This window comes from Calliopsis andreniformis, unplaced genomic scaffold (assembly GCF_051401765.1).
Source record: "Calliopsis andreniformis isolate RMS-2024a unplaced genomic scaffold, iyCalAndr_principal scaffold0002, whole genome shotgun sequence".
NCBI classification, from domain to species: domain Eukaryota; kingdom Metazoa; phylum Arthropoda; class Insecta; order Hymenoptera; family Andrenidae; genus Calliopsis; species Calliopsis andreniformis.
This window is the reverse complement of record NW_027480423.1, coordinates 4,792,115-4,936,293: the sequence shown is the minus strand read 5'-3', so window position 1 is coordinate 4,936,293 and position 144,179 is coordinate 4,792,115.

Here is a 144,179-nt window from a genome sequence, read left to right as displayed (position 1 = left end):
AGCGTTGCTCCACAAGATCGAATAGTTAGGTCCTTAGACGTCAACGCCAAAAGCATAAAATACGATATAAATACAACAGTTTGTTCATGGTAGAACAGGAATAATTGCAAACAGTGTGAAAGTTATGGTCATTTCTGCGTTCCGGGCAACCGAGGCTTCACTCTAGGGCGTTGCTCCACCTGATCAAACAGTTAGGGCCTTAGAAGTCAATGCCCGAAGCATAAAATACAATATAAATACAACAGTTTTTCCATCGAATAAAACGAATAATTGCAACCAGTGTGAAAGTTAACGTCATTTCTACTTTCCGGGCAACCTAGGCTTCACCCTAGGGCGTTGCTCCAACAGATTGAATAGTTAGGGCCTTAGAAGTCAATGCCCGAAGAATAAAATGCAACAAAAATACAACAGCTTTTCCATCATATAACAGGAATAATTGCAGCCAGTTTGAAAGTGATGGTCATTTCTACGTTCCGGGCAACCTAGGCTTCACTCTAGGGCGTTGTTCCACCAGATCGAATTGCTAGGGCCTTAGAAGTCAACACCCGAAGCATAAAATACAAAATAGATAGTACAGTTCTTCCATCGTATAAAACGAATAATTGCTACCAATGTTGACGTTATGGTCATTTCTACTTTCCGGGCAACCTAGGCTTCACCCTAGGGCGTTGTTCCGCCAGATGGAATAGTTAGGGCCTATGAAGTCAACGCCAGAAGCATAAAACACGATATAAATACAACAGGTTTTCCACCGTATAAAACGAATAATCGCAACCAGTGTGATAGTTATGCTCATTTCTACGTTCCGGGCAACCTAGGCTTCACCCTAGGGCGTTGCTCTACCAGATCGAATAGCTAGGGCCTAAGAAGTGAACGCCAGAAGCATAAAATACAATATAAATAAAACAGTTTTTCCATCATATAGAACGAGTAATTGCAACCAGTATGAAAGTTATGGTCATTTCTACTTTCCGGGCAACCTAGCCTACACCCTAGGGCGTTGGTCCAGCAGATTGAATAGTTAGGGCCTTAGAAGTCAATGCCCGAGGCATAAAATGCAATAAAAATACAACAGTTTTTCCATCATATAACAGGAATAATTGGAACCAGTTCGAAAGTGATGGTCATTTCTACGTTCCGGGCAATCTCGGCTTCACTCTAGGGCGTTGCTCCACCAGATCGAATAGTTAGTGCCTTAGAAGGCAACGCAAGAAGCATAATATACAATATAAATATGACAGTTCTTCCATCGTATAAAACGAATAATAGCATTCATTGTGAAAGTGATGGTCATTTCTACGTTCCGGGCTACCTAGGCTACACTCTAGGGCGTTGCTCCACCAGATCGAATAGGTAGGGCCATAGAAGTCAACGCCAGAAGCATAAAATACAATAATAATGCAATAGTTTTTCCATCGTATAGCATGACTGATTGCAACCAGTGCGAAAGAAATGATCATTTCTACGTTCCGGACAACCTAGGCTTCACTCTAGGGCGTTGCTAAACCAGATCAAACAGTTAGGGCCTTAGATGTCAACGCCCGAAGCATAAAATACAAAATAAATAGAACAGTTTTTCCATCGTATAAAACGAATAATAGCAACCAGTGTGAAAGTTATGGTCATTTCTACGTTTCGGGCAACCTAGGCTTCACCCCAGGGCGTTGTTCCATCAGATCGATTAGTTAGGGCCTAAGAAGTGAACACCAGCAGCATAAAATACAATATAAATACAACAGCTTTTCCATCGTATAAAACGAATAATGGTAACCAGTGTGAAAGTTATGGTCATTTCTACGTTCCGGTCAACCTAGGCTTCACTCTAGGACGTTGCTTCACCAGATCGAATAGTTAGGGCCTGTGAAGTCAACGCCAGAAGCATAAAAAACAGTAAAGGTGCAACAGTTTTTCCGTCGTATAACAGGAATAATAGCAACCAGTGTGAAGGTAATGGTATGTTCTACGTTCCGGGCAACCTAAGCTTCACTCTAGGGCGGTGCTCCACCAGATCAAATAGTTACGGCCTAAGAAGTCAACGCCAGAAGCATAAATTAAAATATAAGTACAACAGCTTTTCCATCGTGTATAATGTATATTTGTAAACAGTGTGGAAGTAATGGTCATTTCTACGTTCCGTGCAACCTATGCTTCTCGCTAGGGTGTTGCTCCACCAGATGGAATAGCTAGGGCCTTAGAAGTCAACGCCCGAAGCATAAAATGCAAAATAAATAGAACAGTTTTTCCAATGTATAAAACGAATAACTGCAACCAGTCTTAAAGTACTGGTCATTTCTACGTTCCGGGTAACCTAGGTTTCACACTAGGGCGTTGCTCCACCAGATCGAATAGCTGGGGACTTAGAATTCAACGCCAGAAGGATAAAATACAATATAAGTACAAAAGTTTTTCCAACGTATAAAATGAATAATTGCAGACATTGTGAAAGTAATGGTCACTTCAACGTTCCGGGCAACCTAGGCTGCACTCTAGGGTGTTGCTCCACCAGATGGAATAGCTAGGGCCTTAGAAGTCAACGCCCGAAGCATAAAATGCAAAATAAATATAACAGCTTTTCCATCGTATGAAACGAATAACAGCAACCAGTCTGAAAGTACTGGTCATTTCTACGTTCCGGGTAACCTAGGTTTCACGCTAGGGCGTTGCTCTACCAGATCGAATAGCTAGGGCCTTAGAAGTCAACGCCCGAAGCATAAAATACAATATAAGTACAACAGTTTTTGCATCGTATAAAATAAATAATTGCAAACGGTGTGAAAGTAATGGTCATTTCTACGTTCCGGTCAACATAGGCGTCACTCTAGGGCGTTGCTCCTCCACATCTAATAGCTACGGCTTTAGAAGTCAACGCTAGAAGCATAAAATACGATATAAATACAACAGCCTTTCCATCGTAGAAAACGATTAATGGCAACCAGTGTGAATGTTATGGTCATTTCTACGTTCCGGGCAACCTAGGCTTCAGTCTAGGGCCTTGCTCCACCAGATCGAATAGTTAGGGACTTCGAAGTCCACGCCAGAAGCGTAAAATACGATAGAGATGCAACAGTTTTTCCATCGTATAAAACGAATGCTTGCAACCAGTGTGAAATTTATGGTCATTCCTACATTCCGAGCAGCCTAGGCTTCACTCTAGAGCGTTGCTCCACAAGATCGAATAGTTAGGTCCTTAGACGTCAACGCCAAAAGCATAAAATACGATATGGATACAACAGTTTGTTCATGGTAGAACAGGAATAATTGCAAACAGTGTGAAAGTTATGGTCATTTCTGCGTTCCGGGCAACCGAGGCTTCACCCTAGGGCGTTGCTCCAACAGATTGAATAGTTAGGGCCTTAGAAGTCAATGCCCGAAGAATAAAATGCAACAAAAATACAACAGCTTTTCCATCATATAACAGGAATAATTGCAGCCAGTTTGAAAGTGATGGTCATTTCTACGTTCCGGGCAATCTAGGCTTCACTCTAGGGCGTTGTTCCACCAGATCGAATTGCTAGGGCCTTAGAAGTCAACACCCGAAGCATAAAATACAAAATAAATAGTACAGTTCTTCCATCGTATAAAACGAATAATTGCTACCAATGTTGACGTTATGGTCATTTCTACTTTCCGGGCAACCTAGGCTTCACCCTAGGGCGTTGTTCCGCCAGATGGAATAGTTAGGGCCTATGAAGTCAACGCCAGAAGCATAAAACACGATATAAATACAACAGTTTTTCCACCGTATAAAACGTATAATCGCAACCAGTGTGATAGTTATGCTCATTTCTACGTTCCGGGCAACCTAGGCTTCACCCTAGGGCGTTGCTCCAACAGATTGAATAGTTAGGGCCTTAAAAGTCAATGGCCATAGCATAAAATGCAATAAAAATACAACAGTTTTTCCATCGTATAACAGGAATAATTGCTACCAGTGTGAAAGTAATGGTCATTTCTACTTTCCGGGCAACATAGGTTTCACTCTAGGGCGTTGTTCCACCAGATCGAATAGATAGGGCCTAAGAAGTCAACGTCAGAACCATAAAATACAATATAAATATAACAGTTTTTCCATCGTATAAAACGAATAATAGCAACCAGTGTGAAAGTTATGGTCATTTCTTCGTTCCGGGCAACCTAGGCTTCACCCTAGGGCGTTGCTCCAACAGATTGAATAGTTAGGGCCTTACAAGTCAACGCCAGAAGCATAAAATGCAATAAAAATGCAACAGTTTTTCCATCGTATAACAGGAATAACTGCAACCAGTGTGAAAGTACTGGTCATATCTACGTTCCGGGTAACCTAGCTGTCACTATAGGGCGTTGCTCCACCATATGTAATAGCTACGGCCTTAGAAGTCAACGCCAGAAGCATAAAATACAATAAAAATGCAACCGCTTTTCCATCGTATATCATGACTAATTGCAACCAGTGCGAAAGTAATGATCATATCGACGTTTCGGGCATCCTAGACTTAACTCTGAGGCGTTGCTCCACCAGACCGAAGAGTTAGGGCCTTAGAAGCCATCGCCAGAAGCATAAACTACAAAATAAATACAACAGTCTTTCCATCGTATAAAATGAATAATTGCCTCCTGTGTGAAAGTAATGGTATTTCTACGATCCGGGCAACCTAGGATTCGCTCTAGGGCGTTGCTCCACCAGAGGGAATAGCTAGGGACTTAGAATTAATCGCCAGAATCATAAAGTACGATAAATATACAACAGTTTTTCCATCGTATAACAGGACTAATTGCAACCAGTGTGAAAGTTATAGTCATTTCTTCGTTCCGGGAAACCTAGGCTTCACCCTAGGGCGTTGTTCCACCAGATCGAATAGTTAGGGCCTAAGAAGTGAACGCCAGAAGCTTAAAATACAATATAAATACAACAGTTTTTCCATCATATAAAACGAATAATTGCAACCAGTATGAAAGTTATGGTCATTTCTACTTTCCGGGCAACCTAGGATTCACCCTAGGGCGTTGCTCGAACCGATGGAATAGCTAGGGCCTTAGAAGTCAATGCCCGACGCATAAAATGCAATAAAAATACAACAGTTTTTACATCCTATAACAGGAATAGTTGCAACCAGTTTGAAAGTGGTGGTCATTTCTACGTAGCGGGCAACCTAGGCTTCACTCTAGGGCGTGGCTCCACCAGATCGAATAGTTAGGTCCTTAGAAGTTAACGCCCGAAGCATAAAATACAAAATAAATAGAACAGTTTTTCCATCGTATAAAACGAATAATTGCTACCAGTGTGAAAGTCATGGCCATTTCTACTTTCCTGGCAACCTAGGCTTCACCCTAGGGCGTTGTTCCACCAGATGGAATAGTTAGGGCCTAAGAAGTCAACGCCAGAAGCTTAAAGTACAATAAAGATGCAACAGTTTTTCCATCGTGTAAAACGAATAATTGCAACCAGTGTGAAATATATGGTCATTCCTACATTCCGAGCAACCTAGCCTTCACTCTAGAGCGTTTCTCCACCAGATCGAATGGTTAGGTCCTTAGAAGTCAACGCCAGAAGCATAAAATACTATATATATACAACAGTTTTTCCATCGTAGAACAGGAATAATTGCAACCAGTGTGAAAGTTATGGTCATTTCTGCGTTCCGGGCAACCTAGGCTTCACTCTAGGTCGTTGCTCCACCAGATCAAACAGTTAGGGCCTTAGAAGTAAACGCCCGAAGCATAAAATACAAAATAAATGGAACAGTTTTTCCATTGTATAAAACGGATAATTGCTACCAATGTGAAAGTTATGGTCATTTCTACTTTCCGAGCAACCTAGGCTTCACCCTAGGGCGTTGCTCCAACAGATTGAATAGTTAGGGCCTTAGAAGTCAACGCCCGAAGCATAAAATGCAATAAAAATACAACAGTGTTTCCATCGTATAACAGGAATAATTGCAACCAGTTTGAAAGTGACGGCCAATTCTACGTTCCGGGCAACCTAGGTTTCACTCCAGGGCGTTGCTCCACCAGACCGAATAGTTACGGCCTAAGAAGTCAACGCCAGAAGCATAAAATACAATATAAATACAACAGTTTTTCCATCGTATAAAACGAATAATTGCAACCAGTTTGAAAGTGATGGCCAATTCTACGTTCCGGGCAACCTAGGCTTCACTCTAGGGCGTTGCTCCACCAGATCGAATAGTTAGTGCCTTAGAAGTCAACGCCAGAAGCATAAAATACAATAAAAATACAACAGTTTTTCCACCGTATAAAACGAATAATTGCAACCAGTATGAAACTTATGGTCATTTCTACTTTCAGAGCAACCTAGGCTTCACCCTAGAGCGTTGCTCCAACAGATTGAATAGTTAGGACCTTAGAAGTCAACGCCCGAACCGTAAAATGCAAAAAAAATACAACAGTGTTTCCATCATATAACAGGAATAATTGCAACCAGCTTGAAAGTGATGGCCAATTCTACGTTCCGGGCAACCTAGGCTTCGCTCTAGGGCGTAGCTCCACCAGATCGAATAGATAGTGCCTTAGAAGTCAACGCCAGAAGCATAAAATACAATATAAATACAACAGCTTTTCCATCGTATAAAACGAATAATTGCAACCAGTATGAAACTTACGGTCATTTCTACTTTCCGAGCAACCTAGGCTTCACCCTAGGGCGTTGCTCCAACAGATTGAATAGTTAGGGCCTTAGAAGTCAACGCCCGAAGCATAAAATGCAATAAAAATACAACAGTGTTTCCATCGTATAACAGGAATAATTGCAACCAGTTTGAAAGTGACGGCCAATTCTACGTTCCGGGCAACCTAGGTTTCACTCCAGGGCGTTGCTCCACCAGAGCGAATAGTTACGGCCTAAGAAGTCAACGCCAGAAGCATAAAATACAATATAAATACAACAGTTTTTCCATCGTATAAACCGAATAATTGCAACCAGTTTGAAAGTGATGGCCAATTCTACCTTCCGGGCAACCTAGGCTTCACTCTAGGGCGTTTCTCCACCAGATCGAATAGTTAGTGCCTTAGAAGTCAACGCCAGAAGCATAAAATACAATATAAATACAACAGTTTTTCCATCGTATAAAACGAATAATTGCAACCAGTATGAAACTTATGGTCATTTCTACTTTCCGAGCAACCTAGGCTTCACCCTAGCGCGTTGCTCCAACAGATTGAATAGTTAGGGTCTTAGAAGTCAACGCCCGAACCCTAAAGTATAAAAAAAATACAACAGTGTTTCCATCATATAACAGGAATAATTGCAACCAGTTTGAAAGTGATGGCCAATTCTACGTTCCGGGCAACCTAGGTTTCACTCCAGGGCGTTCCTCCACCAGACCGAATAGCGACGGCCTAAGCAGTCAACGCCAGAAGCATAAAAAACGATATAAATACAACAGCTTTTCCATCGTATAAAACGAATAATTGCAACCAGTATGAAACTTATGGTCATTGCTACTTTCCGAGCAACCTAGGCTTCACCCTAGGGCGTTGCTCCACCAGACCGAATAGTTACGGCCTAAGAAGTCAACGCCAGAAGCATAAAAAACGATATAAATACAACAGCTTTTCCTTCGTATAAAACGAATAATTGCAACCAGTGTGAAAGTAATGGCCATTTCTACGTTCCGAGCACCCTAGGCGTCACTCTAGGGCGTTGCTCGACCACATCTAATAGCTACGGAATTAGAAGTCTACGCCAGAGGCATAAAATACAATATAAATACAACAGCGTTTCCATCGTATAAAACGAATAATTGCAACCAGTGTGAAATTTATGGTCATTTCTACATTCCGAGCAACCTAGGCTTCACTCTAGGGCGATGCTCCACCAGATCGAATTGTTAGGTCCTTAGAAGTAAACGCCAGAAGCATAAAATACGATATAAATAAAACAGCTTTTCCATCGTATAAAAGGATTAATCGCAACCAGTTTGAAAGTGATGGTCATTTCTCCTTTCTGGGCAACCTCGGCTTCACACTAGGGCGTTGCTCCAACAGATTGAATAGTTAGGGTCTTAGAAGTCAACGCCCGCACCATAAAATGCAAAAAAAATACAACAGTGTTTCCATCATATAACAGGAATAATTGCAACCAGTTTGAAGGTGATGGCCAATTCTACGTTCCGGGCAACCTAGGTTTCACTCCAGGGCGTTGCTCCACCAGACCGAATAGTTACGGCCTAAGAAGTCAACGCCAGAAGCATAAAAAACGATATAAATACAACAGCTTTTCCTTCGTATAAAACGAATAATTGCAACCAGTGTGAAAGTAATGGTCATTTCTACGTTCCGAGCACCCTAGGCGTCACTCTAGGGCGTTGCTCGACCACATCTAATAGCTACGGAATTAGAAGTCTACGCCAGAGGCATAAAATACAATATAAATACAACAGCGTTTCCATCGTATAAAACGAATAATTGCAACCAGTGTGAAATTTATGGTCATTTCTACATTCCGAGCAACCTAGGATTCACTCTAGGGCGTTGCTCCACCAGATCGAATAGTTAGGTCCTTAGAAGTAAACGCCAGAAGCATAAAATACGATATAAATACAACAGCTTTTCCATCGTATAAAAGGATTAATTGCAACCAGTTTGAAAGTGATTGTCATTTCTCCTTTCCGGGCAACCTCGGCTTCACTCTAGGGCGTTGCTCCACTAGATCGAACAGTTAGGGCCTTAGAAGTCAACGCCAGAAGCATAAAATACAATATAAATACAGCAGCTTTTTCCATCGTATAAAACGAGTAATTGCAACCAGTATGAAACTTATGGTCATTTCTACTTTCCGAGCAACCTAGGCTTCACCCTAGGGCGTTGCTCCAACAGATTGAATAGTCAGGGCCTTAGAAGTCAACGCCCGAACTATAAAATTCAAAAAAAATACAGCAGTGTTTCCATCATATAACAGGTATAATTGCAGCCAGTTTGAAATTGATGGCCAATTCTACGTTCCGGGCAACCTAGGCATCACTCTCTTGCGTTGCTGCACCAGATCGAATAGTTAGTGCCTAAGAAGTCAACGCCAGAAGCATAAAATACGATATAAATACAACAGTTTTTCTATCGTATAAAACGAATAATTGCAACCAGTATGAAACTTATGGTCATTTCTACTTTCCGAGCAACCTAGGCTTCACCCTAGGGCGTTGCTCCAACAGATTGAATAGTTAGGGCCTTAGAAGTCAACGCCCGAACCATAAAAAGCAATAAAAATACAACAGTGTATCCATCATATAACAGGAATAATTGCAACCAGTTTGAAAGTGATGGCCAATTCTACGTTCCGGGCAACCTAGGCTTCTCTCTAGGGCGTTGCTCCACCAGATCGAATAGTTACGGCCTAAGAAGTCAACGCCAGAAGCATAAAAAACGATATAAATACAACAGCTTTTCCATCGTATAAAACGGATAATTGCAACCAGTGTGAAAGTAATGGTTATATCTACGTTCCGAGCACCATAGGCATCACTCTAGGGCGTTGCTCCACCACATCTAACAGCTACGGCCTTAGAAGTCAACGCCAGAGGCATAAAATACAATATAAATACAACAGCGTTTCCATCGTCTAAAACGAATAATTGCAAGCAGTGTGATAGTTATGGTCATTTCTACATTCCGAGCAACCTAGGCTTCACTCTAGGGCGTTGCTCCACCAGATCGAATAGTTAGGTCCTTAGAAGTAAACGCCAGAAGCATAAAATACGAAATAAATACAACAGCTTTTCCATCGTATAAAAGGATTAATTGCAACCAGTTTGAAAGTGATGGTCATTTCTCCTTTCTGGGCAACCTCGGCTTCACACTAGGGCGTTGCTCCAACAGATTGAATAGTTAGGGTCTTAGAAGTCAACGCCCGCACCATAAAATGCAAAAAAAATACAACAGTGTTTCCATCATATAACAGGAATAATTGCAACCAGTTTGAAGGTGATGGCCAATTCTACGTTCCGGGCAACCTAGGTTTCACTCCAGGGCGTTGCTCCACCAGACCGAATAGTTACGGCCTAAGAAGTCAACGCCAGAAGCATAAAAAACGATATAAATACAACAGCTTTTCCTTCGTATAAAACGAATAATTGCAACCAGTGTGAAAGTAATGGTCATTTCTACGTTCCGAGCACCCTAGGCGTCACTCTAGGGCGTTGGTCGACCACATCTAATAGCTACGGAATTAGAAGTCTACGCCAGAGGCATAAAATACAATATAAATACAACAGTTTTTCCATCGTATAAAACGAATAATTGCAACCAGTATGAAACTTATGGTCATTTCTACTTTCAGAGCAACCTAGGCTTCACCCTAGGGCGTTGCTCCAACAGATTGAATAGTTAGGGTCTTAGAAGTCAACGCCCGCACCATAAAATGCAAAAAAAATACAACAGCGTTTCCATCGTATAAAACGAATAATTGCAACCAGTGTGAAATTTATGGTCATTTCTACATTCCGAGCAACCTAGGATTCACTCTAGGGCGTTGCTCCACTAGATCGAACAGTTAGGGCCTTAGAAGTCAACGCCAGAAGCATAAAATACAATATAAATACAGCAGCTTTTTCCATCGTATAAAACGAGTAATTGCAACCAGTATGAAACTTATGGTCATTTCTACTTTCCGAGCAACCTAGGCTTCACCCTAGGGCGTTGCTCCAACAGATTGAATAGTCAGGGCCTTAGAAGTCAACGCCCGAAGCATAAAATGCAATAAAAATACATCAGTGTTTCCATCATATAACAGGAATAATTGCAACCAGTTTGAAAGTGATGGCCAATTCTACGTTCCGGGCAACCTAGGCTTCACTCTAGGGCGTTGCTCCACCAGATCGAATAGTTAGTTCCTTAGAAGTCAACGCCAGAAGCATAAAATACAATATAAATACAACAGCTTTTTCCACCGTATGAAACGAGTAATTGCAACCAGTATGAAACTTATGGTCATTTCTACTTTCCGAGCAACCTAGGCTTCGCCCTAGGGCGTTGCTCCAACAGATTGAATAGTCAGGGCCTTAGAAGTCAACGCCAGAAGCATAAAATACGATATAAATACAACAGCTTTTCCATCGTATAAAACGAATAATTGCAACCAGTATGAAACTTATGGTCATTTCTACTTTCCGAGCAAGCTAGGCTTCACCCTAGGGCGTTGGTCCAACAGATTGAATAGTTAGGGCCTTAGAAGTCAACGCCCGAAGCATAAAATGCAATAAAAATACAACAGTTTTTCCATCGTATAAAACGAATAATTGCAACCAGTATGAAACTTATGGTCATTTATACTTTCAGAGCAACCTAGGCTTCACCCTAGGGCGTTGCTCCAACAGATTGAATAGTTAGGACCTTAGAAGTCAACGCCAGAAGCATAAAATACTATATAAATACAACAGTTTTTCCATCGTATGAAACAAATAATTGCAACCAGTATGAAACTTATGGTCATTTCTACTTTCCGAGCAACCTAGGCTTCACTCTAGGGCGTAGCTCCAACGGATTGAATAGTTAGGGCCTTAGAAGTCAACGCCCGAGCCATAAAATGCAAAAAAAATACAACAGTGTTTCCATCATATAACAGGAATAATTGCAACCAGTTTGAAAGTGATGGCCAATTCTACGTTCCTGGCAACCTAGGTTTCACTCCAGGGCGTTGCTCCACCAGACCGAATAGTTACGGCCTAAGAAGTCAACGCCAGAAGCATAAAATACGATACAAATACAACAGCTTTTCCATCGTATAAAACGAATAATTGCAACCAGTGTGAAAGTAATGGTCATTTCTACGTTCCGAGCACCCTAGGCTTCACTATAGGGCGTTGCTGCACCACATCTAATAGCTACGGCCTTAGAAGTCAACGCCAGAGGCATAAAGTACAATTCAGATACAACAGCGTTTCCATCGTATAAAACGAATAATTGCAACCAGTGTGAAAGTTATGGTCATTTCTACATTCCGAGCAACCTAGGATTCACTCTAGGGCGTTGCTCCACCAGATCGAATAGTTAGGTCCTTAGAAGTAAACGCCAGAAACATAAAATACGGTATAAATACAACAGCGTTTCCATCGTATAAAACGAATAATTGCAGTCAGTGTGAAAGTTATGGTCATTTCTACATTCCGTGCAACCTAGGATTCACTCTAGGGTGTTGCTCCACCAGATCGAATAGTTAGGTCCTTAGAAGTAAACGCCAGAAGCATAAAATACGATATATATACAACAGCGTTTCCATCGTATAAAACGAATAATTGCAACCAGTGTGAAAGTTATGGTCATTTCTCCTTCCCGGGCAACCTAGGCTTCACTCTAGGGCGTTACTCCGCTAGATCGAATAGCTAGGGCCTTAGAAGTCAACGCCAGAAGCATAAAATACAATATAAATACAACAGTTTTTCCATCGGATAAAACGATTAATTGCAACCAGTATGAAACTGATGGTCATTTCTACTTTCCGAGCATCCTAGGCTTCACCCTAGGGCGTTGCTCCAACAGATTGAATAGTTAGGGCCTGAGAAGTCAACGCCCGAAGCATAAAATGCAATAAAAATACAACAGTGTTTCCATCGTATAAAACGAATAATTGCAACCAGGATGAAACTTATGGTCATTTCTACTTTCCGAGCAAGCTAGGCTTCACCCTAGGGCGTTGCTCCAAAAGATTGAATAGCTAGGACCTTAGAAGTGATCGCCCGAACCATAAAATGCAAAAAAAATACAACAGTGTTTCCATCATATAACAGGAATAATTGCAACCAGTTTGAAAGTGATGGCCAATTCTACGTTCCGGGCAACCTAGGCTTCTCTCTAGGGCGTTGCTCCACCAGATCGAATAGATAGTGCCTTAGAAGTCAACGCCAGAAGCATAAAATACAATATAAATACAACAGTTTTTCCATCGTATAAAGCGAATAATTGCAACCAGTATGAAACTTATGGTCATTTCTACTTTCCGAGCAACCTAGGCTTCACCCTAGGGCGTTGGTCCAACAGATTGAATAGTTAGGGCCTTAGAAGTCAACGCCCGAAGCATAAAATGCAATAAAAATACAACAGTGTATCCATCATATAACAGGAATAATTGCAACCAGTTTGAAAGTGATGGCCAATTCTACGTTCCGGGCAACCTAGGCTTCACTCTAGGGCGTTGCACCACCAGATCGAATAGTTAGTGCCTTAGAAGTCAACGCCAGAAGCATAAAATACAATATAAATACAACAGTTTTTCCATCGTATAAAACGAATAATTGCAACCAGTATGAAACTTATGGTCATTTATACTTTCAGAGCAACCTAGGCTCCACCCTAGGGCGTTGCTCCAACAGATTGAATAGTTAGGACCTTAGAAGTCAACGCCAGAAGCATAAAATACTATATAAATACAACAGTTTTTCCATCGTATGAAACAAATAATTGCAACCAGTATGAAACTTATGGTCATTTCTACTTTCCGAGCAACCTAGGCTTCACTCTAGGGCGTAGCTCCAACGGATTGAATAGTTAGGGCCTTAGAAGTCAACGCCCGAGCCATAAAATGCAAAAAAAATACAACAGTGTTTCCATCATATAACAGGAATAATTGCAACCAGTTTGAAAGTGATGGCCAATTCTACGTTCCTGGCAACCTAGGTTTCACTCCAGGGCGTTGCTCCACCAGACCGAATAGTTACGGCCTAAGAAGTCAACGCCAGAAGCATAAAATACGATACAAATACAACAGCTTTTCCATCGTATAAAACGAATAATTGCAACCAGTGTGAAAGTAATGGTCATTTCTACGTTCCGAGCACCCTAGGCTTCACTATAGGGCGTTGCTGCACCACATCTAATAGCTACGGCCTTAGAAGTCAACGCCAGAGGCATAAAGTACAATTCAGATACAACAGCGTTTCCATCGTATAAAACGAATAATTGCAACCAGTGTGAAAGTTATGGTCATTTCTACATTCCGAGCAACCTAGGATTCACTCTAGGGCGTTGCTCCACCAGATCGAATAGTTAGGTCCTTAGAAGTAAACGCCAGAAACATAAAATACGGTATAAATACAACAGCGTTTCCATCGTATAAAACGAATAATTGCAGTCAGTGTGAAAGTTATGGTCATTTCTACATTCCGTGCAACCTAGGATTCACTCTAGGGTGTTGCTCCACCAGATCGAATAGTTAGGTCCTTAGAAGTAAACGCCAGAAGCATAAAATACGATATATATACAACAGCGTTTCCATCGTATAAAACGAATAATTGCAACCAGTGTGAAAGTTATGGTCATTTCTCCTTCCCGGGCAACCTAGGCTTCACTCTAGGGCGTTACTCCGCTAGATCGAATAGCTAGGGCCTTAGAAGTCAACGCCAGAAGCATAAAATACAATATAAATACAACAGCTTTTTCCATCGTATGAAACGAGTAATTGCAACCAGTATGAAACTTATGGTCATTTCTACTTTCCGAGCAACCTAGGCTTCGCCCTAGGGCGTTGCTCCAACAGATTGAATAGTCAGGGCCTTAGAAGTCAACGCCAGAAGCATAAAATACGATATAAATACAACAGCTTTTCCATCGTATAAAACGAATAATTGCAACCAGTATGAAACTTATGGTCATTTCTACTTTCCGAGCAAGCTAGGCTTCACCCTAGGGCGTTGGTCCAACAGATTGAATAGTTAGGGCCTTAGAAGTCAACGCCCGAAGCATAAAATGCAATAAAAATACAACAGTGTATCCATCATATAACAGGAATAATTGCAACCAGTTTGAAAGTGATGGCCAATTCTACGTTTCGGGCAACCTAGGCTTCACTCTAGGGCGTTGCACCACCAGATCGAATAGTTAGTGCCTTAGAAGTCAACGCCAGAAGCATAAAATACAATATAAATACAACAGTTTTTCCATCGTATAAAACGAATAATTGCAACCAGTATGAAACTTATGGTCATTTATACTTTCAGAGCAACCTAGGCTTCACCCTAGGGCGTTGCTCCAACAGATTGAATAGTTAGGACCTTAGAAGTCAACGCCAGAAGCATAAAATACTATATAAATACAACAGTTTTTCCATCGTATGAAACAAATAATTGCAACCAGTATGAAACTTATGGTCATTTCTACTTTCCGAGCAACCTAGGCTTCACTCTAGGGCGTAGCTCCAACGGATTGAATAGTTAGGGCCTTAGAAGTCAACGCCCGAGCCATAAAATGCAAAAAAAATACAACAGTGTTTCCATCATATAACAGGAATAATTGCAACCAGTTTGAAAGTGATGGCCAATTCTACGTTCCTGGCAACCTAGGTTTCACTCCAGGGCGTTGCTCCACCAGACCGAATAGTTACGGCCTAAGAAGTCAACGCCAGAAGCATAAAATACGATACAAATACAACAGCTTTTCCATCGTATAAAACGAATAATTGCAACCAGTGTGAAAGTAATGGTCATTTCTACGTTCCGAGCACCCTAGGCTTCACTATAGGGCGTTGCTGCACCACATCTAATAGCTACGGCCTTAGAAGTCAACGCCAGAGGCATAAAGTACAATTCAGATACAACAGCGTTTCCATCGTATAAAACGAATAATTGCAACCAGTGTGAAAGTTATGGTCATTTCTACATTCCGAGCAACCTAGGATTCACTCTAGGGCGTTGCTCCACCAGATCGAATAGTTAGGTCCTTAGAAGTAAACGCCAGAAACATAAAATACGGTATAAATACAACAGCGTTTCCATCGTATAAAACGAATAATTGCAGTCAGTGTGAAAGTTATGGTCATTTCTACATTCCGTGCAACCTAGGATTCACTCTAGGGTGTTGCTCCACCAGATCGAATAGTTAGGTCCTTAGAAGTAAACGCCAGAAGCATAAAATACGATATATATACAACAGCGTTTCCATCGTATAAAACGAATAATTGCAACCAGTGTGAAAGTTATGGTCATTTCTCCTTCCCGGGCAACCTAGGCTTCACTCTAGGGCGTTACTCCGCTAGATCGAATAGCTAGGGCCTTAGAAGTCAACGCCAGAAGCATAAAATACAATATAAATACAACAGTTTTTCCATCGGATAAAACGATTAATTGCAACCAGTATGAAACTGATGGTCATTTCTACTTTCCGAGCATCCTAGGCTTCACCCTAGGGCGTTGCTCCAACAGATTGAATAGTTAGGGCCTGAGAAGTCAACGCCCGAAGCATAAAATGCAATAAAAATACAACAGTGTTTCCATCGTATAAAACGAATAATTGCAACCAGGATGAAACTTATGGTCATTTCTACTTTCCGAGCAAGCTAGGCTTCACCCTAGGGCGTTGCTCCAAAAGATTGAATAGCTAGGACCTTAGAAGTGATCGCCCGAAGCATAAAATGCAATAAAAATACAACAGTGTATCCATCATATAACAGGAATAATTGCAACCAGTTTGAAAGTGATGGCCAATTCTACGTTTCGGGCAACCTAGGCTTCACTCTAGGGCGTTGCACCACCAGATCGAATAGTTAGTGCCTTAGAAGTCAACGCCAGAAGCATAAAATACAATATAAATACAACAGTTTTTCCATCGTATAAAACGAATAATTGCAACCAGTATGAAACTTATGGTCATTTATACTTTCAGAGCAACCTAGGCTTCACCCTAGGGCGTTGCTCCAACAGATTGAATAGTTAGGACCTTAGAAGTCAACGCCAGAAGCATAAAATACTATATAAATACAACAGTTTTTCCATCGTATGAAACAAATAATTGCAACCAGTATGAAACTTATGGTCATTTCTACTTTCCGAGCAACCTAGGCTTCACTCTAGGGCGTAGCTCCAACGGATTGAATAGTTAGGGCCTTAGAAGTCAACGCCCGAGCCATAAAATGCAAAAAAAATACAACAGTGTTTCCATCATATAACAGGAATAATTGCAACCAGTTTGAAAGTGATGGCCAATTCTACGTTCCTGGCAACCTAGGTTTCACTCCAGGGCGTTGCTCCACCAGACCGAATAGTTACGGCCTAAGAAGTCAACGCCAGAAGCATAAAATACGATACAAATACAACAGCTTTTCCATCGTATAAAACGAATAATTGCAACCAGTGTGAAAGTAATGGTCATTTCTACGTTCCGAGCACCCTAGGCTTCACTATAGGGCGTTGCTGCACCACATCTAATAGCTACGGCCTTAGAAGTCAACGCCAGAGGCATAAAGTACAATTCAGATACAACAGCGTTTCCATCGTATAAAACGAATAATTGCAACCAGTGTGAAAGTTATGGTCATTTCTACATTCCGAGCAACCTAGGATTCACTCTAGGGCGTTGCTCCACCAGATCGAATAGTTAGGTCCTTAGAAGTAAACGCCAGAAACATAAAATACGGTATAAATACAACAGCGTTTCCATCGTATAAAACGAATAATTGCAGTCAGTGTGAAAGTTATGGTCATTTCTACATTCCGTGCAACCTAGGATTCACTCTAGGGTGTTGCTCCACCAGATCGAATAGTTAGGTCCTTAGAAGTAAACGCCAGAAGCATAAAATACGATATATATACAACAGCGTTTCCATCGTATAAAACGAATAATTGCAACCAGTGTGAAAGTTATGGTCATTTCTCCTTCCCGGGCAACCTAGGCTTCACTCTAGGGCGTTACTCCGCTAGATCGAATAGCTAGGGCCTTAGAAGTCAACGCCAGAAGCATAAAATACAATATAAATACAACAGTTTTTCCATCGGATAAAACGATTAATTGCAACCAGTATGAAACTGATGGTCATTTCTACTTTCCGAGCATCCTAGGCTTCACCCTAGGGCGTTGCTCCAACAGATTGAATAGTTAGGGCCTGAGAAGTCAACGCCCGAAGCATAAAATGCAATAAAAATACAACAGTGTTTCCATCGTATAAAACGAATAATTGCAACCAGGATGAAACTTATGGTCATTTCTACTTTCCGAGCAAGCTAGGCTTCACCCTAGGGCGTTGCTCCAAAAGATTGAATAGCTAGGACCTTAGAAGTGATCGCCCGAACCATAAAATGCAAAAAAAATACAACAGTGTTTCCATCATATAACAGGAATAATTGCAACCAGTTTGAAAGTGATGGCCAATTCTACGTTCCGGGCAACCTAGGCTTCTCTCTAGGGCGTTGCTCCACCAGATCGAATAGATAGTGCCTTAGAAGTCAACGCCAGAAGCATAAAATACAATATAAATACAACAGTTTTTCCATCGTATAAAGCGAATAATTGCAACCAGTATGAAACTTATGGTCATTTCTACTTTCCGAGCAACCTAGGCTTCACCCTAGGGCCTTGATCCTGCAGATTGAATAGTTAGGGCCTTAGATGTCAACGCCCGAACCATAAAATGCAAAAAAAATACAACAGTGTTTCCATCATATATCAGGAATAATTGCAACCAGTTTGAAAGTGATGGCCAATTCTACGTTCCGGGCAACCTAGGTTTCACTCCAGGGCGTTGCTCCACCAGACCGAATAGTTACGGCCTAAGAAGTCAACGCCAGAAGCATAAAATACGATATATATACAACAGCTTTTCCATCGTATAAAACGACTAATTGCAACCAGTATGAAACTTATGGGCATTTCTACTTTCCCAGCAAGCTAGGCTTCACCCTAGGGCGTTGCTCCAACAGATTGAATAGTGAGGGCCTTAGAAGTCAACGCCAGAAGCATAAAATGCAATAAAAATACAACAGTGTTTCCATCATATAACAGGAATAATTGCAACTAGTTTGAAAGTGATGGCCAATTCTACGTTCCGGGCAACCTAGGTTTCACACCAGGGCGTTGCTCCTCCAGACCGAATAGTTACGGCCTAAGAAGTCAACGCCAGAAGCATAAAATACAATATAAATACAACAGCGTTTCCATCGTATAAAACGAATAATTGCAACCAGTGTGAAATTTATGGTCATTTCTACATTCCGAGCAACCCAGGATTCACTCTAGGGCGTTGCTCCACCAGATCGAATAGTTAGGTCCTTAGAAGTAAACGCCAGAAGCATAAAATACGATATAAATACAACAGCTTTTCCATCGTATAAAAGGATTAATTGCAACCAGTTTGAAAGTGATTGTCATTTCTCCTTTCCGGGCAACCTCGGCTTCACTCTAGGGCGTTGCTCCACTAGATCGAACAGTTAGGGCCTTAGAAGTCAACGCCAGAAGCATAAAATACAATATAAATACAGCAGCTTTTTCCATCGTATAAAACGAGTAATTGCAACCAGTATGAAACTTATGGTCATTTCTATTTTCCGAGCAACCTAGGCTTCACCCTAGGGCGTTGCTCCAACAGATTGAATAGTCAAGGCCTTAGAAGTCAACGCCCGAAGCATAAAATGCAATAAAAATACATCAGTGTTTCCATCATATAACAGGAATAATTGCAACCAGTTTGAAAGTGATGGCCAATTCTACGTTCCGGGCAACCTAGGCTTCACTCTAGGGCGTTGCTCCACCAGATCGAATAGTTAGTGCCTTAGAAGTCAACGCCAGAAGCATAAAATACAATATAAATACAACAGCTTTTTCCATCGTATGAAACGAGTAATAGCAACCAGTATGAAACTTATGGTCATTTCTACTTTCCGAGCAACCTAGGCTTCGCCCTAGGGCGTTGCTCCAACAGATTGAATAGTCAGGGCCTTAGAAGTCAACGCCAGAAGCATAAAATACGATATAAATACAACAGCTTTTCCATCGTATAAAACGAATAATTGCAACCAGTATGAAACTTATGGTCATTGCTACTTTCCGAGCAACCTAGGCTTCACCCTAGGGCGTTGCTCCACCAGACCGAATAGTTACGGCCTAAGAAGTCAACGCCAGAAGCATAAAAAACGATTTAAATACAACAGCTTTTCCATCGTATAAAACGAATAATTGCAACCAGTTTGAAAGTAATTGTCATTTCTACGTTCCGAGCACCCTAGGCGTCACTCTAGGGCGTTGCTCCACCACATCTAATAGCTACGGCCTTAGAAGTCAACGCCAGAGGCATAAAATACAATATAAATACAACTGCGTTTCCATCGTATAAAACGAATAATTGCAACCAGTGGGAAAGTTATGGTCATTTCTACATTCCGAGCAACCTAGGCTTCACTCTAGGGCGATGCTCCACCAGATCGAATTGTTAGGTCCTTAGAAGTAAACGCCAGAAGCATAAAATACGATATAAATACAACAGCTTTTCCATCGTATAAAAGGATTAATTGCAACCAGTTTGAAAGTGATGGTCATTTCTCCTTTCCGGGCAACCTCGGCTTCACTCTAGGGCGTTGCTCCACCAGATCGAATAGTTAGTGCCTTAGAAGTCAACGCCAGAAGCATAAAATACAATATAAATACAACAGTTTTTCCATCGGATAAAACGATTAATTGCAACCAGTATGAAACTGATGGTCATTTCTACTTTCCGAGCATCCTAGGCTTCACCCTAGGGCGTTGCTCCAACAGATTGAATAGTTAGGGCCTGAGAAGTCAACGCCCGAAGCATAAAATGCAATAAAAATACAACAGTGTTTCCATCGTATAAAACGAATAATTGCAACCAGGATGAAACTTATGGTCATTTCTACTTTCCGAGCAAGCTAGGCTTCACCCTAGGGCGTTGCTCCAAAAGATTGAATAGCTAGGACCTTAGAAGTGATCGCCCGAACCATAAAATGCAAAAAAAAATACAACAGTGTTTCCATCATATAACAGGAATAATTGCAACCAGTTTGAAAGTGATGGCCAATTCTACGTTCCGGGCAACCTAGGCTTCTCTCTAGGGCGTTGCTCCACCAGATCGAATAGATAGTGCCTTAGAAGTCAACGCCAGAAGCATAAAATACAATATAAATACAACAGTTTTTCCATCGTATAAAGCGAATAATTGCAACCAGTATGAAACTTATGGTCATTTCTACTTTCCGAGCAACCTAGGCTTCACCCTAGGGCCTTGATCCTGCAGATTGAATAGTTAGGGCCTTAGATGTCAACGCCCGAACCATAAAATGCAAAAAAAATACAACAGTGTTTCCATCATATATCAGGAATAATTGCAACCAGTTTGAAAGTGATGGCCAATTCTACGTTCCGGGCAACCTAGGTTTCACTCCAGGGCGTTGCTCCACCAGACCGAATAGTTACGGCCTAAGAAGTCAACGCCAGAAGCATAAAATACGATATATATACAACAGCTTTTCCATCGTATAAAACGACTAATTGCAACCAGTATGAAACTTATGGGCATTTCTACTTTCCCAGCAAGCTAGGCTTCACCCTAGGGCGTTGCTCCAACAGATTGAATAGTGAGGGCCTTAGAAGTCAACGCCAGAAGCATAAAACGCAATAAAAATACAACAGTGTTTCCATCATATAACAGGAATAATTGCAACTAGTTTGAAAGTGATGGCCAATTCTACGTTCCGGGCAACCTAGGTTTCACACCAGGGCGTTGCTCCTTCAGACCGAATAGTTACGGCCTAAGAAGTCAACGCCAGAAGCATAAAATACAATATAAATACAACAGCGTTTCCATCGTATAAAACGAATAATTGCAACCAGTGTGAAATTTATGGTCATTTCTACATTCCGAGCAACCCAGGATTCACTCTAGGGCGTTGCTCCACCAGATCGAATAGTTAGGTCCTTAGAAGTAAACGCCAGAAGCATAAAATACGATATAAATACAGCAGCTTTTTCCATCGTATAAAACGAGTAATTGCAACCAGTATGAAACTTATGGTCATTTCTACTTTCCGATCAACCTAGGCTTCACCCTAGGGTGTTGCTCCAACAGATTGAATAGTCAGGGCCTTAGAAGTCAACGCCCGAAGCATAAAATGCAATAAAAATACATCAGTGTTTCCATCATATAACAGGAATAATTGCAACCAGTTTGAAAGTGATGGCCAATTCTACGTTCCGGGCAACCTAGGCTTCACTCTAGGGCGTTGCTCCACGAGATCGAATAGTTAGTGCCTTAGAAGTCAACGCCAGAAGCATAAAATACAATATAAATACAACAGCTTTTTCCATCGTATGAAACGAGTAATTGCAACCAGTATGAAACTTATGGTCATTTCTACTTTCCGAGCAACCTAGGCTTCGCCCTAGGGCGTTGCTCCAACAGATTGAATAGTCAGGGCCTTAGAAGTCAACGCCAGAAGCATAAAATACGATATAAATACAACAGCTTTTCCATCGTATAAAACGAATAATTGCAACCAGTATGAAACTTATGGTCATTGCTACTTTCCGAGCAACCTAGGCTTCACCCTAGGGCGTTGCTCCACCAGACCGAATAGTTACGGCCTAAGAAGTCAACGCCAGAAGCATAAAAAACGATTTAAATACAACAGCTTTTCCATCGTATAAAACGAATAATTGCAACCAGTGTGAAAGTAATTGTCATTTATACGTTCCGAGCACCCTAGGCGTCACTCTAGGGCGTTGCTCCACCACATCTAATAGCTACGGCCTTAGAAGTCAACGCCAGAGGCATAAAATACAATATAAATACAACTGCGTTTCCATCGTATAAAACGAATAATTGCAACCAGTGTGAAAGTTATGGTCATTTCTACATTCCGAGCAACCTAGGCTTCACTCTAGGGCGATGCTCCACCAGATCGAATTGTTAGGTCCTTAGAAGTAAACGCCAGAAGCATAAAATACGATATAAATACAACAGCTTTTCCATCGTATAAAAGGATTAATTGCAACCAGTTTGAAAGTGATGGTCATTTCTCCTTTCCGGGCAACCTCGGCTTCACTCTAGGGCGTTGCTCCACCAGATCGAATAGTTAGTGCCTTAGAAGTCAACGCCAGATGTATAAAATACAATATAAGTACAACAGTTTTTCCATCGTATAAAACGAATAATTGCAACCAGTTTGAAGGTGATGGCCAATTCTACCTTCCGGGCAACCTAGGCTTTCACCCTAGGGCGTTGCTCCAACAGATTGAATAGTTAGGGTCTTAGAAGTCAACGCCCGAACCATAAAATGCAAAAAAAATACAACAGTGCTTCCATCATATAACAGGAATAATTGTAACTAGTTTGAAAGTGATGGCCAGTACTACGTTCCGGGCAACCTAGGCTTCACTCTAGGGCGTTGCTCCACCAGATCGAATAGCTAGTGCCTTAGAAGTTAACGCCAGAAGCATAAAAAACACTATAAATACAACAGCTTTTCCACCGTATAAAACGAATAATTGCAACCAGTATGAAACTTATGGTCATTTCTACTTTCCGAGCAACCTAGGTTTCACCCTAGGGCGTTGCTCCAACGGATTGAATAGTTAGGGCCTTAGAAGTCAACGCCCGAACTATAAAATTCAAAAAAAATAAAGCAGTGTTTCCATCATATAACAGGTATAATTGCAGCCAGTTTGAAATTGATGGCCAATTCTACGTTCCGGGCAACCTAGGCATCACTCTCTTGCGTTGCTGCACCAGATCGAATAGTTAGTGCCTAAGAAGTCAACGCCAGAAGCATAAAATACGATATAAATACAACAGTTTTTCTATCGTATAAAACGAATGATTGCAACCAGTATGAAACTTATGGTCATTTCTACTTTCCGAGCAACCTAGGCTTCACCCTAGGGCGTTGCTCCAACAGATTGAATAGTTAGGGCCTTAGAAGTCAACGCCCGAACCATAAAAAGCAATAAAAATACAACAGTGTAGCCATCATATAACAGGAATAATTGCAACCAGTTTGAAAGTGATGGCCAATTCTACGTTCCGGGCAACCTAGGCTTCTCTCTAGGGCGTTGCTCCACCAGATCGAATAGTTACGGCCTAAGAAGTCAACGCCAGAAGCATAAAAAACGATATAAATACAACAGCTTTTCCATCGTATAAAACGGATAATTGCAGCCAGTGTGAAAGTAATGGTTATATCTACGTTCCGAGCACCATAGGCATCACTCTAGGGCGTTGCTCCACCACATCTAATAGCTACGGCCTTAGAAGTCAACGCCAGAGGCATAAAATACAATATAAATACAACAGCGTTTCCATCGTCTAAAACGAATAATTGCAAGCAGTGTGATAGTTATGGTCATTTCTACATTCCGAGCAACCTAGGCTTCACTCTAGGGCGTTGCTCCACCAGATCGAATAGTTAGGTCCTTAGAAGTAAACGCCAGAAGCATAAAATACGAAATAAATACAACAGCTTTTCCATCGTATAAAAGGATTAATTGCAACCAGTTTGAAAGTGATGGTCATTTCTCCTTTCTGGGCAACCTCGGCTTCACACTAGGGCGTTGCTCCAACAGATTGAATAGTTAGGGTCTTAGAAGTCAACGCCCGCACCATAAAATGCAAAAAAAATACAACAGTGTTTCCATCATATAACAGGAATAATTGCAACCAGTTTGAAGGTGATGGCCAATTCTACGTTCCGGGCAACCTAGGTTTCACTCCAGGGCGTTGCTCCACCTGACCGAATAGTTACGGCCTAAGAAGTCAACGCCAGAAGCATAAAATACGATACAAATACAACAGCTTTTCCATCGTATAAAACGAATAATTGCAACCAGTGTGAAAGTAATGGTCATTTCTACGTTCCGAGCACCCTAGGCTTCACTATAGGGCGTTGCTGCACCACATCTAATAGCTACGGCCTTAGAAGTCAACGCCAGAGGCATAAAGTACAATTCATATACAACAGCGTTTCCATCGTATAAAACGAATAATTGCAACCAGTGTGAAAGTTATGGTCATTTCTACATTCCGAGCAACCTAGGATTCACTCTAGGGCGTTGCTCCACCAGATCGAATAGTTAGGTCCTTAGAAGTAAACGCCAGAAACATAAAATACGGTATAAATACAACAGCGTTTCCGTCGTATAAAACGAATAATTGCAGTCAGTGTGAAAGTTATGGTCATTTCTACATTCCGTGCAACCTAGGATTCACTCTAGGGTGTTGCTCCACCAGATCGAATAGTTAGGTCCTTAGAAGTAAACGCCAGAAGCATAAAATACGATATATATACAACAGCGTTTCCATCGTATAAAACGAATAATTGCAACCAGTGTGAAAGTTATGGTCATTTCTCCTTCCCGGGCAACCTAGGCTTCACTCTAGGGCGTTACTCCGCTAGATCGAATAGCTAGGGCCTTAGAAGTCAACGCCAGAAGCATAAAATACAATATAAATACAACAGTTTTTCCATCGGATAAAACGATTAATTGCAACCAGTATGAAACTGATGGTCATTTCTACTTTCCGAGCATCCTAGGCTTCACCCTAGGGCGTTGCTCCAACAGATTGAATAGTTAGGGCCTGAGAAGTCAACGCCCGAAGCATAAAATGCAATAAAAATACAACAGTGTTTCCATCGTATAAAACGAATAATTGCAACCAGGATGAAACTTATGGTCATTTCTACTTTCAGAGCAAGCTAGGCTTCACCGTAGGGCGTTGCTCCAAAAGATTGAATAGCTAGGACCTTAGAAGTGATCGCCCGAACCATAAAATGCAAAAAAAATACAACAGTGTTTCCATCATATAACAGGAATAATTGCAACCAGTTTGAAAGTGATGGCCAATTCTACGTTCCGGGCAACCTAGGCTTCTCTCTAAGGCGTTGCTCCACCAGATCGAATAGATAGTGCCTTAGAAGTCAACGCCAGAAGCATAAAATACAATATAAATACAACAGTTTTTCCATCGTATAAAGCGAATAATTGCAACCAGTATGAAACTTATGGTCATTTCTACTTTCCGAGCAACCTAGGCTTCACCCTAGGGCCTTGATCCTGCAGATTGAATAGTTAGGGCCTTAGATGTCAACGCCCGAACCATAAAATGCAAAAAAAATACAACAGTGTTTCCATCATATATCAGGAATAATTGCAACCAGTTTGAAAGTGATGGCCAATTCTACGTTCCGGGCAACCTAGGTTTCACTCCAGGGCGTTGCTCCACCAGACCGAATAGTTACGGCCTAAGAAGTCAACGCCAGAAGCATAAAATACGATATATATACAACAGCTTTTCCATCGTATAAAACGACTAATTGCAACCAGTATGAAACTTATGGGCATTTCTACTTTCCCAGCAAGCTAGGCTTCACCCTAGGGCGTTGCTCCAACAGATTGAATAGTGAGGGCCTTAGAAGTCAACGCCAGAAGCATAAAATGCAATAAAAATACAACAGTGTTTCCATCATATAACAGGAATAATTGCAACTAGTTTGAAAGTGATGGCCAATTCTACGTTCCGGGCAACCTAGGTTTCACACCAGGGCGTTGCTCCTCCAGACCGAATAGTTACGGCCTAAGAAGTCAACGCCAGAAGCATAAAATACAATATAAATACAACAGCGTTTCCATCGTATAAAACGAATAATTGCAACCAGTGTGAAATTTATGGTCATTTCTACATTCCGAGCAACCTAGGATTCACTCTAGGGCGTTGCTCCACCAGATCGAATAGTTAGGTCCTTAGAAGTAAACGCCAGAAGCATAAAATACGATATAAATACAACAGCTTTTCCATCGTATAAAAGGATTAATTGCAATCAGTTTGAAAGTGATTGTCATTTCTCCTTTCCGGGCAACCTCGGCTTCACTCTAGGGCGTTGCTCCACTAGATCGAACAGTTAGGGCCTTAGAAGTCAACGCCAGAAGCATAAAATACAATATAAATACAGCAGCTTTTTCCATCGTATAAAACGAGTAATTGCAACCAGTATGAAACTTATGGTCATTTCTACTTTCCGAGCAACCTAGGCTTCACCCTAGGGCGTTGCTCCAACAGATTGAATAGTCAGGGCCTTAGAAGTCAACGCCCGAAGCATAAAATGCAATAAAAATACATCAGTGTTTCCATCATATAACAGGAATAATTGCAACCAGTTTGAAAGTGATGGCCAATTCTACGTTCCGGGCAACCTAGGCTTCACCCTAGGGCGTTGCTCCACCAGATCGAATAGTTAGTGCCTTAGAAGTCAACGCCAGAAGCATAAAATACAATATAAATACAACAGCTTTTTCCATCGTATGAAACGAGTAATTGCAACCAGTATGAAACTTATGGTCATTTCTACTTTCCGAGCAACCTAGGCTTCGCCCTAGGGCGTTGCTCCAACAGATGGAATAGTCAGGGCCTTAGAAGTCAACGCCAGAAGCATAAAATACGATATAAATACAACAGCTTTTCCATCGTATAAAACGAATAATTGCAACCAGTGTGAAAGTTATGGTCATTTCTACATTCCGAGCAACCTAGGCTTCACTCTAGGGCGATGCTCCACCAGATCGAATTGTTAGGTCCTTAGAAGTAAACGCCAGAAGCATAAAATACGATATAAATACAACAGCTTTTCCATCGTATAAAAGGATTAATTGCAACCAGTTTGAAAGTGATGGTCATTTCTCCTTTCCGGGCAACATCGGCTTCACTCTAGGGCGTTGCTCCACCAGATCGAATAGTTAGTGCCTTAGAAGTCAACGCCAGATGTATAAAATACAATATAAGTACAACAGTTTTTCCATCGTATAAAACGAATAATTGCAACCAGTTTGAAGGTGATGGCCAATTCTACCTTCCGGGCAACCTAGGCTTTCACCCTAGGGCGTTGCTCCAACAGATTGAATAGTTAGGGTCTTAGAAGTCAACGCCCGAACCATAAAATGCAAAAAAAATACAACAGTGCTTCCATCATATAACAGGAATAATTGCAACTAGTTTGAAAGTGATGGCCAGTACTACGTTCCGGGCAACCTAGGCTTCACTCTAGGGCGTTGCTCCACCAGATCGAATAGCTAGTGCCTTAGAAGTTAACGCCAGAAGCATAAAAAACACTATAAATACAACAGCTTTTCCATCGTATAAAACGAATAATTGCAACCAGTATGAAACTTATGGTCATTTCTACTTTCCGAGCAACCTAGGTTTCACCCTAGGGCGTTGCTCCAACGGATTGAATAGTTAGGGCCTTAGAAGTCAACGCCCGAACTATAAAATTCAAAAAAAATACAGCAGTGTTTCCATCATATAACAGGTATAATTGCAGCCAGTTTGAAATTGATGGCCAATTCTACGTTCCGGGCAACCTAGGCATCACTCTCTTGCGTTGCTGCACCAGATCGAATAGTTAGTGCCTAAGAAGTCAACGCCAGAAGCATAAAATACGATATAAATACAACAGTTTTTCTATCGTATAAAACGAATAATTGCAACCAGTATGAAACTTATGGTCATTTCTACTTTCCGAGCAACCTAGGCTTCACCCTAGGGCGTTGCTCCAACAGATTGAATAGTTAGGGCCTTAGAAGTCAACGCCCGAGCCATAAAATGCAAAAAAAATACAACAGTGTTTCCATCATATAACAGGAATAATTGCAACCAGTTTGAAAGTGATGGCCAATTCTACGTTCCGGGCAACCTAGGTTTCACTCCAGGGCGTTGCTCCACCAGACCGAATAGTTACGGCCTAAGAAGTCAACGCCAGAAGCATAAAAAACGATATAAATACAACAGCTTTTCCATCGTATAAAACGAATAATTGCAACCAGTGTGAAAGTAATGGTCATTTCTACGTTCCGAGCACCCTAGGCGTCACTCTAGGGCGTTGCTCGACCACATCTAATAGCTACGGAATTAGAAGTCTACGCCAGAGGCATAAAATACAATACAAATACAACAGCGTTTCCATCGTATAAAAGGAATAATTGCAACCAGTGTGAAATTTATGGTCATTTCTACATTCCGAGCAACCTAGGATTCACTCTAGGGCGTTGCTCCACCAGATCGAATAGTTAGGTCCTTAGAAGTAAACGCCAGAAGCATAAAATACGATATAAATACAACAGCTTTTCCATCGTATAAAAGGATTAATTGCAACCAGTTTGAAAGTGATGGTCATTTCTCCTTTCCGGGCAACCTAGGCTTCACTCTAGGGCGTTGCTCTACTAGATCGAACAGTTAGCGCCTTAGAAGTAAACGCCAGAAGCATAAAATACAATATAAATACAACAGCTTTTTCCATCGTATAAAACGAGTAATTGCAACCAGTATGAAACTTATGGTCATTTCTACTTTCCGAGCAACCTAGGCTTCACCCTAGGGCGTTGCTCCAACAGATTGAATAGTCAGGGCCTTAGAAGTCAACGCCCGAACCATAAAACGCAAAAAAAATACAACAGTGTTTCCATCATATAACAGGAATAATTGCAACCAGTTTGAAAGTGATGGCCAATTCTACGTTCCGGGCAACCTAGGTTTCACACCAGGGCGTTGCTCCTCCAGACCGAATAGTTACGGCCTAAGAAGTCAACGCCAGAAGCATAAAATACAATATAAATACAACAGCTTTCCCATCGTATAAAACGAATAATTGCAACCAGTATGAAACTTATGGACATTTCTACTTTCCGAGCAACCTAGGCTTCACCCTAGGGTGTTGGTCCAACAGATTGAATAGTTAGGGCCTTAGAAGTCAACGCCTGAAGCATAAAATGCAATAAAAATACAACAGCGTTTCCATCGTATAAAACGAATAATTGCAACCAGTGTGAAAGTTATGGTCATTTCTACATTCCGAGCAACCTAGGCTTCACTCTAGGGCGATGCTCCACCAGATCGAATTGTTAGGTCCTTAGAAGTAAACGCCAGAAGCATAAAATACGATATAAATACAACAGCTTTTCCATCGTATAAAAGGATTAATTGCAACCAGTTTGAAAGTGATGGTCATTTCTCCTTTCCGGGCAACATCGGCTTCACTCTAGGGCGTTGCTCCACCAGATCGAATAGTTAGTGCCTTAGAAGTCAACGCCAGATGTATAAAATACAATATAAGTACAACAGTTTTTCCATCGTATAAAACGAATAATTGCAACCAGTTTGAAGGTGATGGCCAATTCTACCTTCCGGGCAACCTAGGCTTTCACCCTAGGGCGTTGCTCCAACAGATTGAATAGTTAGGGTCTTAGAAGTCAACGCCCGAACCATAAAATGCAAAAAAAATACAACAGTGCTTCCATCATATAACAGGAATAATTGCAACTAGTTTGAAAGTGATGGCCAGTACTACGTTCCGGGCAACCTAGGCTTCACTCTAGGGCGTTGCTCCACCAGATCGAATAGCTAGTGCCTTAGAAGTTAACGCCAGAAGCATAAAAAACACTATAAATACAACAGCTTTTCCATCGTATAAAACGAATAATTGCAACCAGTATGAAACTTATGGTCATTTCTACTTTCCGAGCAACCTAGGTTTCACCCTAGGGCGTTGCTCCAACGGATTGAATAGTTAGGGCCTTAGAAGTCAACGCCCGAACTATAAAATTCAAAAAAAATACAGCAGTGTTTCCATCATATAACAGGTATAATTGCAGCCAGTTTGAAATTGATGGCCAATTCTACGTTCCGGGCAACCTAGGCATCACTCTCTTGCGTTGCTGCACCAGATCGAATAGTTAGTGCCTAAGAAGTCAACGCCAGAAGCATAAAATACGATATAAATACAACAGTTTTTCTATCGTATAAAACGAATAATTGCAACCAGTATGAAACTTATGGTCATTTCTACTTTCCGAGCAACCTAGGCTTCACCCTAGGGCGTTGCTCCTACAGATTGAATAGTTAGGGCCTTAGAAGTCAACGCCCGAGCCATAAAATGCAAAAAAAATACAACAGTGTTTCCATCATATAACAGGAATAATTGCAACCAGTTTGAAAGTGATGGCCAATTCTACGTTCCGGGCAACCTAGGTTTCACTCCAGGGCGTTGCTCCACCAGACCGAATAGTTACGGCCTAAGAAGTCAACGCCAGAAGCATAAAAAACGATATAAATACAACAGCTTTTCCATCGTATAAAACGAATAATTGCAACCAGTGTGAAAGTAATGGTCATTTCTACGTTCCGAGCACCCTAGGCGTCACTCTAGGGCGTTGCTCGACCACATCTAATAGCTACGGAATTAGAAGTCTACGCCAGAGGCATAAAATACAATACAAATACAACAGCGTTTCCATCGTATAAAAGGAATAATTGCAACCAGTGTGAAATTTATGGTCATTTCTACATTCCGAGCAACCTAGGATTCACTCTAGGGCGTTGCTCCACCAGATCGAATAGTTAGGTCCTTAGAAGTAAACGCCAGAAGCATAAAATACGATATAAATACAACAGCTTTTCCATCGTATAAAAGGATTAATTGCAACCAGTTTGAAAGTGATGGTCATTTCTCCTTTCCGGGCAACCTAGGCTTCACTCTAGGGCGTTGCTCTACTAGATCGAACAGTTAGCGCCTTAGAAGTAAACGCCAGAAGCATAAAATACAATATAAATACAACAGCTTTTTCCATCGTATAAAACGAGTAATTGCAACCAGTATGAAACTTATGGTCATTTCTACTTTCCGAGCAACCTAGGCTTCACCCTAGGGCGTTGCTCCAACAGATTGAATAGTCAGGGCCTTAGAAGTCAACGCCCGAACCATAAAACGCAAAAAAAATACAACAGTGTTTCCATCATATAACAGGAATAATTGCAACCAGTTTGAAAGTGATGGCCAATTCTACGTTCCGGGCAACCTAGGTTTCACACCAGGGCGTTGCTCCTCCAGACCGAATAGTTACGGCCTAAGAAGTCAACGCCAGAAGCATAAAATACAATATAAATACAACAGCTTTCCCATCGTATAAAACGAATAATTGCAACCAGTATGAAACTTATGGACATTTCTACTTTCCGAGCAACCTAGGCTTCACCCTAGGGTGTTGGTCCAACAGATTGAATAGTTAGGGCCTTAGAAGTCAACGCCTGAAGCATAAAATGCAATAAAAATACAACAGCGTTTCCATCGTATAAAACGAATAATTGCAACCAGTGTGAAATTTATGGTCATTTCTACATTCCGAGCAACCTAGGATTCACTCTAGGGCGTTGCTCCACCAGATCGAATAGTTAGGTCCTTAGAAGTAAACGCCAGAAGCATAAAATACGATATAAATACAACAGCTTTTCCATCGTATAAAAGGATTAATTGCAACCAGTTTGAAAGTGATTGTCATTTCTCCTTTCCGGGCAACCTCGGTTTCACTCTAGGGCGTTGCTCCACTAGATCGAACAGTTAGGGCCTTAGAAGTCAACGCCAGAAGCATAAAATACAATATAAATACAGCAGCTTTTTCCATCGTATAAAACGAGTAATTGCAACCAGTATGAAACTTATGGTCATTTCTACTTTCCGAGCAACCTAGGCTTCACCCTAGGGCGTTGCTCCAACAGATTGAATAGTCAGGGCCTTAGAAGTCAACGCCCGAAGCATAAAATGCAATAAAAATACATCAGTGTTTCCATCATATAACATGAATAATTGCAACCAGTTTGAAAGTGATGGCCAATTCTACGTTCCGGGCAACCTAGGCTTCACTCTAGGGCGTTGCTCCACCAGATCGAATAGTTAGTTCCTTAGAAGTCAACGCCAGAAGCATAAAATACAATATAAATACAACAGCTTTTTCCATCGTATGAAACGAGTAATTGCAACCAGTATGAAACTTATGGTCATTTCTACTTTCCGAGCAACCTAGGCTTCGCCCTAGGGCGTTGCTCCAACAGATTGAATAGTTAGGGCCTTAGAAGTCAACGCCCGAAGCATAAAATGCAATAAAAATACAACAGTGTATCCATCATATAACAGGAATAATTGCAACCAGTTTGAAAGTGATGGCCAATTCTACGTTCCGGGCAACCTAGGCATCACTCTAGGGCGTTGCACCACCAGATCGAATAGTTAGTGCCTTAGAAGTCAACGCCAGAAGCATAAAATACAATATAAATACAACAGTTTTTCCATCGTATAAAACGAATAATTGCAACCAGTATGAAACTTATGGTCATTTCTACTTTCAGAGCAACCTAGGCTTCACCCTAGGGCGTAGCTCCAACGGATTGAATAGTTAGGGCCTTAGAAGTCAACGCCCGAGCCATAAAATGCAAAAAAAATACAACAGTGTTTCCATCATATAACAGGAATAATTGCAACCAGTTTGAAAGTGATGGCCAATTCTACGTTCCGGGCAACCTAGGTTTCACTCCAGGGCGTTGCTCCACCAGACCGAATAGTTACGGCCTAAGAAGTCAACGCCAGAAGCATAAAAAACGATATAAATACAACAGCTTTTCCATCGTATAAAACGAATAATTGCAACCAGTGTGAAAGTAATGGTCATTTCTACGTTCCGAGCACCCTAGGCGTCACTCTAGGGCGTTGCTCGACCACATCTAATAGCTACGGAATTAGAAGTCTACGCCAGAGGCATAAAATACAATACAAATACAACAGCGTTTCCATCGTATAAAAGGAATAATTGCAACCAGTGTGAAATTTATGGTCATTTCTACATTCCGAGCAACCTAGGATTCACTCTAGGGCGTTGCTCCACCAGATCGAATAGTTAGGTCCTTAGAAGTAAACGCCAGAAGCATAAAATACGATATAAATACAACAGCTTTTCCATCGTATAAAAGGATTAATTGCAACCAGTTTGAAAGTGATGGTCATTTCTCCTTTCCGGGCAACCTCGGCTTCACTCTAGGGCGTTGCTCTACTAGATCGAACAGTTAGCGCCTTAGAAGTAAACGCCAGAAGCATAAAATACAATATAAATACAACAGCTTTTTCCATCGTATAAAACGAGTAATTGCAACCAGTATGAAACTTATGGTCATTTCTACCTTCCGAGCAACCTAGGCTTCACCCTAGGGCGTTGCTCCAACAGATTGAATAGTCAGGGCCTTAGAAGTCAACGCCCGAAGCATAAAATGCAATAAAAATACATCAGTGTTTCCATCATATAACAGGAATAATTGCAACCAGTTTGAAAGTGATGGCCAATTCTACGTTCCGGGCAACCTAGGCTTCACTCTAGGGCGTTGCTCCACCAGATCGAATAGTTAGTGCCTTAGAAGTCAACGCCAGAAGCATAAACTACAATATAAATACAACAGCTTTTTCCATCGTATGAAACGAGTAATTGCAACCAGTATGAAACTTATGGTCATTTCTACTTTCCGAGCAACCTAGGCTTCGCCCTAGGGCGTTGCTCCAACAGATTGAATAGTCAGGGCCTTAGAAGTCAACGCCAGAAGCATAAAATACGATATAAATACAACAGCTTTTCCATCGTATAAAACGAATAATTGCAACCAGTATGAAACTTATGGTCATTTCTACTTTCCGAGCAAGCTAGGCTTCACCCTAGGGCGTTGGTCCAACAGATTGAATAGTTAGGGCCTTAGAAGTCAACGCCCGAAGCATAAAATGCAATAAAAATACAACAGTGTATCCATCATATAACAGGAATAATTGCAACCAGTTTGAAAGTGATGGCCAATTCTACGTTCCGGGCAACCTAGGCTTCACTCTAGGGCGTTGCTCAACCAGATCGAATAGTTAGTGCCTTAGAAGTCAACGCCAGAAGCATAAAATACAATATAAATACAACAGTTTTTCCATCGTATAAAACGAATAATTGCAACCTGTATGGAACTTATGGTCATTTCTACTTTCAGAGCAACCTAGGCTTCACCCTAGGTCGTTGCTCCAACAGATTGAATAGTTAGGACCTTAGAAGTCAACGCCCGAACCGTAAAATGCAAAAAAAATACAACAGTGTTTCCATCATATAACAGGAATAATTGCAACCAGCTTGAAAGTGATGGCCAATTCTACGTTCCGGGCAACCTAGGCTTCGCTCTAGGGCGTAGCTCCACCAGATCGAATAGATAGTGCCTTAGAAGTCAACGCCAGAAGCATAAAATACAATATAAATACAACAGCTTTTCCATCGTATAAAACGAATAATTGCAACCAGTATGAAACTTACGGTCATTTCTACTTTCCGAGCAACCTAGGCTTCACCCTAGGGCGTTGCTCCAACAGATTGAATAGTTAGGGCCTTAGAAGTCAACGCCCGAAGCATAAAATGCAATAAAAATACAACACTGTTTCCATCGTATAACAGGAATAATTGCAACCAGTTTGAAAGTGATGGCCAATTCTACGTTCCGGGCAACCTAGGTTTCACTCCAGGGCGTTGCTCCACCAGACCGAATAGTTACGGCCTAAGAAGTCAACGCCAGAAGCATAAAATACAATATAAATACAACAGTTTTTCCATCGTGTAAAACGAATAATTGCAACCAGTTTGAAAGTGATGGCCAATTCTACCTTCCGGGCAACCTAGGCTTCACTCTAGGGCGTTTCTCCACCAGATCGAATAGTTAGTGCCTTAGAAGTCAACGCCAGAAGCATAAAATACAATATAAATACAACAGTTTTTCCATCGTATAAAACGAATAATTGCAACCAGTGTGAAGGTAATGATCATTTCTACGTTCCGAGCACCCTAGGCGTCACTCTAGGGCGTTGCTCCACCACATCTAATAGCTACGGCCTTAGAAGTCAACGCCAGGGGCATAAAATACAATATGAATACAACAGCGTTTCCATCGTATAAAACGAATAATTGCAACCAGTATGAAACTTATGGTCATTTCTACTTTCCGAGCAAGCTAGGCTTCACCCTAGGGCGTTGCTGGAACAGATTGAATAGTTATTGCCTTAGAAGTCAACGCCCGAACCATAAAACGCATAAAAAATACAACAGTGTTTCCATCATATAACAGGAATAATTGCAACCAGTTTGAAAGTGATGGCCAATTCTACGTTCCGTGCAACCTTGGCTTCGCCCTAGGGCGTTGCTCCACCAGATCGAAAAGATAGTGCCTTAGAAGTCAACGCCAGAAGCATAAAATGCGATATAAATACAACGGTTTTTCCATCGTATAAAACGAATAATTGCAACCAGTGTGAAAGTTATGGTCATTTCTCCTTTCCGGGCAACCTAGGCTTCACTCTAGGGCGTTACTCCGCTAGATCGAATAGCTAGGGCCTTAGAAGTCAACGCCAGAAGCATAAAATACAATATAAATACAACAGTTTTTACATCGGATAAAACGATTAATTGCAACCAGTATGACACTGATGGTCATTTCTACTTTCCGAGCATCCTAGGCTTCACCCTAGGGCGTTGCTCCAACAGGTTGAATAGTTAGGGCCTTAGAAGTCAACGCCCGAAGCATAAAATGCAATAAAAATACAACAGTGTTTCCATCGTATAAAACGAATAATTGCAACCAGGATGAAACTTATGGTCATTTCTACTTTCCGAGCAAGCTAGGCTTCTCCCTAGGGCGTTGCTCCAAAAGATTGAATAGCTAGGACCTTAGAAGTGATCGCCCGAACCATAAAATGCAAAAAAAAGACAACAGTGTTTCCATCATATAACAGGAATAATTGCAACCAGTTTGAAAGTAATGGCCAATTTTACGTTCCGGGCAACCTAGGCTTCTCTCTAGGGCGTTGCTCCACCAGATCGAATAGATAGTGCCTTAGAAGTCAACGCCAGAAGCATAAAATACAATATAAGTACAACAGTTTTTCCATCGTATAAAACGAATAATTGCAATCAGTTTGAAGGTGATGGCCAATTCTACCTTCCGGGCAACCTAGGCTTCACTCTAGGGCGTTGCTCCACCAGATCGAATAGATAGTGCCTTAGAAGTCAACGCCAGAAGCATAAAATACAATATAAATACAACAGTGTTTCCATCATATATCAGGAATAATTGCAACCAGTTTGAAAGTGATGGCCAATTCTACGTTCCGGGCAACCTAGGTTTCACTCCAGGGCGTTGCTCCACCAGACCGTATAGTTACGGCCTAAGAAGTCAACGCCAGAAGCATAAAATACGATATAAATACAACAGCTTTTCCATCGTATAAAACGACTAATTGCAACCAGTATGAAACTTATGGGCATTTCTACTTTCCGAGCAAGCTAGGCTTCACCCTAGGGCGTTGCTCCAACGGATTGAATAGCTAGGGCCCTAGAAGTCAACGCCCGAAACATAAAATGCAAAAAAAATACAACAGTGTTTCCATCATATAACAGGAATAATTGCAACCAGTTTGAATGTGATGGCCAATTCTACGTTCCGTGCAACCTAGGCTTCGCCCTAGGGCGTTGCTCCACCAGATCGAAAAGATAGTGCCTTAGAAGTCAACGCCAGAAGCATAAAATGCGATATAAATACAACAGTTTTTCCATCGTATAAAACGAATAATTGCAACAAGTATGAAACTTATGGTCATTTCTACTTTCCGAGCAACCTAGGCTTCACCCTAGGGCGTTGCTCCAACAGATTGAATAGTTATTGCCTTAGAAGTCAACGCCCGAACCATAAAACGCAAAAAAAATACAACAGTGTTTCCATCATATAACAGGAATAATTGCAACCAGTTTGAAAGTGATGGCCAATTCTACGTTCCGGGCAACCTAGGTTTCACACCAGGGCGTTGCTCCTCCAGACCGAATAGTTACGGCCTAAGAAGTCAACGCCAGAAGCATAAAATACAATATAAATACAACAGCTTTCCCATCGTATAAAACGAATAATTGCAACCAGTATGAAACTTATGGACATTTCTACTTTCCGAGCAACCTAGGCTTCACCCTAGGGTGTTGGTCCAACAGATTGAATAGTTAGGGCCTTAGAAGTCAACGCCTGAAGCATAAAATGCAATAAAAATACAACAGCGTTTCCATCGTATAAAACGAATAATTGCAACCAGTGTGAAATTTATGGTCATTTCTACATTCCGAGCAACCTAGGATTCACTCTAGGGCGTTGCTCCACCAGATCGAATAGTTAGGTCCTTAGAAGTAAACGCCAGAAGCATAAAATACGATATAAATACAACAGCTTTTCCATCGTATAAAAGGATTAATTGCAACCAGTTTGAAAGTGATTGTCATTTCTCCTTTCCGGGCAACCTCGGTTTCACTCTAGGGCGTTGCTCCACTAGATCGAACAGTTAGGGCCTTAGAAGTCAACGCCAGAAGCATAAAATACAATATAAATACAGCAGCTTTTTCCATCGTATAAAACGAGTAATTGCAACCAGTATGAAACTTATGGTCATTTCTACTTTCCGAGCAACCTAGGCTTCACCCTAGGGCGTTGCTCCAACAGATTGAATAGTCAGGGCCTTAGAAGTCAACGCCCGAAGCATAAAATGCAATAAAAATACATCAGTGTTTCCATCATATAACAGGAATAATTGCAACCAGTTTGAAAGTGATGGCCAATTCTACGTTCCGGGCAACCTAGGCTTCACTCTAGGGCGTTGCTCCACCAGATCGAATAGTTAGTTCCTTAGAAGTCAACGCCAGAAGCATAAAATACAATATAAATACAACAGCTTTTTCCATCGTATGAAACGAGTAATTGCAACCAGTATGAAACTTATGGTCATTTCTACTTTCCGAGCAACCTAGGCTTCGCCCTAGGGCGTTGCTCCAACAGATTGAATAGTTAGGGCCTTAGAAGTCAACGCCCGAAGCATAAAATGCAATAAAAATACAACAGTGTATCCATCATATAACAGGAATAATTGCAACCAGTTTGAAAGTGATGGCCAATTCTACGTTCCGGGCAACCTAGGCATCACTCTAGGGCGTTGCACCACCAGATCGAATAGTTAGTGCCTTAGAAGTCAACGCCAGAAGCATAAAATACAATATAAATACAACAGTTTTTCCATCGTATAAAACGAATAATTGCAACCAGTATGAAACTTATGGTCATTTCTACTTTCAGAGCAACCTAGGCTTCACCCTAGGGCGTAGCTCCAACGGATTGAATAGTTAGGGCCTTAGAAGTCAACGCCCGAGCCATAAAATGCAAAAAAAATACAACAGTGTTTCCATCATATAACAGGAATAATTGCAACCAGTTTGAAAGTGATGGCCAATTCTACGTTCCGGGCAACCTAGGTTTCACTCCAGGGCGTTGCTCCACCAGACCGAATAGTTACGGCCTAAGAAGTCAACGCCAGAAGCATAAAAAACGATATAAATACAACAGCTTTTCCATCGTATAAAACGAATAATTGCAACCAGTGTGAAAGTAATGGTCATTTCTACGTTCCGAGCACCCTAGGCGTCACTCTAGGGCGTTGCTCGACCACATCTAATAGCTACGGAATTAGAAGTCTACGCCAGAGGCATAAAATACAATACAAATACAACAGCGTTTCCATCGTATAAAAGGAATAATTGCAACCAGTGTGAAATTTATGGTCATTTCTACATTCCGAGCAACCTAGGATTCACTCTAGGGCGTTGCTCCACCAGATCGAATAGTTAGGTCCTTAGAAGTAAACGCCAGAAGCATAAAATACGATATAAATACAACAGCTTTTCCATCGTATAAAAGGATTAATTGCAACCAGTTTGAAAGTGATGGTCATTTCTCCTTTCCGGGCAACCTCGGCTTCACTCTAGGGCGTTGCTCTACTAGATCGAACAGTTAGCGCCTTAGAAGTAAACGCCAGAAGCATAAAATACAATATAAATACAACAGCTTTTTCCATCGTATAAAACGAGTAATTGCAACCAGTATGAAACTTATGGTCATTTCTACCTTCCGAGCAACCTAGGCTTCACCCTAGGGCGTTGCTCCAACAGATTGAATAGTCAGGGCCTTAGAAGTCAACGCCCGAAGCATAAAATGCAATAAAAATACATCAGTGTTTCCATCATATAACAGGAATAATTGCAACCAGTTTGAAAGTGATGGCCAATTCTACGTTCCGGGCAACCTAGGCTTCACTCTAGGGCGTTGCTCCACCAGATCGAATAGTTAGTGCCTTAGAAGTCAACGCCAGAAGCATAAACTACAATATAAATACAACAGCTTTTTCCATCGTATGAAACGAGTAATTGCAACCAGTATGAAACTTATGGTCATTTCTACTTTCCGAGCAACCTAGGCTTCGCCCTAGGGCGTTGCTCCAACAGATTGAATAGTCAGGGCCTTAGAAGTCAACGCCAGAAGCATAAAATACGATATAAATACAACAGCTTTTCCATCGTATAAAACGAATAATTGCAACCAGTATGAAACTTATGGTCATTTCTACTTTCCGAGCAAGCTAGGCTTCACCCTAGGGCGTTGGTCCAACAGATTGAATAGTTAGGGCCTTAGAAGTCAACGCCCGAAGCATAAAATGCAATAAAAATACAACAGTGTATCCATCATATAACAGGAATAATTGCAACCAGTTTGAAAGTGATGGCCAATTCTACGTTCCGGGCAACCTAGGCTTCACTCTAGGGCGTTGCTCAACCAGATCGAATAGTTAGTGCCTTAGAAGTCAACGCCAGAAGCATAAAATACAATATAAATACAACAGTTTTTCCATCGTATAAAACGAATAATTGCAACCTGTATGGAACTTATGGTCATTTCTACTTTCAGAGCAACCTAGGCTTCACCCTAGGTCGTTGCTCCAACAGATTGAATAGTTAGGACCTTAGAAGTCAACGCCCGAACCGTAAAATGCAAAAAAAATACAACAGTGTTTCCATCATATAACAGGAATAATTGCAACCAGCTTGAAAGTGATGGCCAATTCTACGTTCCGGGCAACCTAGGCTTCGCTCTAGGGCGTAGCTCCACCAGATCGAATAGATAGTGCCTTAGAAGTCAACGCCAGAAGCATAAAATACAATATAAATACAACAGCTTTTCCATCGTATAAAACGAATAATTGCAACCAGTATGAAACTTACGGTCATTTCTACTTTCCGAGCAACCTAGGCTTCACCCTAGGGCGTTGCTCCAACAGATTGAATAGTTAGGGCCTTAGAAGTCAACGCCCGAAGCATAAAATGCAATAAAAATACAACACTGTTTCCATCGTATAACAGGAATAATTGCAACCAGTTTGAAAGTGATGGCCAATTCTACGTTCCGGGCAACCTAGGTTTCACTCCAGGGCGTTGCTCCACCAGACCGAATAGTTACGGCCTAAGAAGTCAACGCCAGAAGCATAAAATACAATATAAATACAACAGTTTTTCCATCGTGTAAAACGAATAATTGCAACCAGTTTGAAAGTGATGGCCAATTCTACCTTCCGGGCAACCTAGGCTTCACTCTAGGGCGTTTCTCCACCAGATCGAATAGTTAGTGCCTTAGAAGTCAACGCCAGAAGCATAAAATACAATATAAATACAACAGTTTTTCCATCGTATAAAACGAATAATTGCAACCAGTGTGAAGGTAATGATCATTTCTACGTTCCGAGCACCCTAGGCGTCACTCTAGGGCGTTGCTCCACCACATCTAATAGCTACGGCCTTAGAAGTCAACGCCAGGGGCATAAAATACAATATGAATACAACAGCGTTTCCATCGTATAAAACGAATAATTGCAACCAGTATGAAACTTATGGTCATTTCTACTTTCCGAGCAAGCTAGGCTTCACCCTAGGGCGTTGCTCGAACAGATTGAATAGTTATTGCCTTAGAAGTCAACGCCCGAACCATAAAACGCATAAAAAATACAACAGTGTTTCCATCATATAACAGGAATAATTGCAACCAGTTTGAAAGTGATGGCCAATTCTACGTTCCGTGCAACCTTGGCTTCGCCCTAGGGCGTTGCTCCACCAGATCGAAAAGATAGTGCCTTAGAAGTCAACGCCAGAAGCATAAAATGCGATATAAATACAACGGTTTTTCCATCGTATAAAACGAATAATTGCAACCAGTGTGAAAGTTATGGTCATTTCTCCTTTCCGGGCAACCTAGGCTTCACTCTAGGGCGTTACTCCGCTAGATCGAATAGCTAGGGCCTTAGAAGTCAACGCCAGAAGCATAAAATACAATATAAATACAACAGTTTTTACATCGGATAAAACGATTAATTGCAACCAGTATGACACTGATGGTCATTTCTACTTTCCGAGCATCCTAGGCTTCACCCTAGGGCGTTGCTCCAACAGGTTGAATAGTTAGGGCCTTAGAAGTCAACGCCCGAAGCATAAAATGCAATAAAAATACAACAGTGTTTCCATCGTATAAAACGAATAATTGCAACCAGGATGAAACTTATGGTCATTTCTACTTTCCGAGCAAGCTAGGCTTCTCCCTAGGGCGTTGCTCCAAAAGATTGAATAGCTAGGACCTTAGAAGTGATCGCCCGAACCATAAAATGCAAAAAAAAGACAACAGTGTTTCCATCATATAACAGGAATAATTGCAACCAGTTTGAAAGTAATGGCCAATTTTACGTTCCGGGCAACCTAGGCTTCTCTCTAGGGCGTTGCTCCACCAGATCGAATAGATAGTGCCTTAGAAGTCAACGCCAGAAGCATAAAATACAATATAAGTACAACAGTTTTTCCATCGTATAAAACGAATAATTGCAATCAGTTTGAAGGTGATGGCCAATTCTACCTTCCGGGCAACCTAGGCTTCACTCTAGGGCGTTGCTCCACCAGATCGAATAGATAGTGCCTTAGAAGTCAACGCCAGAAGCATAAAATACAATATAAATACAACAGTGTTTCCATCATATATCAGGAATAATTGCAACCAGTTTGAAAGTGATGGCCAATTCTACGTTCCGGGCAACCTAGGTTTCACTCCAGGGCGTTGCTCCACCAGACCGTATAGTTACGGCCTAAGAAGTCAACGCCAGAAGCATAAAATACGATATAAATACAACAGCTTTCCCATCGTATAAAACGAATAATTGCAACCAGTATGAAACTTATGGTCATTTCTACTTTCCGAGCAAGCTAGGCCTCACCCTAGGGCGTTGCTCGAACAGATTGAATAGTTATTGCCTTAGAAGTCAACGCCCGAACCATAAAACGCATAAAAAATACAACAGTGTTTCCATCATATAACAGGAATAATTGCAACCAGTTTGAAAGTGATGGCCAATTCTACGTTCCGTGCAACCTAGGCTTCGCCCTAGGGCGTTGCTCCACCAGATCGAAAAGATAGTGCCTTAGAAGTCAACGCCAGAAGCATAAAATGCGATATAAATACAACAGTTTTTCCATCGTATAAAACGAATAATTGCAACCAGTGTGAAAGTTATGGTCATTTCTCCTTTCCGGTCAACCTAGGCTTCACTCTAGGGCGTTACTCCGCTAGATCGAATAGCTAGGGCCTTAGAAGTCAACGCCAGAAGCATAAAATACAATATAAATACAACAGTTTTTACATCGGATAAAACGATTAATTGCAACCAGTATGACACTGATGGTCATTTCTACTTTCCGAGCATCCTAGGCTTCACCCTAGGGCGTTGCTCCAACAGATTGAATAGTTAGGGCCTGAGAAGTCAACGCCCGAACCATAAAATGCAATAAAAATACAACAGTGTTTCCATCGTATAAAACGGATAATTGCAACCAGGATGAAACTTATGGTCATTTCTGCTTTCCGAGCAACCTAGGCTTCACCCTAGGGCGTTGTTCCAACAGATTGAATAGTTAGGGCCTTAGAAGTCAACGCCCGAACCATAAAATGCAAAAAAAATACAACAGTGTTTCCGTCATATATCAGGAATAATTGCAACCTGTTTGAAAGTGATGGCCAATTCTACGTACCGGGCAACCTAGGCTTCGCTCTAGGGCGTTGTTCCACCAGACCGAATAGTTACGGCCTAAGAAGTCAACGCCAGAAGCATAAAATACGATATAAATACAACAGCATTTCCATCCTATAAAACGAATAATTGCAACCAGTATGAAACTTATGGTCATCTCTACTTTCCGAGCAAGCTAGGCTTGACCCTAGGGCGTTGGTCCAACAGATTGAATAGTTAGGGCCTTAGAAGTCAACGCACGAAGCATAAAATGCAATAAAAATACAACAGTGTATCCATCATATAACAGGAATAATTGCAACCAGTTTGAAAGTGATGGCCAATTCTACGTTCCGGGCAACCTAGGCCTCACTCTAGGGCGTTGCTCGACCAGATCGAATAGTTAGTGCCTTAGAAGTCAACGCCAGAAGCATAAAATACAATATAAATACAACAGTTTTTGCATCTAATAAAACGAATAATTGCAACCAGTTTGAAAGTGATGGTCATTTCTGCTTTCCGGGCAACCTAGGCTTCACTCTAGGGCGTTGCTCCACCAGATCGAATAGCTAGTGCCTTAGAAGTCTACGCCAGAAGCATAAAATACAATATAAATACAACAGTTTTTCCATCGTATAAAACGAATAATTGCAACCAGTATGAAACTTATGGACATTTCTACTTTCCGAGCAACCTAGGCTTCACCCTAGGGCGTTGCTCCAACAGATGGAATAGTTAGGGCCTTAGAAGTCAACGCCCGAACCATAAAATGCAAAAAAAATACAACAGTGTTTCCATCATATACCAGGAATAATTGCAACCAGTTTGAAAGTGATGGCCAATTCTACGTTCCGGGCAACCTAGGTTTCACACCAGGGCGTTGCTCCTCCAGACCGAATAGTTACGGCCTAAGAAGGCAACGCCAGAAGCATAAAATACAATATAAATACAACAGCTTTCCCATCGTATAAAACGAATAATTGCAACCAGTATGAAACTTATGGTCATTTCTACTTTCCGAGCAAGCTAGGCCTCACCCTAGGGCGTTGCTCGAACAGATTGAATAGTTATTGCCTTAGAAGTCAACGCCCGAACCATAAAACGCATAAAAAATACAACAGTGTTTCCATCATATAACAGGAATAATTGCAACCAGTTTGAAAGTGATGGCCAATTCTACGTTCCGTGCAACCTAGGCTTCGCCCTAGGGCGTTGCTCCACCAGATCGAAAAGATAGTGCCTTAGAAGTCAACGCCAGAAGCATAAAATGCGATATAAATACAACAGTTTTTCCATCGTATAAAACGAATAATTGCAACCAGTGTGAAAGTTATGGTCATTTCTCCTTTCCGGGCAACCTAGGCTTCACTCTAGGGCGTTACTCCGCTAGATCGAATAGCTAGGGCCTTAGAAGTCAACGCCAGAAGCATAAAATACAATATAAATACAACAGTTTTTACATCGGATAAAACGATTAATTGCAACCAGTATGACACTGATGGTCATTTCTACTTTCCGAGCATCCTAGGCTTCACCCTAGGGCGTTGCTCCAACAGATTGAATAGTTAGGGCCTGAGAAGTCAACGCCCGAACCATAAAATGCAATAAAAATACAACAGTGTTTCCATCGTATAAAACGGATAATTGCAACCAGGATGAAACTTATGGTCATTTCTGCTTTCCGAGCAACCTAGGCTTCACCCTAGGGCGTTGTTCCAACAGATTGAATAGTTAGGGCCTTAGAAGTCAACGCCCGAACCATAAAATGCAAAAAAAATACAACAGTGTTTCCGTCATATATCAGGAATAATTGCAACCTGTTTGAAAGTGATGGCCAATTCTACGTACCGGGCAACCTAGGCTTCGCTCTAGGGCGTTGTTCCACCAGACCGAATAGTTACGGCCTAAGAAGTCAACGCCAGAAGCATAAAATACGATATAAATACAACAGCTTTTCCATCCTATAAAACGAATAATTGCAACCAGTATGAAACTTATGGTCATCTCTACTTTCCGAGCAAGCTAGGCTTCACCCTAGGGCGTTGGTCCAACAGATTGAATAGTTAGGGCCTTAGAAGTCAACGCACGAAGCATAAAATGCAATAAAAATACAACAGTGTATCCATCATATAACAGGAATAATTGCAACCAGTTTGAAAGTGATGGCCAATTCTACGTTCCGGGCAACCTAGGCCTCACTCTAGGGCGTTGCTCGACCAGATCGAATAGTTAGTGCCTTAGAAGTCAACGCCAGAAGCATAAAATACAATATAAATACAACAGTTTTTGCATCTAATAAAACGAATAATTGCAACCAGTTTGAAAGTGATGGTCATTTCTGCTTTCCGGGCAACCTAGGCTTCACTCTAGGGCGTTGCTCCACCAGATCGAATAGCTAGTGCCTTAGAAGTCTACGCCAGAAGCATAAAATACAATATAAATACAACAGTTTTTCCATCGTATAAAACGAATAATTGCAACCAGTATGAAACTTATGGACATTTCTACTTTCCGAGCAACCTAGGCTTCACCCTAGGGCGTTGCTCCAACAGATGGAATAGTTAGGGCCTTAGAAGTCAACGCCCGAACCATAAAATGCAAAAAAAATACAACAGTGTTTCCATTATATAACAGGTATGATTGCAACTAGTTTGAAAGTAATGGCCAATTCTACGTTCCTGGCAACCTAGGTTTCACTCCAGGGCGTTGCTCCTCCAGACCGAATAGTTACAGCCTAAGAAGTCAACGCCAGAAGCATAAAATACGATATAAATACAACAGCTTTTCCATCGTATAAAACGAATAATTGCAACCAGTGTGAAAGTAATGGTCATTTCTACGTTCCGAGCACCCTAGGCGTCACTCTAGGGCGTTGCTCCACCACATCTAATAGCTACGACCTTAGAAGTCAACGCCAGAGGCATAAAGTACAATACAAATACAACAGCGTTTTCATCGAATAAAACGAATAATTGCAACCAGTGTGAAAGTTATGGTCATTTCTACATTCCGAGCAACCTAGGATTCACTCTAGGGCGTTGCTCCACCAGATCGAATAGTTAGGTCCTTAGAAGTAAACGCCAGAAACATAAAATACGATATGAATACAACAGCGTTTCCATCGTATAAAACGAATAATTGCAATCAGTGTGAATGTTATGGTCATTTCTACATTCCGAGCAACCTAGGATTCACTCTAGGGTGTTGCTCCACCAGATCGAATAGTTAGGTCCTTAGAAGTAAACGGCAGAAGCATAAAATACGATATAAATACAACAGCGTTTCCGTCGTATAAAACGAATAATTGCAACCAGTGTGAAAGTTATGGTCATTTCTACATTCCGAGCAACCTAGGATTCACTCTAGGGCGTTGCTCCACCAGATCGAATACTGAGGTCCTTAGAAGTAAACGCCAGAAGCATAAAATACGATATAAATACAACAGCTTTTCCATCGTATAAAAGGAATAATTGCAAACAGTGTGAAAGTAATGGTCATTTCTACGTTCCCGGCAAGCTAGGCTTCACCCTAGGCCGTTGTTTCACCAGATCGAATAGTTAGGGCCTAAGAAGTGAACGCCAGAAGCATAAAATGCAATAAAAATACAACAGTCTTTCCATCGTATAACAGGATTAATTGCAACCAGTTTGAAAGTGATGGTCATTTCTCCTTTCCGGGCAACCTAGGCTTCACTCTAGGGCGTTACTCCACTAGATCGAATAGCTAGGGCCTTAGAAGTCAACGCCAGAAGCATTAAATACAATATAAATCCAACAGTTTTTCCATCGGATAAAACGATTAATTGCAACCAGTATGAAACTGATGGTCATTTCTACTTTCCGAGCACCCTAGGCTTCACCCTAGGGCGTTGCTCCAACAGATTGAATAGTTAGGGCCTTAGAAGTCAACGCCCGACGCATAAAATGCAATAAAAATACAACAGTGTTTCCATCGTATAAAACGAATAATTGCAACCAGGATGAAACTTATGGTCATTTCTACTTTCCGAGCAGGTTAGGCTTCACCCTAGGGCGTTGCTCCAAAAGATTGAATAGTTAGGACCTTAGAAGTGATCGCCCGAACCATAAATTGCAAAAAAAATACAACAGTGTTTCCATCATATAACAGGAATAATTGCAACCAGTTTGAAAGTGATGGCCAATTCTACGTTCCGGGCAACTTAGGCTTCTCTCTAGGGCGTTGCTGCACCAGATCGAATAGATAGTGCCTTAGAAGTCAACGCCAGAAGCATAAAATACAATATAAATACAACAGTTTTTCCATCGTGTAAAGCGAATAATTGCAACCAGTATGAAACTTATGGTCATTTCTACTTTCCGAGCAACCTAGGCTTCAACCTAGGGCCTTGCTCCAGCAGATTGAATAGTTAGGGCCTTAGAAGTCAACGCCCGAAGCATAAAATGCAATAAAAATACAACAGTGTTTCCATCATATATCAGGAATAATTGCAACCAGTTTGAAAGTGATGGCCAATTCTACGTGCCGGGCAACCTAGGCTTCACCCTAGGGCGTTGCTCCACCAGATCGAATAGTTAGTGCCTTAGAAGTCAACGCCAGAAGCATAAAATACATTATAAATACAAAAGTTTTTCCATCGTATAAAACGAATAATTGCAACCAGTTTGAAAGTGATGGCCAATTCTACCTTTCGGGCAACCTAGGCTTCACTCTACGGCGTTGCTCCACTAGATCGAACAGCTAGGGCCTTAGAAGTCAACGCCAGAAGCATAAAATACAATATAAATACAACAGTTTTTCCATCGTATAAAACGAATAATTGCAACCAGTATGAAACCTATGTTCATTTCTACTTTGCGAGCAACCTAGGCTTCACCCTAGGGCGTTGCTCCAACGGATTGAATAGTTAGGGCCTTAGAAGTCAACGCCCGAACCATAAAATGCAAAAAAAATACAACAGTGTTTCCATCATATAACAGGAATAATTGCAACCAGTATGAAAGTGATGGCCCATTCTACGTTCCGGGCAACCTAGGTTTCACTGCAGGGCGTTGCTCCACCGGACCGAATAGTTACGGCCCAAGAAGTCAACGCCAGAAGCATAAAATACGATATAAATACAACAGCTTTTCCATCGTATAAAACGAATAATTGCAACCAGTATGAAACTTATGGTCATCTCTACTTTCGAGCAAGCTAGGCTTCACCCTAGGGCGTTGGTCCAACAGATTGAATCGTTAGGGCCTTAGAAGTCAACGCCCGAAGCATAAAATGCAAAAAAAATACAACAGTGTTTCCATCATATAACAGATATGATTGCAACTAGTTTGAAAGTAATGGCCAATTCTACGTTCCTGGCAACCTAGGTTTCACTCCAGGGCGTTGCTCCACCAGACCGAATAGTTACAGCCTAAGAAGTCAACGCCAGAAGCATAAAATACGATATAAATACAACAGCTTTTCCATCGTATAAAACGAATAATTGCAACCAGTGTGAAAGTAATGGTCATTTCTACGTTCCGAGCACCCTAGGCGTCACTCTAGGGCGTTGCTCCACCACATCTAATAGCTACGACCTTAGAAGTCAACGCCAGAGGCATAAAGTACAATACAAATACAACAGCGTTTTCATCGAATAAAACGAATAATTGCAACCAGTGTGAAAGTTATGGTCATTTCTACATTCCGAGCAACCTAGGATTCACTCTAGGGCGTTGCTCCACCAGATCGAATAGTTAGGTCCTTAGAAGTAAACGCCAGAAACATAAAATACGATATAAATACAACAGCGTTTCCATCGTATAAAACGAATAATTGCAATCAGTGTGAAAGTTATGGTCATTTCTACATTCCGAGCAACCTAGGATTCACTCTAGGGTGTTGCTCCACCAGATCGAATAGTTAGGTCCTTAGAAGTAAACGACAGAAGCATAAAATACGATATAAATACAACAGCGTTTCCGTCGTATAAAACGAATAATTGCAACCAGTGTGAAAGTTATGGTCATTTCTACATTCCGAGCAACCTAGGATTCACTCTAGGGCGTTGCTCCACCAGATCGAATACTGAGGTCCTTAGAAGTAAACGCCAGAAGCATAAAATACGATATAAATACAACAGCTTTTCCATCGTATAAAAGGAATAATTGCAAACAGTGTGAAAGTAATGGTCATTTCTACGTTCCCGGCAAGCTAGGCTTCACCCTAGGCCGTTGTTTCACCAGATCGAATAGTTAGGGCCTAAGAAGTGAACGCCAGAAGCATAAAATGCAATAAAAATACAACAGTCTTTCCATCGTATAACAGGATTAATTGCAACCAGTTTGAAAGTGATGGTCATTTCTCCTTTCCGGGCAACCTAGGCTTCACTCTAGGGCGTTACTCCACTAGATCGAATAGCTAGGGCCTTAGAAGTCAACGCCAGAAGCATAAAATACAATATAAATACAACAGTTTTTCCATCGGATAAAACGATTAATTGCAACCAGTATGAAACTGATGGTCATTTCTAATTTCCGAGCATCCTAGGCTTCACCCTAGGGCGTTGCTCCAACAGATTGAATAGTTAGGGCCTTAGAAGTCAACGCCCGAAGCATAAAATGCAATAAAAATACAACAGTGTTTCCATCGTATAAAACGAATAATTGCAACCAGGATGAAACTTATGGTCATTTATACTTTCCGAGCAGGCTAGGCTTCACCCTAGGGCGTTGCTCCAAAAGATTGAATAGTTAGGACCTTAGAAGTGATCGCCCGAACCATAAAATGCAAAAAAAATACAACAGTGTTTCCATCATATAACAGGAATAATTGCAACCAGTTTGAAAGTGATGGCCAATTCTACGTTCCGGGCAACTTAGGCTTCTCTCTAGGGCGTTGCTGCACCAGATCGAACAGATAGTGCCTTAGAAGTCAACGCCAGGAGCATAAAATACAATATAAATACAACAGTTTTTCCATCGTATAAAGCGAATAATTGCAACCAGTATGAAACTTATGGTCATTTCTACTATCCGAGCAACCTAGGCTTCAACCTAGGGCCTTGCTCCAGCAGATTGAATAGTTAGGGCCTTAGAAGTCAACGCCCGAAGCATAAAATGCAATAAAAATACAACAGTGTTTCCATCATATATCAGGAATAATTGCAACCAGTCTGAAAGTGATGGCCAATTCTACGTGCCGGGCAACGTACGCTTCACCCTAGGGCGTTGCTCCACCAGATCGAATAGTTAGTGCCTTAGATGACAACGCCCGAAGCATAAAATGCAAAATAAATAGAACAGTTTTTCCATTGTATAAAACGAATAACTGCAACCAGTCTTAAAGTACTGGTCATTTCTACGTTCCGGGTAACCTAGGTTTCACACTAGGGCGTTGCTCCACCAGATCGAATAGCTAGGGACTTAGAATTCAACGCCAGAAGCATAAAATACAATATAAATAAACAGTTTTTCCATCGTAAACAACGAATAATTGCAACCAGTATGAAACTTATGGTCATTTCTAGTTTCCGAGCAACCTAGGCTTCACCCTAGGGCGGTGCTCCAACAGATTGAATAGTTAGGGCCTTCGAAGTCCACGCCAGAAGCGTAAAATACGATAGAGATGCAACAGTTTTTCCATCGTATAAAACGAATGCTTGCAACCAGTGTGAAATTTTTGGTCATTCCTACATTCCGAGCAGCCTAGGCTTCACTCTAGAGCGTTGCTCCACAAGATCGAATAGTTAGGTCCTTAGACGTCAACGCCAAAAGCATAAAATACGATATAAATACAACAGTTTGTTCATGGTAGAACAGGAATAATTGCAAACAGTGTGAAAGTTATGGTCATTTCTGCGTTCCGGGCAACCGAGGCTTCACTCTAGGGCGTTGCTCCACCTGATCAAACAGTTAGGGCCTTAGAAGTCAATGCCCGAAGCATAAAATACAATATAAATACAACAGTTTTTCCATCGAATAAAACGAATAATTGCAACCAGTGTGAAAGTTAACGTCATTTCTACTTTCCGGGCAACCTAGGCTTCACTCTAGGGCGTTGCTCCACCAGATCAAACAGTTAGGGCCTTAGATGTCAACGCCCGAAGCATAAAATGCAAAATAAATAGAACAGTTTTTCCATTGTATAAAACGAATAACTGCAACCAGTCTTAAAGTACTGGTCATTTCTACGTTCCGGGTAACCTAGGTTTCACACTAGGGCGTTGCTCCACCAGATCGAATAGCTACGGCCTCAGAAGTCAACGCCTGAAGTATAAAATACAATAAATATACAACAGTCTTTTCATCGTATAACAGGAATAATTGCAACAAGCGTGAAAGTAATGATCATTTCGGCGTTTTGGGCATCCTAGTCTTAACTCTGAGGCATTGCTCCACCAGATCGAATACTTAGGGCCTAAGAAGTCAACGCCAGAAGCATAAAATACGATATAAATACAACAGCTTTTCCATCGTATAAAACAAATAAATGCAACCAGTGTAAAAGTTATGGTCATTTCTACGTTCCGGGCAACCTAGGCTTCACCCTAGGGCGTTGTTCCACCAGATCGAATAGTTAGGGCCTTAGAAGTCAAAGCCCGAAGCATAAAATACAAACTAAATAGATAGGTTTTTCCATTGTATAAAACGAATAATTGCTACGAGTGTAAAAGCTATGGTCATTTCTACGTTCCGGGCAACCTAGGCTTCACCCTAGGGCGTTGTTCCACCAGATCGAATAGTTAGGGCCTAAGAAGTGAACGCCAGAAGCATAAAATGCAATAAAAGTACAACAGTTTTTCCATCGTACAGCAGGAATAATTTGCAACCAGTGTGATAGTAGTGGTCATTTCTACGTTCCGCGCAACCCAGGTTTCACTCCAGGTCGTTGCTCCACCAGATCGAAGAGCTAGGGACTTAGAATTCAACGCCAGAAGCATAAAATGCAATATAAATATAACAGCTTTTCCTTCATATAAACGAATAATAGCAACCAGTGTGAAAGTTATAGACATTTCTACATTCCGAGCAACCTAGGATTCACTCTAGGGCGTTGTTCCACCAGATCGAATGGTTAGGCCTAAGAAGTGAACGCCAGAAGCATAAAATACGATATAAATACAACAGCTTTTCCATCGTATAAATGGAATAATTGACATCAGTACGAAACTTATGGTCATTTCTACGCTCCGGGCAACCTAGGCTTCACTGTATGGCGTTGTTTCACCACAACGAAAAGCTACGGCCTCAGAAGTCAACGCCTGAAGTATAAAATACAATAAAAATACAACAGTCTTTCCATCCTATAACAGGAATGATTGCAACCCGTGTGAAAGTTCTGGTCATTTCTACGTTCCGGGCAACCTAGGCTTCACCCGAGTGCGTTGTTCCACCAGATCGAATAGGTAGGGCCTAAGAAGTGAACGCCAGAAGCATAAAATACAATATAAATACAACAGTTATTCCATCATATAGAACGAGTAATTGCAACCAGTATGAAAGTTATGGTCATTTCTACTTTCCGGGCAACCTAGGCTACACCCTAGGGCGTTGGTCCAGCAGATTGAATAGTTAGGGCCTTAGAAGTCAATGCCCGAGGCATAAAATGCAATAAAAATACAACAGTTTTTCCATCATATAACAGGAATAATTGCAACCAGTTCGAAAGTGATGGTAATTTCTACGTTCCGGGCAATCTCGGCTTCACTCTAGGGCGTTGCTCCACCAGATCGAATAGTTAGTGCCTTAGAAGGCAACGCAAGAAGCATAATATACAATATAAATATAACAGTTCTTCCATCGTATAAAACGAATAATAGCATTCATTGTGAAAGTGATGGTCATTTCTACGTTCCGGGCTACCTAGGCTGCACTCTAGGGCGTTGCTCCAGCAGATCGAATAGGTAGGGCCATAGAAGTCAACGCCAGAAGCATAAAATACAATAATAATGCAATAGTTTTTCCATCGTATAGCATGACTGATTGCAACCAGTGCGAAAGAAATGATCATTTCTACGTTCCTGGCAACCTAGGCTTCACTCTAGGGCGTTGCTCCACCAGATCAAACAGTTAGGGCCTTAGATGACAACGCCCGAAGCATAAAATGTAAAATAAATAGAACAGTTTTTCCATTGTATAAAACGAATAACTGCAACCAGTGTGAAAGTTATGGTCATTTCTACGTTTCGGGCAACCTAGGCTTCACCCCAGGGCGTTGTTCCATCAGATCGATTAGTTAGGGCCTAAGAAGTGAACACCAGCAGCATAAAATACAATATAAATACAACAGCTTTTCCATCGTATAAAACGAATAATGGTAACCAGTGTGAAAGTTATGGTCATTTCTACGTTCCGGTCAACCTAGGCTTCACTCTAGGACGTTGCTCCACCAGATCGAATAGTTAGGGCCTGTGAAGTCAACGCCAGAAGCATAAAATACAGTAAAGGTGCAACAGTTTTTCCGTCGTATAACAGGAATAATAGCAACCAGTGTTAAGGTAATGGTATGTTCTACGTTCCGGGCAACCTAAGCTTCACTCTAGGGCGGTGCTCCACCAGATCAAATAGTTACGGCCTAAGAAGTCAACGCCAGAAGCATAAATTAAAACATAAGTACAACAGCTTTTCCATCGTGTATAATGTATATTTGTAAACAGTGTGGAAGTAATGGTCATTTCTACGTTCCGTGCAACCTATGCTTCTCGCTAGGCTGTTGCTCCACCAGATGGAATAGCTAGGGCCTTAGAAGTCAACGCCCGAAGCATAAAATGCAAAATAAATAGAACAGTTTTTCCAATGTATAAAACGAATAACTGCAACCAGTCTTAAAGTACTGGTCATTTCTACGTTCCGGGTAACCTAGGTTTCACACTAGGGCGTTGCTCCACCAGATCGAATAGCTGGGGACTTAGAATTCAACGCCAGAAGGATAAAATACAATATAAGTACAAAAGTTTTTCCAACGTATAAAATGAATAATTGCAGACATTGTGAAAGTAATGGTCACTTCAACGTTCCGGGCAACCTAGGCTGCACTCTAGGGTGTTGCTCCACCAGATGGAATAGCTAGGGCCTTAGAAGTCAACGCCCGAAGCATAAAATGCAAAATAAATATAACAGCTTTTCCATCGTATGAAACGAATAACAGCAACCAGTCTGAAAGTACTGGTCATTTCTACGTTCCGGGTAACCTAGGTTTCACGCTAGGGCGTTGCTCTACCAAATCGAATAGCTAGGGCCTTAGAAGTCAACGCCCGAAGCATAAAATACAATATAAGTACAACAGTTTTTGCATCATATAAAATAAATAATTGCAAACGGTGTGAAAGTAATGGTCATTTCTACGTTCCGGTCAACATAGGCGTCACTCTAGGGCGTTGCTCCTCCAAATCTAATAGCTACGGCTTTAGAAGTCAACGCTAGAAGCATAAAATACGATATAAATACAACAGCCTTTCCATCGTAGAAAACGATTAATGGCAACCAGTGTGAATGTTATGGTCATTTCTACGTTCCGGGCAACCTAGGCTTCAGTCTAGGGCCTTGCTCCACCAGATCGAATAGTTAGGGCCTTCGAAGTCCACGCCAGAAGCGTAAAATACGATAGAGATGCAACAGTTTTTCCATCGTATAAAACGAATGCTTGCAACCAGTGTGAAATTTATGGTCATTCCTACATTCCGAGCAGCCTAGGCTTCACTCTAGAGCGTTGCTCCACAAGATCGAATAGTTAGGTCCTTAGACGTCAACGCCAAAAGCATAAAATACGATATAGATACAACAGTTTGTTCATGGTAGAACAGGAATAATTGCAAACAGTGTGAAAGTTATGGTCATTTCTGCGTTCCGGGCAACCGAGGCTTCACTCTAGGGCGTTGCTCCACCTGATCAAACAGTTAGGGCCTTAGAAGTCAATGCCCGAAGCATAAAATACAATATAAATACAACAGTTTTTCCATCGAATAAAACGAATAATTGCAACCAGTGTGAAAGTTAACGTCATTTCTACTTTCCGGGCAACCTAGGCTTCACCCTAGGGCGTTGCTCCAACAGATTGAATAGTTAGGGCCTTAGAAGTCAATGCCCGAAGAATAAAATGCAACAAAAATACAACAGCTTTTCCATCATATAACAGGAATAATTGCAGCCAGTTTGAAAGTGATGGTCATTTCTACGTTCCGGGCAACCTAGGCTTCACTCTAGGGCGTTGTTCCACCAGATCGAATTGCTAGGGCCTTAGAAGTCAACACCCGAAGCATAAAATACAAAATAAATAGTACAGTTCTTCCATCGTATAAAACGAATAATTGCTACCAATGTTGACGTTATGGTCATTTCTACTTTCCGGGCAACCTAGGCTTCACCCTAGGGCGTTGTTCCGCCAGATGGAATAGTTAGGGCCTATGAAGTCAACGCCAGAAGCATAAAACACGATATAAATACAACAGTTTTTCCACCGTATAAAACGTATAATCGCAACCAGTGTGATAGTTATGCTCATTTCTACGTTCCGGGCAACCTAGGCTTCACTCTAGGGCGTTGCTCCAACAGATTGAATAGTTAGGGCCTTAAAAGTCAATGGCCATAGCATAAAATGCAATAAAAATACAACAGTTTTTCCATCGTATAACAGGAATAATTGCTACCAGTGTGAAAGTAATGGTCATTTCTACGTTCCGGGCAACATAGGTTTCACTCTAGGGCGTTGTTCCACCAGATCGAATAGATAGGGCCTAAGAAGTCAACGTCAGAACCATAAAATACAATATAAATATAACAGTTTTTCCATCGTATAAAACGAATAATAGCAACCAGTGTGAAAGTTATGGTCATTTCTTCGTTCCGGGCAACCTAGGCTTCACCCTAGGGCGTTGCTCCAACAGATTGAATAGTTAGGGCCTTACAAGTCAACGCCAGAAGCATAAAATGCAATAAAAATGCAACAGTTTTTCCATCGTATAACAGGAATAACTGCAACCAGTGTGAAAGTACTGGTCATATCTACGTTCCGGGTAACCTAGCTGTCACTATAGGGCGTTGCTCCACCATATGTAATAGCTACGGCCTTAGAAGTCAACGCCAGAAGCATAAAATACAATAAAAATGCAACCGCTTTTCCATCGTATATCATGACTAATTGCAACCAGTGCGAAAGTAATGATCATATCGACGTTTCGGGCATCCTAGACTTAACTCTGAGGCGTTGCTCCACCAGACCGAAGAGTTAGGGCCTTAGAAGCCATCGCCAGAAGCATAAACGACAAAATAAATACAACAGTCTTTCCATCGTATAAAATGAATAATTGCCTCCTGTGTGAAAGTAATGGTATTTCTACGATCCGGGAAACCTAGGATTCGCTCTAGGGCGTTGTTCCACCAGATCGAATAGTTAGGGCCTAAGAAGTCAACGCCATAAGAATAAAATACAATATAAACATAACAGTTTTTCAATCGAATAACACGAATAATAGCAACCAGTGTGAAAGTTATGGTCATTTCAACGTTCCGGGCAATCTAGGCTCCACTTTAGGGCGTTGGTCCACCAGATCAATCAGTTAGGGCCTTAGAAGTCAACGCTCGAAGCATAAAATGCAAAATAAATAGAACAGATTTTCCATTGCATAAAACGAATAATTGCTACCAGTGTAAAAGTTATGGACATCTCTACGTTCCGGGCAACCTAAGCTTCACTCTAGGGCGTTGCTCCACCAGATCGACTAGTTAGGGCCTTCGAAGTCCACGCCAGAAGCGTAAAAAACGATACAGATGCAACAGTTTTTCCATCGTATAAAACGAATGATTGCAACCAGTGTGAAATTTATGGTCATTCCTACATTCCGAGCAGCCTAGGCTTCACTCTAGAGCGTTGCTCCACAAGATCGAATAGTTGTGTCCTTAGACGTCAACGCCAGAAGCATAAAATACGATATAAATACAACAGTTTGTCCATCGTAGAACAGGAATAATTGCAACCAGTGTGAAAGTTATGGTCATTTCTGCGTTCCGGGCAACCTAGGCTTCACCCTAGGGCGTTGCTCCACCTGATCAAACAGTTAGGGCCTTAGAAGTCAATGCCCGAAGCATAAAATACAATATAAATACAACAGTTTTTCAATCGAATAAAACGAATAATTGCAACCAGTGTGAAAGTTAACGTCATTTCTACCTTCCGGGCAACCTAGGCTTCACCCTAGGGCGTTGCTCCAATAGATTGAATAGTTAGGGCCTTAAAAGTCAATGGCCGTAGCATAAAATGCAATAAAAATACAACAGTTTTTCCATCGTATAACAGGAATAATTGTTACCAGTGTGATAGTAATGGTCATTTCTACGTTCCGGGCAACATAGGTTTCACTCTAGCGCGTTGTTCCACCAGATCGAATAGTTAGGGCCTAAGAAGTCAACGTCAGAAGCATAAAATACAATATATACATAACAGTTTTTCCATCGTATAAAGCGAATAAAAGCAAGCAGTGTGAAAGTTATGGTCATTTCTACGTTCCGGGCAACCTAGGCTTCATCCTAGGGCGTTGTTCCACCAGATCGAATAGTTAGGGCCTAAGAAGTGAGCGCCAGAAGCATAAAATACAATATAAATACAACAGTTTTTCCATCATATAAAACGAATAATTGCAACCAGTATGAAAGTTATGGTCATTTCTACTTTCCGGGAAACCTAGGCTTCACCCTAGGGCGTTGCTCGAACCGATGGAATAGCTAGGGCCTTAGAAGTCAATGCCCGACGCATAAAATGCAATAAAAATACAACAGTTTTTACATCCTATAACAGGAATAGTTGCAACCAGTTTGAAAGTGGTGGTCATTTCTACGTAGCGGGCAACCTAGGCTTCACTCTAGGGCGTGGCTCCACCAGATCGAATAGTTAGGTCCTTAGAAGTTAACGCCCGAAGCATAAAATACAAAATAAATAGAACAGTTTTTCCATCGTATAAAACGAATAATTGCTACCAGTGTGAAAGTCATGGCCATTTCTACTTTCCTGGCAACCTAGGCTTCACCCTAGGGCGTTGTTCCACCAGATGGAATAGTTAGGGCCTAAGAAGTCAACGCCAGAAGCTTAAAGTACAATAAAGATGCAACAGTTTTTCCATCGTATAAAACGAATAATTGCAACCAGTGTGAAATATATGGTCATTCCTACATTCCGAGCAACCTAGCCTTCACTCTAGAGCGTTTCTCCACCAGATCGAATGGTTAGGTCCTTAGAAGTCAACGCCAGAAGCATAAAATACGATATATATACAACAGTTTTTCCATCGTAGAACAGGAATAATTGCAACCAGTGTGAAAGTTATGGTCATTTCTGCGTTCCGGGCAACCTAGGCTTCACTCTAGGTCGTTGCTCCACCAGATCAAACAGTTAGGGCCTTAGAAGTAAACGCCCGAAGCATAAAATACAAAATAAATGGAACAGTTTTTCCATTGTATAAAACGGATAATTGCTACCAATGTGAAAGTTATGGTCATTTCTACTTTCCGAGCAACCTAGGCTTCACCCTAGGGCGTTGCTCCAACAGATTGAATAGTTAGGGCCTTAGAAGTCAACGCCCGAAGCATAAAATGCAATAAAAATACAACAGTGTTTCCATCGTATAACAGGAATAATTGCAACCAGTCTGAAAGTGACGGCCAATTCTACGTTCCGGGCAACCTAGGTTTCACTCCAGGGCGTTGCTCCACCAGACCGAATAGTTACGGCCTAAGAAGTCAACGCCAGAAGCATAAAATACAATATAAATACAACAGTTTTTCCATCGTATAAAACGAATAATTGCAACCAGTTTGAAAGTGATGGCCAATTCTACGTTCCGGGCAACCTAGGCTTCACTCTAGGGCGTTGCTCCACCAGATCGAATAGTTAGTGCCTTAGAAGTCAACGCCAGAAGCATAAAATACAATAAAAATACAACAGTTTTTCCATCGTATAAAACGAATAATTGCAACCAGTATGAAACTTATGGTCATTTCTACTTTCAGAGCAACCTAGGCTTCACCCTAGAGCGTTGCTCCAACAGATTGAATAGTTAGGACCTTAGAAGTCAACGCCCGAACCGTAAAATGCAAAAAAAATACAACAGTGTTTCCATCATATAACAGGAATAATTGCAACCAGCTTGAAAGTGATGGCCAATTCTACGTTCCGGGCAACCTAGGCTTCGCTCTAGGGCGTAGCTCCACCAGATCGAATAGATAGTGCCTTAGAAGTCAACGCCAGAAGCATAAAATACAATATAAGTACAACAGCTTTACCATCGTATAAAACGAATAATTGCAACCAGTATGAAACTTACGGTCATTTCTACTTTCCGAGCAACCTAGGCTTCACCCTAGGGCGTTGCTCCAACAGATTGAATAGTTAGGGCCTTAGAAGTCAGCGCCCGAAGCATAAAATGCAATAAAAATACAACAGTGTTTCCATCGTATAACAGGAATAATTGCAACCAGTTTGAAAGTGACGGCCAATTCTACGTTCCGGGCAACCTAGGTTTCACTCCAGGGCGTTGCTCCACCAGACCGAATAGTTACGGCCTAAGAAGTCAACGCCAGAAGCATAAAATACAATATAAATACAACAGTTTTTCCATCGTATAAACCGAATAATTGCAACCAGTTTGAAAGTGATGGCCAATTCTACCTTCCGGGCAACCTAGGCTTCACTCTAGGGCGTTTCTCCACCAGATCGAATAGTTAGTGCCTTAGAAGTCAACGCCAGAAGCATAAAATACAATATAAATACAACAGTTTTTCCATCGTATAAAACGAATAATTGCAACCAGTATGAAACTTATGATCATTTCTACTTTCCGAGCAACCTCGGCTTCACCCTAGGGCGTTGCTCCAACAGATTGAATAGTTAGGGCCTTAGAAGTCAACGCCCGAACCCTAAAATATAAAAAAAATACAACAGTGTTTCCATCATATAACAGGAATAATTGCAACCAGTTTGAAAGTGATGGCCAATTCTACGTTCCGGGCAACCTAGGTTTCACTCCAGGGCGTTCCTCCACCAGACCGAATAGTGACGGCCTAAGCAGTCAACGCCAGAAGCATAAAAAACGATATAAATACAACAGCTTTTCCATCGTATAAAACGAATAATTGCAACCAGTGTGAAGGTAATGGTCATTTCTACGTTCCGAGCACCCTAGGCGTCACTCTAGGGCGTTGCTCCACCACATCTAATAGCTACGGCCTTAGAAGTCAACGCCAGGGGCATAAAATACAATATAAATACAATAGCGTTTCCATCGTATAAAACGAATAATTGCAAGCAGTGTGAAAGTTATGGTCATTTCTACATTCCGAGCAACCTAGGCTTCACTCTAGGGCGTTGCTCCACCAGACCGAATAGTTAGGTCCTTAGAAGTAAACGCCAGAAGCATAAAATACGATATAAATACAACAGCTTTTCCATCGTGTAAAAGGATTAATTGCAACCAGTTTGAAAGTGATGGTCATTTCTACTTTCCGAGCAACCTAGGCTTCACCCTAGGGCGTTGCTCCAACAGATTGAATAGTTGGGGTCTTAGAGGTCAACGCCCGAAGCATAAAATGCAATAAAAATACAACAGTGTTTCCATCATATAACAGGAATAATTGCAACCAGTTTGAAAGTGATGGCCAATTCTACGTTCCGGGCAAGCTAGGCTTCACTCTAGGGCATTGCTCCACCAGATCGAATAGTTAGTGCCTTAGAAGTCAACGCCAGAAGCATAAAATACAATATAAATACAACAGTTTTTCCATCGTATAAAACGAATAATTGCAACCAGTATGAAACTTATGGTCATTTCTACTTTCCGAGCAACCTAGGCTTCAACCTTGGTCGTTGCTCCAACAGATTAAATAGTTAGGGCCTTAGGAGTCAACGAACGAAGCATAAAATGCAATAAAAATGCAACAGTGTTTCCATCATATAACAGGAATAATTGCGACCAGTTTGAAAGTGACGGCCAATTCTACGTTCCGGGCAACCTAGGTTTCACTCCAGGGCGTTGCTCCACCAGACCGAATAGTTACGGCCTAAGAAGTCAACGCCAGAAGCATAAAATACAATATAAATACAACAGTTTTTCCATCGTATAAACCGAATAATTGCAACCAGTTTGAAAGTGATGGCCAATTCTACCTTCCGGGCAACCTAGGCTTCACTCTAGGGCGATTCTCCACCAGATCGAATAGTTAGTGCCTTAGAAGTCAACGCCAGAAGCATAAAATACAATATAAATACAACAGTTTTTCCATCGTATAAAACGAATAATTGCAACCAGTATGAAACTTATGATCATTTCTACTTTCCGAGCAACCTCGGCTTCACCCTAGGGCGTTGCTCCAACAGATTGAATAGTTAGGGCCTTAGAAGTCAACGCCCGAACCCTAAAATATAAAAAAAATACAACAGTGTTTCCATCATATAACAGGAATAATTGCAACCAGTTTGAAAGTGATGGCCAATTCTACGTTCCGCGTAACCTAGGTTTCACTCCAGGGCGTTCCTCCACCAGACCGAATAGTGACGCCTAAGCAGTCAACGCCAGAAGCATAAAAAACGATATAAATACAACAGCTTTTCCATCGTATAAAACGAATAATTGCAACCAGTGTGAAGGTAATGGTCATTTCTACGTTCCGAGCACCCTAGGCGTCACTCTAGGGCGTTGCTCCACCACATCTAATAGCTACGGCCTTAGAAGTCAACGCCAGGGGCATAAAATACAATATAAATACAACAGCGTTTCCATCGTATAAAACGAATAATTGCAAGCAGTGTGAAAGTTATGGTCATTTCTACATTCCGAGCAACCTAGGCTTCACTCTAGGGCGTTGCTCCACCAGATCGAATAGTTAGGTCCTTAGAAGTAAACGCCAGAAGCATAAAATACGATATAAATACAACAGCTTTTCCATCGTATAAAAGGATTAATTGCAACCAGTTTGAAAGTGATGGTCATTTCTACTTTCCGAGCAACCTAGGCTTCACCCTAGGGCGTTGCTCCAACAGATTGAATAGTTAGGGTCTTAGAGGTCAACGCCCGAAGCATAAAATGCAATAAAAATACAACAGTGTTTCCATCATATAACAGGAATAATTGCAACCAGTTTGAAAGTGATGGCCAATTCTACGTTCCGGGCAACCTAGGTTTCACTCCAGGGCGTTCCTCCACCAGACCGAATAGTGACGGCCTAAGCAGTCAACGCCAGAAGCATAAAAAACGATATAAATACAACAGCTTTTCCATCGTATAAAACGAATAATTGCAACCAGTGTGAAGGTAATGGTCATTTCTACGTTCCGAGCACCCTAGGCGTCACTCTAGGGCGTTGCTCCACCACATCTAATAGCTACGGCCTTAGAAGTCAACGCCAGGGGCATAAAATACAATATAAATACAATAGCGTTTCCATCGTATAAAACGAATAATTGCAAGCAGTGTGAAAGTTATGGTCATTTCTACATTCCGAGCAACCTAGGCTTCACTCTAGGGCGTTGCTCCACCAGACCGAATAGTTAGGTCCTTAGAAGTAAACGCCAGAAGCATAAAATACGATATAAATACAACAGCTTTTCCATCGTATAAAAGGATTAATTGCAACCAGTTTGAAAGTGATGGTCATTTCTACTTTCCGAGCAACCTAGGCTTCACCCTAGGGCGTTGCTCCAACAGATTGAATAGTTGGGGTCTTAGAGGTCAACGCCCGAAGCATAAAATGCAATAAAAATACAACAGTGTTTCCATCATATAACAGGAATAATTGCAACCAGTTTGAAAGTGATGGCCAATTCTACGTTCCGGGCAAGCTAGGCTTCACTCTAGGGCATTGCTGCACCAGATCGAATAGTTAGTGCCTTAGAAGTCAACGCCAGAAGCATAAAATACAATATAAATACAACAGTTTTTCCATCGTATAAAACGAATAATTGCAACCAGTATGAAACTTATGGTCATTTCTACTTTCCGAGCAACCTAGGCTTCAACCTTGGTCGTTGCTCCAACAGATTAAATAGTTAGGGCCTTAGGAGTCAACGAACGAAGCATAAAATGCAATAAAAATGCAACAGTGTTTCCATCATATAACAGGAATAATTGCGACCAGTTCGAAAGTGATGGCCAATTCTACGTTCCGGGCAACCTAGACTTCACTCTAGGGCGTTGCTCCACCAGATCGAATAGTTAGTGCCTTAGAAGTCAACGCCAGAAGCATAAAATACAATATAAATACAACAGCTTTTCCATCGTATAAAACGAATAATTGCAACCAGTATGAAACTTATGGTCATTTCTACTTTCCGAGCAACCTAGGCTTCACCCTAGGGCGTTGCTCCACCAGACCGAATAGTTACGGCCTAAGAAGTCAACGCCAGAAGCATAAAATACAATATAAATACAACAGTTTTTCCATCGTATAAAACGAATAATTGCAACCAGTTTGAAAGTGATGGCCAATTCTACCATCCGGGCAACCTAGGCTTCACTCTAGGGCGTTTCTCCACCAGATCGAATAGTTAGTGCCTTAGAAGTCAACGCCAGAAGCATAAAATACAATATAAATACAACAGTTTTTCCATCGTATAAAACGAATAATTGCAACAAGTATGAAACTTATGGTCATTTCTACTTTCCGAGCAACCTAGGCTTCACCCTAGCGCGTTGCTCCAACAGATTGAATAGTTAGGGTCTTAGAAGTCAACGCCCGAACCCTAAAGTATAAAAAAAATACAACAGTGTTTCCATCATATAACAGGAATAATTGCAACCAGTTTGAAAGTGATGGCCAATTCTACGTTCCGGGCAACCTAGGTTTCACTCCAGGGCGTTCCTCCACCAGACCGAATAGTGACGGCCTAAGCAGTCAACGCCAGAAGCATAAAAAACGATATAAATACAACAGCTTTTCCATCGTATAAAACGAATAATTGCAACCAGTGTGAAGGTAATGGTCATTTCTACGTTCCGAGCACCCTAGGCGTCACTCTAGGGCGTTGCTCCACCACATCTAATAGCTACGGCCTTAGAAGTCAACGCCAGGGGCATAAAATACAATATAAATACAACAGCTTTTCCATCGTATAAAACGAATAATTGCAACCAGTATGAAACTTATGGTCATTGCTACTTTCCGAGCAACCTAGGCTTCACCCTAGGGCGTTGCTCCACCAGACCGAATAGTTACGGCCTAAGAAGTCAACGCCAGAAGCATAAAAAACGATATAAATACAACAGCTTTTCCTTCGTATAAAACGAATAATTGCAACCAGTGTGAAAGTAATGGCCATTTCTACGTTCCGAGCACCCTAGGCGTCACTCTAGGGCGTTGCTCGACCACATCTAATAGCTACGGAATTAGAAGTCTACGCCAGAGGCATAAAATACAATATAAATACAACAGCGTTTCCATCGTATAAAACGAATAATTGCAACCAGTGTGAAATTTATGGTCATTTCTACATTCCGAGCAACCTAGGCTTCACTCTAGGGCGATGCTCCACCAGATCGAATTGTTAGGTCCTTAGAAGTAAACGCCAGAAGCATAAAATACGATATAAATACAACAGCTTTTCCATCGTATAAAAGGATTAATTGCAACCAGTTTGAAAGTGATTGTCATTTCTCCTTTCCGGGCAACCTCGGCTTCACTCTAGGGCGTTGCTCCACTAGATCGAACAGTTAGGGCCTTAGAAGTCAACGCCAGAAGCATAAAATACAATATAAATACAGCAGCTTTTTCCATCGTATAAAACGAGTAATTGCAACCAGTATGAAACTTATGGTCATTTCTACTTTCCGAGCAACCTAGGCTTCACCCTAGGGCGTTGCTCCAACAGATTGAATAGTCAGGGCCTTAGAAGTCAACGCCCGAACTATAAAATTCAAAAAAAAATACAGCAGTGTTTCCATCATATAACAGGTATAATTGCAGCCAGTTTGAAATTGATGGCCAATTCTACGTTCCGGGCAACCTAGGCATCACTCTCTTGCGTTGCTGCACCAGATCGAATAGTTAGTGCCTAAGAAGTCAACGCCAGAAGCATAAAATACGATATAAATACAACAGTTTTTCTATCGTATAAAACGAATAATTGCAACCAGTATGAAACTTATGGTCATTTCTACTTTCCGAGCAACCTAGGCTTCACCCTAGGGCGTTGCTCCAACAGATTGAATAGTTAGGGCCTTAGAAGTCAACGCCCGAACCATAAAAAGCAATAAAAATACAACAGTGTATCCATCATATAACAGGAATAATTGCAACCAGTTTGAAAGTGATGGCCAATTCTACGTTCCGGGCAACCTAGGCTTCTCTCTAGGGCGTTGCTCCACCAGATCGAATAGTTACGGCCTAAGAAGTCAACGCCAGAAGCATAAAAAACGATATAAATACAACAGCTTTTCCATCGTATAAAACGGATAATTGCAACCAGTGTGAAAGTAATGGTTATATCTACGTTCCGAGCACCATAGGCATCACTCTAGGGCGTTGCTCCACCACATCTAATAGCTACGGCCTTAGAAGTCAACGCCAGAGGCATAAAATACAATATAAATACAACAGCGTTTCCATCGTCTAAAACGAATAATTGCAAGCAGTGTGATAGTTATGGTCATTTCTACATTCCGAGCAACCTAGGCTTCACTCTAGGGCGTTGCTCCACCAGATCGAATAGTTAGGTCCTTAGAAGTAAACGCCAGAAGCATAAAATACGAAATAAATACAACAGCTTTTCCATCGTATAAAAGGATTAATTGCAACCAGTTTGAAAGTGATGGTCATTTCTCCTTTCTGGGCAACCTCGGCTTCACACTAGGGCGTTGCTCCAACAGATTGAATAGTTAGGGTCTTAGAAGTCAACGCCCGCACCATAAAATGCAAAAAAAATACAACAGTGTTTCCATCATATAACAGGAATAATTGCAACCAGTTTGAAGGTGATGGCCAATTCTACGTTCCGGGCAACCTAGGTTTCACTCCAGGGCGTTGCTCCACCAGACCGAATAGTTACGGCCTAAGAAGTCAACGCCAGAAGCATAAAAAACGATATAAATACAACAGCTTTTCCTTCGTATAAAACGAATAATTGCAACCAGTGTGAAAGTAATGGTCATTTCTACGTTCCGAGCACCCTAGGCGTCACTCTAGGGCGTTGCTCGACCACATCTAATAGCTACGGAATTAGAAGTCTACGCCAGAGGCATAAAATACAATATAAATACAACAGTTTTTCCATCGTATAAAACGAATAATTGCAACCAGTATGAAACTTATGGTCATTTCTACTTTCAGAGCAACCTAGGCTTCACCCTAGGGCGTTGCTCCAACAGATTGAATAGTTAGGGTCTTAGAAGTCAACGCCCGCACCATAAAATGCAAAAAAAATACAACAGCGTTTCCATCGTATAAAACGAATAATTGCAACCAGTGTGAAATTTATGGTCATTTCTACATTCCGAGCAACCTACGATTCACTCTAGGGCGTTGCTCCACTAGATCGAACAGTTAGGGCCTTAGAAGTCAACGCCAGAAGCATAAAATACAATATAAATACAGCAGCTTTTTCCATCGTATAAAACGAGTAATTGCAACCAGTATGAAACTTATGGTCATTTCTACTTTCCGAGCAACCTAGGCTTCACCCTAGGGCGTTGCTCCAACAGATTGAATAGTCAGGGCCTTAGAAGTCAACGCCCGAAGCATAAAATGCAATAAAAATACATCAGTGTTTCCATCATATAACAGGAATAATTGCAACCAGATTGAAAGTGATGGCCAATTCTACGTTCCGGGCAACCATGGCTTCACTCTAGGGCGTTGCTCCACCAGATCGAATAGTTAGTTCCTTAGAAGTCAACGCCAGAAGCATAAAATACAATATAAATACAACAGCTTTTTCCATCGTATGAAACGAGTAATTGCAACCAGTATGAAACTTATGGTCATTTCTACTTTCCGAGCAACCTAGGCTTCGCCCTAGGGCGTTGCTCCAACAGATTGAATAGTCAGGGCCTTAGAAGTCAACGCCAGAAGCATAAAATACGATATAAATACAACAGCTTTTCCATCGTATAAAACGAATAATTGCAACCAGTATGAAACTTATGGTCATTTCTACTTTCCGAGCAAGCTAGGCTTCACCCTAGGGCGTTGGTCCAACAGATTGAATAGTTAGGGCCTTAGAAGTCAACGCCCGAAGCATAAAATGCAATAAAAATACAACAGTGTATCCATCATATAACAGGAATAATTGCAACCAGTTTGAAAGTGATGGCCAATTCTACGTTCCGGGCAACCTAGGCTTCACTCTAGGGCGTTGCACCACCAGATCGAATAGTTAGTGCCTTAGAAGTCAACGCCAGAAGCATAAAATACAATATAAATACAACAGCTTTTTCCATCGTATGAAACGAGTAATTGCAACCAGTATGAAACTTATGGTCATTTCTACTTTCCGAGCAACCTAGGCTTCGCCCTAGGGCGTTGCTCCAACAGATTGAATAGTCAGGGCCTTAGAAGTCAACGCCAGAAGCATAAAATACGATATAAATACAACAGCTTTTCCATCGTATAAAACGAATAATTGCAACCAGTATGAAACTTATGGTCATTTCTACTTTCCGAGCAAGCTAGGCTTCACCCTAGGGCGTTGGTCCAACAGATTGAATAGTTAGGGCCTTAGAAGTCAACGCCCGAAGCATAAAATGCAATAAAAATACAACAGTGTATCCATCATATAACAGGAATAATTGCAACCAGTTTGAAAGTGATGGCCAATTCTACGTTCCGGGCAACCTAGGCTTCACTCTAGGGCGTTGCACCACCAGATCGAATAGTTAGTGCCTTAGAAGTCAACGCCAGAAGCATAAAATACAATATAAATACAACAGTTTTTCCATCGTATAAAACGAATAATTGCAACCAGTATGAAACTTATGGTCATTTATACTTTCAGAGCAACCTAGGCTTCACCCTAGGGCGTTGCTCCAACAGATTGAATAGTTAGGACCTTAGAAGTCAACGCCAGAAGCATAAAATACTATATAAATACAACAGTTTTTCCATCGTATGAAACAAATAATTGCAACCAGTATGAAACTTATGGTCATTTCTACTTTCCGAGCAACCTAGGCTTCACTCTAGGGCGTAGCTCCAACGGATTGAATAGTTAGGGCCTTAGAAGTCAACGCCCGAGCCATAAAATGCAAAAAAAATACAACAGTGTTTCCATCATATAACAGGAATAATTGCAACCAGTTTGAAAGTGATGGCCAATTCTACGTTCCTGGCAACCTAGGTTTCACTCCAGGGCGTTGCTCCACCAGACCGAATAGTTACGGCCTAAGAAGTCAACGCCAGAAGCATAAAATACGATACAAATACAACAGCTTTTCCATCGTATAAAACGAATAATTGCAACCAGTGTGAAAGTAATGGTCATTTCTACGTTCCGAGCACCCTAGGCTTCACTATAGGGCGTTGCTGCACCACATCTAATAGCTACGGCCTTAGAAGTCAACGCCAGAGGCATAAAGTACAATTCAGATACAACAGCGTTTCCATCGTATAAAACGAATAATTGCAACCAGTGTGAAAGTTATGGTCATTTCTACATTCCGAGCAACCTAGGATTCACTCTAGGGCGTTGCTCCACCAGATCGAATAGTTAGGTCCTTAGAAGTAAACGCCAGAAACATAAAATACGGTATAAATACAACAGCGTTTCCATCGTATAAAACGAATAATTGCAGTCAGTGTGAAAGTTATGGTCATTTCTACATTCCGTGCAACCTAGGATTCACTCTAGGGTGTTGCTCCACCAGATCGAATAGTTAGGTCCTTAGAAGTAAACGCCAGAAGCATAAAATACGATATATATACAACAGCGTTTCCATCGTATAAAACGAATAATTGCAACCAGTGTGAAAGTTATGGTCATTTCTCCTTCCCGGGCAACCTAGGCTTCACTCTAGGGCGTTACTCCGCTAGATCGAATAGCTAGGGCCTTAGAAGTCAACGCCAGAAGCATAAAATACAATATAAATACAACAGTTTTTCCATCGGATAAAACGATTAATTGCAACCAGTATGAAACTGATGGTCATTTCTACTTTCCGAGCATCCTAGGCTTCACCCTAGGGCGTTGCTCCAACAGATTGAATAGTTAGGGCCTGAGAAGTCAACGCCCGAAGCATAAAATGCAATAAAAATACAACAGTGTTTCCATCGTATAAAACGAATAATTGCAACCAGGATGAAACTTATGGTCATTTCTACTTTCCGAGCAAGCTAGGCTTCACCCTAGGGCGTTGCTCCAAAAGATTGAATAGCTAGGACCTTAGAAGTGATCGCCCGAACCATAAAATGCAAAAAAAATACAACAGTGTTTCCATCATATAACAGGAATAATTGCAACCAGTTTGAAAGTGATGGCCAATTCTACGTTCCGGGCAACCTAGGCTTCTCTCTAGGGCGTTGCTCCACCAGATCGAATAGATAGTGCCTTAGAAGTCAACGCCAGAAGCATAAAATACAATATAAATACAACAGTTTTTCCATCGTATAAAGCGAATAATTGCAACCAGTATGAAACTTATGGTCATTTCTACTTTCCGAGCAACCTAGGCTTCACCCTAGGGCCTTGATCCTGCAGATTGAATAGTTAGGGCCTTAGATGTCAACGCCCGAACCATAAAATGCAAAAAAAATACAACAGTGTTTCCATCATATATCAGGAATAATTGCAACCAGTTTGAAAGTGATGGCCAATTCTACGTTCCGGGCAACCTAGGTTTCACTCCAGGGCGTTGCTCCACCAGACCGAATAGTTACGGCCTAAGAAGTCAACGCCAGAAGCATAAAATACGATATATATACAACAGCTTTTCCATCGTATAAAACGACTAATTGCAACCAGTATGAAACTTATGGGCATTTCTACTTTCCCAGCAAGCTAGGCTTCACCCTAGGGCGTTGCTCCAACAGATTGAATAGTGAGGGCCTTAGAAGTCAACGCCAGAAGCATAAAATGCAATAAAAATACAACAGTGTTTCCATCATATAACAGGAATAATTGCAACTAGTTTGAAAGTGATGGCCAATTCTACGTTCCGGGCAACCTAGGTTTCACACCAGGGCGTTGCTCCTCCAGACCGAATAGTTACGGCCTAAGAAGTCAACGCCAGAAGCATAAAATACAATATAAATACAACAGCGTTTCCATCGTAGAAAACGAATAATTGCAACCAGTGTGAAATTTATGGTCATTTCTACATTCCGAGCAACCCAGGATTCACTCTAGGGCGTTGCTCCACCAGATCGAATAGTTAGGTCCTTAGAAGTAAACGCCAGAAGCATAAAATACGATATAAATACAACAGCTTTTCCATCGTATAAAAGGATTAATTGCAACCAGTTTGAAAGTGATTGTCATTTCTCCTTTCCGGGCAACCTCGGCTTCACTCTAGGGCGTTGCTCCACTAGATCGAACAGTTAGGGCCTTAGAAGTCAACGCCAGAAGCATAAAATACAATATAAATACAGCAGCTTTTTCCATCGTATAAAACGAGTAATTGCAACCAGTATGAAACTTATGGTCATTTCTACTTTCCGAGCAACCTAGGCTTCACCCTAGGGCGTTGCTCCAACAGATTGAATAGTCAGGGCCTTAGAAGTCAACGCCCGAAGCATAAAATGCAATAAAAATACATCAGTGTTTCCATCATATAACAGGAATAATTGCAACCAGTGTGAAAGTTATGGTCATTTCTACATTCCGAGCAACCTAGGCTTCACTCTAGGGCGATGCTCCACCAGATCGAATTGTTAGGTCCTTAGAAGTAAACGCCAGAAGCATAAAATACGATATAAATACAACAGCTTTTCCATCGTATAAAAGGATTAATTGCAACCAGTTTGAAGGTGATGGCCAATTCTACCTTCCGGGCAACCTAGGCTTTCACCCTAGGGCGTTGCTCCAACAGATTGAATAGTTAGGGTCTTAGAAGTCAACGCCCGAACCATAAAATGCAAAAAAAATACAACAGTGCTTCCATCATATAACAGGAATAATTGCAACTAGTTTGAAAGTGATGGCCAGTACTACGTTCCGGGCAACCTAGGCTTCACTCTAGGGCGTTGCTCCACCAGATCGAATAGCTAGTGCCTTAGAAGTTAACGCCAGAAGCATAAAAAACACTATAAATACAACAGCTTTTCCATCGTATAAAACGAATAATTGCAACCAGTATGAAACTTATGGTCATTTCTACTTTCCGAGCAACCTAGGTTTCACCCTAGGGCGTTGCTCCAACGGATTGAATAGTTAGGGCCTTAGAAGTCAACGCCCGAACTATAAAATTCAAAAAAAATACAGCAGTGTTTCCATCATATAACAGGTATAATTGCAGCCAGTTTGAAATTGATGGCCAATTCTACGTTCCGGGCAACCTAGGCATCACTCTCTTGCGTTGCTGCACCAGATCGAATAGTTAGTGCCTAAGAAGTCAACGCCAGAAGCATAAAATACGATATAAATACAACAGTTTTTCTATCGTATAAAACGAATGATTGCAACCAGTATGAAACTTATGGTCATTTCTACTTTCCGAGCAACCTAGGCTTCACCCTAGGGCGTTGCTCCAACAGATTGAATAGTTAGGGCCTTAGAAGTCAACGCCCGAACCATAAAAAGCAATAAAAATACAACAGTGTAGCCATCATATAACAGGAATAATTGCAACCAGTTTGAAAGTGATGGCCAATTCTACGTTCCGGGCAACCTAGGCTTCTCTCTAGGGCGTTGCTCCACCAGATCGAATAGTTACGGCCTAAGAAGTCAACGCCAGAAGCATAAAAAACGATATAAATACAACAGCTTTTCCATCGTATAAAACGGATAATTGCAGCCAGTGTGAAAGTAATGGTTATATCTACGTTCCGAGCACCATAGGCATCACTCTAGGGCGTTGCTCCACCACATCTAATAGCTACGGCCTTAGAAGTCAACGCCAGAGGCATAAAATACAATATAAATACAACAGCGTTTCCATCGTCTAAAACGAATAATTGCAAGCAGTGTGATAGTTATGGTCATTTCTACATTCCGAGCAACCTAGGCTTCACTCTAGGGCGTTGCTCCACCAGATCGAATAGTTAGGTCCTTAGAAGTAAACGCCAGAAGCATAAAATACGAAATAAATACAACAGCTTTTCCATCGTATAAAAGGATTAATTGCAACCAGTTTGAAAGTGATGGTCATTTCTCCTTTCTGGGCAACCTCGGCTTCACAGTAGGGCGTTGCTCCAACAGATTGAATAGTTAGGGTCTTAGAAGTCAACGCCCGCACCATAAAATGCAAAAAAAATACAACAGTGTTTCCATCATATAACAGGAATAATTGCAACCAGTTTGAAGGTGATGGCCAATTCTACGTTCCGGGCAACCTAGGTTTCACTCCAGGGCGTTGCTCCACCTGACCGAGTAGATACGGCCTAAGAAGTCAACGCCAGAAGCATAAAATACGATACAAATACAACAGCTTTTCCATCGTATAAAACGAATAATTGCAACCAGTGTGAAAGTAATGGTCATTTCTACGTTCCGAGCACCCTAGGCTTCACTATAGGGCGTTGCTGCACCACATCTAATAGCTACGGCCTTAGAAGTCAACGCCAGAGGCATAAAGTACAATTCATATACAACAGCGTTTCCATCGTATAAAACGAATAATTGCAACCAGTGTGAAAGTTATGGTCATTTCTACATTCCGAGCAACCTAGGATTCACTCTAGGGCGTTGCTCCACCAGATCGAATAGTTAGGTCCTTAGAAGTAAACGCCAGAAACATAAAATACGGTATAAATACAACAGCGTTTCCATCGTATAAAACGAATAATTGCAGTCAGTGTGAAAGTTATGGTCATTTCTACATTCCGTGCAACCTAGGATTCACTCTAGGGTGTTGCTCCACCAGATCGAATAGTTAGGTCCTTAGAAGTAAACGCCAGAAGCATAAAATACGATATATATACAACAGCGTTTCCATCGTATAAAACGAATAATTGCAACCAGTGTGAAAGTTATGGTCATTTCTCCTTCCCGGGCAACCTAGGCTTCACTCTAGGGCGTTACTCCGCTAGATCGAATAGCTAGGGCCTTAGAAGTCAACGCCAGAAGCATAAAATACAATATAAATACAACAGTTTTTCCATCGGATAAAACGATTAATTGCAACCAGTATGAAACTGATGGTCATTTCTACTTTCCGAGCATACTAGGCTTCACCCTAGGGCGTTGCTCCAACAGATTGAATAGTTAGGGCCTGAGAAGTCAACGCCCGAAGCATAAAATGCAATAAAAATACAACGGTGTTTCCATCGTATAAAACGAATAATTGCAACCAGGATGAAACTTATGGTCATTTCTACTTTCAGAGCAAGCTAGGCTTCACCCTAGGGCGTTGCTCCAAAAGATTGAATAGCTAGGACCTTAGAAGTGATCGCCCGAACCATAAAATGCAAAAAAAATACAACAGTGTTTCCATCATATAACAGGAATAATTGCAACCAGTTTGAAAGTGATGGCCAATTCTACGTTCCGGGCAACCTAGGCTTCTCTCTAGGGCGTTGCTCCACCAGATCGAATAGATAGTGCCTTAGAAGTCAACGCCAGAAGCATAAAATACAATATAAATACAACAGTTTTTCCATCGTATAAAGCGAATAATTGCAACCAGTATGAAACTTATGGTCATTTCTACTTTCCGAGCAACCTAGGCTTCACCCTAGGGCCTTGATCCTGCAGATTGAATAGTTAGGGCCTTAGATGTCAACGCCCGAACCATAAAATGCAAAAAAAATACAACAGTGTTTCCATCATATATCAGGAATAATTGCAACCAGTTTGAAAGTGATGGCCAATTCTACGTTCCGGGCAACCTAGGTTTCACTCCAGGGCGTTGCTCCACCAGACCGAATAGTTACGGCCTAAGAAGTCAACGCCAGAAGCATAAAATACGATATATATACAACAGCTTTTCCATCGTATAAAACGACTAATTGCAACCAGTATGAAACTTATGGGCATTTCTACTTTCCCAGCAAGCTAGGCTTCACCCTAGGGCGTTGCTCCAACAGATTGAATAGTGAGGGCCTTAGAAGTCAACGCCAGAAGCATAAAATGCAATAAAAATACAACAGTGTTTCCATCATATAACAGGAATAATTGCAACTAGTTTGAAAGTGATGGCCAATTCTACGTTCCGGGCAACCTAGGTTTCACACCAGGGCGTTGCTCCTCCAGACCGAATAGTTACGGCCTAAGAAGTCAACGCCAGAAGCATAAAATACAATATAAATACAACAGCGTTTCCATCGTATAAAACGAATAATTGCAACCAGTGTGAAATTTATGGTCATTTCTACATTCCGAGCAACCTAGGATTCACTCTAGGGCGTTGCTCCACCAGATCGAATAGTTAGGTCCTTAGAAGTAAACGCCAGAAGCATAAAATACGATATAAATACAACAGCTTTTCCATCGTATAAAAGGATTAATTGCAACCAGTTTGAAAGTGATTGTCATTTCTCCTTTCCGGGCAACCTCGGCTTCACTCTAGGGCGTTGCTCCACTAGATCGAACAGTTAGGGCCTTAGAAGTCAACGCCAGAAGCATAAAATACAATATAAATACAGCAGCTTTTTCCATCGTATAAAACGAGTAATTGCAACCAGTATGAAACTTATGGTCATTTCTACTTTCCGAGCAATCTAGGCTTCACCCTAGGGCGTTGCTCCAACAGATTGAATAGTCAGGGCCTTAGAAGTCAACGCCCGAAGCATAAAATGCAATAAAAATACATCAGTGTTTCCATCATATAACAGGAATAATTGCAACCAGTTTGAAAGTGATGGCCAATTCTACGTTCCGGGCAACCTCGGCTTCACTCTAGGGCGTTGCTCCACTAGATCGAACAGTTAGGGCCTTAGAAGTCAACGCCAGAAGCATAAAATACAATATAAATACAGCAGCTTTTTCCATCGTATAAAACGAGTAATTGCAACCAGTATGAAACTTATGGTCATTTCTACTTTCCGAGCAACCTAGGCTTCACCCTAGGGCGTTGCTCCAACAGATTGAATAGTCAGGGCCTTAGAAGTCAACGCCCGAAGCATAAAATGCAATAAAAATACATCAGTGTTTCCATCATATAACAGGAATAATTGCAACCAGTGTGAAAGTTATGGTCATTTCTACATTCCGAGCAACCTAGGCTTCACTCTAGGGCGATGCTCCACCAGATCGAATTGTTAGGTCCTTAGAAGTAAACGCCAGAAGCATAAAATACGATATAAATACAACAGCTTTTCCATCGTATAAAAGGATTAATTGCAACCAGTTTGAAGGTGATGGCCAATTCTACCTTCCGGGCAACCTAGGCTTTCACCCTAGGGCGTTGCTCCAACAGATTGAATAGTTAGGGTCTTAGAAGTCAACGCCCGAACCATAAAATGCAAAAAAAATACAACAGTGCTTCCATCATATAACAGGAATAATTGCAACTAGTTTGAAAGTGATGGCCAGTACTACGTTCCGGGCAACCTAGGCTTCACTCTAGGGCGTTGCTCCACCAGATCGAATAGCTAGTGCCTTAGAAGTTAACGCCAGAAGCATAAAAAACACTATAAATACAACAGCTTTTCCATCGTATAAAACGAATAATTGCAACCAGTATGAAACTTATGGTCATTTCTACTTTCCGAGCAACCTAGGTTTCACCCTAGGGCGTTGCTCCAACGGATTGAATAGTTAGGGCCTTAGAAGTCAACGCCCGAACTATAAAATTCAAAAAAAATACAGCAGTGTTTCCATCATATAACAGGTATAATTGCAGCCAGTTTGAAATTGATGGCCAATTCTACGTTCCGGGCAACCTAGGCATCACTCTCTTGCGTTGCTGCACCAGATCGAATAGTTAGTGCCTAAGAAGTCAACGCCAGAAGCATAAAATACGATATAAATACAACAGTTTTTCTATCGTATAAAACGAATGATTGCAACCAGTATGAAACTTATGGTCATTTCTACTTTCCGAGCAACCTAGGCTTCACCCTAGGGCGTTGCTCCAACAGATTGAATAGTTAGGGCCTTAGAAGTCAACGCCCGAACCATAAAAAGCAATAAAAATACAACAGTGTAGCCATCATATAACAGGAATAATTGCAACCAGTTTGAAAGTGATGGCCAATTCTACGTTCCGGGCAACCTAGGCTTCTCTCTAGGGCGTTGCTCCACCAGATCGAATAGTTACGGCCTAAGAAGTCAACGCCAGAAGCATAAAAAACGATATAAATACAACAGCTTTTCCATCGTATAAAACGGATAATTGCAGCCAGTGTGAAAGTAATGGTTATATCTACGTTCCGAGCACCATAGGCATCACTCTAGGGCGTTGCTCCACCACATCTAATAGCTACGGCCTTAGAAGTCAACGCCACAGGCATAAAATACAATATAAATACAACAGCGTTTCCATCGTCTAAAACGAATAATTGCAAGCAGTGTGATAGTTATGGTCATTTCTACATTCCGAGCAACCTAGGCTTCACTCTAGGGCGTTGCTCCACCAGATCGAATAGTTAGGTCCTTAGAAGTAAACGCCAGAAGCATAAAATACGAAATAAATACAACAGCTTTTCCATCGTATAAAAGGATTAATTGCAACCAGTTTGAAAGTGATGGTCATTTCTCCTTTCTGGGCAACCTCGGCTTCACAGTAGGGCGTTGCTCCAACAGATTGAATAGTTAGGGTCTTAGAAGTCAACGCCCGCACCATAAAATGCAAAAAAAATACAACAGTGTTTCCATCATATAACAGGAATAATTGCAACCAGTTTGAAGGTGATGGCCAATTCTACGTTCCGGGCAACCTAGGTTTCACTCCAGGGCGTTGCTCCACCTGACCGAGTAGATACGGCCTAAGAAGTCAACGCCAGAAGCATAAAATACGATACAAATACAACAGCTTTTCCATCGTATAAAACGAATAATTGCAACCAGTGTGAAAGTAATGGTCATTTCTACGTTCCGAGCACCCTAGGCTTCACTATAGGGCGTTGCTGCACCACATCTAATAGCTACGGCCTTAGAAGTCAACGCCAGAGGCATAAAGTACAATTCATATACAACAGCGTTTCCATCGTATAAAACGAATAATTGCAACCAGTGTGAAAGTTATGGTCATTTCTACATTCCGAGCAACCTAGGATTCACTCTAGGGCGTTGCTCCACCAGATCGAATAGTTAGGTCCTTAGAAGTAAACGCCAGAAACATAAAATACGGTATAAATACAACAGCGTTTCCATCGTATAAAACGAATAATTGCAGTCAGTGTGAAAGTTATGGTCATTTCTACATTCCGTGCAACCTAGGATTCACTCTAGGGTGTTGCTCCACCAGATCGAATAGTTAGGTCCTTAGAAGTAAACGCCAGAAGCATAAAATACGATATATATACAACAGCGTTTCCATCGTATAAAACGAATAATTGCAACCAGTGTGAAAGTTATGGTCATTTCTCCTTCCCGGGCAACCTAGGCTTCACTCTAGGGCGTTACTCCGCTAGATCGAATAGCTAGGGCCTTAGAAGTCAACGCCAGAAGCATAAAATACAATATAAATACAACAGTTTTTCCATCGGATAAAACGATTAATTGCAACCAGTATGAAACTGATGGTCATTTCTACTTTCCGAGCATACTAGGCTTCACCCTAGGGCGTTGCTCCAACAGATTGAATAGTTAGGGCCTGAGAAGTCAACGCCCGAAGCATAAAATGCAATAAAAATACAACAGTGTTTCCATCGTATAAAACGAATAATTGCAACCAGGATGAAACTTATGGTCATTTCTACTTTCAGAGCAAGCTAGGCTTCACCCTAGGGCGTTGCTCCAAAAGATTGAATAGCTAGGACCTTAGAAGTGATCGCCCGAACCATAAAATGCAAAAAAAATACAACAGTGTTTCCATCATATAACAGGAATAATTGCAACCAGTTTGAAAGTGATGGCCAATTCTACGTTCCGGGCAACCTAGGCTTCTCTCTAGGGCGTTGCTCCACCAGATCGAATAGATAGTGCCTTAGAAGTCAACGCCAGAAGCATAAAATACAATATAAATACAACAGTTTTTCCATCGTATAAAGCGAATAATTGCAACCAGTATGAAACTTATGGTCATTTCTACTTTCCGAGCAACCTAGGCTTCACCCTAGGGCCTTGATCCTGCAGATTGAATAGTTAGGGCCTTAGATGTCAACGCCCGAACCATAAAATGCAAAAAAAATACAACAGTGTTTCCATCATATATCAGGAATAATTGCAACCAGTTTGAAAGTGATGGCCAATTCTACGTTCCGGGCAACCTAGGTTTCACTCCAGGGCGTTGCTCCACCAGACCGAATAGTTACGGCCTAAGAAGTCAACGCCAGAAGCATAAAATACGATATATATACAACAGCTTTTCCATCGTATAAAACGACTAATTGCAACCAGTATGAAACTTATGGGCATTTCTACTTTCCCAGCAAGCTAGGCTTCACCCTAGGGCGTTGCTCCAACAGATTGAATAGTGAGGGCCTTAGAAGTCAACGCCAGAAGCATAAAATGCAATAAAAATACAACAGTGTTTCCATCATATAACAGGAATAATTGCAACTAGTTTGAAAGTGATGGCCAATTCTACGTTCCGGGCAACCTAGGTTTCACACCAGGGCGTTGCTCCTCCAGACCGAATAGTTACGGCCTAAGAAGTCAACGCCAGAAGCATAAAATACAATATAAATACAACAGCGTTTCCATCGTATAAAACGAATAATTGCAACCAGTGTGAAATTTATGGTCATTTCTACATTCCGAGCAACCTAGGATTCACTCTAGGGCGTTGCTCCACCAGATCGAATAGTTAGGTCCTTAGAAGTAAACGCCAGAAGCATAAAATACGATATAAATACAACAGCTTTTCCATCGTATAAAAGGATTAATTGCAACCAGTTTGAAAGTGATTGTCATTTCTCCTTTCCGGGCAACCTCGGCTTCACTCTAGGGCGTTGCTCCACTAGATCGAACAGTTAGGGCCTTAGAAGTCAACGCCAGAAGCATAAAATACAATATAAATACAGCAGCTTTTTCCATCGTATAAAACGAGTAATTGCAACCAGTATGAAACTTATGGTCATTTCTACTTTCCGAGCAACCTAGGCTTCACCCTAGGGCGTTGCTCCAACAGATTGAATAGTCAGGGCCTTAGAAGTCAACGCCCGAAGCATAAAATGCAATAAAAATACATCAGTGTTTCCATCATATAACAGGAATAATTGCAACCAGTTTGAAAGTGATGGCCAATTCTACGTTCCGGGCAACCTAGGCTTCACCCTAGGGCGTTGCTCCACCAGATCGAATAGTTAGTGCCTTAGAAGTCAACGCCAGAAGCGTAAAATACAATATAAATACAACAGCTTTTTCCATCGTATGAAACGAGTAATTGCAACCAGTATGAAACTTATGGTCATTTCTACTTTCCGAGCAACCTAGGCTTCACTCTAGGGCGATGCTCCACCAGATCGAATTGTTAGGTCCTTAGAAGTAAACGCCAGAAGCATAAAATACAATATAAGTACAACAGTTAATCGTATAAAATACGATATAAATACAACAGTTTTTCTATCGTATAAAACGAGTAATTGCAACCAGTATGAAACTTATGGTCATTTCTACTTTCCGAGCAACCTAGGCTTCACCCTAGGGCGTTGCTCCAACAGATTGAATAGTTAGGGCCTTAGAAGTCAACGCCCGAACCATAAAAAGCAATAAAAATACAACAGTGTATCCATCATATAACAGGAATAATTGCAACCAGTTTGAAAGTGATGGCCAATTCTACGTTCCGGGCAACCTAGGCTTCTCTCTAGGGCGTTGATCCACCAGATCGAATAGTTACGGCCTAAGAAGTCAACGCCAGAAGCATAAAAAACGATATAAATACAACAGCTTTTCCATCGTATAAAACGGATAATTGCAACCAGTGTGAAAGTAATGGTTATATCTACGTTCCGAGCACCATAGGCATCACTCTAGGGCGTTGCTCCACCACATCTAATAGCTACGGCCTTAGAAGTCAACGCCAGAGGCATAAAATACAATATAAATACAACAGCGTTTCCATCGTCTAAAACGAATAATTGCAAGCAGTGTGATAGTTATGGTCATTTCTACATTCCGAGCAACCTAGGCTTCACTCTAGGGCGTTGCTCCACCAGATCGAATAGTTAGGTCCTTAGAAGTAAACGCCAGAAGCATAAAATACGAAATAAATACAACAGCTTTTCCATCGTATAAAAGGATTAATTGCAACCAGTTTGAAAGTGATGGTCATTTCTCCTTTCTGGGCAACCTCGGCTTAACACTAGGGCGTTGCTCCAACAGATTGAATAGTTAGGGTCTTAGAAGTCAACGCCCGCACCATAAAATGCAAAAAAAATACAACAGTGTTTCCATCATATAACAGGAATAATTGCAACCAGTTTGAAAGTGATGGCCAATTCTACGTTCCGGGCAACCTAGGCTTCTCTCTAGGGCGTTGCTCCACCAGATCGAATAGATAGTGCCTTAGAAGTCAACGCCAGAAGCATAAAATACAATATAAATACAACAGTTTTTCCATCGTATAAAGCGAATAATTGCAACCAGTATGAAACTTATGGTCATTTCTACTTTCCGAGCAACCTAGGCTTCACCCTAGGGCCTTGATCCTGCAGATTGAATAGTTAGGGCCTTAGATGTCAACGCCCGAACCATAAAATGCAAAAAAAATACAACAGTGTTTCCATCATATAACAGGAATAATTGCAACTAGTTTGAAAGTGATGGCCAATTCTACGTTCCGGGCAACCTAGGTTTCACACCAGGGCGTTGCTCCTCCAGACCGAATAGTTACGGCCTAAGAAGTCAACGCCAGAAGCATAAAATACAATATAAATACAACAGCTTTCCCATCGTATAAAACGAATAATTGCAACCAGTATGAAACTTATGGACATTTCTACTTTCCGAGCAACCTAGGCTTCACCCTTGGGTGTTGGTCCAACAGATTGAATAGTTAGGGCGTTAGAAGTCATCGCCTGAAGCATAAAATGCAATAAAAATACAACAGTGTATCCATCATATAACAGGAATAATTGCAACCAGTTTGAAAGTGATGGCCAATTCTACGTTCCGGGCAACCTAGGCCTCACACTAGGGCGTTGCTCCACCAGATCGAATAGCTAGTGCCTTAGAAGTCAACGCCAGAAGCATAAAATACGATATAAATACAACAGCTTTTCCACCGTATAAAACGACTAATTGCAACCAGTATGAAACTTATCGTCATTTCTACTTTCCGAGCAAGCTAGGCTTCACCCTAGGGCGTTGCTCCAACAGATTGAATAGTTAGGTCCTTAGAAGTAAACGCCAGAAGCATAAAATACGATATAAATACGACAGCGTTTCCATCGTATAAAACGAATAATTGCAACCAGTGTGAAAGTTATGGTCATTTCTCCTTTCCGGGCAATCCAGGCTTCACTCTAGGGCGTTACTCCGCTAGATCGAATAGCTAGGGCCTTAGAAGTCAACGCCAGAAGCATAAAATACAATATAAATACAACAGTTTTTACATCGGATAAAACGATTAATTGCAACCAGTATGACACTGATGGTCATTTCTACTTTCCGAGCATCCTAGGCTTCAACCTAGGGCGTTGCTCCAACAGATTGAATAGTTAGGGCATGAGAAGTCAACGCCCGAACCATAAAATGCAATAAAAATACAACAGTGTTTCCATCGTATAAAACGAATAATTCCAACCAGGATGAAACTTATGGTCATTTCTACATTCCGAGCAAGCTAGGCTTCACCCTAGGGCGTTGCTCCAAAAGATTGAATAGCTAGGACCTTAGAAGTGATCGCCCGAACCATAAAATGCAAAAAAAATACAACAGTGTTTCCATCATATAACAGGAATAATTGCAACCAGTTTGAAAGTGATGGCCAATTCTACGTTCCGGGCAACCTAGGTTTCACACCAGGGCGTTGCTCCTCCAGACCGAATAGTTACGGCCTAAGAAGTCAACGCCAGAGGCATAAAATACAATATAAATACAACAGCTTTCCCATCGTATAAAACGAATAATTGCAACCAGTATGAAGCTTATGGTCATTTCTACTTTCCGAGCAAGCTAGGCTTCACCCTAGGGCGTTGCTCGAACAGATTGAATAGTTATTGCCTTAGAAGTCAGCGCCCGAACCATAAAACGCATAAAAAATACAACAGTGTTTCCATCATATAACAGGAATAATTGCAACCAGTTTGAAAGTGATGGCCAATTCTACGTTCCGTGCAACCTTGGCTTCGCCCTAGGGCGTTGCTCCACCAGATCGAAAAGATAGTGCCTTAGAAGTCAACGCCAGAAGCATAAAATGCGATATAAATACAACGGTTTTTCCATCGTATAAAACGAATAATTGCAACCAGTGTGAAAGTTATGGTCATTTCTCCTTTCCGGGCAACCTAGGCTTCACTCTAGGGCGTTACTCCGCTAGATCGAATAGCTAGGGCCTTAGAAGTCAACGCCAGAAGCATAAAATACAATATAAATACAACAGTTTTTACATCGGATAAAACGATTAATTGCAACCAGTATGACACTGATGGTCATTTCTACTTTCCGAGCATCCTAGGCTTCACCCTAGGGCGTTGCTCCAACAGGTTGAATAGTTAGGGCCTTAGAAGTCAACGCCCGAAGCATAAAATGCAATAAAAATACAACAGTGTTTCCATCGTATAAAACGAATAATTGCAACCAGGATGAAACTTATGGTCATTTCTACTTTCCGAGCAAGCTAGGCTTCTCCCTAGGGCGTTGCTCCAAAAGATTGAATAGCTAGGACCTTAGAAGTGATCGCCCGAACCATAAAATGCAAAAAAAAGGCAACAGTGTTTCCATCATATAACAGGAATAATTGCAACCAGTTTGAAAGTAATGGCCAATTTTACGTTCCGGGCAACCTAGGCTTCTCTCTAGGGCGTTGCTCCACCAGATCGAATAGATAGTGCCTTAGAAGTCAACGCCAGAAGCATAAAATACAATATAAGTACAACAGTTTTTCCATCGTATAAAACGAATAATTGCAATCAGTTTGAAGGTGATGGCCAATTCTACCTTCCGGGCAACCTAGGCTTCACTCTAGGGCGTTGCTCCACCAGATCGAATAGATAGTGCCTTAGAAGTCAACGCCAGAAGCATAAAATACAATATAAATACAACAGTGTTTCCATCATATATCAGGAATAATTGCAACCAGTTTGAAAGTGATGGCCAATTCTACGTTCCGGGCAACCTAGGTTTCACTCCAGGGCGTTGCTTCACCAGACCGTATAGTTACGGCCTAAGAAGTCAACGCCAGAAGCATAAAATACGATATAAATACAACAGCTTTTCCATCGTATAAAACGACTAATTGCAACCAGTATGAAACTTATGGGCATTTCTACTTTCCGAGCAAGCTAGGCTTCACCCTAGGGCGTTGCTCCAACGGATTGAATAGCTAGGGCCCTAGAAGTCAACGCCCGAAACATAAAATGCAAAAAAAATACAACAGTGTTTCCATCATATAACAGGAATAATTGCAACCAGTTTGAATGTGATGGCCAATTCTACGTTCCGTGCAACCTAGGCTTCGCCCTAGGGCGTTGCTCCACCAGATCGAAAAGATAGTGCCTTAGAAGTCAACGCCAGAAGCATAAAATGCGATATAAATACAACAGTTTTTCCATCGTATAAAACGAATAATTGCAACCAGTATGAAACTTATGGTCATTTCTACTTTCCGAGCAACCTAGGCTTCACCCTAGGGCGTTGCTCCAACAGATTGAATAGTTATTGCCTTAGAAGTCAACGCCCGAACCATAAAACGCAAAAAAAATACAACAGTGTTTCCATCATATAACAGGAATAATTGCAACCAGTTTGAAAGTGATGGCCAATTCTACGTTCCGGGCAACCTAGGTTTCACACCAGGGCGTTGCTCCTCCAGACCGAATAGTTACGGCCTAAGAAGTCAACGCCAGAAGCATAAAATACAATATAAATACAACAGCTTTCCCATCGTATAAAACGAATAATTGCAACCAGTATGAAACTTATGGACATTTCTACTTTCCGAGCAACCTAGGCTTCACCCTAGGGTGTTGGTCCAACAGATTGAATAGTTAGGGCCTTAGAAGTCAACGCCTGAAGCATAAAATGCAATAAAAATACAACAGTGTGTCCATCATATAACAGGAATAATTGCAACCGGTTTGAAAGTGATGGCCAATTCTACGTTCCGGGCAACCTAGGCCTCACACTAGGGCGTTGCTCCACCAGATCGAATAGCTAGTGCCTTAGAAGTCAACGCCAGAAGCATAAAATACGATATAAATACAACAGCTTTTCCACCGTATAAAACGACTAATTGCAACCAGTATGAAACTTATCGTCATTTCTACTTTCCGAGCAAGCTAGGCTTCACCCTAGGGCGTTGCTCCAACAGATTGAATAGTTAGGTCCTTAGAAGTAAACGCCAGAAGCATAAAATACGATATAAATACGACAGCGTTTCCATCGTATAAAACGAATAATTGCAACCAGTGTGAAAGTTATGGTCATTTCTCCTTTCCGGGCAACCCAGGCTTCACTCTAGGGCGTTACTCCGCTAGATCGAATAGCTAGGGCCTTAGAAGTCAACGCCAGAAGCATAAAATACAATATAAATACAACAGTTTTTACATCGGATAAAACGATTAATTGCAACCAGTATGACACTGATGGTCATTTCTACTTTCCGAGCATCCTAGGCTTCACCCTAGGGCGTTGCTCCAACAGATTGAATAGTTAGGGCATGAGAAGTCAACGCCCGAACCATAAAATGCAATAAAAATACAACAGTGTTTCCATCGTATAAAACGAATAATTCCAACCAGGATGAAACTTATGGTCATTTCTACTTTCCGAGCAAGCTAGGCTTCACCCTAGGGCGTTGCTCCAAAAGATTGAATAGCTAGGACCTTAGAAGTGATCGCCCGAACCATAAAATGCAAAAAAAATACAACAGTGTTTCCATCATATAACAGGAATAATTGCAACCAGTTTGAAAGTGATGGCCAATTCTACGTTCCGGGCAACCTAGGTTTCACACCTGGGCGTTGCTCCTCCAGACCGAATAGTTACGGCCTAAGAAGTCAACGCCAGAGGCATAAAATACAATATAAATACAACAGCTTTCCCATCGTATAAAACGAATAATTGCAACCAGTATGAAACTTATGGTCATTTCTACTTTCCGAGCAAGCTAGGCTTCACCCTAGGGCGTTGCTCGAACAGATTGAATAGTTATTGCCTTAGAAGTCAACGCCCGAACCATAAAACGCATAAAAAATACAACAGTGTTTCCATCATATAACAGGAATAATTGCAACCAGTTTGAAAGTGATGGCCAATTCTACGTTCCGTGCAACCTTGGCTTCGCCCTAGGGCGTTGCTCCACCAGATCGAAAAGATAGTGCCTTAGAAGTCAACGCCAGAAGCATAAAATGCGATATAAATACAACGGTTTTTCCATCGTATAAAACGAATAATTGCAACCAGTTTGAAAGTTATGGTCATTTCTCCTTTCCGGGCAACCTAGGCTTCACTCTAGGGCGTTACTCCGCTAGATCGAATAGCTAGGGCCTTAGAAGTCAACGCCAGAAGCATAAAATACAATATAAATACAACAGTTTAACATCGGATAAAACGATTAATTGCAACCAGTATGACACTGATGGTCATTTCTACTTTCCGAGCATCCTAGGCTTCACCCTAGGGCGTTGCTCCAACAGGTTGAATAGTTAGGGCCTTAGAAGTCAACGCCCGAAGCATAAAATGCAATAAAAATACAACAGTGTTTCCATCGTATAAAACGAATAATTGCAACCAGGATGAAACTTATGGTCATTTCTACTTTCCGAGCAAGCTAGGCTTCTCCCTAGGGCGTTGCTCCAAAAGATTGAATAGCTAGGACCTTAGAAGTGATCGCCCGAACCATAAAATGCAAAAAAAAGACAACAGTGTTTCCATCATATAACAGGAATAATTGCAACCAGTTTGAAAGTAATGGCCAATTTTACGTTCCGGGCAACCTAGGCTTCTCTCTAGGGCGTTGCTCCACCAGATCGAATAGATAGTGCCTTAGAAGTCAACGCCAGAAGCATAAAATACAATATAAGTACAACAGTTTTTCCATCGTATAAAACGAATAATTGCAATCAGTTTGAAGGTGATGGCCAATTCTACCTTCCGGGCAACCTAGGCTTCACTCTAGGGCGTTGCTCCACCAGATCGAATAGATAGTGCCTTAGAAGTCAACGCCAGAAGCATAAAATACAATATAAATACAACAGTGTTTCCATCATATATCAGGAATAATTGCAACCAGTTTGAAAGTGATGGCCAATTCTACGTTCCGGGCAACCTAGGTTTCACTCCAGGGCGTTGCTCCACCAGACCGTATAGTTACGGCCTAAGAAGTCAACGCCAGAAGCATAAAATACGATATAAATACAACAGCTTTTCCATCGTATAAAACGACTAATTGCAACCAGTATGAAACTTATGGGCATTTCTACTTTCCGAGCAAGCTTGGCTTCACCCTAGGGCGTTGCTCCAACGGATTGAATAGCTAGGGCCCTAGAAGTCAACGCCCGAAACATAAAATGCAAAAAAAATACAACAGTGTTTCCATCATATAACAGGAATAATTGCAACCAGTTTGAATGTGATGGCCAATTCTACGTTCCGTGCAACCTAGGATTCGCCCTAGGGCGTTGCTCCACCAGATCGAAAAGATAGTGCCTTAGAAGTCAACGCCAGAAGCATAAAATGCGATATAAATACAACAGTTTTTCCATCGTATAAAACGAATAATTGCAACAAGTATGAAACTCATGGTCATTTCTACTTTCCGAGCAACCTAGGCTTCACCCTAGGGCGTTGCTCCAACAGATTGAATAGTTATTGCCTTAGAAGTCAACGCCCGAACCATAAAACGCAAAAAAAATACAACAGTGTTTCCATCATATAACAGGAATAATTGCAACCAGTTTGAAAGTGATGGCCAATTCTACGTTCCGGGCAACCTAGGTTTCACACCAGGGCGTTGCTCCTCCAGACCGAATAGTTACGGCCTAAGAAGTCAACGCCAGAAGCATAAAATACAATATAAATACAACAGCTTTCCCATCGTATAAAACGAATAATTGCAACCAGTATGAAACTTATGGACATTTCTACTTTCCGAGCAACCTAGGCTTCACCCTAGGGTGTTGGTCCAACAGATTGAATAGTTAGGGCCTTATAAGTCAACGCCTGAAGCATAAAATGCAATAAAAATACAACAGTGTATCCATCATATAACAGGAATAATAGCAACCAGTTTGAAAGTGATGGCCAATTCTACGTTCCGGGCAACCTAGGCCTCACACTAGGGCGTTGCTCCACCAGATCGAATAGCTAGTGCCTTAGAAGTCAACGCCAGAAGCATAAAATACGATATAAATACAACAGCTTTTCCACCGTATAAAACGACTAATTGCAACCAGTATGAATCTTATCGTCATTTCTACTTTCCGAGCAAGCTAGGCTTCACCCTAGGGCGTTGCTCCAACAGATTGAATAGTTAGGTCCTTAGAAGTAAACGCCAGAAGCATAAAATACGATATAAATACGACAGCGTTTCCATCGTATAAAACGAATAATTGCAACCAGTGTGAAAGTTATGGTCATTTCTCCTTTCCGGGCAACCTAGGCTTCACTCTAGGGCGTTACTCCGCTAGATCGAATAGCTAGGGCCTTAGAAGTCAACGCCAGAAGCATAAAATACAATATAAATACAACAGTTTTTACATCGGATAAAACGATTAATTGCAACCAGTATGACACTGATGGTCATTTCTACTTTCCGAGCATCCTAGGCTTCACCCTAGGGCGTTGCTCCAACAGATTGAATAGTTAGGGCCTGAGAAGAAAACGCCCGAACCATAAAATGCAATAAAAATACAACAGTGTTTCCATCGTATAAAACGAATAATTGCAACCAGGATGAAACTTATGGTCATTTCTACTTTCCGAGCAAGCTAGGCTTCACCCTAGGGCGTTGCTCCAAAAGATTGAATAGCTAGGACCTTAGAAGTGATCGCCCGAACCATAAAATGCAAAAAAAATACAACAGTGTTTCCATCATATAACAGGAATAATTGCAACCAGTTTGAAAGTGATGGCCAATTCTACGTTCCGGGCAACCTAGGTTTCACACCAGGGCGTTGCTCCTCCAGACCGAATAGTTACGGCCTAAGAAGGCAACGCCAGAAGCATAAAATACAATATAAATACAACAGCTTTCTCATCGTATAAAACGAATAATTGCAACCAGTATGAAACTTATGGTCATTTCTACTTTCCGAGCAAGCTAGGCCTCACCCTAGGGCGTTGCTCGAACAGATTGAATAGTTATTGCCTTAGAAGTCAACGCCCGAACCATAAAACGCATAAAAAATACAACAGTGTTTCCATCATATAACAGGAATAATTGCAACCAGTTTGAAAGTGATGGCCAATTCTACGTTCCGTGCAACCTAGGCTTCGCCCTAGGGCGTTGCTCCACCAGATCGAAAAGATAGTGCCTTAGAAGTCAACGCCAGAAGCATAAAATGCGATATAAATACAACAGTTTTTCCATCGTATAAAACGAATAATTGCAACCAGTGTGAAAGTTATGGTCATTTCTCCTTTCCGGGCAACCTAGGCTTCACTCTAGGGCGTTACTCCGCTAGATCGAATAGCTAGGGCCTTAGAAGTCAACGCCAGAAGCATAAAATACAATATAAATACAACAGTTTTTACATCGGATAAAACGATTAATTGCAACCAGTATGACACTGATGGTCATTTCTACTTTCCGAGCATCCTAGGCTTCACCCTAGGGCGTTGCTCCAACAGATTGAATAGTTAGGGCCTGAGAAGTCAACGCCCGAACCATAAAATGCAATAAAAATACAACAGTGTTTCCATCGTATAAAACGGATAATTGCAACCAGGATGAAACTTATGGTCATTTCTACTTTCCGAGCAAGCTAGGCTTCACCCTAGGGCGTTGCTCCAAAAGATTGAATAGCTAGGACCTTAGAAGTGATCGCCCGAACCATAAAATGCAAAAAAAAGGCAACAGTGTTTCCATCATATAACAGGAATAATTGCAACCAGTTTGAAAGTGATGGCCAATTCTACGTTCCGGGCAACCTAGGTTTCACTCCAGGGCGTTGCTCCACCAGACCGAATAGGTACGGCCTAAGAAGTCAACGCCAGAAGCATAAAATACGATATAAATACAACAGCTTTTCCATCGTATAAAACGACTAATTGCAACCAGTATGAAACCTATGGGCATTTCTACTTTCCGTGCAAGCTAGGCTTCACCCTAGGGCGTTGCTCCAACGGATTGAATAGTTAGGGCCCTAGAAGTCAACGCCAGAAGCATAAAATACAATATAAATACAACAGCTTTCCCATGGTATAAAACGAATAATTGCATCCAGTATGAAACTTATGGTCATTTCTACTTTCCGAGCAAGCTAGGCTTCACCCTAGGGCGTTGCTCCAACAGATTGAATAGTTAGGTCCTTAGAAGTAAACGCCAGAAGCATAAAATACGATATAAATACAACAGCTTTTCCATCGTATAAAACGAATAATTGCAACCAGTGTGAAAGTAATGGTCATTTCTACGTTCCGAGCACCCTAGGCGTCACTCTAGGGCGTTGCTCCACCACATCTAATAGCTACGACCTTAGAAGTCAACGCCAGAGGCATAAAGTACAATACAAATACAACAGCGTTTTCATCGTATAAAACGAATAATTGCAACCAGTGTGAAAGTTCTGGTCATTTCTACATTCCGAGCAACCTAGGATTCACTCTAGGGCGTTGCTCCACCAGATCGAATAGTTAGGTCCTTAGAAGTATACGCCAGAAACATAAAATACGATATAAATACAACAGCGTCTCCATCGTATAAAACTAATAATTGCAATCAGTGTGAAAGTTATGGTCATTTCTACATTTCGAGCAACCTAGGATTCACTGTAGGGTGTTGCTCCACCAGATCGAATAGTTAGGTCCTCAGAAGTAAACGCCAGAAGCATAAAATACGATATAAATACAACAGCGTTTCCATCGTATGAAACGAATAATTGCAACCAGTGTGAAAGTTATGGTCATTTCTACATTCCGAGCAACCTAGGATTCACTCTAGGGCGTTGCTCCACCAGATCGAATAGTGAGGTCCTTAGAAGTAAACGCCAGAAGCATAAAATACGATATAAATACAACAGCTTTTCCATCGTATAAAAGGAATAATTGCAAACAGTGTGAAAGTATTGGTTATTTCTACGTTCCCGGCAAGCTAGGCTTCACCCTAGGCCGTTGTTTCACCAGATCGAATAGTTAGGGCCTAAGAAGTGAATGCCAGAAGCATAAAATGCAATAAAAATACAACAGTTTTTCCATCGTATAACAGGATTAATTGCAACCAGTTTGAAGGTGATGGCCAATTCTACCTACCGGGCTACCTAGGCTTCACTCTAGGCCGTTGCTCCACCAGATCGAATAGATAGGGCCTTAGAAGTCAACGCCAGAAGCATAAAATACAATATAAGTACAACAGCGTTTCCATCGTATAAAACGAATAATTGCAACCAGGATGAAACTTATGGTCATTTCTACTTTCCGAGCAAGCTAGGCTTCACCCTAGGGCGTTGCGCCAACATATTGAATAGTTAGGGCCTTAGAAGTCAACGCCCGAAGCATAAAATGCAATAAAAATACAACAGTGATTCCATCGTATAAAACGAATAATTGCAACCAGGATGAAACTTATGGTCATTTCTACTTTCCGAGCAAGCTAGGCTTCACCCTAGGGCGTTGCGCCAACAGATTGAATAGTTAGGGCCTTAGAAGTCAACGCCCGAAGCATAAAATGCAATAAAAATACAACAGTTTTTCCATCGTATGAAACAAATAATTGCAACCAGTATGAAACTTAGGGTCATTTCTACCTTCCGAGTAACCTAGGCTTCACCCTAGGTCGTAGCTCCAACGGATTGAATAGTTAGGGCCTTAGTAGTCTACGCCCGAACCATAAAATGCAAAAAAAATACAACAGTGTTTCCATCATATAACAGGAATAATTGCAACCAGTTTGAAAGTGATGGCCAATTGTACGTTCCGGGCAACCTAGGCTTCGCTCTAGGGCGTTGCTCCACCAGATCGAAAAGATAGTGCCTTAGAAGTCAACGCCAGAAGCATAAAATGCCATATAAATACAACAGTTTTTCCATCGTATAAAACGAGTAATTGCAACCAGTATGAAACTTATGGTCATTTCTGCTTTCCGAGCAACCTAGGCTTCACCCTAGGGCGTTGTTCCAACAGATTGAATAGTTAGGGCCTTAGAAGTCAACGCCCGAACCATAAAATGCAAAAAAAATACAACAGTGTTTCCGTCATATATCAGGAATAATTGCAACCTGTTTGAAAGTGATGGCCAATTCTACGTTCCGGGCAACCTAGGCCTCACTGTAGGGCGTTGCTCGACCAGATCGAATAGTTAGTGCCTTAGAAGTCAACGCCAGAAGCATAAAATACAATATAAATACAACAGTTTTTGCATCTAATAAAACGAATAATTGCAACCAGTTTGAAAGTGATGGTCATTTCTGCTTTCCGGGCAACCTAGGCTTCACTCTAGGGCGTTGCTCCACCAGATCGAATAGCTAGTGCCTTAGAAGTCAACGCCAGAAGCATAAAATACAATACAAATACAACAGTTTTTCCATCGTATAAAACGAATAATTGCAACCAGTATGAAACTTATGGACATTTCTACTTTCCGAGCAACCTAGGCTTCACCCTAGGGCGTTGCTCCAACAGATGGAATAGTTAGGGCCTTAGAAGTCAACGCCCGAACCATAAAATGCAAAAAAAATACAACAGTGTTTCCATTATATAACAGGTATGATTGCAACTAGTTTGAAAGTAATGGCCAATTCTACGTTCCTGGCAACCTAGGTTTCACTCCAGGGCGTTGCTCCTCCAGACCGAATAGTTACAGCCTAAGAAGTCAACGCCAGAAGCATAAAATACGATATAAATACAACAGCTTTTCCATCGTATAAAACGAATAATTGCAACCAGTGTGAAAGTAATGGTCATTTCTACGTTCCGAGCACCCTAGGCGTCACTCTAGGGCGTTGCTCCACCACATCTAATAGCTACGACCTTAGAAGTCAACGCCAGAGGCATAAAGTACAATACAAATACAACAGCGTTTTCATCGAATAAAACGAATAATTGCAACCAGTGTGAAAGTTATGGTCATTTCTACATTCCGAGCAACCTAGGATTCACTCTAGGGCGTTGCTCCACCAGATCGAATAGTTAGGTCCTTAGAAGTAAACGCCAGAAACATAAAATACGATATGAATACAACAGCGTTTCCATCGTATAAAACGAATAATTGCAATCAGTGTGAATGTTATGGTCATTTCTACATTCCGAGCAACCTAGGATTCACTCTAGGGTGTTGCTCCACCAGATCGAATAGTTAGGTCCTTAGAAGTAAACGGCAGAAGCATAAAATACGATATAAATACAACAGCGTTTCCGTCGTATAAAACGAATAATTGCAACCAGTGTGAAAGTTATGGTCATTTCTACATTCCGAGCAACCTAGGATTCACTCTAGGGCGTTGCTCCACCAGATCGAATACTGAGGTCCTTAGAAGTAAACGCCAGAAGCATAAAATACGATATAAATACAACAGCTTTTCCATCGTATAAAAGGAATAATTGCAAACAGTGTGAAAGTATTGGTTATTTCTACGTTCCCGGCAAGCTAGGCTTCACCCTAGGCCGTTGTTTCACCAGATCGAATAGTTAGGGCCTAAGAAGTGAATGCCAGAAGCATAAAATGCAATAAAAATACAATAGTTTTTCCATCGTATAACAGGATTAATTGCAACCAGTTTGAAGGTGATGGCCAATTCTACCTACCGGGCTACCTAGGCTTCACTCTAGGGCGTTGCTCCACCAGATCGAATAGATAGGGCCTTAGAAGTCAACGCCAGAAGCATAAAATACAATATAAGTACAACAGCGTTTCCATCGTATAAAACGAATAATTGCAACCAGGATGAAACTTATGGTCATTTCTACTTTCCGAGCAAGCTAGGCTTCACCCTAGGGCGTTGCGCCAACATATTGAATAGTTAGGGCCTTAGAAGTCAACGCCCGAAGCATAAAATGCAATAAAAATACAACAGTGATTCCATCGTATAAAACGAATAATTGCAACCAGGATGAAACTTATGGTCATTTCTACTTTCCGAGCAAGCTAGGCTTCACCCTAGGGCGTTGCGCCAACAGATTGAATAGTTAGGGCCTTAGAAGTCAACGCCCGAAGCATAAAATGCAATAAAAATACAACAGTTTTTCCATCGTATGAAACAAATAATTGCAACCAGTATGAAACTTAGGGTCATTTCTACCTTCCGAGTAACCTAGGCTTCACCCTAGGTCGTAGCTCCAACGGATTGAATAGTTAGGGCCTTAGTAGTCTACGCCCGAACCATAAAATGCAAAAAAAATACAACAGTGTTTCCATCATATAACAGGAATAATTGCAACCAGTTTGAAAGTGATGGCCAATTGTACGTTCCGGGCAACCTAGGCTTCGCTCTAGGGCGTTGCTCCACCAGATCGAAAAGATAGTGCCTTAGAAGTCAACGCCAGAAGCATAAAATGCCATATAAATACAACAGTTTTTCCATCGTATAAAACGAGTAATTGCAACCAGTATGAAACTTATGGTCATTTCTGCTTTCCGAGCAACCTAGGCTTCACCCTAGGGCGTTGTTCCAACAGATTGAATAGTTAGGGCCTTAGAAGTCAACGCCCGAACCATAAAATGCAAAAAAAATACAACAGTGTTTCCGTCATATATCAGGAATAATTGCAACCTGTTTGAAAGTGATGGCCAATTCTACGTACCGGGCAACCTAGGCTTCGCTCTAGGGCGTTGTTCCACCAGACCGAATAGTTACGGCCTAAGAAGTCAACGCCAGAAGCATAAAATACGATATAAATACAACAGCTTTTCCATCGTATAAAACGAATAATTGCAACCAGTATGAAACTTATGGTCATCTCTACTTTCCGAGCAAGCTAGGCTTCACCCTAGGGCGTTGGTCCAACAGATTGAATAGTTAGGGCCTTAGAAGTCAACGCACGAAGCATAAAATGCAATAAAAATACAACAGTGTATCCATCATATAACAGGAATAATTGCAACCAGTTTGAAAGTGATGGCCAATTCTACGTTCCGGGCAACCTAGGCCTCACTGTAGGGCGTTGCTCGACCAGATCGAATAGTTAGTGCCTTAGAAGTCAACGCCAGAAGCATAAAATACAATATAAATACAACAGTTTTTGCATCTAATAAAACGAATAATTGCAACCAGTTTGAAAGTGATGGTCATTTCTGCTTTCCGGGCAACCTAGGCTTCACTCTAGGGCGTTGCTCCACCAGATCGAATAGCTAGTGCCTTAGAAGTCAACGCCAGAAGCATAAAATACAATACAAATACAACAGTTTTTCCATCGTATAAAACGAATAATTGCAACCAGTATGAAACTTATGGACATTTCTACTTTCCGAGCAACCTAGGCTTCACCCTAGGGCGTTGCTCCAACAGATGGAATAGTTAGGGCCTTAGAAGTCAACGCCCGAACCATAAAATGCAAAAAAAATACAACAGTGTTTCCATTATATAACAGGTATGATTGCAACTAGTTTGAAAGTAATGGCCAATTCTACGTTCCTGGCAACCTAGGTTTCACTCCAGGGCGTTGCTCCTCCAGACCGAATAGTTACAGCCTAAGAAGTCAACGCCAGAAGCATAAAATACGATATAAATACAACAGCTTTTCCATCGTATAAAACGAATAATTGCAACCAGTGTGAAAGTAATGGTCATTTCTACGTTCCGAGCACCCTAGGCGTCACTCTAGGGCGTTGCACCACCACATCTAATAGCTACGACCTTAGAAGTCAACGCCAGAGGCATAAAGTACAATACAAATACAACAGCGTTTTCATCGAATAAAACGAATAATTGCAACCAGTGTGAAAGTTATGGTCATTTCTACATTCCGAGCAACCTAGGATTCACTCTAGGGCGTTGCTCCACCAGATCGAATAGTTAGGTCCTTAGAAGTAAACGCCAGAAACATAAAATACGATATGAATACAACAGCGTTTCCATCGTATAAAACGAATAATTGCAATCAGTGTGAATGTTATGGTCATTTCTACATTCCGAGCAACCTAGGATTCACTCTAGGGTGTTGCTCCACCAGATCGAATAGTTAGGTCCTTAGAAGTAAACGGCAGAAGCATAAAATACGATATAAATACAACAGCGTTTCCGTCGTATAAAACGAATAATTGCAACCAGTGTGAAAGTTATGGTCATTTCTACATTCCGAGCAACCTAGGATTCACTCTAGGGCGTTGCTCCACCAGATCGAATACTGAGGTCCTTAGAAGTAAACGCCAGAAGCATAAAATACGATATAAATACAACAGCTTTTCCATCGTATAAAAGGAATAATTGCAAACAGTGTGAAAGTAATGGTCATTTCTACGTTCCCGGCAAGCTAGGCTTCACCCTAGGCCGTTGTTTCACCAGATCGAATAGTTAGGGCCTAAGAAGTGAACGCCAGAAGCATAAAATGCAATAAAAATACAACAGTCTTTCCATCGTATAACAGGATTAATTGCAACCAGTTTGAAAGTGATGGTCATTTCTCCTTTCCGGGCAACCTAGGCTTCACTCTAGGGCGTTACTCCACTAGATCGAATAGCTAGGGCCTTAGAAGTCAACGCCAGAAGCATAAAATACAATATAAATCCAACAGTTTTTCCATCGGATAAAACGATTAATTGCAACCAGTATGAAACTGATGGTCATTTCTACTTTCCGAGCACCCTAGGCTTCACCCTAGGGCGTTGCTCCAACAGATTGAATAGTTAGGGCCTTAGAAGTCAACGCCCGACGCATAAAATGCAATAAAAATACAACAGTGTTTCCATCGTATAAAACGAATAATTGCAACCAGGATGAAACTTATGGTCATTTCTACTTTCCGAGCAGGCTAGGCTTCACCCTAGGGCGTTGCTCCAAAAGATTGAATAGTTAGGACCTTAGAAGTGATCGCCCGAACCATAAAATGCAAAAAAATACAACAGTGTTTCCATCATATAACAGGAATAATTGCAACCAGTTTGAAAGTGATGGCCAATTCTACGTTCCGGGCAACTTAGGCTTCTCTCTAGGGCGTTGCTGCACCAGATCGAATAGATAGTGCCTTAGAAGTCAACGCCAGAAGCATAAAATACAATATAAATACAACAGTTTTTCCATCGTGTAAAGCGAATAATTGCAACCAGTATGAAACTTATGGTCATTTCTACTTTCCGAGCAACCTAGGCTTCAACCTAGGGCCTTGCTCCAGCAGATTGAATAGTTAGGGCCTTAGAAGTCAACGCCCGAAGCATAAAATGCAATAAAAATACAACAGTGTTTCCATCATATATCAGGAATAATTGCAACCAGTTTGAAAGTGATGGCCAATTCTACGTGCCGGGCAACCTAGGCTTCACCCTAGGGCGTTGCTCCACCAGATCGAATAGTTAGTGCCTTAGAAGTCAACGCCAGAAGCATAAAATACATTATAAATACAAAAGTTTTTCCATCGTATAAAACGAATAATTGCAACCAGTTTGAAAGTGATGGCCAATTCTACCTTTCGGGCAACCTAGGCTTCACTCTACGGCGTTGCTCCACTAGATCGAACAGCTAGGGCCTTAGAAGTCAACGCCAGAAGCATAAAATACAATATAAATACAACAGTTTTTCCATCGTATAAAACGAATAATTGCAACCAGTATGAAACCTATGTTCATTTCTACTTTGCGAGCAACCTAGGCTTCACCCTAGGGCGTTGCTCCAACGGATTGAATAGTTAGGGCCTTAGAAGTCAACGCCCGAACCATAAAATGCAAAAAAAATACAACAGTGTTTCCATCATATAACAGGAATAATTGCAACCAGTTTGAAAGTGATGGCCCATTCTACGTTCCGGGCAACCTAGGTTTCACTGCAGGGCGTTGCTCCACCAGACCGAATAGTTACGGCCCAAGAAGTCAATGCCAGAAGCATAAAATACGATATAAATACAACAGCTTTTCCATCGTATAAAACGAATAATTGCAACCAGTATGAAACTTACGGTCATCTCTACTTTCGAGCAAGCTAGGCTTCACCCTAGGGCGTTGGTCCAACAGATTGAATCGTTAGGGCCTTAGAAGTCAACGCCCGAAGCATAAAATGCAAAAAAAATACAACAGTGTTTCCATCATATAACAGGTATGATTGCAACTAGTTTGAAAGTAATGGCCAATTCTACGTTCCTGGCAACCTAGGTTTCACTCCAGGGCGTTGCTCCACCAGACCGAATAGTTACAGCCTAAGAAGTCAACGCCAGAAGCATAAAATACGATATAAATACAACAGCTTTTCCATCGTATAAAACGAATAATTGCAACCAGTGTGAAAGTAATGGTCATTTCTACGTTCCGAGCACCCTAGGCGTCACTCTAGGGCGTTGCTCCACCACATCTAATAGCTACGACCTTAGAAGTCAACGCCAGAGGCATAAAGTACAATACAAATACAACAGCGTTTTCATCGAATAAAACGAATAATTGCAACCAGTGTGAAAGTTATGGTCATTTCTACATTCCGAGCAACCTAGGATTCACTCTAGGGCGTTGCTCCACCAGATCGAATAGTTAGGTCCTTAGAAGTAAACGCCAGAAACATAAAATACGATATAAATACAACAGCGTTTCCATCGTATAAAACGAATAATTGCAATCAGTGTGAAAGTTATGGTCATTTCTACATTCCGAGCAACCTAGGATTCACTCTAGGGTGTTGCTCCACCAGATCGAATAGTTAGGTCCTTAGAAGTAAACGACAGAAGCATAAAATACGATATAAATACAACAGCGTTTCCGTCGTATAAAACGAATAATTGCAACCAGTGTGAAAGTTATGGTCATTTCTACATTCCGAGCAACCTAGGATTCACTCTAGGGCGTTGCTCCACCAGATCGAATAGTGAGGTCCTTAGAAGTAAACGCCAGAAGCATAAAATACGATATAAATACAACAGCTTTTCCATCGTATAAAAGGAATAATTGCAAACAGTGTGAAAGTAATGGTCATTTCTACGTTCCCGGCAAGCTAGGCTTCACCCTAGGCCGTTGTTTCACCAGATCGAATAGTTAGGGCCTAAGAAGTGAACGCCAGAAGCATAAAATGCAATAAAAATACAACAGTCTTTCCATCGTATAACAGGATTAATTGCAACCAGTTTGAAAGTGATGGTCATTTCTCCTTTCCGGGCAACCTAGGCTTCACTCTAGGGCGTTACTCCACTAGATCGAATAGCTAGGGCCTTAGAAGTCAACGCCAGAAGCATAAAATACAATATAAATACAACAGTTTTTCCATCGGATAAAACGATTAATTGCAACCAGTATGAAACTGATGGTCATTTCTAATTTCCGAGCATCCTAGGCTTCACCCTAGGGCGTTGCTCCAACAGATTGAATAGTTAGGGCCTTAGAAGTCAACGCCCGAAGCATAAAATGCAATAAAAATACAACAGTGTTTCCATCGTATAAAACGAATAATTGCAACCAGGATGAAACTTATGGTCATTTATACTTTCCGAGCAGGCTAGGCTTCACCCTAGGGCGTTGCTCCAAAAGATTGAATAGTTAGGACCTTAGAAGTGATCGCCCGAACCATAAAATGCAAAAAAAATACAACAGTGTTTCCATCATATAACAGGAATAATTGCAACCAGTTTGAAAGTGATGGCCAATTCTACGTTCCGGGCAACTTAGGCTTCTCTCTAGGGCGTTGCTGCACCAGATCGAATAGATAGTGCCTTAGAAGTCAACGCCAGGAGCATAAAATACAATATAAATACAACAGTTTTTCCATCGTATAAAGCGAATAATTGCAACCAGTATGAAACTTATGGTCATTTCTACTTTCCGAGCAACCTAGGCTTCAACCTAGGGCCTTGCTCCAGCAGATTGAATAGTTAGGGCCTTAGAAGTCAACGCCCGAAGCATAAAATGCAATAAAAATACAACAGTGTTTCCATCATATATCAGGAATAATTGCAACCAGTCTGAAAGTGATGGCCAATTCTACGTGCCGGGCAACCTACGCTTCACCCTAGGGCGTTGCTCCACCAGATCGAATAGTTAGTGCCTTAGAAGTCAACGCCAGAAGCATAAAATACAATATAAATACAACAGTTTTTCCATCGTATAAAACGAATAATTGCAACCAGTTTGAAAGTGATGGCCAATTCTACCTTTCGGGCAACCTAGGCTTCACTCTACGGCGTTGCTCCACTAGATCGAACAGCTAGGGCCTTAGAAGTCAACGCCAGAAGCATAAAATACAATATAAATACAACAGTTTTTCCATCGTATAAAACGAATAATTGCAACCAGTATGAAACTTATGTTCATTTCTACTTTGCGAGCAACCTAGGCTTCACCCTAGGGCGTTGCTCCAACGGATTGAATAGTTAGGGCCTTAGAAGTCAACGCCCGAACCATAAAATGCAAAAAAAATACAACAGTGTTTCCATCATATAACAGGAATAATTGCAACCAGTTTGAAAGTGATGGCCAATTCTACGTTCCGGGCAACCTAGGCCTCACTCTAGGGCGTTGCTCCACCAGATCGAATAGCTAGTGCCTTAGAAGTCAACGCCAGAAGCATAAAATACAATATAAATAAACAGTTTTTCCATCGTAAACAACGAATAATTGCAACCAGTATGAAACTTATGGTCATTTCTAGTTTCCGAGCAACCTAGGCTTCACCCTAGGGCGTTGCTCCAACGGATTGAATAGTTAGGGCCTTAGAAGTCAACGCCCGAACCATAAAATGCAAAAAAAATACAACAGTGTTTCCATCATATAACAGGAATAATTGCAACCAGTTTGAAAGTGATGGCCAATTCTACGTTCCGGGCAACCTAGGCCTCACTCTAGGGCGTTGCTCCACCAGATCGAATAGCTAGTGCCTTAGAAGTCAACGCCAGAAGCATAAAATACAATATAAATAAACAGTTTTTCCATCCTAAACAACGAATAACTGCAACCAGTATGAAACTTATGGTCATTTCTAGTTTCCGAGCAACCTAGGCTTCACCCTAGGGCGGTGCTCCAACAGATTGAATAGTTAGGACCTTAGAAGTCAACGCCCGAACCATAAAATGCAAAAAAAATACAACAGTGTTTCCATCATATAACAGGAATAATTGCAACCAGTTTGAAAGTGATGGCCAATTGTACGTTCCGGGCAACCTAGGCTTCGCTCTAGGGCGTTGCTCCACCAGATCGAAAAGATAGTGCCTCAGAAGTCAACGCCAGAAGCATAAAATGCGATATAAATACAACAGTTTTTCCATCGTATAAAACGAATAATTGCAACCAGTATGAAACTTATGGTCATTTCTGCTTTCCGAGCAACCTAGGCTTCACCCTAGGGCGTTGTTCCAACAGATTGAATAGTTAGGGCCTTAGAAGTCAACGCCCGAACCATAAAATGCAAAAAAAATACAGCAGTGTTTCCGTCATATATCAGGAATAATTGCAACCTGTTTGAAAGTGATGGCCAATTCTACGTTCCGGGCAACCTAGGCTTCGCTCTAGGGCGTTGTTCCACCAGACCGAATAGTTACGGCCTAAGAAGTCAACGCCAGAAGCATAAAATACGATATAAATACAACAGCTTTTCCATCGTATAAAACGAATAATTGCAACCAGTATGAAACTTATGGTCATCTCTACTTTCCGAGCAAGCTAGGCTTCACCCTAGGGCGTTGGTCCAACAGATTGAATAGTTAGGGCCTTAGAAGTCAACGCACGAAGCATAAAATGCAATAAAAATACAACAGTGTATCCATCATATAACAGGAATAATTGCAACCAGTTTGAAAGTGATGGCCAATTGTACGTTCCGGGCAACCTAGGCTTCGCTCTAGGGCGTTGCTCCACCAGATCGAAAAGATAGTGCCTCAGAAGTCAACGCCAGAAGCATAAAATGCGATATAAATACAACAGTTTTTCCATCGTATAAAACGAATAATTGAAACCAGTATGAAACTTATGGTCATTTCTGCTTTCCGAGCAACCTAGGCTTCACCCTAGGGCGTTGTTCCAACAGATTGAATAGTTAGGGCCTTAGAAGTCAACGCCCGAACCATAAAATGCAAAAAAAATACAGCAGTGTTTCCGTCATATATCAGGAATAATTGCAACCTGTTTGAAAGTGATGGCCAATTCTACGTTCCGGGCAACCTAGGCTTCGCTCTAGGGCGTTGTTCCACCAGACCGAATGGTTACGGCCTAAGAAGTCAACGCCAGAAGCATAAAATACGATATAAATACAACAGCTTTTCCATCGTATAAAACGAATAATTGCAACCAGTATGAAACTTATGGTCATCTCTACTTTCCGAGCAAGCTAGGCTTCACCCTAGGGCGTTGGTCCAACAGATTGAATAGTTAGGGCCTTAGAAGTCAACGCACGAAGCATAAAATGCAATAAAAATACAACAGTGTATCCATCATATAACAGGAATAATTGCAACCAGTTTGAAAGTGATGGCCAATTCTACGTTCCGGGCAACCTAGGCCTCACTCTACGGCGTTGCTCCACCAGATCGAATAGTTAGTGCCTTAGAAGTCAACGCCAGAAGCATAAAATACAATATAAATACAACAGTTTTTGCATCTAATAAAACGAATAATTGCAACCAGTTTGAAAGTGATTGTCATTTCTGCTTTCCGGGCAACCTAGGCTTCACTCTAGGGCGTTGCTCCACCAGATCGAATAGTTAGTGCCTTAGAAGTCAACGCCAGAAGCATAAAATACAATATAAATACAACAGTTTTTCCATCGTATAAAACGAATAATTGCAACCAGTATGAAACTTATGGACATTTCTACCTTCCGAGCAACCTAGGCTTCACCCTAGGGCGTTGCTCCAACAGATGGAATAGTTAGGGCCTTAGAAGTCAACGCCCGAACCATAAAATGCAAAAAAAATACAACAGTGTTTCCATCATATATCAGGAATAATTGCAACCAGTTTGAAAGTGATGGCCAATTCTACGTTCCGGGCAACCTAGGTTTCACTCCAGGGCGTTGCTCCACCAGACCGAATAGTTACGGCCTAAGAAGTCAACGCCAGAAGCATAAAATACGATGTAAATACAACAGCTTTTCCATCGTATAAAACGAATAATTGCAACCAGTATGAAACTTATGGTCATCTCTACTTTCGAGCAAGCTAGGCTTCACCCTAGGGCGTTGGTCCAACAGATTGAATAGTTAGGGCCTTAGAAGTCAACGCACGAAGCATAAAATGCAATAAAAATACAACAGTGTATCCATCATATAACAGGAATAATTGCAACCAGTTTGAAAGTGATGGCCAATTCTACGTTCCGGGCAACCTAGGCCTCACTCTAGGGCGTTGCTCCACCAGATCGAATAGCTAGTGCCTTAGAAGTCAGCGCCAGAAGCATAAAATACAATATAAATACAACAGTTTTTCCATCGTATAAAACGAATAATTGCAACCAGTTTGAAAGTGATGGCCAATTCTACCTTTCGGGCAACCTAGGCTTCACTCTACGGCGTTGCTCCACTAGATCGAACAGCTAGGGCCTTAGAAGTCAACGCCAGAAGCATAAAATACAATATAAATACAACAGTTTTTCCATCGTATAAAACGAATAATTGCAACCAGTATGAAACTTATGTTCATTTCTACTTTGCGAGCAACCTAGGCTTCACCCTAGGGCGTTGCTCCAACGGATTGAATAGTTAGGGCCTTAGAAGTCAACGCCCGAACCATAAAATGCAAAAAAAATACAACAGTGTTTCCATCATATAACAGGAATAATTGCAACCAGTTTGAAAGTGATGGCCCATTCTACGTTCCGGGCAACCTAGGTTTCACTACAGGGCGTTGCTCCACCAGACCGAATAGTTACGGCCCAAGAAGTCAACGCCAGAAGCATAAAATACGATATAAATACAACAGCTTTTCCATCGTATAAAACGAATAATTGCAACCAGTATGAAACTTATGGTCATTTCTACTTTCCGAGCATGCTAGGCTTCACCCTAGGGCGTTGCTCCAACAGATTGAATAGTTAGGGCCTTAGAAGTCAACGCCCGAAGCATAAAATGCAATAAAAATACAACAGTGTTTCCATCATATAACAGGAATAATTGCAACCAGTTTGAAAGTGATGGCCAATTCTACGTTCCGGGCAACCTAGGCCTCACTCTAGGGCGTTGCTCCACCAGATCGAATAGCTAGTGCCTTAGAAGTCAACGCCAGAAGCATAAAACACAATATAAATACAACAGTTTTTCCCTCGTAAACAACGAATAATTGCAACCAGTATGAAACTTATGGTCATTTCTAGTTTCCGAGCAACCTAGGCTTCACCCTAGGGCGTTGCTCCAACAGATTGAATAGTTAGGACCTTAGAAGTCAACGCCCGAACCATAAAATGCAAAAAAAATACAACAGTGTTTCCATCATATAACAGGAATAATTGCAACCAGTTTGAAAGTGATGGCCAATTGTACGTTCCGGGCAACCTAGGCTTCGCTCTAGGGCGTTGCTCCACCAGATCGAAAAGATAGTGCCTTAGAAGTCAACGCCAGAAGCATAAAATGCGATATAAATACAACAGTTTTTCCATCGTATAAAACGAATAATTGCAACCAGTATGAAACTTATGGTCATTTCTGCTTTCCGAGCAACCTAGGCTTCACCCTAGGGCGTTGTTCCAACAGATTGAATAGTTAGGGCCTTAGAAGTCAACGCCCGAAGCATAAAATGCAAAAAAAATACAACAGTGTTTCCATCATATAACAGGTATGATTGCAACTAGTTTGAAAGTAATGGCCAATTCTACGTTCCTGGCAACCTAGGTTTCACTCCAGGGCGTTGCTCCAACAGACCGAATAGTTACAGCCTAAGAAGTCAACGCCAGAAGCATAAAATACGATATAAATACAACAGCTTTTCCATCGTATAAAACGAATAATTGCAACCAGTGTGAAAGTAATGGTCATTTCTACGTTCCGAGCACCCTAGGCGTCACTCTAGGGCGTTGCTCCACCACATCTAATAGCTACGACCTTAGAAGTCAACGCCAGAGGCATAAAGTACAATACAAATGCAACAGCGTTTTCATCGTATAAAACGAATAATTGCAACCAGTGTGAAAGTTATGGTCATTTCTACATTCCGAGCGACTTAGGATTCACTCTAGGGCGTTGCTCCACCAGATCGAATAGTTAGGTCCTTAGAAGTAAACGCCAGAAACATAAAATACGATATAAATACAACAGCGTTTCCATCGTATAAAACGAATAATTGCAATCAGTGTGAAAGTTATGGTCATTTCTACATTCCGAGCAACCTAGGATTCACTCTAGGGTGTTGCTCCACCAGATCGAATAGTTAGGTCCTTAGAAGTAAACGACAGAAGCATAAAATACGATATAAATACAACAGCGTTTCCTTCGTATAAAACGAATAATTGCAACCAGTGTGAAAGTTATGGTCATTTCTACATTCCGAGCAACCTAGGATTCACTCTAGGGCGTTGCTCCACCAGATCGAATACTGAGGTCCTTAGAAGTAAACGCCAGAAGCATAAAATACGATATAAATACAACAGCTTTTCCATCGTATAAAGGGAATAATTGCAAACAGTGTGAAAGTAATGGTCATTTCTACGTTCCCGGCAAGCTAGGCTTCACCCTAGGCCGTTGTTTCACCAGATCGAATAGTTAGGGCCTAAGAAGTGAACGCCAGAAGCATAAAATGCAATAAAAATACAACAGTCTTTCCATCGTATAACAGGATTAATTGCAACCAGTTTGAAAGTGATGGTCATTTCTCCTTTCCGGGCAACCTAGGCTTCACTCTAGGGCGTTACTCCACTAGATCGAATAGCTAGGGCCTTAGAAGTCAACGCCAGAAGCATAAAATACAATATAAATACAACAGTTTTTCCATCGGATAAAACGATTAATTGCAACTAGTATGAAACTGATGGTCATTTCTACTTTCCGAGCATCCTAGGCTTCACCCTAGGGCGTGGCTCCAACAGATTGAATAGTTAGGGCCTTAGAAGTCAACGCCCGAACCATAAAATGCAAAAAAAATACAACAGTGTTTCCATCATATAACAGGAATAATTGCAACCAGTTTGAAAGTGATGGCCAATTCTACGTTCCGGGCAACTTAGGCTTCTCTCTAGGGCGTTGCTGCACCAGATCGAATAGATAGTGCCTTAGAAGTCAACGCCAGAAGCATAAAATACAATATAAATACAACAGTTTTTCCATCGTATAAAGCGAATAATTGCAACCAGTATGAAACTTATGGTCATTTCTACTTTCCGAGCAACCTAGGCCTCACCCTAGGGCCTGGCTCCAGCAGATTGAATAGTTAGGGCCTTAGAAGTCAACGCCCGAAGCATAAAATGCAATAAAAATACAACAGTGTTTCCATCATATATCAGGAATAATTGCAACCAGTTTGAAAGTGATGGCCAATTCTACGTGCCGGGCAACCTAGGCTTCACCCTAGGGCGTTGCTCCACCAGATCGAATAGTTAGTGCCTTAGAAGTCAACGCCAGAAGCATAAAATACAATATAAATACAACAGTTTTTCCATCGTATAAAACGAATAATTGCAACCAGTTTGAAAGTGATGGCCAATTCTACCTTTCGGGCAACCTAGGCTTCACTCTACGGCGTTGCTCCACTAGATCGAACAGCTAGGGCCTTAGAAGTCAACGCCAGAAGCATAAAATACAATATAAATACAACAGTTTTTCCATCGTATAAAACGAATAATTGCAACCAGTATGAAACTTATGTTCATTTCTACTTTGCGAGCAACCTAGTCTTCACCCTAGGGCGTTGCTCCAACGGATTGAATAGTTAGGGCCTTAGAAGTCAACGCCCGAACCATAAAATGCAAAAAAAATACAACAGTGTTTCCATCATATAACAGGAATAATTGCAACCAGTTTGAAAGTGATGGCCAATTGTACGTTCCTGGCAACCTAGGCTTCGCTCTAGGGCGTTGCTCCACCAGATCGAAAAGATAGTGCCTTAGAAGTCAACGCCAGAAGCATAAAATGCCATATAAATACAACAGTTTTTCCATCGTATAAAACGAATAATTGCAACCAGTATGAAACTTATGGTCATTTCTGCTTTCCGAGCAACCTAGGCTTCACTCTAGGGCGTTGTTCCAACAGATTGAATAGTTAGGGCCTTAGAAGTCAACGCCCGAACCATAAAATGCAAAAAAAATACAACAGTGTTTCCGTCATATATCAGGAATAATTGCAACCTGTTTGAAAGTGATGGCCAATTCTACGTACCGGGCAACCTAGGCTTCGCTCTAGGGCGTTGTTCCACCAGACCGAATAGTTACGGCCTAAGAAGTCAACGCCAGAAGCATAAAATACGATATAAATACAACAGCTTTTCCATCGTATAAAACGAATAATTGCAACCAGTATGAAACTTATGGTCATCTCTACTTTCCGAGCAAGCTAGGCTTCACCCTAGGGCGTTGGTCCAACAGATTGAATAGTTAGGGCCTTAGAAGTCAACGCACGAAGCATAAAATGCAATAAAAATACAACAGTGTATCCATCATATAACAGGAATAATTGCAACCAGTTTGAAAGTGATGGCCAATTCTACGTTCCGGGCAACCTAGGCCTCACTCTAGGGCGTTGCTCGACCAGATCGAATAGTTAGTGCCTTAGAAGTCAACGCCAGAAGCATAAAATACAATATAAATACAACAGTTTTTGCATCTAATAAAACGAATAATTGCAACCAGTTTGAAAGTGATGGTCATTTCTGCTTTCCGGGCAACCTAGGCTTCACTCTAGGGCGTTGCTCCACCAGATCGAATAGTTAGTGCCTTAGAAGTCAACGCCAGAAGCATAAAATACAATATAAATACAACAGTTTTTCCATCGTATAAAACGAATAATTGCAACCAGTATGAAACTTATGGACATTTCTACTTTCCGAGCAACCTAGGCTTCACCCTAGGGCGTTGCTCCACCACATCTAATAGCTACGACCTTAGAAGTCAACGCCAGAGGCATAAAGTACAATACAAATACAACAGCGTTTTCATCGAATAAAACGAATAATTGCAACCAGTGTGAAAGTTATGGTCATTTCTACATTCCGAGCAACCTAGGATTCACTCTAGGGCGTTGCCCCACCAGATCGAATAGTTAGGTCCTTAGAAGTAAACGCCAGAAACATAAAATACGATATGAATACAACAGCGTTTCCATCGTATAAAACGAATAATTGCAATCAGTGTGAATGTTATGGTCATTTCTACATTCCGAGCAACCTAGGATTCACTCTAGGGTGTTGCTCCACCAGATCGAATAGTTAGGTCCTTAGAAGTAAACGGCAGAAGCATAAAATACGGTATAAATACAACAGCGTTTCCGTCGTATAAAACGAATAATTGCAACCAGTGTGAAAGTTATGGTCATTTCTACATTCCGAGCAACCTAGGATTCACTCTAGGGCGTTGCTCCACCAGATCGAATACTGAGGTCCTTAGAAGTAAACGCCAGAAGCATAAAATACGATATAAATACAACAGCTTTTCCATCGTATAAAAGGAATAATTGCAAACAGTGTGAAAGTAATGGTCATTTCTACGTTCCCGGCAAGCTAGGCTTCACCCTAGGCCGTTGTTTCACCAGATCGAATAGTTAGGGCCTAAGAAGTGAACGCCAGAAGCATAAAATGCAATAAAAATACAACAGTTTTTCCATCGTATAACAGGATTAATTGCAACCAGTTTGAAAGTGATGGTCATTTCTCCTTTCCGGGCAACCTAGGCTTCACTCTAGGGCGTTACTCCACTAGATCGAATAGCTAGGGCCTTAGAAGTCAACGCCAGAAGCATAAAATACAATATAAATACAACAGTTTTTCCATCGGATAAAACGATTAATTGCAACCAGTATGAAACTGATGGTCATTTCTACTTTCCGAGCACCCTAGGCTTCACCCTAGGGCGTTGCTCCAACAGATTGAATAGTTAGGGCCTTAGAAGTCAACGCCCGACGCATAAAATGCAATAAAAATACAACAGTGTTTCCATCGTATAAAACGAATAATTGCAACCAGGATGAAACTTATGGTCATTTCTACTTTCCGAGCAGGCTAGTCTTCACCCTAGGGCGTTGCTCCAAAAGATTGAATAGTTAGGACCTTAGAAGTGATCGCCCGAACCATAAAATGCAAAAAAAATACAACAGTGTTTCCATCATATAACAGGAATAATTGCAACCAGTTTGAAAGTGATGGCCAATTCTACGTTCCGGGCAACTTAGGCTTCTCTCTAGGGCGTTGCTGCACCAGATCGAATAGATAGTGCCTTAGAAGTCAACGCCAGAAGCATAAAATACAATATAAATACAACAGTTTTTCCATCGTGTAAAGCGAATAATTGCAACCAGTATGAAACTTATGGTCATTTCTACTTTCCGAGCAACCTAGGCTTCAACCTAGGGCCTTGCTCCAGCAGATTGAATAGTTAGGGCCTTAGAAGTCAACGCCCGAAGCATAAAATGCAATAAAAATACAACAGTGTTTCCATCATATATCAGGAATAATTGCAACCAGTTTGAAAGTGATGGCCAATTCTACGTGCCGGGCAACCTAGGCTTCACCCTAGGGCGTTGCTCCACCAGATCGAATAGTTAGTGCCTTAGAAGTCAACGCCAGAAGCATAAAATACATTATAAATACAACAGTTTTTCCATCGTATAAAACGAATAATTGCAACCAGTTTGAAAGTGATGGCCAATTCTACCTTTCGGGCAACCTAGGCTTCACTCTACGGCGTTGCTCCACTAGATCGAACAGCTAGGGCCTTAGAAGTCAACGCCAGAAGCATAAAATACAATATAAATACAACAGTTTTTCCATCGTATAAAACGAATAATTGCAACCAGTATGAAACCTATGTTCATTTCTACTTTGCGAGCAACCTAGGCTTCACCCTAGGGCGTTGCTCCAACGGATTGAATAGTTAGGGCCTTAGAAGTCAACGCCCGAACCATAAAATGCAAAAAAAATACAACAGTGTTTCCATCATATAACAGGAATAATTGCAACCAGTTTGAAAGTGATGGCCCATTCTACGTTCCGGGCAACCTAGGTTTCACTACAGGGCGTTGCTCCACCAGACCGAATAGTTATGGCCCAAGAAGTCAACGCCAGAAGCATAAAATACGATATAAATACAACAGCTTTTCCATCGTATAAAACGAATAATTGCAACCAGTATGAAACTTATGGTCATCTCTACTTTCGAGCAAGCTAGGCTTCACCCTAGGGCGTTGGTCCAACAGATTGAATCGTTAGGGCCTTAGAAGTCAACGCCCGAAGCATAAAATGCAAAATAAATACAACAGTGTTTCCATCATATAACAGGTATGATTGCAACTAGTTTGAAAGTAATGGCCAATTCTACGTTCCTGGCAACCTAGGTTTCACTCCAGGGCGTTGCTCCACCAGACCGAATAGTTACAGCCTTAGAAGTCAACGCCAGAAGCATAAAATACGATATAAATACAACAGCTTTTCCATCGTATAAAACGAATAATTGCAACCAGTGTGAAAGTAATGGTCATTTCTACGTTCCGAGCACCCTAGGCGTCACTCTAGGGCGTTGCTCCACCACATCTAATAGCTACGACCTTAGAAGTCAACGCCAGAGGCATAAAGTACAATACAAATACAACAGCGTTTTCATCGTATAATACGAATAATTGCAACCAGTGTGAAAGTTATGATCATTTCTACATTCCGAGCAACCTAGGATTCACTCTAGGGCGTTGCTCCACCAGATCGAATAGTTAGGTCCTTAGAAGTAAACGCCAGAAACATAAAATACGATATGAATACAACAGCGTTTCCATCGTATAAAACGAATAATTGCAATCAGTGTGAATGTTATGGTCATTTCTACATTCCGAGCAACCTAGGATTCACTCTAGGGTGTTGCTCCACCAGATCGAATAGTTAGGTCCTTAGAAGTAAACGGCAGAAGCATAAAATACGATATAAATACAACAGCGTTTCCGTCGTATAAAACGAATAATTGCAACCAGTGTGAAAGTTATGGTCATTTCTACATTCCGAGCAACCTAGGATTCACTCTAGGGCGTTGCTCCACCAGATCGAATACTGAGGTCCTTAGAAGTAAACGCCAGAATCATAAAATACGATATAAATACAACAGCTTTTCCATCGTATAAAAGGAATAATTGCAAACAGTGTGAAAGTAATGGTCATTTCTACGTTCCCGGCAAGCTAGGCTTCACCCTAGGCCGTTGTTTCACCAGATCGAATAGTTAGGGCCTAAGAAGTGAACGCCAGAAGCATAAAATGCAATAAAAATACAACAGTCTTTCCATCGTATAACAGGATTAATTGCAACCAGTTTGAAAGTGATGGTCATTTCTCCTTTCCGGGCAACCTAGGCTTCACTCTAGGGCGTTACTCCACTAGATCGAATAGCTAGGGCCTTAGAAGTCAACGCCAGAAGCATAAAATACAATATAAATACAACAGTTTTTCCATCGGATAAAACGATTAATTGCAACCAGTATGAAACTGATGGTCATTTCTACTTTCCGAGCATCCTAGGCTTCACCCTAGGGCGTTGCTCCAACAGATTGAATAGTTAGGGCCTTAGAAGTCAACGCCCGAAGCATAAAATGCAATAAAAATACAACAGTATTTCCATCGTATAAAATGAATAATTGCAACCAGGATGAAACTTATGGTCATTTCTACTTTCCGAGCAGGCTAGGCTTCACCCTAGGGCGTTGCTCCAAAAGATTGAATAGTTAGGACCTTAGAAGTGATCGCCCGAACCATAAAATGCAAAAAAAATACAACAGTGTCTCCATCATATAACAGGAATAATTGCAACCAGTTTGAAAGTGATGGCCAATTCTACGTTCCGGGCAACTTAGGCTTCTCTCTAGGGCGTTGCTGCACCAGATCGAATAGATAGTGCCTTAGAAGTCAACGCCAGGAGCATAAAATTCAATATAAATACAACAGTTTTTCCATCGTATAAAGCGAATAATTGCAACCAGTATGAAACTTATGGTCATTTCTACTTTCCGAGCAACCTAGGCTTCAACCTAGGGCCTTGCTCCAGCAGATTGAATAGTTAGGGCCTTAGAAGTCAACGCCCGAAGCATAAAATGCAATAAAAATACAACAGTGTTTCCATCATATATCAGGAATAATTGCAACCAGTCTGAAAGTGATGGCCGATTCTACGTGCCGGGCAACCTACGCTTCACCCTAGGGCGTTGCTCCACCAGATCGAATAGTTAGTGCCTTAGAAGTCAACGCCAGAAGCATAAAATACAATATAAATACAACAGTTTTTCCATCGTATAAAACGAATAATTGCAACCAGTTTGAAAGTGATGGCCAATTCTACCTTTCGGGCAACCTAGGCTTCACTCTACGGCGTTGCTCCACTAGATCGAACAGCTAGGGCCTTAGAAGTCAACGCCAGAAGCATAAAATACAATATAAATACAACAGTTTTTCCATCGTACAAAACGAATAATTGCAACCAGTATGAAACTTATGTTCATTTCTACTTTGCGAGCAACCTAGGCTTCACCCTAGGGCGTTGCTCCAACGGATTGAATAGTTAGGGCCTTAGAAGTCAACGCCCGAACCATAAAATGCAAAAAAAATACAACAGTGTTTCCATCATATAACAGGAATAATTGCAACCAGTTTGAAAGTGATGGCCCATTCTACGTTCCGGGCAACCTAGGTTTCACTACAGGGCGTTGCTCCACCAGACCGAATAGTTACGGCCCAAGAAGTCAACGCCAGAAGCATAAAATAAGATATAAATACAACAGCTTTTCCATCGTATAAAACGAATAATTGCAACCAGTATGAAACTTATGGTGATTTCTACTTTCCGAGCATGCTAGGCTTCACCCTAGGGCGTTGCTCCAACAGATTGAATAGTTAGGGCCTTAGAAGTCAACGCCCGAAGCATAAAATGTAATAAAAATACAACAGTGTTTCCATCATATAACAGGAATAATTGCAACCAGTTTGAAAGTGATGGCCAATTCTACGTTCCGGGCAACCTAGGCCTCACTCTAGGGCGTTGCTCCACCAGATCGAATAGCTAGTGCCTTAGAAGTCAACGCCAGAAGCATAAAATACAATATAAATAAACAGTTTTTCCATCGTAAACAACGAATAATTGCAACCAGTATGAAACTTATGGTCATTTCTAGTTTCCGAGCAACCTAGGCTTCACCCTAGGGCGGTGCTCCAACAGATTGAATAGTTAGGACCTTAGAAGTCAACGCCCGAACCATAAAATGCAAAAAAAATACAACAGTGTTTCCATCATATAACAGGAATAATTGCAACCAGTTTGAAAGTGATGGCCAATTGTACGTTCCGGGCAACCTAGGCTTGGCTCTAGGGCGTTGCTCCACCAGATCGAAAAGATAGTGCCTTAGAAGTCAACGCCAGAAGCATAAAATGCGATATAAATACAACAGTTTTTCCATCGTATAAAACGAATAATTGCAACCAGTATGAAACTTATGGTCATTTCTGCTTTCCGAGCAACCTAGGCTTCACCCTAGGGCGTTGTTCCAACAGATTGAATAGTTAGGGCCTTAGAAGTCAACGCCCGAACCATAAAATGCAAAAAAAATACAGCAGTGTTTCCGTCATATATCAGGAATAATTGCAACCTGTTTGAAAGTGATGGCCAATTCTACGTTCCGGGCAACCTAGGCTTCGCTCTAGGGCGTTGTTCCACCAGACCGAATAGTTACGGCCTAAGAAGTCAACGCCAGAAGCATAAAATACGATATAAATACAACAGCTTTTCCATCGTATAAAACGAATAATTGCAACCAGTATGAAACTTATGGTCATCTCTACTTTCCGAGCAAGCTAGGCTTCACCCTTGGGCGTTGGTCCAACAGATTGAATAGTTAGGGCCTTAGAAGTCAACGCACGAAGCATAAAATGCAATAAAAATACAACAGTGTATCCATCATATAACAGGAATAATTGCAACCAGTTTGAAAGTGATGGCCAATTCTACGTTCCAGGCAACCTAGGCCTCACTCTACGCCGTTGCTCCACCAGATCGAATAGTTAGTGCCTTAGAAGTCAACGCCAGAAGCATAAAATACAATATAAATACAACAGTTTTTGCATCTAATAAAACGAATAATTGCAACCTGTTTGAAAGTGATTGTCATTTCTGCTTTCCGGGCAACCTAGGCTTCACTCTAGGGCGTTGCTCCACCAGATCGAATAGTTAGTGCCTTAGAAGTCAACGCCAGAAGCATAAAATACAATATAAATACAACAGTTTTTCCATCGTATAAAACGAATAATTGCAACCAGTATCAAACTTATGGACATTTCTACCTTCCGAGCAACCTAGGCTTCACCCTAGGGCGTTGCTCCAACAGATGGAATAGTTAGGGCCTTAGAAGTCAACGCCCGAACCATAAAATGCAAAAAAAATACAGCAGTGTTTCCATCATATATCAGGAATAATTGCAACCAGTTTGAAAGTGATGGCCAATTCTACGTTCCGGGCAACCTAGGTTTCACTCCAGGGCGTTGCTCCACCAGACCGAATAGTTACGGCCTAAGAAGTCAACGCCAGAAGCATAAAATACGATGTAAATACAACAGCTTTTCCATCGTATAAAACGAATAATTGCAACCAGTATGAAACTTATGGTCATCTCTACTTTCGAGCAAGCTAGGCTTCACCCTAGGGCGTTGGTCCAACAGATTGAATAGTTAGGGCCTTAGAAGTCAACGCACGAAGCATAAAATGCAATAAAAATACAACAGTGTATCCATCATATAACAGGAATAATTGCAACCAGTTTGAAAGTGATGGCCAATTCTACGTTCCGGGCAACCTAGGCCTCACTCTAGGGCGTTGCTCCACCAGATCGAATAGCTAGTGCCTTAGAAGTCAGCGCCTGAAGCATAAAATACAATATAAATACAACAGTTTTTCCATCGTATAAAACGAATAATTGCAACCAGTTTGAAAGTGATGGCCAATTCTACCTTTCGGGCAACCTAGGCTTCACTCTACGGCGTTGCTCCACTAGATCGAACAGCTAGGGCCTTAGAAGTCAACGCCAGAAGCATAAAATACAATATAAATACAACAGTTTTTCCATCGTATAAAACGAATAATTGCAACCAGTATGAAACTTATGTTCATTTCTACTTTGCGAGCAACCTAGGCTTCACTCTAGGGCGTTGCTCCAACGGATTGAATAGTTAGGGCCTTAGAAGTCAACGCCCGAACCATAAAATGCAAAAAAAATACAACAGTGTTTCCATCATATAACAGGAATAATTGCAACCAGTTTGAAAGTGATGGCCCATTCTACGTTCCGGGCAACCTAGGTTTCACTACAGGGCGTTGCTGCACCAGACCGAATAGTTACGGCCCAAGAAGTCAACGCCAGAAGCATAAAATGCGATATAAATACAACAGTTTTTCCATCGTATAAAACGAATAATTGCAACCAGTATGAAACTTATGGTCATTTCTGCTTTCCGAGCAACCTAGGCTTCACCCTAGGGCGTTGTTCCAACAGATTGAATAGTTAGGGCCTTAGAAGTCAACGCCCGAAGCATAAAATGCAAAAAAAATACAACAGTGTTTCCATCATATAACAGGTATGATTGCAACTAGTTTGAAAGTAATGGCCAATTCTACGTTCCTGGCAACCTAGGTTTCACTCCAGGGCGTTGCTCCAACAGACCGAATAGTTACAGCCTAAGAAGTCAACGCCAGAAGCATAAAATACGATATAAATACAACAGCTTTTCCATCGTATAAAACGAATAATTGCAACCAGTGTGAAAGTAATGGTCATTTCTACGTTCCGAGCACCCTAGGCGTCACTCTAGGGCGTTGCTCCACCACATCTAATAGCTACGACCTTAGAAGTCAACGCCAGAGGCATAAAGTACAATACAAATACAACAGCGTTTTCATCGTATAAAACGAATAATTGCAACCAGTGTGAAAGTTATGGTCATTTCTACATTCCGAGCGACTTAGGATTCACTCTAGGGCGTTGCTCCACCAGATCGAATAGTTAGGTCCTTAGAAGTAAACGCCAGAAACATAAAATACGATATAAATACAACAGCGTTTCCATCGTATAAAACGAATAATTGCAACCAGTGTGAAAGTTATGGTCATTTCTACATTCCGAGCAACCTAGGATTCACTCTAGGGCGTTGCTCCACCAGATCGAATACTGAGGTCCTTAGAAGTAAACGCCAGAAGCATAAAATACGATATAAATACAACAGCTTTTCCATCGTATAAAAGGAATAATTGCAAACAGTGTGAAAGTAATGGTCATTTCTACGTTCCCGGCAAGCTAGGCTTCACCCTAGGCCGTTGTTTCACCAGATCGAATAGTTAGGGCCTAAGAAGTGAACGCCAGAAGCATAAAATGCAATAAAAATACAACAGTCTTTCCATCGTATAACAGGATTAATTGCAACCAGTTTGAAAGTGATGGTCATTTCTCCTTTCCGGGCAACCTAGGCTTCACTCTAGGGCGTTACTCCACTAGATCGAATAGCTAGGGCCTTAGAAGTCAACGCCAGAAGCATAAAATACAATATAAATACAACAGTTTTTCCATCGGATAAAACGATTAATTGCAACCAGTATGAAACTGATGGTCATTTCTACTTTCCGAGCATCCTAGGCTTCACCCTAGGGCGTGGCTCCAACAGATTGAATAGTTAGGGCCTTAGAAGTCAACGCCCGAACCATAAAATGCAAAAAAAATACAACAGTGTTTCCATCATATAACAGGAATAATTGCAACCAGTTTGAAAGTGATGGCCAATTCTACGTTCCGGGCAACTTAGGCTTCTCTCTAGGGCGTTGCTGAACCAGATCGAATAGATAGTGCCTTAGAAGTCAACGCCAGAAGCATAAAATACAATATAAATACAACAGTTTTTCCATCGTGTAAAGCGAATAGTTGCAACCAGTATGAAACTTATGGTCATTTCTACTTTCCGAGCAACCTAGGCTTCACCCTAGGGCCTGGCTCCAGCAGATTGAATAGTTAGGGCCTTAGAAGTCAACGCCCGAAGCATAAAATGCAATAAAAATACAACAGTGTTTCCATCATATATCAGGAATAATTGCAACCAGTTTGAAAGTGATGGCCAATTCTACGTGCCGGGCAACCTAGGCTTCACCCTAGGGCGTTGCTCCACCAGATCGAATAGTTAGTGCCTTAGAAGTCAACGCCAGAAGCATAAAATACAATATAAATACAACAGTTTTTCCATCGTATAAAACGAATAATTGCAACCAGTTTGAAAGTGATGGCCAATTCTACCTTTCGGGCAACCTAGGCTTCACTCTACGGCGTTGCTCCACTAGATCGAACAGCTAGGGCCTTAGAAGTCAACGCCAGAAGCATAAAATACAATATAAATACAACAGTTTTTCCATCGTATAAAACGAATAATTGCAACCAGTATGAAACTTATGGTCATCTCTACTTTCGAGCAAGCTAGGCTTAACCCTAGGGCGTTGCTCCAACAGATTGAATAGTTAGGACCTTAGAAGTCAACGCCCGAACCATAAAATGCAAAAAAAATATAACAGTGTTTCCATCATATAACAGGAATAATTGCAACCAGTTTGAAGGTGATGGCCAATTCTACGTTCCGGGCAACCTAGGCTTCGCCCTAGGGCGTTGCTCCACCAGATCGAAAAGATCGTGCCTTAGAAGTCAACGCCAGAAGCATAAAATGCGATATAAATACAACAGTTTTTCCATCGTATAAAACGAATAATTGCAACCACTATGAAACTTATGGTCATTTCTACTTTCCGAGCTACATAGGCTTCACTCTAGGGCGTTGCTACAACAGATTGAATAGTTAGGGCCTTAGAAGTCAACGCCCGAACCATAAAATGCAAAAAAAATACAACAGTGTTTCCATCATATAACAGGAATAATTGCAACCAGTTTGAAAGTGATGGCCAATTGTACGTTCCGGGCAACCTAGGTTTCACTCCAGGGCGTTGCTCCACCAGATCGAACAGTTAGTGCCTTAGAAGTCAACGCCAGAAGCATAAAATACAATATACATACAACAGTTTTTCCATAGTATAAAACAAGTAATTGCAACCAGTTTGAAACTTATTGTCATTTCTACTTTCCGAGCAACCTAGGCTTCACCCTAGGGCGTTGCTCCAACGGATTGAATAGTTAGGGTCTTAGAAGTCAACGCCCGAACCATAAAATGCAAAAAAAATACAACAGTGTTTCCTTCATATAACAGGAATAATTGCAACCAGTTTGAAAGTGATGGCCAATTCTACGTTCCGGGCAACCTAGGTTTCACTCCAGGGCGTTGCTCCACCAGATCGAATAGTTAGTGCCTTAGAAGTCAACGCCAGAAGCATAAAATGCGATATAAATACAACAGTTTTTCCATCGTATAAAGCGAATAATTGCAACCAGTATGAAACTTATGGTCATTTCTACTTTCCGAGCGACCTAGGCTTCACCCTAGGGCCTTGCTCCAGCAGATTGAATAGTTAGGGCCTTAGAAGTCAACGCCAGAAGAATAAAATACAATATAAATATAACAGTTTTTCCATCGTATAAAACGAATAATAGCAACCAGTGTGAAAGTTATGGTCATTTTTACGTTCCGGGCAACTTAAGTTTCACTCTAGGGCGTTGCTCCACCAGATAAGACAGTTAGGGCCTTAGAAGCCAACGCCCGAAGCATTAAATACAAAATAAATAGAACAGTTTTTCCATTGTATAAAACGAATAATTGCTACCAGTGTAAAAGTTATGGTCATTTCTACGTGCCGGGCAACCTAGGCTTCACCCTAGGGCGTTGCTCCACCAGATCGAATAGTTAGTGCCTTGGAAGTCAACGCCAGAAGCATAAAATACAATATAAATACAACAGTTTTTCCATCGTATAAAACGAATAATTGCAACCAGTTTGAAAGTGATGGCCAATTCTACCTTTCGGGCAACCTAGGCTTCACTCTACGGCGTTGCTCCACTAGATCGAACAGCTAGGGCCTTAGAAGTCAACGCCAGAAGCATAAAATACAATATAAATACAACAGTTTTTCCATCGTATAAAACGAATAATTGCAACCAGTATGAAACTTATGTTCATTTCTACTTTGCGAGCAACCTAGGCTTCACCCTAGGGCGTTGCTCCAACGGATTGAATAGTTAGGGCCTTAGAAGTCAACGCCCGAACCATAAAATGCAAAAAAAATACAACAGTGTTTCCATCATATAACAGGAATAATTGCAACCAGTTTGAAAGTGATGGCCCATTCTACGTTCCGGGCAACCTAGGTTTCACTACAGGGCGTTGCTCCACCAGACCGAATAGTTACGGCCCAAGAAGTCAACGCCAGAAGCATAAAATACGATATAAATACAACAGCTTTTCCATCGTATAAAACGAATAATTGCAACCAGTATGAAACTTATGGCCAATTCTACGTACCGGGCAACCTAGGCCTCACTCTAGGGCGTTGCTCCACCAGATCGAATAGCTAGTGCCTTAGAAGTCAACGCCAGAAGCATAAAATACAATATAAATACAACAGTTTTTCCATCGTAAACAACGAATAATTGCAACCAGTATGAAACTTATGGTCATTTCTAGTTTCCGAGCAACCTAGGCTTCACCCTAGGGCGTTGCTCCAACAGATTGAATAGTTAGGACCTTAGAAGTCAACGCCCGAACCATAAAATGCAAAAAAAATACAACAGTGTTTCCATCATATAACAGGAATAATTGCAACCAGTTTGAAAGTGATGGCCAATTCTACGTTCCGGGCAACCTAGGTTTCACTCCAGGGCGTTGCTCCACCAGATCGAATAGTTAGTGCCTTAGAAGTCAACGCCAGAAGCATAAAATGCGATATAAATACAACAGCTTTTCCATCGTATAAAACGAATTATTGCAACCAGTATGAAACTTATGGTCATTTCTACTTTACGAGCAAGCTAGGCTTCACCCTAGGGCGTTGCTCCAACAGATTGAATAGTTAGGGCCTTAGAAGTCAACGCCCGAGGCATAAAATGCAGTTAAAATACAACAGTGTTTCCATCATATAACAGGAATAATTGCAACCAGTTTGAAAGTGATGGCCAATTCTACGTTCCGGGCAACCTAGGCTTCGCTCTAGGGCGTTGCTCCACCAGATCGAAAAGATAGTGCCTTAGAAGTCAACGCCAGAAGCATAAAATGCGATATAAATACAACAGTTTTTCCATCGTATAAAACGAATAATTGCATCCAGTATGAAACTTATGGTCATTTCTACTTTCCGAGCAACCTAGGCATCACCCTAGGGCGTTGCTCCAACAGATTGAATAGTTAGGGCCTTAAAAGTCAACGCCCGAACCATAAAATGCAAAAAAAATACAACAGTGTTTCCATCATATAACAGGAATAATTAAAACCAGTTTGAAAGTGATGGCCAATTCTACGTTCCGGGCAACCTAGGCCTCACTCTAGGGCGTTGCTCCACCAGATCGAATAGTTAGTGCCTTAGAAGTCAACGCCAGATGCATAAAATACAATATAAATACAACAGTTTTTCCATCGTTTAAAGCGAATAATTGCAACCAGTATGAAACTTATGGTCATTTCTACTTTCCGAGCGACCTAGGCTTCACCCTAGGGCCTTGCTCCAGCAGATTGAATAGTTAGGGCCTTAGAAGTCAACGCCAGAAGAATAAAATACAATATAAATATAACAGTTTTTCCATCGTATAAAACGAATAATAGCAACCAGTGTGAAAGTTATGGTCATTTCTACGTGCCGGGCAACCTAGGCTTCACCTTGGGCGTTGCTCCACCAGATCGAATAGTTAGTGCCTTGGAAGTCAACGCCAGAAGCATAAAATACAATATAAATACAACAGTTTTTCCATCGTATAAAACGAATAATTGCAACCAGTTTGAAAGTGATGGCCAATTCTACCTTTCGGGCAACCTAGGCTTCACTCTACGGCGTTGCTCCACTAGATCGAACAGCTAGGGCCTTAGAAGTCAACGCCAGAAGCATAAAATACAATATAAATACAACAGTTTTTCCATCGTATAAAACGAATAATTGCAACCAGTATGAAACTTATGTTCATTTCTACTTTGCGAGCAACCTAGGCTTCACCCTAGGGCGTTGCTCCAACGGATTGAATAGTTAGGGCCTTAGAAGTCAACGCCCGAACCATAAAATGCAAAAAAAATACAACAGTGTTTCCTTCATATAACAGGAATAATTGCAACCAGTTTGAAAGTGATGGCCAATTCTACGTTCCGGGCAACCTAGGTTTCACTCCAGGGCGTTGCTCCACCAGATCGAATAGTTAGTGCCTTAGAAGTCAACGCCAGAAGCATAAAATGCGATATAAATACAACAGCTTTTCCATCGTATAAAACGAATTATTGCAACCAGTATGAAACTTATGGTCATTTCTACTTTACGAGCAAGCTAGGCTTCACCCTAGGGCGTTGCTCCAACAGATTGAATAGTTAGGGCCTTAGAAGTCAACGCCCGAGGCATAAAATGCATGTAAAATACAACAGTGTTTCCATCATATAACAGGAATAATTGCAACCAGTTTGAAAGTGATGGCCAATTCTACGTAGCGTGCAACCTAGGCGTCACTATAGGGCGTTGCTCCACCAGGTCAAACAGTTAGGGCCTTAGAAGCCAACGCCCGAAGCATTAAATACAAAATAAATAGAACAGTTTTTCCATTGTATAAAACGAATAATTGCTACCAGTGTAAAAGTTATGGTCATTTCTACGTTCCGGGCGACATAGGCTTCACCCTAGGCCGTTGTTCCACCAGATCGAATAGTTAGGGCCTAAGAAGTGAACGCCAGAAGCATAAAATACAATATAAATACAACAGTTTTTCCATCATATAAAACGAATAATTGCAACCAGTATGAAAGTTATGGTAATTTCTACTTTCCGGGCAACCTAGGCTTCACCCTAGGGCGCTGCTCCAACAGATTGAATAGTTAGGGACTGGGAAGTCAACGCCCCAACCATAAAATGCAAAAAAAATACAACAGTGTTTCCATCATATAACAGGAATAATTGCAACCAGTTTGAAAGTGATGGACATTTCTACGTTCCGAGCACCCTAGGCGTCACTCTAGGGCGTTGCTCCACCAGATCAAATAGTTACGGCCTTAGAAGTCAACGCCAGAAGCATAAAATACGATATAAATACAACAGCTTTTCCATCGTATAAAACGAATAATTGCTACCAGTGTGAAAGTTATGGTCATTTCTACTTTCCGGGCAACTTAGGCTTCACCCTAGGGCGTTGTTCCACCTGATGGAATAGTTAGGGCCCAAGAAGTCAACGCCAGAAGCATAGAATACGATATAAATACAACAGCTTTTCCATCGTATAAAACGAATAATTGCAACCAGTTTGAAAGTGATGGTCCTTTCTACGTACCGGGCAACCTAGGCTTCACTATAGGGCGTTGCTCCACCAGGTCAAACAGTTAGGGCCTTAGAAGCCAACGCCCGAAGCATTAAATACAAAATAAATAGAACAGTTTTTCCATTGTATAAAACGAATAATTGCTACCAGTGTAAAAGTTATGGTCATTTCTACGTTCCGGGCGACATAGGCTTCACCCTAGGCCGTTGTTCCACCAGATAGAATAGTTATGGCCTAAGAAGTGAACGCCAGAAGCATAAAATACAATATAAATACAACAGTTTTTCCACCATATAAAACGAATAATTGCGCCCAGTATGAAAGTTATGGTCATTTCTACTTTCCGGGCAACCTAGGCTTCACCCTAGGGCGCTGCGCCAACAGATTGTATAGTTAGGGCCTTAGAAGTCAATGCCCGAAGCATAAAATGCAATAAAAACACAACAGTTTTTCGATCATATAACAGGAATAATTGCAACCAATTTGAAAGTGATGGTCATTTATACGTACTGGGCAACCTAGGCTTCACTCGAGGGCGTTGCTCCACCAGATCGAATAGTTAGGGCCTTAGAAGTCAACGCCCGAAGCATAAAATACAGGATAAATAGAACAGTTTTTCCATTGTATAAAACGAATAATTGCTACCAGTGTGAAAGTTATGGTCATTTATACTTTCCGGGCAACCTAGGCTTCACCCTAGGGCGTTGCTCCAGCAGATTGAATAGCTAGAGCCCAAGAAGTCAACGCCAGAAGCATAGAATACGATATAAATACAACAGCTTTTCCATCGTATAAAGCGAATAATTGCAACCAGTTTGAAAGTGATGGTCATTTCTACGTACCGGGCAACCTAGGCTTCACTATAGGGCGTTGCTCCACCAGGTCAAACAGTTAGGGCCTTAGAAGCCAACGCCCGAAGCATTAAATACAAAATAAATAGAACAGTTTTTCCATTGTATAAAACGAATAATTGCTACCAGTGTAAAAGTTATGGTCATTTCTACGTTCCGGGCGACATAGGCTTCACCCTAGGCCGTTGTTCCACCAGATAGAATAGTTATGGCCTAAGAAGTGAACGCCAGAAGCATAAAATACAATATAAATACAACAGTTTTTCCATCATATAAAACGAATAATTGCGCCCAGTATGAAAGTTATGGTCATTTCTACTTTCCGGGCAACCTAGGCTTCACCCTAGGGCGCTGCGCCAACAGATTGTATAGTTAGGGCCTTAGAAGTCAATGCCCGAAGCATAAAATGCAATAAAAATACAACAGTTTTTCGATCATATAACAGGAATAATTGCAACCAATTTGAAAGTGATGGTCATTTATACGTACCGGGCAACCTAGGCTTCACTCGAGGGCGTTGCTCCACCAGATCGAATAGTTAGGGCCTTAGAAGTCAACGACCGAAGCATAAAATACAGGATAAATAGAACAGTTTTTCCATTGTATAAAACGAATAATTGCTACCAGTGTGAAAGTTATGGTCATTTCTACTTTCCGGGCAACCTAGGCTTCACCCTAGGGCGTTGCTCCAACAGATTGAATAGCTAGGGCCTTAGAAGTCAATGCCCGAAGCATAAAATACATTATAAATACAACAGTTTTTCCATCATATAAAACGAATAATTGCAACCAGTATGAAGGTTATGGTCATTTCTACTTGCCGGGCAACCTAGGCTTCACCCTAGGGCGTTGCTCCAACAGACTGAATAGTTAGGGCCTTAGAAGTCAACGCCCGAACCATAAAATGCAAAAAAAATACAACAGTGTTTCCTTCATATAACAGGAATAATTGCAACCAGTTTGAAAGTGATGGCCAATTCTACGTTCCGGGCAACCTAGGTTTCACTCCAGGGCGTTGCTCCACCAGATCGAATAGTTAGTGCCTTAGAAGTCAACGCCAGAAGCATAAAATGCGATATAAATACAACAGCTTTTCCATCGTATAAAACGAATTATTGCAACCAGTATGAAACTTATGGTCATTTCTACTTTACGAGCAAGCTAGGCTTCACCCTAGGGCGTTGCTCCAACAGATTGAATAGTTAGGGCCTTAGAAGTCAACGCCCGAGGCATAAAATGCATTTAAAATACAACAGTGTTTCCATCATATAACAGGAATAATTGCAACCAGTTTGAAAGTGATGGCCAATTCTACGTAGCGTGCAACCTAGGCGTCACTATAGGGCGTTGCTCCACCAGGTCAAACAGTTAGGGCCTTAGAAGCCAACGCCCGAAGCATTAAATACAAAATAAATAGAACAGTTTTTCCATTGTATAAAACGAATAATTGCTACCAGTGTAAAAGTTATGGTCATTTCTACGTTCCGGGCGACATAGGCTTCACCCTAGGCCGTTGTTCCACCAGATCGAATAGTTAGGGCCTAAGAAGTGAACGCCAGAAGCATAAAATACAATATAAATACAACAGTTTTTCCATCATATAAAACGAATAATTGCAACCAGTATGAAAGTTATGGTAATTTCTACTTTCCGGGCAACCTAGGCTTCACCCTAGGGCGCTGCTCCAACAGATTGAATAGTTAGGGACTGGGAAGTCAACGCCCCAACCATAAAATGCAAAAAAAATACAACAGTGTTTCCATCATATAACAGGAATAATTGCAACCAGTTTGAAAGTGATGGACATTTCTACGTTCCGAGCACCCTAGGCGTCACTCTAGGGCGTTGCTCCACCAGATCAAATAGTTACGGCCTTAGAAGTCAACGCCAGAAGCATAAAATACGATATAAATACAACAGCTTTTCCATCGTATAAAACGAATAATTGCTACCAGTGTGAAAGTTATGGTCATTTCTACTTTCCGGGCAACTTAGGCTTCACCCTAGGGCGTTGTTCCACCTGATGGAATAGTTAGGGCCCAAGAAGTCAACGCCAGAAGCATAGAATACGATATAAATACAACAGCTTTTCCATCGTATAAAACGAATAATTGCAACCAGTTTGAAAGTGATGGTCCTTTCTACGTACCGGGCAACCTAGGCTTCACTATAGGGCGTTGCTCCACCAGGTCAAACAGTTAGGGCCTTAGAAGCCAACGCCCGAAGCATTAAATACAAAATAAATAGAACAGTTTTTCCATTGTATAAAACGAATAATTGCTACCAGTGTAAAAGTTATGGTCATTTCTACGTTCCGGGCGACATAGGCTTCACCCTAGGCCGTTGTTCCACCAGATAGAATAGTTATGGCCTAAGAAGTGAACGCCAGAAGCATAAAATACAATATAAATACAACAGTTTTTCCACCATATAAAACGAATAATTGCGCCCAGTATGAAAGTTATGGTCATTTCTACTTTCCGGGCAACCTAGGCTTCACCCTAGGGCGCTGCGCCAACAGATTGTATAGTTAGGGCCTTAGAAGTCAATGCCCGAAGCATAAAATGCAATAAAAACACAACAGTTTTTCGATCATATAACAGGAATAATTGCAACCAATTTGAAAGTGATGGTCATTTATACGTACTGGGCAACCTAGGCTTCACTCGAGGGCGTTGCTCCACCAGATCGAATAGTTAGGGCCTTAGAAGTCAACGCCCGAAGCATAAAATACAGGATAAATAGAACAGTTTTTCCATTGTATAAAACGAATAATTGCTACCAGTGTGAAAGTTATGGTCATTTATACTTTCCGGGCAACCTAGGCTTCACCCTAGGGCGTTGCTCCAGCAGATTGAATAGCTAGAGCCCAAGAAGTCAACGCCAGAAGCATAGAATACGATATAAATACAACAGCTTTTCCATCGTATAAAGCGAATAATTGCAACCAGTTTGAAAGTGATGGTCATTTCTACGTACCGGGCAACCTAGGCTTCACTATAGGGCGTTGCTCCACCAGGTCAAACAGTTAGGGCCTTAGAAGCCAACGCCCGAAGCATTAAATACAAAATAAATAGAACAGTTTTTCCATTGTATAAAACGAATAATTGCTACCAGTGTAAAAGTTATGGTCATTTCTACGTTCCGGGCGACATAGGCTTCACCCTAGGCCGTTGTTCCACCAGATCGAATAGTTAGGGCCTAAGAAGTGAACGCCAGAAGCATAAAATACAATATAAATACAACAGTTTTTCCATCATATAAAACGAATAATTGCAACCAGTATGAAAGTTATGGTAATTTCTACTTTCCGGGCAACCTAGGCTTCACCCTAGGGCGCTGCTCCAACAGATTGAATAGTTAGGGACTGGGAAGTCAACGCCCCAACCATAAAATGCAAAAAAAATACAACAGTGTTTCCATCATATAACAGGAATAATTGCAACCAGTTTGAAAGTGATGGACATTTCTACGTTCCGAGCACCCTAGGCGTCACTCTAGGGCGTTGCTCCACCAGATCAAATAGTTACGGCCTTAGAAGTCAACGCCAGAAGCATAAAATACGATATAAATACAACAGCTTTTCCATCGTATAAAACGAATAATTGCTACCAGTGTGAAAGTTATGGTCATTTCTACTTTCCGGGCAACTTAGGCTTCACCCTAGGGCGTTGTTCCACCTGATGGAATAGTTAGGGCCCAAGAAGTCAACGCCAGAAGCATAGAATACGATATAAATACAACAGCTTTTCCATCGTATAAAACGAATAATTGCAACCAGTTTGAAAGTGATGGTCCTTTCTACGTACCGGGCAACCTAGGCTTCACTATAGGGCGTTGCTCCACCAGGTCAAACAGTTAGGGCCTTAGAAGCCAACGCCCGAAGCATTAAATACAAAATAAATAGAACAGTTTTTCCATTGTATAAAACGAATAATTGCTACCAGTGTAAAAGTTATGGTCATTTCTACGTTCCGGGCGACATAGGCTTCACCCTAGGCCGTTGTTCCACCAGATAGAATAGTTATGGCCTAAGAAGTGAACGCCAGAAGCATAAAATACAATATAAATACAACAGTTTTTCCACCATATAAAACGAATAATTGCGCCCAGTATGAAAGTTATGGTCATTTCTACTTTCCGGGCAACCTAGGCTTCACCCTAGGGCGCTGCGCCAACAGATTGTATAGTTAGGGCCTTAGAAGTCAATGCCCGAAGCATAAAATGCAATAAAAACACAACAGTTTTTCGATCATATAACAGGAATAATTGCAACCAATTTGAAAGTGATGGTCATTTATACGTACTGGGCAACCTAGGCTTCACTCGAGGGCGTTGCTCCACCAGATCGAATAGTTAGGGCCTTAGAAGTCAACGCCCGAAGCATAAAATACAGGATAAATAGAACAGTTTTTCCATTGTATAAAACGAATAATTGCTACCAGTGTGAAAGTTATGGTCATTTATACTTTCCGGGCAACCTAGGCTTCACCCTAGGGCGTTGCTCCAGCAGATTGAATAGCTAGAGCCCAAGAAGTCAACGCCAGAAGCATAGAATACGATATAAATACAACAGCTTTTCCATCGTATAAAGCGAATAATTGCAACCAGTTTGAAAGTGATGGTCATTTCTACGTACCGGGCAACCTAGGCTTCACTATAGGGCGTTGCTCCACCAGGTCAAACAGTTAGGGCCTTAGAAGCCAACGCCCGAAGCATTAAATACAAAATAAATAGAACAGTTTTTCCATTTTATAAAACGAATAATTGCTACCAGTGTAAAAGTTATGGTCATTTCTACGATCCGGGCGACATAGGCTTCACCCTAGGCCGTTGTTCCACCAGATAGAATAGTTATGGCCTAAGAAGTGAACGCCAGAAGCATAAAATACAATATAAATACAACAGTTTTTCCATCATATAAAACGAATAATTGCGCCCAGTATGAAAGTTATGGTCATTTCTACTTTCCGGGCAACCTAGGCTTCACCCTAGGGCGCTGCGCCAACAGATTGTATAGTTAGGGCCTTAGAAGTCAATGCCCGAAGCATAAAATGCAATAAAAATACAACAGTTTTTCGATCATATAACAGGAATAATTGCAACCAATTTGAAAGTGATGGTCATTTATACGTACCGGGCAACCTAGGCTTCACTCGAGGGCGTTGCTCCACCAGATCGAATAGTTAGGGCCTTAGAAGTCAACGACCGAAGCATAAAATACAGGATAAATAGAACAGTTTTTCCATTGTATAAAACGAATAATTGCTACCAGTGTGAAAGTTATGGTCATTTCTACTTTCCGGGCAACCTAGGCTTCACCCTAGGGCGTTGCTCCAACAGATTGAATAGCTAGGGCCTTAGAAGTCAATGCCCGAAGCATAAAATACATTATAAATACAACAGTTTTTCCATCATATAAAACGAATAATTGCAACCAGTATGAAGGTTATGGTCATTTCTACTTGCCGGGCAACCTAGGCTTCACCCTAGGGCGTTGCTCCAACAGACTGAATTGTTAGGTCCTTAGAAGTCAATGCCCGAAGCATAAAATGTAATAAAAATACAACAGTTTTTCCATCATATAACAGGAATAATTGCAACCAGTTTGAAAGTGATGGTCATTTCTACGTACCGGGCAACCTACGCTTCACTCCAGGTCGTTGCTCCACCAGATCAAATAGCTAGGGCCTTAGAAGTCAACGCCCGAAGCATAAAATACAAGATAAATAGAACAGTTTTTTCATCGTATAAAACGAATAATTGCTGCCAGTGTGAAAGTTATGGTCATTTCTACTTGCGGGGCAACATAGGCTTCACCCTAGGGCGTTGTTCCACCTGATGGAATATTTAGGGCCTTAGAAGTCAACGCCCGAAGCATAAAATACGAAATAAATAGAACAGTTTTTCCATTGTATAAAACGAATAATTGCTACCAGTGTAAAATTTATGGTCAATTCTACGTTCCGGGCAACCTAGGCTTCACCCTAGGGCGTTGTTCCACCTGATGGAATAGTTAGGGCCCAAGAAGTCAACGCCAGAAGCATAAAATACGATATAAATACAACAGCTTTTCCATCGTATAAAACGAATAATTGCAACCAGTTTGAAAGTGATGGTCATTTCTACGTACCGGGCAACCTAGGCTTCACTATAGGGCGTTGCTCCACCAGGTCAAACAGTTAGGGCCTTCGAAGCCAACGCCCGAAGCATTAAATACAAAATAAATAGAACAGTTTTTCCATTGTATAAAACGAATAATTGCTACCAGTGTAAAAGTTATGGTCATTTGTACATTTCGAGCAACCTAGGCTTCACTCTAGGGCGTTGTTCCACCAGATCGAATAGTTAGGGCCTTAGAAGTGAACGCCAGAAGCATAAAATACAATATAAATACAACAGTTTTTCCATCATATAAAACGAATAATTGCAACCAGTATGAAAGTTATGGTCATTTCTACTTTCCGGGCAACCTGGGCTTCACCCTAGGGCGCTGCTCCAACAGATTGTATAGTTAGGGCCTTAGAAGTCAATGCCCGAAGCATAAAATGCAATAAAAATACAACAGTTTTTCCATCATATAACAGGATTAATTGCAACCAATTTGAAAGTGATGGTCATTTATACGTACCGGGCAACCTAGGCTTCACTCGAGGGCGTTGATCCACCAGATCGAATAGTTAGGGCTTTAGAAGTCACTGCCCGAAGCATAAAATACAAGATAAATAGAACAGTTTTTCCATCGTATAAAACGAATAATTGCTGCCAGTGTGAAAGTTATGGTCATTTCTACTTGCCCGGCAACCTAGGCTTCACGCTAGGGCGTTGTTCCGCCTGATGGAATAGTTAGGGCCTAAGAAGTCAACGCCAGAAGCATAAAATACGATATAAATACAACAGTTTTTCCATCGTATAAAACGAATAATTGCAACCAGTGTGAAAGTAATGGTCATTTCTACGTTCCGAGCACCCTAGGCGTCACTCTAGGGCGTTGCTCCAACACATCTAATAGATACGGCCTTAGAAGTCAACGCCAGAGGCATAAAATGCAGTATAAATACAACAGCTTTTCCATCGTATAAAACAAATGATTGCAACCAGTGTGAAAGTAATGGTCATTTCTACATTCCGAGCAACCTAGGCTTCACGCTAGGGCGCTGCTGCACCAGATCGAATAGTTAGGGCGTTAGAAGTCAACGCCCGAGGCATAAAATACAAAATAAATAGAACAGTTTTTCCATTGTATAAAACGAATAATTGCTACCAGTGTAAACGTTATGGTCAATTCTACGTTCCGGGCAACCTAGGCTTCACCCTAGGGCGTTGTTCCAGCAGATCGAATAGTTCGGGCCTAAGAACTGAACGCCAGAAGAATAAAATACAATATAAATATAACAGTTTTTCCATCGTATAAAACGAATAATAGCAACCAGTGCGAAAGTTGTGGTCATTGCTACGTTCCGGGCAACCTAGGTTTCACTCTAGGGCGTCGCTCCACCAGATCAAACTGTTAGGGCCCTAGAAGCCAACGCCCGAAGCATTAAATACAAAATAAATAGAACAGTATTTCCATTCTATAAAACGAATAATTGCTACCAGTGTAAAAGTTGTGGTCATTTCTACGTTCCGGGCAACCTAGGCTTCACCCTAGGCCGTTGTTCCACCAGATCGAATAGATAGGGCCTTAGAAGTGAACGCCAGAAGCATAAAATACAATATAAATACAACAGTTTTTCCATCATATAAAACGAATAATTGCAACCAGTATGAAAGTTATGGTCATTTCTACTTTCCGGGCAACCTAGGCTTCACCCTAGGGCGTTGCTCCAGCAGATTGAATAGTTAGGGCCTTAGAAGTCAATGCCCGAAGCATAAAATGCAATAAAAATACAACAGTTTTTCCATCGTATAACAGGATTAATTGCAACCAGTTTGAAAGTGACGGTCATTTCTACGTTCCGGGCAACCTAGGCTTCACTCTAGGGCGTTGCTCCACCAGATCGAATAGTTAGGGCCTAAGAAGTGAACGCCAGAAGCATAAAATACAATATAAATGCAACAGTTTTTCCATCGTATAAAACGAATAATTGCAACCAGTGTGAAAGTAATGGTCATTTCTACGTTCCGAGCACCCTAGGCGTCACTCTAGGGCGTTGCTCCAACAGATCGAATAGTTAGGGCCTTAGAAGTGAATGCCCGAAGCATAAAATACAGTATAAATGCAACAGTTTTTCCATCATATAAAACGAATAATTGCAACCAGTATGAAAGTTATGGTCATTTCTACTTTCCGGGCAACCTAGGCATCACCCTAGGGCGTTGCTCCGACTGATTGAATAGGTAGGGCCTTAGAAGTCAATGCCCGAAGCATAAAATGCAATAAAAATACAACAGTTTTTCCATCATATAACAGGAATAATTGCAACCTGTTTGAAAGTGATGGTCATTTCTCCTTTCCGGGCAACCTAGGCTTCACTCTAGGGCGTTGCTCCACTAGATCGAATAGCTAGTGCCTTAGAAGTCAACGCCAGAAGCATGAAATACTATATAAATACAACAGCTTTTCCATCGTATAAAACGAATAATTGCAACCAGTGTGAAAGTAATGGTCATTTCTACGTACCGAGCACCCTAGGCGTCACTCTAGGGCGTTGCTCCACCACATCTAATAGCTACGGCCTTAGAAGTCAGCGCCAGAGGCATAAAATACTATATAAATACAGCAGCTTTTCCATCGTATAAAACGAATGATTGCAACCAATGTGAAAGTTATGGTCATTTCTACATTCCGAGCAGCCTAGGCTTCACTCCAGGACGTTGCTCCACCAGATCGAATAGTTAGGTCCTTAGAAGGCAACGCCAGAAGCATAAAATACGATATAAATACAACAGCCTTTCCATCGTATAAAAGGAATAATTGCAAACAGTGTGAAAGTCATGGTCATTTCTACGTTCCGGGCAACCTAGGCTTCACTCTACGGCGTTGTTCCACCAGATCGGATAGTTAGGGCCTAAGAAGTCAACACCAGAAGAATAAAATACAAAATAAATACAACAGCCTTTACACCGTATAAAACGAATAATTGCAACCTGTGTGAAGGTTATGGTCATATCTACGTTCCGGGCAACCTAGGCTTCACTGTAGGGCGTTGCTCCACCAGATCGAAATGTTAGGGCCTAAGAAGTCAACGCCCGAAGCATAAAATACGATATAAATACAACAGCCTTTCCATCGTATTAAATGAATAATTGCAAACAGTGTGAAAGTAGTGGTCATTTCTACGTTCCGAGCATCCTAGGCTTCACTCTATGGCGGTGCTCCACCATATCGAATAGTTAGGGCCTCAGAAGTGAACGCCAGACGCATAAAATACAATATAAATATAACAGTTTTTCCATCGTATAAAACGAATAATAGCAACCAGTGTGAAAGTTATGGTCATTTCTACGTTCCGGGCAACCTAGGTTTCACTCTAGGGCGTTGCTCCACCAGATCAGACAGTTAGGGCCTTAGAAGTCAACGCCCGAAGCATGAAATACAACATAAATAGAACAGTTTTTCCATTGTATAAAACGAATAATTGCAACCAGTTTGAAAGTGATGGTCATTTCTACGTTCCGGGCAAGCTAGGCTTCACTCTAGGGCGTTGCTTCACCAGATCAAACAGTTAGGGCCTTAGAAGTCAACGCCCGAACCATAAAATACAAAAAAAATGCAACAGTTTTTCCATCATATAACAGGAATAATTGCAACCAGTTTGAAAGTGATGGTCATTTCTCCTTTCCGCGCAACCTAGGCTTCACTCTAGGGCGTTGCTCCACTAGATCGAATAGCTAGGGCCTTAGAAGTTAACGCCAGAAGCATAAAATACAATATAAATACAACAGCTTTTCCATCGTATAAAACGAATAATTGCAACCAGTGTGAAAGTAATGGTCATTTCTACGTTCCGAGCACCCTAGGCGTCACTCTAGGGCGTTGCTCCACCACATCTAATAGCTACGGCCTTAGAAGTCAACGCCAGGTGCATAAAATACAATATAAATACAACAGCTTTTCCATCGTATAAAACGAATAATTGCAACCAATGTGAAAGTTATGGTCATTTCTACATTCCGAGCAGCCTAGGATTCACTCCAGGGCGTTGCTCCACTAGATCAGACAGTTAGGGCCTTAGAAGTCAACGCCCGAAGCATAAAATACAAAATAAATAGAACAGTTTTTCCATTGTATAAAACGATTAATTGCAACCAGTTTGAAGGAGATGGTCATTTCTACGTTCCGGGCAACCTAGGCTTCACCCTAGGGCGTTGTTCCACCAGATCGAATAGTTCGGGCCTAAGAAGTGATCGCCAGAAGCATAAAATACAATATAAATACAACAGTTTTTCCATCGTATAAAACGAATAATTGCAACCACTATGAAACTTATGGTCATTTCTACGTTCCGGGCAACCTAGGCTTCACTCTATGGCGTTCTTCCACCACATCGAACAGCTACGGCCTCAGAAGTCAACACCTGAAGTCTAAAATACAATAAAAATACAACAGTCTTTCCATCCTATAACAGGAATATTTGCAACCCGTGTGAAGGTGATGGTCATATCTGCGTTCCAGGCAACCTACGCTTCACTCTAGGGCGTTGTTCCACCAGATCGAATAGTTAGGGCCTAAGAAGACAACGCCAGAAGCATAAAATACAATATAAATATAACAGTTTTTCCATCGTATAAAACGAATAATAGCAACCAGTGTGAAAGTGATGGTTATTTCTACGTACCGGGCGACCTAGGCTTCACTCGGGGGCGTTGCTCCACCAGATCGAATAGTTAGGGCCTTAGAAGTCAACGCCCGAAGCATAAAATACAGAATAAATAGAACAGTTTTTCCATCATATAAAACGAATAACTGCAACCAGTATGAAAGTTATGGTCATTTCTACTTTCCGGGCAACCCAGGCTTCACCCTAGGGCGTTGCTCCAACAGATTGAATAGTTAGGGACTTAGAAGTCGACGCCCGAAGCATAAAATACAAAATAAATAGAACAGTTTTTCCATCGTATAAAACGAATAATTGCTGCCAGTGTGAAAGTTATGGTCATTTCTACTTTCCGGGCAACCTAGGCTTCACCCTAGGGCGTTGCTCCACCAGATCAAACAGTTAGGGCATTAGAAGCCAACGCCCGAAGCATTAAATGCAAAATAGATAGAACAGTCTTTCCATTGTATAAAACGAATAATTGCTACCAGTGTAAAAGTTATGGTCATTTCTACGTTCCGGGCAACCTAGGCTTCACCCTAGGCCGTTGTTCCACCAGATCGAATAGTTAGGGCCTAAGAAGTGAACGCCAGAAGCATAAAATACAATATAAATACAACAGTTTTTCCATCATATAAAACGAATAATTGCAACCAGTATGAAAGTTATGGTCATTTCTACTTTCCGGGCAACCTAGGCTTCACCCTAGGGCGTTGCTCCAACAGATTGAATAGTTAGGGCCTTAGAAGTCAAGGCCCGAAGCATAAAATGCAATAAAAATACAACAGTTTTTCCATCGTATAACAGGATTAATTGCAACCAGTTTGAAAGTGATGGTCATTTCTACGTTCCGGGCAACCTAGGCTTCGCTCTAGGGCGTTGCTCCACCAGATCGAATAGTTAGGGCCTAAGAAGTGAACGCCAGAAGCTTAAAATACAATATAAATACAACAGTTTTTCCATCGTATAAAACGAATAATAGCAACCAGTGTGAAAGTTATGGTCATTTCTACTTTCCGGGCAACCTAGGCTTCACCCTTGGGCGTTGTTCCACCTGATGGAATAGTTAGGGCCCAAGAAGTCAACGCCAGAGGCATAAAATACGATATAAATACAACAGCTTTTCCATCGTATAAAACGAATAATTGCAGCCAGTTTGAAAGTGATGGTCATTTCTACGTACCGGGCAACCTAGGCTTCACAATAGGGCGTTGCTCCACCAGGTCAAACAGTTAGGGCCTTAGAAGCCAACGCCCGAAGCATTAAATACAAAATAAATAGAACAGTTTTCCATTGTATAAAACGAATAATTGCTACCAGTGTAAAAGTTATGGTCATTTCTACGTTCCGGGCGACCTAGGATTCACCCTAGGCCGTTGTTCCACCAGATTGAATAGTTAGGGCCTAAGAAGTGAACGCCAGAAGCATAAAATACAATATAAATACAACAGTTTTTCCATCATATAAATCGAATGATTGCAACCAGTATGAAGGTTATGGTCATTTCTACTTGCCGGGCAACCTAGGTTTCACTCTAGGGCGTCGCTCCACCAGATCAAACAGTTAGGGCCCTAGAAGCCAACGCCCGAAGCATTAAATACAAAATAAATAGAACAGCTTTCCCATTGTACAAAACGAATAATTGCTACCAGTATAAAAGTTATGGTCATTTCTACGTTCCGGGCAACCTAGGCTTAACCCTAGGCCGTTGTTCTACCAGATCGAATAGTTAGGGCCTAAGAAGTGAACGCCAGAAGCATAAAATTCAATATAAATACAACAGTTTTTCCATCATATAAAACGAATAATTGCAACCAGTATGAAAGTTATGGTCATTTCTACTTTCCGGGCAACCTAGGCTTCACCCTAGGGCGTTGCTCCAACAGATTGAATAGTTAGGGCCTTAGAACTCAATGCCCGAAGCATAAAATGCAATAAAAATACAACAGTTTTTCCATCGTATAACAGGATTAATTGCAACCAGTTTGAAAGTGATGGTCATTTCTACGTTCCGGGCAACCTAGGCTTCACTCTAGGGCGTTGCTCCACCAGATCGAATAGTTAGGGCCTTAGAAGTCAACGCCAGAACATAAAATACAATATAAATACAACAGCTTTTCCATCGTATAAAACGAATAATTGCAACCAGTGTGAAAGTAATGGTCATTTCTACGTTCCGAGCACCCTAGACGTCACTCTAGGGCGTTGCTCCACCACATCTAATAGCTACGGCCTTAGAAGTCAACGCCAGAGGCATAAAATACAATATAAATACAACAGCTTTTCCAACGTATAAAACGAATAATTGCAACCAATGTGAAAGTTATGGTCATTTCTACATTCCGAGCAGCCTAGGCTTCACTCCAGGGCGTTGATCCACCAGATCGAATAGTTAGGTCCTTAGAAGGCAACACCAGAAGCATAAAATACGATATAAATACAACAGCTTTTCCATCGTATAAAAGGAATAATTGCAAACAGTGTGAAAGTAATGGTCATTTCTACGTTCCGGCCTACCTAGGCTTCACTCTACGGCGCTGTTCCACCTGATCGGATAGTTAGCGCCTAAGAAGTCAACACCAGAAGAATAAAGTACAAAATAAATACAACAGCCTTTACACCGTATAAAACGAATAATTGCAACCTGTGTGAAGGTGATGGTCATATCTACGTTCCGGGCAACCTAGGGTTCACTGTAGGGCGTTGCTCCACCAGATCGAAATGTTAGGGCCTAAGAAGTCAACGCCCGAAGCATAAAATACGATATGAATACAACAGCTTTTCCATCGTATTAAATGAATAATTGCAAACAGTGTGAAAGTAGTGGTCACTTCTACGTTCCGAGCATCCTAGGCTTCACTCTAGGGCGGTGCTCCACCATATCGAATAGCATAGGGCCTAAGAAGTGAACGCCAGACGCATAAAATACAATATAAATATAACAGTTTTTCCATCGTATAAAACGAATAATAGCAACCAGTGTGAAAGTTATGGTCATTTCTACGTTCCGGGCAACCTAGGTTTCACTCTAGGGCGTTGCTCCACCAGATCAGACAGTTAGGGCCTTAGAAGTCAACGCCCGAAGCATAAAATGCAAAATAAATAGAACAGTTTTTCCATTGTATAAAACGAATAATTGCAACCAGTTTGAAAGTGATGGTCATTTCTACGTACCAGGTAACCTAGGCTTCACTCTAGGGCGTTGCTCCACCAGATCAAACAGTTAGGGCCTTAGAAGTCAACGCCCGAAGCATAAAATACAAAATAAATAGAACAGATTTTCCATTGTATAAAACGAATAATTGCTACCAGTGTAAAAGTTATGGTCATTTCAACGTTCCGGGCAACCTAGGCTTCACCCTAGGGCGTTGTTCCACCAGATCGAATAGTTCGAGCCTATGAAGTGATCGCCAGAAGAATAAAATACAATATAAATACAACAGTTCTTCCATCATATAAAACGAATAATTGCAACCAGTTTGAAAGTGATGGTCATTTCTACGTACCGGGCAACCTAGGCTTCACTCTAGGGCGTTGCTCCACCAGATCAAACAGTTAGGGCCTTAGAAGTCAACGCCCGAAGCATAAAATACAAAATAAATAGAACAGATTTTCCATTGTATAAAACGAATAATTGCTACCAGTGTAAAAGTTATGGTCACTTCAACGTTCCGGGCAACCTAGGCTTCACCCTAGGGCGTTGTTCCACCAGATCGTATAGTCCGGTCCTAAGAAGTGATCGCCAGAAGCATAAAATACAATATAAATACAACAGTTTTTCCATCATATAACAGGAATAATTGCAACCAGTTTGAAAGTGATGGTCATTTCTACGTACCGGGCAACGTAGGCTTCACTCGAGGGAGTTGCTCGACTAGATCGAATAGTTAGGGACTTAGAAGTCAACGCCCGAAGCATAAAATACAAAATAAATACAACAGTTTTTCCATCGTATAAAACGAATAATTGCTGCCAGTGTGAAAGTTATGGTCATTTCTACTTTCCGGGCAACCTAGGATTCACCCTAGGGCGTCGCTCCACCAGATCAAACAGTTAGGGCCCTAGAAGCCAACGCCCGAAGCATTAAATACAAAATAAATAGAACAGCTTTCCCATTGTATAAAACGAATAATTGCTACCAGTATAAAAGTTATGGTCATTTCTACGTTCCGGGCAACCTAGGCTTAACCCTAGGCCGTTGTTCTACCAGATCGAATAGTTAGGGCCTAAGAAGTGAACGCCAGAAGCATAAAATTCAATATAAATACAACAGTTTTTCCATCATATAAAACGAATAATTGCAACCAGTATGAAAGTTATGGTCATTTCTACTTTCCGGGCAACCTAGGCTTCACCCTAGGGCGTTGCTCCAACAGATTGAATAGTTAGGGCCTTAGAACTCAATGCCCGAAGCATAAAATGCAATAAAAATACAACAGTTTTTCCATCGTATAACAGGATTAATTGCAACCAGTTTGAAAGTGATGGTCATTTCTACGTTCCGGGCAACCTAGGCTTCACTCTAGGGCGTTGCTCCACCAGATCGAATAGTTAGGGCCTTAGAAGTCAACGCCAGAACATAAAATACAATATAAATACAACAGCTTTTCCATCGTATAAAACGAATAATTGCAACCAGTGTGAAAGTAATGGTCATTTCTACGTTCCGAGCACCCTAGACGTCACTCTAGGGCGTTGCTCCACCACATCTAATAGCTACGGCCTTAGAAGTCAACGCCAGAGGCATAAAATACAATATAAATACAACAGCTTTTCCAACGTATAAAACGAATAATTGCAACCAATGTGAAAGTTATGGTCATTTCTACATTCCGAGCAGCCTAGGCTTCACTCCAGGGCGTTGCTCCACCAGATCGAATAGTTAGGTCCTGAGAAGGCAACACCAGAAGCATAAAATACGATATAAATACAACAGCTTTTCCATCGTATAAAAGGAATAATTGCAAACAGTGTGAAAGTAATGGTCATTTCTACGTTCCGGCCTACCTAGGCTTCACTCTACGGCGCTGTTCCACCTGATCGGATAGTTAGCGCCTAAGAAGTCAACACCAGAAGAATAAAGTACAAAATAAATACAACAGCCTTTACACCGTATAAAACGAATAATTGCAACCTGTGTGAAGGTGATGGTCATATCTACGTTCCGGGCAACCTAGGGTTCACTGTAGGGCGTTGCTCCACCAGATCGAAATGTTAGGGCCTAAGAAGTCAACGCCCGAAGCATAAAATACGATATGAATACAACAGCTTTTCCATCGTATTAAATGAATAATTGCAAACAGTGTGAAAGTAGTGGTCACTTCTACGTTCCGAGCATCCTAGGCTTCACTCTAGGGCGGTGCTCCACCATATCGAATAGCATAGGGCCTAAGAAGTGAACGCCAGACGCATAAAATACAATATAAATATAACAGTTTTTCCATCGTATAAAACGAATAATAGCAACCAGTGTGAAAGTTATGGTCATTTCTACGTTCCGGGCAACCTAGGTTTCACTCTAGGGCGTTGCTCCACCAGATCAGACAGTTAGGGCCTTAGAAGTCAACGCCCGAAGCATAAAATGCAAAATAAATAGAACAGTTTTTCCATTGTATAAAACGAATAATTGCAACCAGTTTGAAAGTGATGGTCATTTCTACGTACCAGGTAACCTAGGCTTCACTCTAGGGCGTTGCTCCACCAGATCAAACAGTTAGGGCCTTAGAAGTCAACGCCCGAAGCATAAAATACAAAATAAATAGAACAGATTTTCCATTGTATAAAACGAATAATTGCTACCAGTGTAAAAGTTATGGTCATTTCAACGTTCCGGGCAACCTAGGCTTCACCCTAGGGCGTTGTTCCACCAGATCGAATAGTTCGAGCCTATGAAGTGATCGCCAGAAGAATAAAATACAATATAAATACAACAGTTCTTCCATCATATAAAACGAATAATTGCAACCAGTTTGAAAGTGATGGTCATTTCTACGTACCGGGCAACCTAGGCTTCACTCTAGGGCGTTGCTCCACCAGATCAAACAGTTAGGGCCTTAGAAGTCAACGCCCGAAGCATAAAATACAAAATAAATAGAACAGATTTTCCATTGTATAAAACGAATAATTGCTACCAGTGTAAAAGTTATGGTCACTTCAACGTTCCGGGCAACCTAGGCTTCACCCTAGGGCGTTGTTCCACCAGATCGTATAGTCCGGTCCTAAGAAGTGATCGCCAGAAGCATAAAATACAATATAAATACAACAGTTTTTCCATCATATAACAGGAATAATTGCAACCAGTTTGAAAGTGATGGTCATTTCTACGTACCGGGCAACGTAGGCTTCACTCGAGGGAGTTGCTCGACTAGATCGAATAGTTAGGGACTTAGAAGTCAACGCCCGAAGCATAAAATACAAAATAAATACAACAGTTTTTCCATCGTATAAAACGAATAATTGCTGCCAGTGTGAAAGTTATGGTCATTTCTACTTTCCGGGCAACCTAGGATTCACCCTAGGGCGTCGCTCCACCAGATCAAACAGTTAGGGCCCTAGAAGCCAACGCCCGAAGCATTAAATACAAAATAAATAGAACAGCTTTCCCATTGTATAAAACGAATAATTGCTACCAGTATAAAAGTTATGGTCATTTCTACGTTCCGGGCAACCTAGGCTTAACCCTAGGCCGTTGTTCTACCAGATCGAATAGTTAGGGCCTAAGAAGTGAACGCCAGAAGCATAAAATTCAATATAAATACAACAGTTTTTCCATCATATAAAACGAATAATTGCAACCAGTATGAAAGTTATGGTCATTTCTACTTTCCGGGCAACCTAGGCTTCACCCTAGGGCGTTGCTCCAACAGATTGAATAGTTAGGGCCTTAGAACTCAATGCCCGAAGCATAAAATGCAATAAAAATACAACAGTTTTTCCATCGTATAACAGGATTAATTGCAACCAGTTTGAAAGTGATGGTCATTTCTACGTTCCGGGCAACCTAGGCTTCACTCTAGGGCGTTGCTCCACCAGATCGAATAGTTAGGGCCTTAGAAGTCAACGCCAGAACATAAAATACAATATAAATACAACAGCTTTTCCATCGTATAAAACGAATAATTGCAACCAGTGTGAAAGTAATGGTCATTTCTACGTTCCGAGCACCCTAGACGTCACTCTAGGGCGTTGCTCCACCACATCTAATAGCTACGGCCTTAGAAGTCAACGCCAGAGGCATAAAATACAATATAAATACAACAGCTTTTCCAACGTATAAAACGAATAATTGCAACCAATGTGAAAGTTATGGTCATTTCTACATTCCGAGCAGCCTAGGCTTCACTCCAGGGCGTTGCTCCACCAGATCGAATAGTTAGGTCCTGAGAAGGCAACACCAGAAGCATAAAATACGATATAAATACAACAGCTTTTCCATCGTATAAAAGGAATAATTGCAAACAGTGTGAAAGTAATGGTCATTTCTACGTTCCGGCCTACCTAGGCTTCACTCTACGGCGCTGTTCCACCTGATCGGATAGTTAGCGCCTAAGAAGTCAACACCAGAAGAATAAAGTACAAAATAAATACAACAGCCTTTACACCGTATAAAACGAATAATTGCAACCTGTGTGAAGGTGATGGTCATATCTACGTTCCGGGCAACCTAGGGTTCACTGTAGGGCGTTGCTCCACCAGATCGAAATGTTAGGGCCTAAGAAGTCAACGCCCGAAGCATAAAATACGATATGAATACAACAGCTTTTCCATCGTATTAAATGAATAATTGCAAACAGTGTGAAAGTAGTGGTCACTTCTACGTTCCGAGCATCCTAGGCTTCACTCTAGGGCGGTGCTCCACCATATCGAATAGCATAGGGCCTAAGAAGTGAACGCCAGACGCATAAAATACAATATAAATATAACAGTTTTTCCATCGTATAAAACGAATAATAGCAACCAGTGTGAAAGTTATGGTCATTTCTACGTTCCGGGCAACCTAGGTTTCACTCTAGGGCGTTGCTCCACCAGATCAGACAGTTAGGGCCTTAGAAGTCAACGCCCGAAGCATAAAATGCAAAATAAATAGAACAGTTTTTCCATTGTATAAAACGAATAATTGCAACCAGTTTGAAAGTGATGGTCATTTCTACGTACCAGGCAACCTAGGTTTCACTCTAGGGCGTTGCTCCACCAGATCAGACAGTTAGGGCCTTAGAAGCCAACGCCCGAAGCATTAAATACAAAATAAATAGAACAGTTTTTCCATTGTATAAAACGAATAATTGCTACCAGTGTAAAAGTTATGGTCATTTCTACGTTCCGGGCGACATAGGCTTCACCCTAGGCCGTTGTTCCACCAGATAGAATAGTTATGGCCTAAGAAGTGAACGCCAGAAGCATAAAATACAATATAAATACAACAGTTTTTCCATCATATAAAACGAATAATTGCGCCCAGTATGAAAGTTATGGTCATTTCTACTTTCCGGGCAACCTAGGCTTCACCCTAGGGCGCTGCGCCAACAGATTGTATAGTTAGGGCCTTAGAAGTCAATGCCCGAAGCATAAAATGCAATAAAAATACAACAGTTTTTCGATCATATAACAGGAATAATTGCAACCAATTTGAAAGTGATGGTCATTTATACGTACCGGGCAACCTAGGCTTCACTCGAGGGCGTTGCTCCACCAGATCGAATAGTTAGGGCCTTAGAAGTCAACGACCGAAGCATAAAATACAGGATAAATAGAACAGTTTTTCCATTGTATAAAACGAATAATTGCTACCAGTGTGAAAGTTATGGTCATTTCTACTTTCCGGGCAACCTAGGCTTCACCCTAGGGCGTTGCTCCAACAGATTGAATAGCTAGGGCCTTAGAAGTCAATGCCCGAAGCATAAAATACATTATAAATACAACAGTTTTTCCATCATATAAAACGAATAATTGCAACCAGTATGAAGGTTATGGTCATTTCTACTTGCCGGGCAACCTAGGCTTCACCCTAGGGCGTTGCTCCAACAGACTGAATTGTTAGGTCCTTAGAAGTCAATGCCCGAAGCATAAAATGTAATAAAAATACAACAGTTTTTCCATCATATAACAGGAATAATTGCAACCAGTTTGAAAGTGATGGTCATTTCTACGTACCGGGCAACCTACGCTTCACTCCAGGTCGTTGCTCCACCAGATCAAATAGCTAGGGCCTTAGAAGTCAACGCCCGAAGCATAAAATACAAGATAAATAGAACAGTTTTTTCATCGTATAAAACGAATAATTGCTGCCAGTGTGAAAGTTATGGTCATTTCTACTTGCCGGGCAACATAGGCTTCACCCTAGGGCGTTGTTCCACCTGATGGAATATTTAGGGCCTTAGAAGTCAACGCCCGAAGCATAAAATACAAAATAAATAGAACAGTTTTTCCATTGTATAAAACGAATAATTGCTACCAGTGTAAAATTTATGGTCAATTCTACGTTCCGGGCAACCTAGGCTTCACCCTAGGGCGTTGTTCCACCTGATGGAATAGTTAGGGCCCAAGAAGTCAACGCCAGAAGCATAAAATACGATATAAATACAACAGCTTTTCCATCGTATAAAACGAATAATTGCAACCAGTTTGAAAGTGATGGTCATTTCTACGTACCGGGCAACCTAGGCTTCACTATAGGGCGTTGCTCCACCAGGTCAAACAGTTAGGGCCTTCGAAGCCAACGCCCGAAGCATTAAATACAAAATAAATAGAACAGTTTTTCCATTGTATAAAACGAATAATTGCTACCAGTGTAAAAGTTATGGTCATTTGTACATTTCGAGCAACCTAGGCTTCACTCTAGGGCGTTGTTCCACCAGATCGAATAGTTAGGGCCTTAGAAGTGAACGCCAGAAGCATAAAATACAATATAAATACAACAGTTTTTCCATCATATAAAACGAATAATTGCAACCAGTATGAAAGTTATGGTCATTTCTACTTTCCGGGCAACCTGGGCTTCACCCTAGGGCGCTGCTCCAACAGATTGTATAGTTAGGGCCTTAGAAG